General features: G+C 40.9%; 1 protein-coding gene across 14 annotated transcripts; it reads left to right on the top strand.

The window, feature by feature from the left end:
- The first annotated feature begins 38,158 nt into the window (after positions 1 to 38,158).
- On the top strand, positions 38,159 to 118,146 carry Il15 (interleukin 15). Of its 14 annotated transcripts, XM_050161544.1 has the most exons (9): positions 38,237 to 39,056; positions 39,304 to 39,530; positions 60,076 to 60,196; positions 104,287 to 104,382; positions 105,472 to 105,569; positions 106,522 to 106,606; positions 112,772 to 112,816; positions 115,168 to 115,305; positions 117,766 to 118,146. In XM_050161544.1, the coding sequence occupies exons 4-9, from the start codon at positions 104,371 to 104,373 to the stop codon at positions 117,874 to 117,876; spliced, it is 489 nt and encodes a 162-aa protein (XP_050017501.1). In that variant the 5' UTR covers positions 38,237 to 39,056; positions 39,304 to 39,530; positions 60,076 to 60,196; positions 104,287 to 104,370; the 3' UTR covers positions 117,877 to 118,146. The 14 variants fall into 14 exon arrangements, with proteins under 14 accessions (XP_050017495.1, XP_050017501.1, XP_050017507.1 ...); XM_050161550.1 differs by lacking the exons at positions 39,304 to 39,530; positions 60,076 to 60,196 and adding an exon at positions 81,581 to 81,617; XM_050161546.1 differs by lacking the exon at positions 39,304 to 39,530.
- Positions 118,147 to 144,179: the final 26,033 nt, after the last annotated feature.

Below are 144,179 nucleotides of genomic sequence, written 5' to 3'. Positions count from 1 at the left end.
CCACCTCAACACACAGATCATTTATTAAGAACGATTCTGGGTTACTCCTGTATCAACTTTTATCCTAGCCTTTATCATTCTTCAGTGACAGTTATGAGTTGTGATGCACTGGAGTGTGAGGCAATCAGATAGTGAGATCATCTGTACACACACACACACACACACACACGCACACACACCCCTGAAAAATGCTGAGTGACTGAAAGAAAAGGATGAACTGAAATCGAGCAAAGGCTTCCCAGTGGATCTTACTGCTTTGAGGCTTAGGGGAAAATGTTGTTTCTTACTACACAGGTTCTGTATAGTTATTCCTATATCTCTGTTTCTGTTCATAACAAAGGTTTTTAGGAATGGGATGTGATACATCAAATTTAAAATATGAAATTTAAGATTAAAAATGTTATGATTCTGGGGTCTAAAGAAGTGGTTTGGTGGTTAACAGCACATACAGCTGCTAATCTCTTGCAGAGGACTTGACTTTGGAAGCTCATACTTGCTTGTAACTCCAGTTCCAGGGCATCTATCTGGTGCCTCTGGCCTCTACAGGCACCTGCAATACTCCTGTGCACACACTACACTCTCCCAGACAGACACACCCAGGCAGACACACCCAGGCAGACACACCTAGACAGACACACCTAGACAGACACACCCAGGCAGACGTACCCAGATAGACACACCTAGACAGACACACCCAGGCAGACACACCTAGACATATTCAATCAGACACACCCAGGCAGACACACCTAGACAGACACACCTAGACAGACACACCCAGGCAGACATACCCAGATAGACACACCCAGACAGACACTCCTAGACAGACACACCCAGGCAGACACACCCAGGCAGACACACCTAGACAGATACACCCAGACAGACACACCTCAAAATTAAACGTAAAATTAAGTTAAAGAATCACTGTTTTTATATGATTCCACACATCATTTAATATACATCAGTTAAAAGTACAAACTGTATTCATCTAACTTGCAGGTCACGCCAGGCATCTCAAGCGAGCATCTCATCTGTCGACTAGCCATGCTGTCTGGTACAGTCCTACTCTTGTTCATCCCCACTCTGCTGGACAGCTGGCCTACAGCTTCTGTTCCACCTTTCTCTGAGAATTCCACATAACGTGCCTTCTATAGTCACTCTCAGCTGACAGCAATGCACTCTGCTTTTCTAAGAAACTGAGGACCAACAGATGAGCTCTAGAGACCCCTCTCTTCATCCACTCCAAACAGGCATTCTCTTCCTCTTCCTTCTCCCTGTCCCTCCCTGTTTGGGTCACAGCCCCCCGGGCTTCACTGTGGTTCTCACCAACTGCTAAGGAAGTTCTCTGGCGTGCCTGCTCACTCAGTACCGTCTCCTAAAATGCTGCAGCTGCCCTTGTTTAAGCCCCTTTCAGCTTGCAGGCAACAGCGTTTAAGTTGTGCCATTTCTTTGTCCCATTTAAGCAGAATGATTCTTGAAATAGTGATCTGGACTCAAACAATGAATTTCTCACCTCCTGCTCTGAAACCCACTCCTGCCTGCCTTTCCTTGTTTTGGCGCCTTTCCTGGCCAGGCCTGCAGGTCTAACCCACTCCACTGTGCTGGAGGTTACCCTGAGAGCCATCAGGATCCACATCTCTGCCAGAGCTCTCCATAATTCCCGAATGTGAGCTCAGGTGGAGTGGGAGCTCCTAACTTCAGGGAGTTAACACTGCCTCCACCTCCCTTCAGGAGCCTCAGCTAAACCCCCGGGCTTATACATACTATTGCTCCTTCACTCCCTGGGTAAAATGTGACACTCCTCTCCTCAGCATTCCAGAGAAGACAGTGGAATTTAGTCAACCGAAATGACACTGGTTAGTTCCCAGGAGCTGACGGAAGGATCAGTTGTGAAAGACTGTACGTGGTCAACCCGCAAGACTCAAGCATCTCAGTTCAAGCTCTTACAAAACAAGAGGTTTTTTTCAAAGAGCCTGGCCATCTATGACATATGCAGGAACTTGGATCTCATTCATTATGCCTCCTTACATTTATGGATCAGTAAAGAAATGGAAGGAGACTCACTGACTTACAAAATGAACTGCACCCGAACCAACAGAGGTAGAAAATCTACTAGTACAAATTCAAAGTTTATGAATATTTCCATTATGACCTCATAGAATTAAAATATATTTGGGAAAAAATAGAAAATATAATGAGTAAGCTCTGTGTAATACCAATTAGAATGGTTCATATTCTGTGTTGTACCTTCTTGGCTGAAAGCAAAAACACAAGGACAGTATCTCCTCATTCATTTGAGTGTATCAGAAATGCATGGCTGCCCATAATACTCAGAGACTAATCAATGTAATTCACCACCATGTTAACTTAGTGGAGGCTAGAAGCCAAATGATGAACTCAGTAAGTTGAGAAAAATCTCATGAGATTCAACTTAATAGTAATTCTCAAAAAAATAAAAATAAAAATAAAATCTAGAAATAGCAAAGCACTTGACTTTCTAAAGAATACCTTTAAAAATATTTAAGTGGGAAGTAGAGGCATATGCCTATAATCTCAACTCAGGAAGTTGAGACAAGTGGATTTCCATGTCTTTGAGGTCAATTTAGGCTATGTCTGCTCTAGGCTAGCCTGGGTTACAAGGCGGCTGCTTATGTTAAAACAAAACAAATAAAATAAAGCAATAAAAAATACCTACATCGCTAGTCATGCTTGGTGGTGACATATTGAACAGTTTTGTCCCCATTTTAGATGTGAAGAAAAGAAATCCAAGACTGTTAGGTAATACCTAGGTTCTATTCAGCAATGCAGTAAGATAGCCAAGCCAAAGAGAACTGACCACGACAAATGCTGATGACCATGCGACGTCACAGGCAGTACTATTTCTTACGGGTGGAAGTATAAATAACCCAGCCATCTTTGGAGGCAAAATGTCAGTTTCTTTAAGTTAGATAGACCACATTATATCCCATCACACATCGTCTTCACTTCTAAGTGGGGAATAGAAAAGAAAAACACACACTTACCAAAACTTACACCTAAAATGTTATAGTGGTTAAGTTTACAGTCTCCCAGATATGTAAACACTCCGCTTTGACACAGGAAAGGCTAACGCATGTGAATTTAAACTCCCAACATATATTGAGCCCTGCATGTGCAAAACAAATCTAGAATGATATAACCCAAGCAGTGCTTGCCTTAGTGGAGAGGTTATTTACCTGCAAATAGCAAATAGGTTCCATTTATTTGAGTGATGGTCTTATGGATAAATATTTTTGGCATCTATAGACTGAACTCTACATGTAGGATGTATGACACTTCTATATGAAATATATACACTAATAAAATAAGTGTATAAAAGGAAAAGGTAAGGAAGAAGAAAATAAATCGACAAAGTTTGTATATTCTATAGTTTTGAATGCCCTATGTATAAATAAGGGGGTAAAAGAGAGCACGGTATAACGGGAAAAGGGAGTGAGACTCTGCCACCTAGCTTATGCTGATAGTATTCAGTTAACATACCTGCTTCTGATACCAGCTTATACTGGTATGAGAGTAGAAGTTTAATTTTTGTCAATAATAAAAGAATATGCAGGAGAGACTGAAAATCTCATGACGTAAGAGAAAGAGAAAGACAAGGGGGGAGTCCTGGCCTGGGACTTAACAATTAAGAACAGTGATTGCGAAAGGAGGTTCACAGTCAATAGCAGGGTGGTGTAAGCTATGGCGGAAAGGCAGAGACACTTAGAGCTGACTGGGACATTTTCCCTTCCGCTCCCTATCTTTCTGCCAACCAACAGACTTCAAGGGCTTGTTTGCTCCCTTTTCTCTTGATCTGGATAGCCATCCCTTCATAAAAAATAATGTATGATCGGTACTATCAAATAAACCTCTTAGGACATGATAGAGTAAAATAAAACAACTTGGGAGGTCTTCTCCTTTTTGGATAACATCTGGGTTATAAGGCTGTTCTCTTGCTACAGACTAAGCAGTTAAAGTTTGAACCATGGACTATTTGATACTGACCTCTTGATTCTAGGCAGGACACTCACTCTTCCTTTGAGAATTGAGCCTTAAGCTCATTTTGAAAGTGAGAGGCTGCCAGGGAAAATGATTTAATGGAGAAATAAGATCAGTTTAATATTTAAAAAATACATTCCTGTCATACCTACTTTTAACTTCAAGGCATATTTTATTTTGAGGAACAGAGTTTACTGTTGGACTGCAGAGCTGGTTCCAGGAATGCTAACATGTTTGCACAGGAATCTTGGCCATTTCCCATCTCTGTTTTCCCATTTGCCTACAGAGGTAAAGGAGTTAGAGTTGATACATAGAATCTTAGGAAAGCCACCTCAGCTCCTCGAGTTCCTTTTCCTTGGAAGTAAAATAAAAGTTGATGGACATGCATTACCAACCCAATACGCTGTTATTCTGAAATATTCAAATACCCTCAAGCCTCAAATTTTCACATAGAATAATTTAATATCATGATATCCAGAAGGTAAACTTCTGGAGACAAGGGGTTTTATGGAACGGAATTCAAATTAGGCAATGGAGCCATAATGTCATAATATGTTGAAGGCAGATTCTACTAAGGATTGAAATAAAGCCTGTATAAAAAAAATGAAGGGCTTTGGAAAATGCTGTCTTTCGAAAAAAGCAAGTCCAGGATACTTAATTATCTCCATCTAAAGCAGCTGGCAATTAAAGAATAAAACTCAAAAAGTTAAAAAGGCTTGGTGTAGACAGGAAGACTGTATGACAGAATGTAGGGTAGTACCACAGGGACCAAATGAATGTTTTGTTCGTTGTTGATTGCTGTTCATTCTTGTGCTTCTGTGCTTTAGACACCAGGCCATAATTCTACAAATTCCACAAAGACTATTCAAGTTAGGCATTGTCAACCCAAATTCTGTGAGCATGAGTAAGAGAAATTAGCTGCAACGGATGGAAATGTTAGGGACCGTGGCAGGTAGAGGATCTGAGCAGCCTGAAGGCTTCCTGGAGGGCCCAGCACAATTCTGCAGTGTATACAAGTGCTTGATGTAACAATCTTGTATAAACTGCCTTATATTTTCAGTGGAGCTCAGAAAGGGATGGGTGTCTCTAGTTCGATATTAACGGATTGTGGGGAGCTCAGCCCCAGTGAGTACATCCCCATCATAGCTCCTTCATCTGTGGCTCAGGGAACAACACAGAGCAAGGGGTAGGAAGAATGTAAGAACCGTAATACAAGGAAGTCTGAGACAAAAATCTTGTCTAGAAATGGCTGCATCAATACGACCGGAACAATGACAATATCAGCGGATGGGTTAAAGCAAAAGAAGGAAAATTTTGAGGTGTTCCACACCTAGACAAAGCACCCCAGGCAGCTAATGACATCTGGGAAAGGGAAAATTACCTCTCACAGGGATGAGCCTCCTGTTTGTCTAATGCAGAGTGGTCAGCCTTGAAACCATATATGCACAATCAATAAAAATAGACGCAGCCAGTTATATATATATGAATATGTATATGTATATTTATGCAGGCACACACGTTTATATTATTATTTGTGCATGCATACATGCAACTGCCAGTTATATATATGTGTGTGTATACATGTATGTTTATATGCACACATATATATTTGTGCATACAGACATGCATAATGTGTGTGTGTGTGTGTGTGTGTGTGTGTGTACACATCCGTGAAAAGACTAATCAAATAAGAAGAGGCTATCACCTGAGAGTGGTGGGGCATGGAAGATATTGGTAGGTTGAAGGAAGGTAAATGGGAGGTTTGGAGGAGGGAACAAAAGGGACAGAAGGGGGAAAGTCGTGGAATTCTATTTCAAATAAAGCAGTTTTACAAAGGACTGTTATTAAAGACAGTGCAGTTTGAAAAAGACTGCTCTATCGGTGAGTGCCAAGCTCCATCCTCAAAGTGCTGTGATTTGCATTCTTCAAAAATACAGGGAAGAGGCCGAGTACTGATGGGCATTTCTAAGTGAAGGGGGCTTCACGTCAAAACTCTGTACCCTGAACGCACGGCTCTCAGTTCTGCACCAGAGAACGGGAGAATCGGGGAGCGCGAAGTGGAGGAAAGCAAACCCACTCCCTCATTCTGGTGCGGAGAGCAGCATGACTCTTGGCTGAAACGTGAGCGTGACCGAGGGAGTAATGCGGGGCTCGCGGATCCTCGTGGAGAAGCTGGGACTGGTCGCAGGGAAACAGCAGGCATTGTCACCATGGAGCTTGACATTTAAAAAACAACCAGGCCTTGTGGAAATCCACCTATACATTTGGGGAGTGTTCACTTAGTTTCTTTTGAAAATTTTATTTATCTAAATTCCTTTGGACTCTATTTAAAACATCCAAAGTTAGTTCTCCTGGGTCCATCTGGAAGCTTCTCTCAGCGTGGTGGAGGCTCTTCTCTTTGAGTTTATAATTCAGAAGGAAACTTCATCAAAGTCGTGAATTCTGAACTTTTTCTTGATTATGAGTAAGTAAATGTTTTCTTTAATATACAATGTATGCACACATACAAGCATATGCAAAAATATCACAACCCGATACTCACAAAGCTTCTAAATGAAAAGCATGTTCTCACAACTATTCGTCAGTGACCAGGAATTTGAAAGGTGCAGCAAGAGAGTTCAAAAAGGGACAGGATTGTGTCTGTGCTCTTGGGATGAGAGGAAGTAGGGCAAAGTGGGAATATTTGTTCTCTGTCCCATTTCTCTTTGATGCTCAGAAATAGCTTTGGAAATACCTAGAAAGTATTTCACAAGTACCTAGAAAGGGAAGGTACCCCCAGCCTCTTTTGTCCTCCTTCCAGTATGCAGCAGAGGGTCCAAAAGCACCTGCTTCAAGACATCCTCACCCACATGTGTTTAGCTGTGGGCTTTACTGGTGGGCGGTCTCAGAGTCAGCTGCCCACAGGATTCGCCCTGATGCCTTGGGTTGTGGATCTTCACATAGCATGTGAAGAGACTTGGTAGGTGTCTCAGGAGGTTCATATTTCATCAGGAATAATTTTTAAATTAGGGAAGGGAAAAGCTCTGGACCTAAGATAAGGCAGGAGACATTTATATGGTCATAAATGGAAGTAAAGAGCTGCCCATTGTGGGCAGAGCATCCTGAGAGTTTGATGGGATGCGGGCTGTAGGTTGGAGATCATAACATCTTAAGATAGAGGTTCTCAAGATTCCTAATCCTGAGACTCTTTAACACAGTTCCTCATGTTATGGTGATCCCCAGCTATAAAATTATTTTCATTGCTACTTCATAACTGTAATGCTGCTGCTGTTATACGTTGTAATGTGGTTTTCTGATATGCAATCCCCATGAAAGGGTCATTTGACATCTAAAACGGTCATGACCCACAGCTTGAGAACAGCTGTTTCGAGGTGAAGAGCCACTGTCTTAATGAAGCCATAAGATAATCATGCCCAGGTGTCAGCATCTTAGATCAGAGGGTGGAAAGGTGTTTGCAGGAATCTTGAGAACACCAAGCAGCAGTTAAAGGATGCTGTGTTTATGTATAAACAAGCTCCTGTCTGATGTGGGATTTCCCTCTGTATGCCTGATTACCATTAATTAATAAAGGAACTGCTTTGGGCCTATAGCAGAGCTATAGGGGAACAGAGCTAGGTGGGGGAAATAAACTGAATGCTGGGAGAAAGGAGGTGGAGTCAGAGAGAAGCCATGGTATCACTGCTGAAGACATACTTGTTAAAACTTTGCTGGTAGGCTACAACGTCATCGTGATGCACAGATTAATGGAGATGGGTTAAATTAAGATGTAAGAGTTAGCCAATAAGAAGTTAGAGCTAATGGGCCAAGCAATGATTTAAATAATATAGTTTCTGTGTGATTATTTTGGGGCTGAGCAGCCGGAAACCAACAAGCGGCCTCCGTACAAAACCTGTCCAGCTCAGCTACCTGTCAGATCACAAAAGGAAGAAGCAATCCACGGTCAAGGGCTGGCATAAGAGGACTGAACTGTATCTCAAAACTACATATCCTAAAGGGTTCTGTGAGTGGAGGAAATAGTCTTCTCTAGAAAGGGCCCTGAGTTAGCCATCCACTATCATGTGCTCAGCCTTGAAATCTTATATACAAGTAATATCATACAGACTAATCAAATTTTGCTTATATATTTACAAATAGTTTTATATGTATNTTAAAGTAATCCAAAATCTCTGTTTCGTGTAAGAAGAGCCACCTGATATGGGACAAAGAAAAACAAATACTTAAGGACTACTTTATTGCCACTAATCTCACAATCCTTTGGTTTTATATTGACTTTTCTTAAGGTATAAATTTTATAAGATTAATATATATTTATTATATGTATATTTTAACTTTTTGTCATGATATTAATGATCATATAGAGTACTAACTAATTCTAGGAAAAGGTTTCCTCTACCTTTCTGTACGTGGTTTCGGGTTTGAGTTTCTATCAGTTTGCTGCAATGAACCATGAGCACTAACAGTGGCCTTTGAAGTCTCCAAAAGAAGGATGGGGCCCCCCAATGACGACACCTCCAGGACTATGATAACACCACTTAACTGAAAACACCACCTAATCAGCTTTGGACTGTGACGTGCTCTGAACAGTTTCTAGGTGGCTAGCTGAGGTGATCCAGTCTCACAGACTACTCTAGCCAGGACTTGAGACAAACCCTCCACTTTCCCATTATGCAGAGACTGGACAACAAATGATACAGCTCCCTCTCCCATGACTTGACAGTTAACCCAGATTTTTCTTTTCAGGATCCCCTAAAGATACCATTGCCCCCCAGAAAGCAGGAAATAAATTTAAGAACATGACGCCCACATTCCCAAGAGAAGGAGTGGGAGACATTTGGTCTTTCATTGGGTTATGAATATTTGTCATTATTTAGGGCAATTGATTACAAGTTGTTACTGGTCATGGTCAGGAAAAGATCAAAACAAAGGAGATAAGATTCAAGATTCTTGATTTGAAAAGAAAAAAGGGGATACAGATATGATAGGATAAAATGGTAGATTATTGAATCCACTCTGAAAAGAAAAAAAAGCGAGAATATAGATATGATAAGTTAAAAGGTAGATTATTGAATCTATACTTTTTAAAAGCAACTACTAGTTTTAAAATTTTTACCTTAGACTTTTGCATATGGTATACAAATTTGAGATTAATTTTGTTGAAACATACCATACATATGTTTCTAATCTTGTTCATGGTATTGTACCTAAACAGCTTATTTAACAATGTAATGCAAATTTCTAGTTCTTGGAAGTTATTATTACCATCTGTTTAGAGTAATAAGAAAATGCAGGTTAGTAGTTAGTCTTTTATTACACTCTAAATTATACTCACAGTAGGTGTGTTTTCAGGTCAAACATATATAAATATAATATATATATTTAAGTATGTGTGTGTGTGTGTATGTAACAAGAATGAAAGTAAAGAGGCCATGAATCTGAAAGAGAGCCAGGGAAGTACAGGAGAACACTTAGAAAGAGGGAAAGGAAGAATTAGTATAATTATAATTTCAAAAAGCAAAAGAAGTTTTTCTTAATTGGAGTAAAAAATAAAATTGTTATAAATACATAAATGCCTATTTATCAATTTCTTGGACTGCCTAACATTTATTGAGAAGAGACTAAGCATTTTATCTGTAATCTCAATCTAAATCCTCCATCTACTTCCATAATTTTCTTCTTATGTTTGTGCTGAAAAAAAAATCCTCACTGGATAATCTATAGATAAGGCCAATTCATTCTTCACAGTTCTAGAGGATGAAGAGCCCAGCACTAAGCTACCAGTAGATTCTGCTTCTCAGATGTCCTTACATGGCAGAGGACAGCAGGAAAAATGTCATATCTTGAGCTACCCAAGCCGTTTCTATGTGACATTAGTCTCGTATATGAGGGAGAACTCACAGAACTTACCCCAGAAAGGTCACACCCCTTAATTATGCAACATGTGAAAGCAGATTCCAGCATCAGTATGAAAAGTGACACAGACATTCAAAACATAACAGCAGGGTTCTGGAGAACAGCTGGGATCATCCAAGAGGAGACACCCGTTCCCTGCACATCCAGATTCAGAACATAGCAGCAGGATCAGCCATGAGGAGACAAATATTCTTTGCACATCTAGCAATTGTGTGAGGGAATTTCTAGCCATACTTATTGTGTTGTTAAGAATTTCTTCATTGCTCTATAAGCTCACCAATAATAAGTAAGAGTTAAAATCACTTCATGTGTGTATGTCAGAAATTGTTGAACTATTTTACATTTGCTACTAAACATTCTTCCAAATTGAGTTGTGTGTTTCAAATCTGTCTACTAAAGGAAGGCTATGGAGCATAGAATTTCCCTCTAATCCTTTCATGATCATCTGAATGATTGCTATTCTGGAGCATTGGCCTTACATATGTGGTAAATTGGTGGTCAATGGCAATGTTTAGATGACCATAATAAGAAGTTTCTTGTATTAATCAAGCCAACAGAAGTGTGAGTACTTTATATAGACTCTAGTTTTCACACATAGCTATGATATGAATGTTTTCTAAGGTTAAACAAAATAATGTTTTCATGTAATTAAAATACCATTTTTAAATTAAAGCATTTAAGAGGGCGTTCTCAGGATAAGAAATCGGAGCTCCAAGTCTAAATTAAGCGCCTATTACAAACACAAATAGTTATATTTCAGTCTGAAACACCCACAAATGTTTGTTCGATTCGAATCATGGCCTTTGCCAGAATAATAGGCCATGTACTGAAAACAGGCAGAGATGTTGACGTGAGCGTTAAAAAAAGATTACGTATTATAGTAAAAACTTTATTGTACTTTATTTGTTAGAAAAATTGTTGAGGTTTAGTAGTTCTTTTAAAGTCCATCTGTTGTATGCATGCAATGGAGTAAATGACAAAAAAGGAGAGGGACGGGATCATCCCAGAGCACATTAGTAATAGGACAATTAGCAGGAAAAAAATGAGTGGTAGAAAAATATCTGTATTAGTTTTCAAAATTAGAGTCTATACTGAGGTACCCAGTCCGTAGCAAGAATAGAGTAGGAATACAAGTATCAATACTCAGAAGAGTGTCTCCCAGAATGCCAGGTTGTCTACGTACTCACTGATAGTGTTGTCTTACGTAGTCCTTTCTAGGAGAGACGGTGGCACAGCAGACTTCCTGGTGTTCTGGATCTTACCGTTTTTCTGTCTCCTCTTGTGAGATGCTGCCTGAGCCATGGATGCAGGAGCTGTGTTGTAGATGTGTCCATCGCAATGAAATGTGATGGTTAGTGTCCGTTGTCAGCTTGACAAAGCCTAAAATCATCTGAGAATGGACCTCAGATCATGTCTATGATGGGTTGTCTTGGCCATATTAATTGAGGTGAGAATACTCATCCACTTTGAGATAGGCCGTTTCTTAGGCAGTGGATCCTGTACTAAGGGTAGAGAGAACATGCTGGGAACCAGCACCCATGCATTAATTCAGTACTCTGTTCTTTATTGTGGGTCTAATGTATTGACTGCTTCGAGTCCTTGTACCTTGATTCCACCACAGAAAGGACTGTTGCCTGGAATGGTGAGCCAACTCAGTCCTTTATTCTTTATTCAAAAAGTTGCTTTTTGCAGGGGATTTATTACAGCCACAGGAAAAACATGTGAGACAGGAAAAGTCAACTGTTTCCTGGCAGTTTGTGTGAACACCACCAAACATTGCTCACTCTTTCAAAGAGTTGGAAGTGGGTACCAGAAGCCCAGTTGAGTAAAGAATGAAATAAAATGAAAAGCTAGAAAAATGAGGAGTAAGCATTGTTAATTTCCACCTGAGTATTATCTGGAAAGGCAAGAGTTAGCTAACCCATTTTAACTCATATGGCTCCAAAACAGAATCATTCCTAGTCATTTGGTTTGCCATCTGATCTGCTGACTAGGATGTGTTTTATTCAATGTTTGCAAAGTATCTTATTTTTTAAAAGACATGTTGTTTCAGTATAATATTTATTGATTCTTGGTTCCCATCTCTAAAATGAGGATAAGAAACCATTTAAACCTATTGGAAATCACCAGTCACCTCTAACTTACTTCAGCCCTAGGCTCCCAGAGTCTTGGCCGGAAGATATTGCCTCCCAAGCAAACAGTACACATTCTCCACAATTGGAGAGTGGTTGTCTTGGCTGACTTCAGTAGGTTCATGGAGCTATTACTCAGTTTTGGCCAGCAAACGATGTGTGTAAGTTGTAGGATGTTTTCCTTCTTAGCAATAAAAAGAAGACTCGGGGTTCTTACAAACTGTCTTTTTCAGGCTTTAGATTCTGTAGAGATATGAGGCCGTGAGCAGAAGATGTCCTCTGTATCCATGATGACTGTAAGGATGCCAAGTGGACTGTTGGGGGGAATGGACATTTCTGCCCTTGAAATCCATGCGCTGAAACTGTAATCCCAAATTAATGGTACTTGGTGGTGAGGACTTTGGGAAATAACTAGGAGAATTGTAATTAAATTTGTATTTATCACTAGTCATATGACCTAGATAAGATTATACTGAGTGAGGTAACCCAGACCCAGAAAGACAGTGGACTATATTAGAAGAATCAAACATGAGCGCTCATAACTACAGCCGTGTAATATCTGATGAAGTGGAGAAAAGATAGCTTCAATCAATGGTGCTGAGAAAATTGGGTTTTGAATGTAGAGGAATGAAATTAGACTCATATCTATTACTCTTAACAAACAATAGATACAAATGAATCAACTATCTCAGTTTAAATCAGAAACACTACAGTCCTTGATCATAGCAACCTAAAGTGGGCAGTGAAACAGTGCTGGTCCACAGCTACCTCAATCCTGCTTCAGACCTGAAGGCACAGGTTAGTCACGAAGATTCTTCTGTTTCTAGACAATTTTTCTGTCACTTGCAGGTAGGTGGGCTATATAGATACTGAGAAAGAAAAGATCACTAATATGTTAATGCAATCATCTGTGTTACAAATGAAGTCAATAATACAAGAAATGTGTAAATATTGAAAAGTTCCATGACTTCTACAGCTGGAAATAAATACAGTATCAATTACTGTCTCACTCCCATTAGGGTTTCTTGTTTTAGGTGTGAATAGAAAACTATAGTAAATTTTTTATTTTATTTTAATTTGCAAATATTTGATGTTTAAAACTCATTGTCAGCTTGGCTGAAATTATGACCACCTAGTAGATGCACATTCTGGTGTGCCTATGAGGGCATTTCCATCTATCTTTAACTGAGCTCAACTAAATGTACCTATGAAATGGTCACACCTTCTCCGACAGTAATAAATTCTTTTAGAAGTATCCAATGAATAGGACTGTGTCAATGGAAAAATATCATATGTGACCCAATAAAATGGATGTGGAATTAAACACACACATAGTGTCTAGGTTGGTGAAAGTGTCTCTGTGTGAGAAACGGAGGCCCTGCAATAGGATGATAGCATGTGGAAAATGCCATTCAAATGCCATGGAAAGTGAGGACTGTGTGATTTGAGCTTTGAACTTTCCATTCACTATGTTCTTGATGGCGGCAGGCTCCGCAGGGAATGAAACCACAGGTGAGAGACCCAGTAGTTTGCCGCATTAACTTTAGAACTAGAGATGACTCTGGAGAGACTACTGTTAGGGCAGTTGAATCATCTGTCTGTAGTCACACAAGCAGTCCACGGGATCCTGATCATTTCTCCATGTTTATCAAGACCATGGCTTGCAAAATTCATGACCATTGTTCAGTGGGCTCATGAATATGTGCTTCTTAATCTCATCGATTTAATTGTTTTACATAATTCAAAATAATTTCTTATAGAGCACACTTTTTTAAATTTTTCATGCAAATATCTATAGCTATAAATGTGTCAAATATTTGTATACATATGTTGTTTCATAGTATATGCTGTGTACTCTATAGACTATAAGCATTGTAGTCTCCAGGACCTGCCATGTTCTATTTAGCTTCTGGGAATTCATAGCTCCCACTTCTGAGGATAAATTCCTTCATTTCTCTCTCTGTTTTTTTTTTTTTTTTTAATGAGCAGAGTTTATTATGGCTCCATTAAAAAGCTTCTCCTAGGATGCTGGCCAATCTGTTTTTGTTTGTTGATTTGTTTGCTTTGCCATAGCTTCTGTTTCTAAATACTCTGTCCTGACTTTATCTCTCTTAATACTTTGAAGACTACATTATAAAGGACCTATTACTTCCCAACAAGTTGAGAGAGTTCATGCTCTCCTCCTCCTGGAACCGCAGGACCTCAGTAAGCATTTATTGAGAGACTATTGTTTTGTTAAGCAGTGTAAGGGATTGTTGCCACTTTGGATTCATTAAGAATAATCTGAATCACCAATAATGCCTTGGGGAGCATGAGAGAAAGAAATCAATAAAGCACTTCTCCTTGGTGTCCCTTAACTAAGAGTGAGCCAAGAGTTGAATTCTTTAGTTTACTCTCCATGTGGCTTCTGTCCTGTGTGTTGTGTGAGTCTGTGTTTGCCTGAATGCTGTCCTGTGACCCCGCCTGTGCCTGAGTGCCTGTCCCTCAGAAAAGGGCGTAGCTCTGTGTTTATTGAAGAGTACATAAAGCATCCCATGGGTTAGGAATGGCACATTTTACAGATCTCTTAACCAGAGTTTTACAAGGAATTTAGTCACTGCCTCCACTTGACCTCAGCTGATCCAGATAATAATCAGCATTACAAATGTCATTGTTTCTCAAGAAATATCCATATATCAATTCAACATGTAAGGTGAAATTTCATTTTATAACATTGCTTTCAGGCTATAGTTGCTGTTTTCATCAAAGTATTATCATAACAAACACAAACATATATCCATTACACTTTCATAAGGGTCTTAGGAGAGGACATAACTTAAGATTGCATCTATGCACTAACTTAGGTTGTAAAAGTTGATTCCATGGAGAATCTAAGGCAAGTAAGATTGGTTATCGGTTGTTACGTTGTTCTGTTAAAAGCAGGTTAAACAGACTGATTGGATACACAGTAGGATAACAGTGTTAGGTCTTTTATTCTTTTCAGTTTTTTGAGATAGGGTTTATCTGTATAACAGTCATGGCTGTCCTGGAACTCGCTTTTGTAGATTAGACTGGTCTTGAACTCACAGAGATCTGCCTACCTCTACCTCCTGAGTGCTGGCATTAACGGTGTGCATCATCATTGCCCAAGGGATCTCAATATCCATTATTTGACTGTGTGGTCCAGCAAAAGGTTCCAGTTTCTTAGAACCTAAGAGATTTTCTTCTCACACTGTGTTGGTCCCAGAGCTGGTAAAGATCTACTGTTAGATGCCAATCTCTTTCTGAAGGGGATGGATAGAGCTCAGTGAACTCAGACAAACCCTGCAAGCAGTCAGACCTCTGATGCTGCTATGTGGTGTTTTGACAATGCCCTCAAACAAGCCCAAGCCTGCAGTGTCATTGGCTCACTGACAAAGAATGACTGCAACTCTATCCTCTCTAGCATCCTTAGGGAAGTGTGTTTCTCTAGCACTGAACATTGTTAACTGGGTCTTTTTTTTGTTGGTTCATTCAGTGCCCAGCATCAAAGTATAAAATCCGAGATATGCTAAGAAATAAGAGGAAAGTCACAGGACTCAGAGTCAAAAGTGACAAACATTGGTATGTCATTCACAGATTCTGGGAAGTAAGGTGAGACACCTTTGGGAGGCCATTGTTGTTTTTACTATAGATAGAGAATATCATTAGTGATAGGGATTACAAAAGACAAATTTCTATTGTCTTTGAAAGTAAAAGCATTCAACATAAAAATGTGTAATAAAAAGAACTCTTTAAAGAATTTATTTGCAGAGAAGTAGAACAGATCACATGAACCAGAAATCATGTTTGGCGAACTTAAAAATACTCAAAAAGATACACAACATCTTCACTGATGCAATGATATTAAATCCTAACTTAGGACAACAAAATATTTTCAAATAATAAAAGTCATCCCCAGGTCAAAGAATCACAAAGTTAACAAGACCAACTTGGATGAGAAGTTAATGAAAGCAGTGCATATGGATAATACAACCAGAGTCCTGGGAGAAAACTTTATTTTTTGTGTCTACAATACAGAAAAGAAAAGGTACCAAACCCAATAAGGGCTCCACCGAGTGCCCAGGTTGGGGATTTTAAACAACTGATCTGGTGAGAACTGTCTCGGTCTCTCTTCCTTTCTCTAATTATGACAGACTAGGCAAGTCTGTGTATCACACACAAAGTGGTAACTATTCCTCACAATTTAACTGGTTGAAAATTAAAGACAGAGGTGGTCATATTGACTTGGCCTCTTGGTGAGGGTGTTGTGATGGAAGCATCACCATAGTAGGATCATAGCCAGAAAGACATGGCGAGGCACAAAGCCAGAGAACTGTTTTGTTTTCCCCCAAACAACTAACTTATTCTCTTAAGAGATTAATTCTTCAAGATCAGTATTGTCCCCTCTGTGGGCACTCCTCTGATCCAACTACGATGCTGTGGGCATGTTTCTTTTTCACAAACTGAATTCCAGAAGTAATTCAGAGAAACCAACATCATTTTCAGAAAGGGTTCTCCTCCTTACCATGATCACACTATATTTCAATATTCATACCCCTGGCAGAATATCTTAAATATTGTAAATCATAATAGATTTTAGTGAGATGGTAGATAAAATCATAATGGTAATGAATGCCACAAGTAGAGAAAAACAAATATAAGAAGAAAACAAAAGGAAATTCTAGCAATTAAAATCCCGAAAGTGAAGAGTTTCACAGATGGTCTTATTAGTAGGCTTGCCACAAAGAAAATATCAGTGAGTTTGAAGATGCGTGAGTGAAGGATTTCTCTTAAGGACGAAGAAACAGAAGAAAACAGTTTACAGACGAGAACCCAGTGTGCTAAAGTGGTGAAAAAACCATGAAAACATGATCTCTGAAAGAAAATATTCAGGACTTGGCAAGCGCTTCAATAGGCCAAGTAGAAGAATCTAGGCTAGGCAGCTCCCCTGTCAGTCTCCTCCTAGGCAGCTCCCCTGGTCAGCCTCCTCCCTGGGCTGCAGTTTAGTGCTTCTGGGACTTTAGGTCCCACTAATCCTGTAAGTTTCATGCTGCCCAGAAACGACATTTATTTACTTTCTAAGCATCTTCATCATGTCTTTTAGTTCTGAGAAAATTGCTTTTCAATAGGTGTGGGGAAAAGCAAGTAGTCTTTTGTCCCATAATTAGCCTCGTGTTTTCAGTGGACATGGGCCTCTGTCTTCTGATCAGTGGCCATGGGCCTCTGTCCTGTGATCAGTGGACATAGGCCTCTCTCTGTCCTGTGATTGGCCTCTGTTTCCAGTGGACATGGGCCTCTGACTGAGAAGTAGGCAGTGGTTTCCACTTCCCCTACACCTTTCATTTGGATAAGAAGTAATGAAGACCTAGGCTACAGACTTTACCCTCCCTAACTTGGTTAGATTCCAGTGAGGCCTTTATTTGTGAGGCTGTAGTGATATGTTTTTTCTTAGAGAAGAGGTTTGTTAAGGGATGCAATATACTCTGGCCATACTTGAAAGTATTTTTACTTCTCTTATCTGACGCAAGAGAAGACTTTTCCTGTGTTCTCTATTCTGCCAACTTGGTTAAGTTTCTGTCACTAAAATCTTGAAAGATATGAGATCAACCCCTTTCCTGTGAGGCTGAACCTCAGCTCTTTTTAATCTGTTGAGCTGAATCCATAATTAATACCCAGAAATTCATCAAATTCATCAATTACACTTGAGATGTTTACTGTGTTGGGTCCAGGCATCACACAGTGATGGGGGACAGATTACCACCAAAGTCTATTAAACCAGAAGCAAGCTTTATTTTAGAAAAAAAATCATCATGGAGCACACGAAGCTTATCAGGTAGCTGTGACCACAGCCAGAGATGGGTGTCTGTAACTGTGACAATGGGTGGATTCCAAATTCCCCTTCTTATAGCCAGGAGCAAAACATTTAGACATGAACAAAAGAATTTTTATAATCTTGAGGTAAAATTCAGATACAAATTGATTTTTTTTTCAATTTCCATTAACAGGGTTTCTAAGCTAAACTAGTACTTGTATTGTTTCTCTCTGTCACTTTCTGAAAATCTCGACACTCCCCTGATACTGTCAGTTTTTCATAGCAAGGAAGAGTATGGGACAATGCACAAATGAAAAGTCAGTACATCCGTCATTTAAAGGTTAACTCAGCTCACATCAGATGTTGGTCACAAGTGGCCGGGGGTATCTAAAAGCTGACCCTCAATTTTCAGAGAGCCACTTCAGCCTTGCAGACGGAGCTATTGGTTATAAAGCAAAGTCACCCGCTGTTCACAGTTAATCCTTAAGCTGCTGAGAAAGCTGCCGACAGTCTGTCCTCATTCTCTGAGGCTTACAACTTTATATCTACTCTTTGTTTCTCCATTCCTGTTTCTGGAACCTACATTTCTATATTCTTATTCTTGGTCTCTTCACTGTTTCCTATTCTGTTCCCGGAAAAGTGTGATTCCATGTTGTCTTGTCTATCCAGTTTAGAGGAACTCGTCCTTTGACATCGATACCCACGGTTGTCAGGACTTGCTGGTCTTCAGTTTGGTCAGCCATTTTCATGTGAGGAAGAGTGTGAGAGCTGACTGTAATTTGCATGTTACAATGGATTCGGAAAATCATTCCTAAGGTGTGTTTAAAAACAAGAATTTTTACATTGTACAAACAATATCTCCATCCAGCTCAAAGACAGGTTTGCATGAAATAATATAGAAAAGTCATCAATGCAGGGCTCTCACAGGCCCAAGCATGATGAACATGGCTCTGGTGGCCTTGCTCTTCCCTGTCCTCTCTGCCTTGCTTGGAAATCATTAGATCGCATTCCTAAAGCCAACCACCAAGGTCTATTCTCTCGTTTGAGTACTTCCTCCCTCTGAGGCTGACCACCAAGGTTTGGTTATCAAAGTATTGACATCCAAAAATCAGTGGCTTCCCAAACTAACGTGTCCAGTCAAAAATTAAACACCTATTTGTGACATGGGGTTTCCCCCATTACCTTGATAAACCACATCTATCTATGAAGCACATTTATCTTTTCTTCATCCAGACCCCTTTGTTCCTCCAAGACAAATACCACTTCCTCTTCTCCCTTACCCTCTATCTCCTGTCTCTTTCCTTAGTGCTGCCCTCTTCCCTGGGGAAATAAATTTTCTCTGTGCTGGAAATATGGTCTTGGGGTGTCCTATGCCAGTACCCGGCCTTCCAACTAACTTGATGGGTTTTCTTCCATCCTTACTGAAGGGTTTACATCTTCCCACTTTCAATAACTGAATTTAGGTTTCACGTCTCTAAGAGTGGCAAAATAGGTTTCTCTCCTAACAGAGGGACATTTATCAACCACACACTTACATTCAGGGATGAGGGACAGAGCTCATACAAGGTCTGAGTAAGCCCCACAGTGTCTCATGGACAAATCCTGCACCCCCCCACCCTTTCTGAGTCACGTTCAGACTTGCCCAATCTTGCTCAAGTATGTCCAAAAATGGTAAAACTGAAGCTCAGACAATTAAAAGTAACTAGTAAAACTGCTGCTTGCCTAACCAATTCTGTTTGCAGTGATGAAACTGTTTGTGAAATCCGCCTAGTCGTGATTCAAAGGAGTCCTCTCAGAGACAGCACCATTTTGTACCTGCACCTGCACGCTGGTAATAAATTTTCTTTGTTTTTTATTACTGTTTGAGTCTGGGGTCTTCCTTCAGCATTTTCTTGGACCCTTACCCTTCCATAGAAGATGCAGGCTACTGAAGTCTGAGCGTGTATTTCACGCATGATGTTCACTGGGACCCACCTGTTCACCACAAGACCTGAGGTCAGAAAGCTAATTCAAATATTCTTATGTGAAGGGTGTTAATGGAACTATGAAGAATAGTGGGTTTGTTCTGAAGACTTGACTTAGCAGTTAAGAATCCTGGCTGCTTTTACAGACTACCCATGGGGTTCTGCTCCCAGTTGGTGGCATGGTGGCTCTTAACAATCTGTAGCTCCAGTTCCAGGGGCCCCAACATTTTCTCTTAACCTCTGTGGGCGCCAGGTGCACATGCATATTTGCAGGCAAAACTACTCACACACATAAAATAAAATATAAATATAAAAGAAAAAGAGTAACATGTTTTGCTTCTGACTTAGAAGTCTGAAATCCACCAGAATCAAAAAAAAAAAAAAAAAAAAAACTATTTCAGGCAAACTTCTTTGGCAGTTAAATAAGGATGATCTTCTAGGCTTTTCCCTCATCCTGAAACACACACACACACATATGCACACAGGCAAACATGCAAGCATGCATGAATGCACCAAGAAATACCTTAATCAGAATTATTGCTTTTACTTAGCTATATTCATAATGAAAGCCATTTGGAAACATGATACCCAACCAATTCTGAGATTTCCTAGAATGGGTTAATACTCTGAAATGTAAGGGAGTAAACACACAATAACACATGGGAAAAAAACCCTACAAATTATTCAAACTCAAATAGTAGAGGCAGAGCACAGCAAATCCTGTGTGTTTTTAGCTATGTGAAGCTCTGTAGGCATCATAATTAGTTTATGGCTACAGAAATCACAATAGTGTGACCAGACATTTTGATAGAAATGAGCGCTGTTTTGGTGAGTATGTTTTCCAAACAGATTAGAGATTAAGCTGTATATGCAAAGTATCTGTAATTAATTATTACAGAAATTAGACCTTCACACATAATTAAAAACCTAAATTATAACTACTAGAAAATAAAGATTTGATATATAGACTTTCCAAACTGAAAAAAAATCTAACTCAATTCAATAATTAAACTAAAGGAACATATAAAAGAAAAAAATTAGAATATGCGTAAACAAGCACAAAGGAGAGGCTCAGGGAGTCCCAACACACTAATACAGACATTTTCAAATTGTGCAGATAGCAGCATAAATGCAAACATTATAATCTCACCCATTAACATTATGCAAGGCACGTCTGTAAAATACTATGAAGCCAAAAGAATCAAGACTAAAGATTTAAAACAATGTCCCAGACAAATTTCTTACTAAAAAGAATACTTCCTGGTGATTTCAAAAAACACACATTTTTCAGTCAGATAAAATAAATTCAACATGACAGTTTTATATATTACTATAAGGCACAATATACCAAATGTGCTATTATTCATGAATTTTATATGTGCCTGACACTATGGCTTTAAAATAAAAGAAAAACCATTAAGAATATAAGAAAAACCTGACAAAGAAGGTACAATTGTGTTTGGATGATTTAGCACAAAGAATAAAAAAGCAGTGTTTCTGGATTATTCTGTTAGCATCGCACAATTTTAAAAAGGTCTTCTGATGTCAATTGAAAAGCTGAAAATTTCACTCATAATAGATCACAAAGAAAATTGCAATTACTTTCATGAAAATTTGTAAAGAAGCTATTGCGATTTTATACTGTTGATTAAATAAATGATAATAACTATAAGACAGTTTGATGTTTCTAGCAAGATTCAGTTTTGAAGCATGATTAATAAATCTCAGAGACTGATATTGGGGTTCATCCTGAAGGTCAGAAAAATGAAACAGCCACTAACTCTTACCACAACCTCAGTCTAAAAATGGCAATCCTGTCTCCAGGAATCTCAGAATGAGACTGAGGGTGAGAGTTGTCTCTTCCCATTTTATAATCTTCTCTAGGGCTGGGATTAAAGGTGTGCACCACTGAGATTGAAGGCACCACCTTGTTTCTATGACAGGCTAATGTGGCTGCTGGGATGTGTATTACCACTGCCTGGTCTGTAAGGCTGATCTGTGGGGTTATTTTCATCTCTAATCTTCAGGTAAGTTTTATTTATTAAAATACAAATGAAATGTCATTTCATTTCTCCTCTTTAAAACAAAAAGAAGTTTATAACTAATATAAGAAAAACTATATACAATAAGTAAAATAACTATATATAATATATACAGGCAATAAACACATCAACAATGTCTAGTCCATTTGTATTTGACAAATTCAGAGAAAATACTCCATATCTATCCTATCTTAATGAGTCCAAAGTCCTGTGCCTAATTTTACTTCCTGTCATAACGTGCTTTCTGTGTCAGGTAAACAAGGAAAACTATAACTCTAAATATCTAGTCTTCAACTCCCTCAGAGACCCAAGAAGGAAATAATATTAACTGAGTAAGCAGGAAGTAAAAGCAAGCAACTCCCAAAAAAATGTGTATAATGAGAGAAATAGCTGGTTACCTGGACAGTCATCCAAAGTTCTTCATCAACATTGGGGCCTACAGACCTAGCATATCTGACAGACTTTTCTGTGAAGCAGGGTATTCCAAGGAGCTGTCCCTCCCTGTCTTGACAACTTTCTTTCGTATCCTGGTTGTCCAATTAGGACAGCACACTGTCAGCAGTGGAGGCAAGGGCATTTTTTCCCCCAGTGACATACTTTTGCCACAAAGAAAGTAAACTTGATGTGGAGTTTCTTCGATTCCCATTATCTTCTCTGAAGTAGATTGGTGCTGCCAGGAGCAGACATGTCTCATTGTCATAAAAAAGAGCCTATGTTATTTAAACATTTTAAATGCCATATTCTATAGATCTCTGAAGTGTTTGAATATGACATGTCTTTCTTAAATATATCTGTTTGACCTTGAAAGCATACCTAATGTGACTACAAGTTTGATTATATTAGGTGCCTAATTACTAGCCTGCATTTCCTTATTATCCTAAACAGTAATAATAATTTTCAAGGACTAGAGATTTACATTACCATGTTAAATGAGATGTATAAGTACAATACCTTGAACAAGATTAGAAATATATGTACAATATGTTTTAACAAAATTAACATCAAATTTGTAGCAATATACAAAATTTGTACACAATATACAAAAGTCCAATCCAATGTAAAGCATTTAAAACTAGCAGTTGCTTTTAAAAGTAGATTCAATAATCTGCCTTTTTATTTTATCATATCTATATCCTCCATTTGTCTTTTCAGAGTAGATTCAATAATATACCCTTTTATCCTATCATATCCGTATCCTCTTTTTTCCTTTTCAAAATAAGAACCTTGAATCTAATTTTCTTTGTGTGGCTTTTTTCCTGACCATTATCCAAAACAAATTGTAACCAACACACTAAACAAAGGCAACCATCCATAATCCATTTTTTGGGAATTTGGGCGTAGTTGTCTGGGCTACTTCCTGCTGATTGGGGGCTCTGAAAATCTTATGGGGACCCAAAGAAAGTTTAGGATTTTAGATTTTAGTGTACATGTGCCTATTGAGTTCATATCACCACCTGCCATCACACTTTGTATTTATGATTAGTTTGGGACTTTTTCCAAGGCATAGAGTCATGTATCGAATGCTTAAAAATATAGTTCCATCTAAAATCATCAACTTTATAACTTTTAAGACATCATGTCCTGCATCTTAATATGGGAAAAAGTAAAACCATAAATTTTGATTCAATTTAAATGCATTTTTAGCTGTAGATTTGAGTTTAGAATATAACACAAGAGCAGCCAGAGTTAACTGCTGGGCCATCTCTACATACCCGACAACTCATTTCTATTAGAGTTGTGTCCACATGCTTCATAATCAGCCATATCATCACAGCTCAGTATCCATTTTAGGAAAAGAACAGACAATTTGAAACCGAAATCTTCGAGGTTCATTGCTAAAGTATCACAGAGAGTTATCAGTGATGTGGGTGTGCGAACTGGGCCCTGTCCAACTTCACAAACCGCTGTACCGGATAGGGTCCTGCTCCTGTTCCCTGCTATTCCATTGTTATTCACAGTACCTTTCCCTCATTTTAACCTTGGAAGCTCAACCAGCTTTGTAGAGCTAATGAGATCCTCTAAAGTGTTTTAACATTATCTGGAACAGAAAACACCCTGAGTTCCTATTTGAAACAGTCCGACAGATACCAGACAAGAGCACGCTTCTTGGAAGTTTTCAAGTAGTCTTCCCACCCCACCTCTGTCAGTTTGTAGCGATAGACCAGGCACATTGGCTCACGGCGTGGGAGCAACAGGGTTGAATGGGTTTGCTCATTCTGATAGGCAACTCTTCTGTCCTAAGGAAGGATTGTCACATATATATTACCTATAGTAAGTAGATTTCAAGAATCATTACATTCTTAAGTTCTGTGTTCTTCACAATGAAAGACCGGGCCATCCAAAGTTCCAGCAAGAGTACGGGCAGGGCTTGTGAAGTCCCACTCATAGCTGAGGTGCTAAAGCCAATTGGCGGTTCCTGAGGAAAGGGAATGCATTTTCTTAAGGGAGGCAGCCCTGTAGATTGTGTGCCAATGGATGGCTCTACACCCACACACATTCTTCAGGCACAAATTCAACTCAGTGGATTAAAACTGTTACCTTTGGTTGAAAGGGCAGAGTGATATGGGGTATAGAAAGAGTAGGAGGGTCGGGAGTGAGGGATGAATTTGAGCAAAACCACATTCCCAAAACATTCAAAACTATTCACAAAAAGCAACATAGAGATAAGCAAGCGATTTGAAGTGTGGCACACATGTGTATCCACTACTAAGTCTTAGGGATCAGCAAGACACAGAAGTTCCCTGAGCCTCATTCTATGAAGTTTAAAGTTCAGCAAGTGTTCCCTGTACCTCACTGCCGAGACAGAGGATGAGAGTGTGTACAGATATTCTAAAGCGGTGCCTAGCATATTTCAGATGCTCACTAAACATTTTCTATTAATATGATGTCATTTTGCTATGAGTTAGTTGAGTCTGAAGAAAAGTTTTCAAAATGATGAGGTTTTGGTATATATACATGCATGCACACACGGAGAGACACACAAATATATATATGCATATAGCAAATAATATGTGTGTTTGTGTGTGTGTGTGTGTGTGTGAGAGAGAGAGAGAGAGAGAGAGAGACCAAGAGGTTTTTAATATAAAGCATGTCATGTTGTGAAATTAGGACACTGAGACTTAAACATTCCAGAACTAGCTCAAACAGATCACAGTCATTTCTGAGTTTTTCTTCTTGTTTAACACAATATAGCATGCATTAAAAAACAAATAGATATTAACCTTTGTTTATTGTACATAGCTGTAATCCCCAAACAGTTGATTCTAAGCATTTTCAGAAGAGTAAGATCCCAGGAAATTATGACCCACACTGGCAATGTGTTAGCTTCTTAACAGTTTCAACACTTCATCTTTATTTTCTGAGACAGAGTCTCCCTATAACCTGGACTGGTGTGGAACTTGCAGCAATCCTCATTTCTGCCCCCCAAATTCTGGTATTTATAGTATTATAGTGGCTTTACACACTGTACAAATTCCATCTTATCAAAATAGCTTAACTATGTATATATCGGATTGCATTTGATAAAATTATATCTAGTATAACATCGTACTCACTTATATAAAGAATAAAGAACAAAACCTTTTCTTGATTCTTCCATATTTCCCCCACTTATTGCAGGTTCTGATGCTTTCTTCCCTATGTCCGTCAATTTTTCTTTCATTTCTCTGAGTGGAATAACTCTCTAAATCTGTGGTGTCCCCTCCTCCTTGCCAAAAGCACAGCACCCCCTGGGAGAGAGGGAAGAGATGAGCCAGGGAGCCAAAGACTGCTACAGACCCAGATCCAGAAGCCGAGAGCCAGCTGGTGGTGGGAGCTTGCAAGCTTGTTCCTTCTTATCAGTGGGCAGGGCACCTGTATCCGTGCCTTGCTTAGTAAGTGACTTAAACATTAACCTCCAAACCTCTTAGTCAGACCGTCACTGCTGTGTGAACTTCAGATCTGCCTGAAAGAGTAAGATGAGTGTCAAGTTTGCCTACCCGCGGCTGAACGACAGAAAAGTACCTCACTGTGTTGCATGATCATCGTTCTTCCTGGGGTCTTTGACTTCAGCGAATGGCAAACAGAGAGTGTGACAGACAGCCCAGAACTGCAGCGGTCCAGTGTGACAGGGAATGCAGGATCATTGCCATTGAGAAGGTGGAAGACACACTCCGAAACTGAGTGAAATGAACACGTTCGCACAGAAAATGGAATGGCAACAGTAAGCCACGATGCCCTTAAGAAAGCAGCCAAGTGCCTAGACACCTACAGAGGGACTGACGTCCTTCCAAGAATAGTCAGAGCGCTGTGCTCTGTGTCCTGCCCACCTCCCCACCGCCGCCATGGGCCCACACGAAAGCAAAACCCCTTCATCTGGTCAGCATAGAAAGATTATTATGCTTTCTCACAGAGAATCTTTTTTTTTTTTAATTAAATCTGGTTGGGGCTGAGGAGAGAAGGCAGACACACAAGGAAAAAAATCAGCCTAGTTTAAGGGGGTTGAGATAGAATCACAGAGTGCAGTCTATCAAGAGAGACTTTTCCTAGCGGTCCATTGTCTTGGCCAAGTCTCCATGCGATAGTCCTGGACTTCATATGCCCGCTCATGTCAAAAAGGATCCTTAGGGAATGAGAACTCCACAATTGTCACACAAAACCACCGTTTCTAAGCAATGCTAAGAGTGCTGCAGAATTCTAAAACATACCATAAAGAATGCCAGAAAGTATTTTGGATGTATAAGACAGAGCTAGCAATGTTACAAATTAATGAAACCTGAAGATGTTAATAGAAAATCTCTTAAGTCAAGAAAGGAGCCCAAGTCTCACAGGAAAGGTGCGGCTGCCCACTGACTCAGGTTATGCAATTTTGGCAACTTAGAGCTCGCTCTGTCTCAACCTCATACATCATCCCTATACAACATATTTTGTTATAATGTTTATTAGCTGCAAGAGACTGTCACACAGTGGGTGTATTTTGAACCTATTCCTCCCCTCAACCCCTTCCATCACTGCTGCTTTTGTCTCTCCCATCCCTTCTCACCCAATTTGGAGGTTACTTTTTTTAATGTCCTCATCCCCCATCGTCTCTGGTTTATATTGCCCAGTTAGACTTGGGTTTGGTGTCTGCTCTGACGTGTCTACCAGGCCTATGAGAGTTCACATCATTAAAAAATAAAAGCAAACAAACTGACTTTTCCTCTCCCAGAACCTCATGGTTCTTCAGCTAGAGGTGAGATTTGTGTGTGTGTGTGTGTGTGTGTGTGTGTGTGTGTGTGATAAATTTCCTGAAATACATCTCTTGTCCCCGAAATGATTAAACATTCGCTGGGCCTTGCAGTCAAGTTAATAACATGCTTTGAGATCACTTGAGACTATGCACCCAGCCCTCTATTATGCTGTCTACTTAGTCTATTGAACTTTAACTTGCCTTACGAGAACAATGTAACCAAGCTTCCTGTGCCTTGGATTGCCCATGTCATCCGCTTTACAGTGTAAGTTAAATGCATAGCTTTGACCATATGGTCATGCCCCGACTCAGCCGTGTGTGTGTGTGTGTGTGTGTGTGTGTGTGTGTGTGTATTGTAGCAATCATTTGCTGAAAGCAGCCAGTAGATTGAAAGCAACCTTAAACAAAATAAGCAAACATCCCATAAATGTAAGCAGCATGCGAATCGAGTTTGATAATATCTGCGTGTGGTTTAGAATGGTACTTTAGGTTTGTTGAAGTCAGTGAAGTAATTCCTTCCCTCATTAAACTCCTTTAAAAATCTCTATAACAATTATCCCTCCCTCCTCTCCTATATCATGCTTCCTGTGCTAGCCATTAAATACTGCAGGGACAGACAGATCAGACACACCTGACAGACAGGCCGGCAGCCGCACACTCCAGACAGAAGGAAGGCATGAACAGACAGCTATGATGTCTGTTAGGAAGGATATGCTCAGGAGAACATAGTTCATGAAGGAGGGTCTGAGATGTAGAAAGCCTGGGCAATGTTACATTGTACTACACGGTTATGTAATAATGTTACATATGCTACATATACCCATGTATGCCAAATGCCACACAGTTTTGAACGCAGGTCAAACTCATCTAATGAATTTGGCAGAAAAAGTATTTCGACATAAAATATTGTGTTATAGCTACACTAGCCCAAAAAATTTACTTATAAAATAATGTCAGTTGGATGATAAAGACAGTTAATAACTAAATCCCTCTGCAGTTATCTATCTTGTTGAAAAATGCTTATTTCTTTCCTATAAAGAATAATATTTTTCTAATTCACAGCTGTAAGAGCACTGAAGGTTAAAACAACAGAATCATTCGCAATAGAAACAATACTCAAGGAACCGGCACATCCCAAATTATTCTAAAATAATTTTATTCAATTTGTTAGCTATTAGGAGAGTGTTAACAAATATAATATATGTGGATGATAAGATACCCATTGGTCTAAATATTTTAATTTAGATAGCTAAACTGTCTTACATTTCTGATCATTGGCACGGTACAGGTTCATGGTGCTCTCATAATAGTATGTAGGTAATAATTTTTAAATTTTTTAAGATTTTATTTATTTTATGTGTTTGTCTGAATATATGTCTTTATACCACATGTGTACAGAGGCCAGAAGAGGAAGTCAGATCCGCTGGAATTGGAGTTGTGACTACCATGAGGGTTCTGGGAGTTGAACCTGAGGCCTTTGGTGGTTTTAACTACTGAGTCATCTGTCCGACTGCTAGAGGTAACAGTTTTAACTAATACTTTATTAATAACTATGACTACCCTAAAATTAACCCAGTACATGCCGAAATACATATCTACAAAGATGGTTGCTATGGTGCCAAGTTCAAAATGTTGTAAAATGTAGTATTTCAAAATGTCCCATAAAATAATAGTACTTATTAAAACATTCTATGACATATTTATCAGTCATGGATTTTGAAAAATATTGGCTCATATGAGAGTGGAATGTTAATGCTTAGTGAAAGGGATACATATTATTTTTTACTCTGAAAGTATAATATTATAATAAAATCTAAGTGAATGTTTAGAGTGTGATCATCACAAGGAAAATTTTAATTCTTTTCTTAGGATTTATTATCTTTCAGTGCTGAGGTCACAACTACTTCTATGTTTTTGTATATTAGTTCAAATGAGGAGGATGGTAGGAAAAGGCAGGAAGAGAGATGGAAGAGAGGGGAGGGGGACAGTCTCTGCGTTTGGCTCACCATGAAATGAAGAAATATGCATATCTGAAATATCCTGAAAAAATAATATATGTGTGCCAGTTCAATCCCTAGATTCCAAGCAAGGACTTCTTGGGAAGAAAGAGGAGCAATGCCTGCAGCTAGCGCGGGAAGTCTCCCTGAAGGAGAGATGTCTCAGTACGAGACGGGAGGGTTTGCTTTAGTGCGTCAGTCAGCATGGACTGAGAAGAAGTGCTTTGTGTCAAGGAAGACTGTCCTTTGCCTGAAGTCTCAGGGAGCAGACAGCAAGACAATGAGCTCATTAGGATAATTGCAATTATATAAGATAAAAAAGAAATAAAATCTAGTAGAATAGCTAATGAGAATGTCTGAAACAGCCGCCAAGAGGTTATCTGTGAAATGCATCTTGTCTCTGGACATGACAGGGCAGTTGCACTCAGGAGCTGATACCAGCTGTGCTGTCTGCACACGGGCTACACTCTCCAGCTCCAACCAGCCCAAATCCCACATAGATGGGAATTTATTTCCTTTATTGGGTGGAGCTATTGACAGTTGATAGCTCCTGGGAGAGGAAATATTTTTCCTTAGTGTAGCCATGGGTAGCTTTGTAGCTACCCATTCATTTATGGGCAGGAGTAATGGGACTTAGTGGGTTACAAATATAAAAGAGACATGAAGTTGAGCACAGTAGGTGTTAAGGGTGCCAGAGAGAGTTGGGGGAGAGGATGTGGGAAAGGAATATATAATTTGATTTCATCATATGTATCTTTGAAATTCTCAAATGTGGTTAATTCAAAAGTATATATAGAAAATATTTTACTGAAAAGAAACATCTTTTTCCTCACTGTACTTGACAATAAAGCTAAGGGAAATTGTAGACATAAAAAAATGGTATGTTCAAAGATAATAGGGGTGGGTACCAGATTTTATGGACAATTCTTTAAAAGTTCAACTGGGCATGACGTTTGGCTTTACATTAAAAACTGTAGTTTGAGTTCGTAAATGATCCAGTAATACAGTTATCAGCAGAATGAATTCTGAGCATCCAGAAATGATTCACAATTACTTTTGAAGTAATATCACAAAATTATTTTAATTGGGTGCTTTTGCTGTGATTGCTAACTAGCATCGCCTCCAAGAGAGTATATAAAAATCTGTGTACTATAGGGAAACATTAAGCAGAATTTAGGAAATAGTCCTCTATGCTATTTTTTCACACATATATTCATTGAATTCATTCAAGAATTCAACAAAGATAATAGACAATGTATACGTAATATTGTTGTGGTGAAATTTAAAGTAAAAAAAAAACTATGGGGCAATGTCTTTGGAAGGAAAGAGTTATGCATACAAACCCTGTGTATACAGACCCCACATATACAGACCCTGTGTTATACAGGCCCCATGAATAAAGGCCCCGCATATACAGACCATGCATATACAGACCCTGTGTATACAGACCCTGCCTATACAGACCCTGCCTATACAGACCCTGCGTATACAGGCCCCGTGTATACAGGCCCCGCGTATACAGGCCCCGTGTATACAGACCCTATGTATACAGACCCTGTGTATACAGGCCCCATGTATACAGGTCCCGTGTATACAGGCCCTGCTTATATAGGCCCTGTATATATAGACCATGCGTATACAGGCCCCATGTATACAGACCCTGCGTATACAGGCCCTGCTTACATAGGCCCTGTGTATACAGACCCTGCGTATACAGAGGCAGCAATCAGGAAAGAGAAAACAAAATGCTGTGATAACGTTACTTGAGGTCTGTCAAAAGCCTGTTTTTGTTCTATAGATCTTCTCAAATATACTTAGCTATGAATACAAATGAGGGGAGATTTTAAAAGGGGGACCCGGAGACAAATGTGGGGAGAGGCATGGAAAACAAGCAGCAAGGAGCTGTTATGACTTCGCTACCCAAGTTTGACTATTTATGTACGGGTGGAGGTGTCTTCAAATACCAAGATTCTTATGGCACGTTTTCTATATTTTTACTGTTTGAACACGAAAAGCCAGCTTTATGAACATAAGATTTCGCTTTTATGCTCAGCAATCTCATTTCTAATTCATGCTGCAAACACAATGAAAATGTCAGGCCTCTGCTTTGAAAGCCACTTTTCAGGGAAATGGCCACTCAGTGTTTGTGTGAGTCTCTCTGTACACCAACAGGAAAGGCTTGGATGTCTTTTGTTTTCTTGGGAAGTAGCACATTTTCTATTTTGTTTGCCTAAGAACGCAAATGCTATATCACCTGCCACCAGTATAACCTGCTCTTTAAACTACATCAGAGTAATTCTTCTTAAATTTTTAATCCACTACCAAGTTTTACAACAAAGCAATGCTATTTTCTATCTTCCTTTATTCCTACACTATTTAATATCTATTTATATTAAGCTCAATTAAGAAATATTTTATTATCATTGGTGGTGGCTTCTAGTGACATGGTCCCCCTACGTGGCACACACTGACCTACAACTCAAAGTCTTTCAGACTTAAACTTGCAAGTGCTGAAATCACAAGCCTGTGCCATCATGCTTACGTTTTATTTTTAGTCGACCCCTACAAATTACACATATCGATGATGTATTACTTACTTTTCTGTTTCTGTGACAAAATACCACGACCAAAGCAAGTGGGCGGGGGGAGAAAGGGTTCACATTAACTCATGGTTTCTGTAGAGTAGGATCCATCGTGGGTGTGGAAGGCACGAAGCAGAATTGCAGGAGCAAGATGGCTGATCACATTTCATCTGTCCACGAAGCAGGAGTGGGAGCAGTCAATAAATCCCTCAAAGTCACCCAGTGAGATACCTTCTGAAAATTCCACAATCTTCCCAATCTTTGCCACCAATTAGGAAGCAAGTATTCCAATGTGCAAGCCAATGGGGATATTTTTCATCTGAACCATCAGGTGTACCATGTGATGCTTGATGTGTGTGTGTGTGTGAGTGTGTTAGAGAGAGAGAGAGAGAGAGAGAGAGAGAGAGAGAGAGAGAGAGAGAGAGAGAAAACCATTGGGGGCATTTCTCATTTAAGCCCTCAAGTGTACCATGTGATGTTTCATGTATGTGTGTATTTATGTATATGTATTCACTATATAGTATTAAATCAAATTAAATTAAATATATCAATCTTCTCCCTCCAACCACCATCACCTTTTCATGGTGAAGTATCCAAAGTCGTCTACTATAGTTTTCTTTAAGTACACAGAGATGATATGTTATCATCACCTGCAGTTGTCATTCCTTATAAAACTATCAGAAAGTCTTTCTTCCAGCAGACTGTGACTTAACATCTATGGTTACGTTTTTCTCATCCCAGTTTCATTCCCAAACTTCTAGTAATCATTGCTTTAGCTTCTATTTCTAGATGAGCTTTTTGGACTCCTCATACTAATGGCATCAGGCAATGTTTGTTCTTCTTTGCCTGGATCATTTTATAGAACAAAACGCACTCTGCTTCTATTCATTTTGTGGCAAATGGCAAGGTTTCATCCTTGCACAGAGGCTGAATGTTTATCCATGGTTTCTGTACCGTATGTTCTTTCAAATACACAACCTCCTTGCTTCCTTTTCTTAGTAATGCCAAGAGTGAGGTGAGACGGCCAAGTGTGCAGACACCTTTCTCAGACTGACTCAGTTTCTTTGTATACATGCCTGAGCAGGGTTGTTGGGTCGTGTGATGTTTTTAAAGAACTTTTGTACTTACTCCACAATGGCTATAATTTACATTAAAACAACAGTGTGCAGAGTTTTCCATATGCCCACACCATCACTTGCATTATTTTTTGTCATTTTAGTAACAGCCATCTTATTGACATCTGGTAATACTTCATTGTGGTTAACTTTGTGCTTTCCCAACTTTTACAGATAAAGAACTTTATTGTTTTCATGTACCTCCTGACCATTTATGTGTCTGCCTTGAGAAAAATGTCTGTTTTGATACACATTTATTCAAAACTAGCAACTTTGATGCCTGATCTATTGATGTTGAGTTGGACATTTTTGTTATTGACCCCTTATAAGATTGCTGTTTTGCAAGTATGTCCTCTAAATCTGTGAGTTCTTTCTTTATTGATTCTCTCTTTCTATGTAGAATGTTGTAAGTTTAATGGAATCCATTTGTATATTTTCGTTTCTGTTTTCTGTGCTCTGGAGATTTGTTCTAAAAAACTGCCTTGAAAAGTTTGTCATATGATTTTAAAAAAAGAATTCCATTGTGATGGTTCATTTTGGTTGTCATCTTGACTGGATCTGTGTAGGCAGAGACTGCTCGTTTGTTTTTCAACCTCCTAGACCCAAAATAATCACACAGAAACTATATTAAAACACGGCTCGGCCTGTTTGCTTAGGCTTTTTATTAACTAACTCTTACATCCTAAATTAACCCATTTTTATTACTTAATTTTTTACCATGAGGCTCATGGTTTAATGGTAAGGTTTGGGTGGCATCTGTCTCCTTTTGCAGCTATATGGCATTTCCCTGACTCTGCCTTTTCCCCTCCTCTATATGCTTGGAATTCCTGTCTTACTCTATTTTGTCCTGCCCGTCGGCCAAAGCAGCTTTATTTACTAGCCAATAAAAGCAACATATATACAGAAGGACTTCCCACACCATTTTCCATTTTTTGTTCAAATAAAAAGGAAAGTTTTAATTTTAACATAGTAAAATTACATACAAGGAAACAGTTATTAAGCAAGAATAATAGTTAAAATATTTAGTCTATTTACTTTTGGCTAATTAAGAAAATATTCTATCATCTATCTTATTTTGTGAGTCTGAAGTTTTACATCTAATTTAGTTTTTATATTTATAATTATCTTTTAAACTCCAAAAGGATATAATATTACCTAAGTAAACAGGAAGTGCATTGTAAGCAACTTTTAAAACCCTAGAATTGACAAAGACATCTCACTGTCTGAACAGTCACCCAAAGTTCCTTTGTAACATTGGGGCACCCATCTTCAGCCTACAGGCTCATAGTATTTGGCAGATGTTTTTATGAAGCAGGAAATTTCAAAGACAGTTCCATCGATATTTGCAGTTTGTCAGTCACTTTTTTCTGGGTCCTGCAGGATGTCTGGCAGACTCTATTATGAAGCAAAAACCCTGAAGGACTGTCTAACATTCTTTAGGCAACTTTAACAGTCATTTTTTATTTTGTGAGCCCTCCTTGTCCAATTTATACAGCATACCTCCTGCTCCAAAAAATTTTTACAGTGCTATTTTAACAGTAGCAATGACAAAAATAATTTTATGGTTGGAGGTCACCATAACATGAAGGACTGTATTGAAGGGTCCCAGCGTTAGGGAGGTTAAGAACTGATCTAGAGAATCTTGACTAATGTACATTTAGTTACATAGTTTTAATTTTTTCTATTTATGCCTTTGATGAATTTGAATTGATTTTGGTATAAGGAAAGAGAGGAGGGAAAGGGGGGCTCGGTTTAATCTGAACATAACCCCCAAAGCAGTCTTGTGATCTTTCTGATGAGAACGCTGTTGCTTGGCAAATCAGGGCACTGCAATGTGCTGTTCTCTTACCGAGTTCCAGATGTGTGCCTGGCATGTGCCCACGCCTCCACCCTCATCTAATAAGTAACAGCAACAAAATAAGTCAGACAATAATTTCAAGCGTGTTTGTCATTGCCAACAAGTATATGTGATACGGAGTATTGAAATAAATGTCAACAATATCGATTTTCCTCTTTATATGCTCAAGTGAGAAATCTAAGAGGGGCGATTTACGTGTTTCGCATTGGATTCTGATTGGGAAGGTCAATTTTAGAAGCGTGTTCAGAATAGGTCTATTACCGAATGAGTCCACGTGCTGTTTCTATTGAAATCGCTTGTTCCTCCTGCACGTGTTCTGAGATTCCTGCGAAAACATTCTACGTCTATTCCTCCCCACCTTGAACCAGGTGTCATCTCTTACTTTGCCATGGATACACCCAGATATCACACTTCAATACCGTTGCCCATCTGATTAACAACTAGCAGCAACCTGTCTGCCAGTGGTGGTGTAGCTTTTAACTTTTCAGCAGCTCTCTGCCAGCCTGCTGTCAATCACTTTATTCAAATGACCCACGTTTTGAAGCAGGGCTGCCATAGTCGGGGCACTTTCATTACAGAAACACAAAGAGCTCAGCAGGTGGAAATTCAAGGCAATTGAGGAGCATCCGGGGGGGGGGGGTAAACTCCTCGAGAGAGCGCACCTGTGAGGCCCTGGATTATTTCTTCGCCAGCCTGTGTTTCAGAAGCAGCCGCATGCGGTTATCAGTGCAGAAGAAGCAGAACACAGAGGTCCGTTCTCAGGCTAAATATCTTAAGTTCACGACCTCACCAGTCAACTGCCACGCAACATGAGGTGCATGGAAAAGAAAATCAAAACAAAAGAAAAATGAACAAAACAGTAAGAGAGAAACAAATACAGAATCACCCTCTACCCCAATGTAACATTGGTCAAACAAGATGATAATCTCTACTATACCCCCGAATGTTGCTTATGAGCACACATGTGCTAATGCCCGTGCTTATTTGTACGTGTGCATAGAATTTGATAGTATAGGTACCTCATTGGTATGTGAAATGAAACTAAAAAAAATTTAAAATACAGTGGGACCAGAAACACTGTGTAAGATGTCCAGAAGCAATAGTTGGCATCGCTCAATTTCCCATGGCCCTCAAGATGATTGAAAAACGAGCTCATCTTGACAAGCAAGTGATCTTCCTTACCATGGGGGAGGTAAAGAGGGAGAGAGGGGAGGAGTGAAGGCGGGAGGGAGGAAGGAAGAAGGAGGGGTGGAGGAGGGAGGGAGGAAGGAAGAAGAGAGGAAGGGCCACTGCATCTTTCAGGCTTGCACATTTTTGACATAATATCAAGGAAACTTGAGTTAGGACAGGCCTCTTTCCAAAGACCAACGTATTCCACCCTGTAACTAACTAGGGGACTATAAATAATATAAAAGATAAATGAATCAGCTATGGGCTAATATTTAACTTCTTCTTTTACTTAAAAATCTATTGAAAAAATAATTATTAAGTCATTTCTTTCTTTCTTTTTTTTTTTTTTTTTTTGAGGCAGCGTCTCATGCTGTAGGCCAGGTAAGCACCGAACTCGTAGCTCAGAATCCTAAACACTGGCCGATGGACACGAGCCACCACACTCATCTGGCAACTTATTTTAAAGACGGCAAAGTTAATCTTCAGAGAACAACCAGACATTTTATTTAGCTTTCTAAACTCTGACTTCTCTGTTCATCCTCTGAAAATCGCTGCTCTGGCCGGCTCTGCTTGCTTCAGTTTGTTGGCTCTCAGTCCTTTCCATGTCTTAATGGCCAAAGCTCTCCTAAGGCGATGCTAAGACTGTTTCATCAGCCTTGGTTTTTTCTTTTAATTTATGTGGTGGAATTTATTTGCTCACTGGAGTGAGTAATTTTCGATATCTTGCCAAACAGCCTGTGGCAAGTGAAAATACAAGCTGCATATATTAAGCCTTTCTGTTGGAGTAGAACGCAACAAAAGCAAATTATGCCGCGAAGCGAATGCCATTGGACTACAGGCACTTGTGAGTAATTAAAAACTTCCTTCTTATCTGTAATTAAGAAAGCAAATTTGCCCTACGTATTTGAGAGGCACTAGAAGGACACAGTGTGCCCTGTGACTCCAATGCTCCATTTGACTTTATTGTCACTGGTGTTATTTTTACCATGGATCTGCATAAACACCTCCTATGTCATCCAGCACCTTATCCAGAACCCACTGCATACATCCATGGAGTACCCATATCCATAAACATCTCCATATGACATCCACGGAGTACCCACATCCGTAGACATCTCCATATGTGTATGGAGTTAGTAGTTTTCATGAGGTTTTACTGTTTTTATAGACTGAGATCACTTTTGAGATGAAGTGCTCGCTGGTTTCATGAAGTGTTATGGAAATTCTCCATTAGTTCAGAACACATGGTGACGGATGCGGCCGTGAAAAGTGTCTTGTCAGGCAGACATGCCTGGTCAGTCCTGGGGACAGTCAGTATGGCCTGGATCGCAGGACTGGTGTAAGTCTGACTGAAAGCAGCTGCCCCCGTGGAGCACACCAACAGAAGAGGACACTTTGGGATCTATTGTGTCTTCCGGTGGCAGCAACATCTGGCCGGGCTAGGAGGCACTGGCTATGGTCCAGGCATTGAGTCCTCTACCAGCTGCAGAGCACACGGAAGCCATGAAGCGCTCAAGGGAGGTGTGAGAAGAATCACCATTGCAAGAGTATACACAGCTCTGTAGCAAGTGGACCAAGCTGAGGCTTAGGGGAGCGACCTACTGGGTAACCTCTAGGTAACTCATGCTGGAGTGCTCGCTGCGGTTACAGCCCTGGGATGGACATAAGTCCTGCTTCAGGGCCGTTCTCAGCGCATGCTCATTTGGCAAAGCGGAGCTTCAGCTTACCGTGGGAAAAAAGTGATAGGGCTGGAAACTCATCGGCATTGTTCGAGAAAACTCGTTATAATGTTACGTTCAAAATATGATTTCCCCATTTTGATTTTTTAATAAATGTATTTATCTTCCCTGCCTCCCTCCCCACCCCCCTTCTCTGTGCGCACAGGTCAAGCGCAGGTACCTCAGGAGGCCAGAGCTGTTGGATCCTCTGGAGCGGGAGTTACAGGTGATTGTGGACCGTCTCACGAGGGTCCTGGGAATGGAGCGTCAGTCCTCTGCCAGAGCACCAAGCATTCTCAACCACACTGGGTCATTTCTCCAGTTAGATTCTCACATTTCTTCAAATGCGATTTATAATGGTAGTAAAATTTTGAATGGTTGTAAAAATACGTGGTTTCCCTTTTGATGAAGTTTGGCCTGATTGTTACCAAAACGTCTGTTAGTTACCGTTTCAGCTGTAAACGCCAAGTGACATAAGATAAGCTTGTGAAAGCGAGCTCCTCATAAAAATGATTTTATGAGGAATGCCGTGCAAGGCAATATTTAATTATTCAAATATTTTAGTTTTACCATTTAAAAAAAGAAAACATAGTTGCATTTTTAACTAATCGCCAGGGGGTCTTGTCATCTCTCCTGGCTTTCTTAAAAGTTTTGGAAAACCTAAGCCACTGGGGCTTTTCAGTGATTCATACGCTCGGAGGAGCCTGCAAAGCTGAGAATCCAGGCTCTCCTACAGCCTGCAATGGACGGGTAGTTGACTCCCCATTAATACAACCATTCCTAACTTCCAGAGAAAGGATGCTGCTGTAACCATGCCTTGTTAAAGACAAGTGCAATGTTTTACATTCAACTACAAATCAGGGTGGAAGAGTAATCCAAGAGGGGTCCATTTAGTGGAAGGTTACTCTCCTTTCCAAAAAGTCCCCCAGATAGCTTCTAGTAAGAAGAGTTCAGAAACTTCCCTTTTCCTGACTCTGCAGCCGGTCAAGGGTTGTTCTGGAGGCCCGCCCATTCCAGACCCAATCCTCCCGGTGCGGGGCTGAGTACAGTTCTTAGGGTTTTTCTGGGGAAAGCCTTCCAGCCGCCCTCCAAGGCTTCCCGCCTTCCTCCACGACCAGTTGCTGTGGGTGCCCGCAACCTGTGAACTCACGCCAGCTCCTTGAGACTTCACAGAAGGCCAAGATGTTCCAGGACACACAGAGGCTGTGGCCAACTGCCCAGAGGGGCGGGGAATGCTCTCTGCTCTCAGTCGCCCTTCAGGTTCTGTGCCCTGGGGGCCTGGCAGTGGCAGAATCATGTGGGCACCTGGTGCGGTGGCCCGGGAGCGGGTGCCCCTCCCGGAGGCTCCTCCAGGATGTTGATCTCCGACTCAGCTTGGGATCTTTTTCTTTCACTTTTCTTTTAGCTGGGGTTGGGACTCCCCAGCTGGAAAGCGCACTGGGAAACCGGGGAAACCCCAGCTGATTCGCCCCTCGTACCTTGATTGCTCACACTGGCTGCCGCCGCCACGCACCCTGCCGCCAGAACTCGATGGAGGTACAGAATGGGAGGCGGTGGTGATGGTGGTGGTGGATCAACAATGGAAGTTTTCCCGAAAGCCTACGCCCGGGGCCCCTCCCAGCTCTGGCTCTGCTCAGGCACCCTTCTTCCCCACCAGCTGCGGGCCAAGGCGCCCCGCCCTCTTGACCGAGACTTCAGTACTCAGTGGCACTATACGCAGAGTGTTTTCCCTTCTGTCCAGCCATTCTTCTCCGGGGTTCTCCTCTACATTTTCCCCTTGCAGAGTAGGGCAGCTTGCCGGTCCTCCTGCGAGTCTCACCAGCCCGCTGCGCCCTGCAGCTTGTGGTGTACCTCGCTCCGCGCTGCAGGGACCTTGCCAGGGCAGGCCCAGGGGGAGCAACGCGCGTCTGTCTGCCCCCGCCCAGCTGCAGAGTTGGACGAAGACGGGATCCTGCTGCTTGGAAGGCTGAGTTCCCCATCTACCCGAGGAGCTCAGAGAGGTCAGGAAAGGTACCAGCGCTTCTCTCCTTTCCACATTCCCCTTCCAAACTTCTGCTGGCCCTGGTGAATGGATGCGTGCTCTGGACTCTCTCTCTCTCTCTCTTTCCATTTTCAAAACTCACCTCTTCCTTGATGAAGATGCGTCTTCTAAGGGAAAGAAATGAGCAAGGATGGCCATAGGTCTGGGTCTGGATTAGCCACAATTTAGCTCGAATCACCTAAAGCTTATCACCATAGTTGTCTGTTTGTAATGCCATACCGAAGGGAAGCAATGCTGGAAAATTGTCCTGAAATCGAATCCGTACTCACGGGGGCGTTAGATGAAAACCCGGCTAACTTTTTCAAGTGATTTTGAGGCTGCAACTCTGCAGGAATGAGAAGGTCAAAAGAATTTCTATAATCCCTGTGTTGTTTTAAGGTTGTACTGACTTCCCAGGACAAGGAAACATGTAAACACTGTAAACAAGGCAGGTTCCAGACTCTTCGCAGAGTCGTCAGAGTGGGAGTGAAGCAAGTGTCTGCCTCCAGCTGCTTCCACTGGTGACTTACTGATTTCTGATTTTCTCTTGGGCGGCAGGTCTCTGCCTTTCACCCACCCTCACCTTCGTCTGTAGCAGGGGAGGTCTGATTGTACTTGCTGGGTTCTCTGTTTTGATTTGGTAAATAGTCAGATAAATAAGATTAGCCATCTTTCTGTGTGAGGCTGCAAGTTAGATCCTTATTAGCATTGAATAATTTAGAGGATTCCCTGAAGAAAGCTGAGTGGGCTTCATAAAGAGGGGAAGCTATTGCAGAAGGAATGCCAATAGAAAATAAAGGACGAGAGTCAAAGCAATAGTCATTTTAGGCTTTTAGTGTGAAAAAAAAATAAAAATCAGGAATTTTACTTAATGTCGGAGCATCAGAAAGTGCTTCAGGCATGTTCTAAGTGTGTGAGCAGGTCCTGATTTTGTGCTTCTCTCTTTTTTCTTCTGGGAGTTTGCAGTTGGACTCCCATGGGACCTCTTGCCTTGTGATCTGTTTTGGAACTGATAGGGGGTAGGTTTTCCCTAGCTCAGGTTTCTGACAGCTTTTTCATAGTTTGGATGTTATTGCTGGGGACAGCTTTACAGTGTGATGGGCAGCTAGTACTGGTGGGTTAGAGGAAAAATGCTACGGGTTTTTTTTAAGTCTTGTTTCAATGATAGGAAATGTCAATATCTGCATTGCATGATATAAAATTTGTCAGTGACACGTATTTTTATAAACTAATTTTGAAGATTAAAAAGATGGCTTAAGGTTACTGAAACAGAATTTGGAGACTGAAGAATTTTGACCTTGGCAAGCACTTCAGCTAAGGTGTGCTGCCTCTCAGCAACGTCAGGAAGGCTGAAAAGGAACTCTGCAGATGTAGATTTTCCGGAGGGAAATGTTTGTGATGCTAATCAGCTCTATTGAAGGGCATCCGATCCTAGCCTTTTAAAACGTTTTAGACTTTAGACCTCTGTCTGATGTCTCCTAGATTTCTCTGCTCTTGCATTTTGTCAACCATTCTTCTGAACGGTGGCTACTGACCATACAGGAAATATAGTCTTCACCATAGCCTGAATTGGGTAGTAACATGCGTTACCGCCAACGAGTTAAACTCTAAGCTCTAAATATTGTTCTAAGTATACACTTGCTTAGAAAGTGTCACATGGAGCACCCAGTATATATAAATAAGTGTGCATTTAGTAATCACTCTGTAAACTAACTCCAATAATTTATGCAAGGAAACAGGGCTTGGGAGGGTTGACCTCTTCTGACCCAGACAGACCTAAGATTGCAATGCTGATAAAAAAAATGAATTATCCCCATTGAACTATTTCCCACAGTTTGATAGTGACAATTACCACTTTATTTGGACCAATGTTATGATGTTAGTTTTGGTTTCAAGTTACTTCTGCAGCTGATACTCTTAATTACATATTGAAAGATCATAATCAAATAATTTCTATATGTGTTTGATCCCTTGGAAAAAATTTATGGTCCCTGAATGAAACTATCTGCTTAGTGTGATTCAGATTTTAAATAATGGCTCATAATGGGCAAACCTGGATTGATTTCTATATCTCAATCCCTCTGCTTGTCGTTTTATCCATTCAGGTAGGAAGGTAGGACTCAAGGAGAGACGGGAGCAGAAGAGTCTCCTGCTGCATCGTGACTGAGCATGAGTGGCTGCTCTTTGGGATGGCTTCTTTAGAAAGTCTAATGTGGTGGGGTTAGCAAAGCGTCCGGTTCCCTCTTCTCTTAGCCTCAACATTAGGTCTTCTGAGCCTCTGTGCAGCTCTGGCAACAACAGGGGATGGCTGCTACTCAGTGTTAGTGTGAGGGAACGTTCTGTAGAAGTGTTGAGGGAAAATGAGTGGGTTTTGGGAGAAAGTGGAAGGCAATTAACTAATAAGTATTTTATATTGTGTTTCATTCAACTAATATCAAAATTACATATGCATGTATTTATATATCTTACAGGTTTGAATATGTGCATGTGTGTTAGCAGTTATCAGCAGATAGAAGGACTATTTTAAATTGTATTTGGGTTATATTGGATGGAAAAGCAAGGATGGTCTAGAAATCGTGATTGAGATACTGAAGTAAGAATTGTTAACAATGTGTTCAGAAGGAAGCGAATGTGAGCCCGAAAGTTACTATCAGGAAGGCTCTGGTGTCTCGGGCACCATGTTGGCATGCCGTAGGCACAGGCCCATTGAATTCTAATGCGTTTAATATTTGTTCCTACTGTACAAAAAGGAAAAGAGCAAAAGGTGGTGCTTCCATGTCCTTCCATGTGGAGTAGGATCCAGCTAGCCAGGCATTGGTCTACTTAGGATCCAGCTAGGGAGATGCTGATCTACCTAGGATCCAGCTAGCCAGGCATTGATCTACTTAGGATCCAGCTAGGGAGACACCATCCCTGTGGAGTAGGATCAGTTAGAGAGACATTGGTCTACTTAGGATCCAGCTAGGGAGACATTGGTCTGCTTAGGATCCAGCTAATAAGATGTTGGTCTACTTAGTATCCAGCTAGGGAGACACCATCTGTGTGGAGTAGGATCAGTTAGAGAGACATTGGTCTACTTAGGATCCAGCAAGGGAGACCCTATCCCTGTGGAGTAGGATCAGCAAGGGAGAGATTTGTCTACTTAAGATCCAGCTAGCAAGACATTGGTCTAATTATGATCCAGGTAGGGACATCTAGGGAGACATTAGTTTACTTAGGATCCAGCAAGGGAGACCCTATCCCTGTGGAGTCGGATCAGCTAGGGAGACCCTGATGAAGTCAGGACTGACTCTATCACTGCTGTTTTTGTGGGTGTCAGGCTCTTTGTGTTCAGTGCAGTGAGATATAAAAACACATGTCTATGCCAGGAAGCAGGCATTGGCCATCATTTGAGTGATTGTTTTGCTTTGTATTAAACAATGTTATCTCTTTCTAAAGTGTTATTTTGGGCCAGCAAGGTGACTTGTCGAGTAAAGGAGCTGGCTACGCAAGCCTGGTGACCTGAGTTCAAACCATGAAACTGCGTAAAGGCGGAAAGAGAGCCCACTCCGTGATGTACCAGGGCGCCAGTGCCTCTGGTCTCCATTATGCAGACACACAGAATGATAATAAAAGCTGATTAGAAGTCAGGTCAGTGCTGGGGTCAGAATTTGGAAGGTGGAGTTCATTGGGCCACTTCGGTTGTGTCTGGACACATTCTCCAGAGTGGAGCCAGAGTGTTGAGATTCATGGGTTTGAAATGTTCTAGCCTGCTACATGGTGGAGGTCCATAGCCACAGTGTGATGGCCATCTATGGATCTGAGTGTAGATATGTGTGCTCTCTCCAAATGCTCGTATCTTCCGCGTCTTCAGGGCTTCAGGGGTTGCAGAACACGTTAGGAGAATAATAGAAATTATTGCATCAAATGATGAAATAGAAACTGAAAATGATCAAGGGTGGGGCTGGGGGAAGGGATGAGTATGGGGTTGGTGGGGGAAGGGAGCTGTATTCATTGTTGTGACACAGAAAGAGGCCCTGAGAAGTCCCTGGTGTCCAATAACATTGAGTCATAGTTCTTGGTAGACACTTTACTCCTGTGCTTTCCGCCTGAAATGTACAAAATGAAGCCGCCGTTGGGACCTCATGACCAAGATCAAGGAATTTTTCCCTTTGTGGAAAACCTTCATAGTTAAACGTATGTTTTCCCGATTTTGTTTTCTGTTTATGTTGGGTATAAGAGTGTGTGTGTGTGCGTGTGTTATTGTGTGTGTGTGTGGTGTGTTTTTTTTTTGGGGGGGGTCATTCCTCAGGTATCCATCACCGATTTTCTCTTGAGACAGAATTTCTCATAGGCTTGGAACTCATTCGTCGGGATGGGCTGGTTGGCTAGTAAGTTATAGAAATCTGCTGCTTCTGCCTCCCCACCATTGGTCAGATTGCAATCTCAGGGAACGTGCCTCACTCTTTTAAAATGCATGTTCTGGTGATCAGACTCGGGTTATCAGGCCTATAAAGCAAACACTCAACAATTGGACTATCCTTTCTCTAACCCTACTGTTTCCAACTTTTATTCTTAATTCTCCACAAGAAAATTAAAATTAATTATTATCATTAATACACTTTATTATTCAAGACTACTGTTTTGGGTTATTTTTAATATTTTTAGTGCATAACTCAAATAACTCTTGTACTTTTAATAAGTAGGAACTGGTTATAAACTAAAACCGTATTGGAAATATGTATCAAAGCAGTGGACAAGATACTAATGTCAAGGCTTTGACTGAAGGCATCTCCTATATGAACATTTCTCCTGTCTGTGGTACCTTGGAGGAGCCTCTGAGTGGGAGGAGTGTGCCTTTCTTTGCAAAAGAGGGGACGGGTAATCGTGAAAAGGGAAGAGGGAAGGGAGAACTCAGGCTCTTCTATCAAAAGCTCTTCTGGGTGCAGTGGGTGTGGCCTTGTGGGTTTGGCTTTTTAGTTCCTTTGGTACCTTGTGCCTCCCTCCCCTAGGCACCAGTCCCAGGGTAGGCAGGAGAGCTCTTGTCAAGTTCAGCCTTATCTTCACCCCCCCTCAAGCTTCTGGACAACCAGGGAGAGTGGGAGCACTGGGGATCCTAGCTTGATTGCTATGGAGGATCCTCTGGTGATTTGGAACTGAGTGTCTGGAGGCTTGGGTAAGCTATGGTTCCTCATCGTACCTTCTAGACCCAACTCCTGCCATGCTGCCTCTTCTCTTCCGTGTACTTGTTATTCCACATGCTGGCTTCAGTGAGAGACGCTGTTTCAAAAGCAAGGGGGAAAGTGACGGACGAAGATATCTCATGCTCATCTCTGATTTCCATGCACATGTGCACATTCAGGCTTGTACACACACATGCACACACACACACACACACACACTTGGGACGGGACAGTGGAGTCTTTATGCCTAGCCAGGATCTGGCCATAGGGTTGATTTGTATTAACTTCAATAAGAGTCAACCACATCATCCAAGAGTTTGACAGCTGAATAAGGCTATAGAAAAAAATCAGAGACAGAAGCCATATGGGGAAAATGGTCAACTAAGGTGATAAGATCGGTATAATTTGGAGGTAGAATTAATGATGGAAAAGACAAATTAGACCTAAGGAAATCTTCTGGAAATTCAAGTAGTTAATTCAAGTGTGCACTCTCTTGTCTATTGTCATTCAAGGGCACAACTCTAGTAACCGCTTCGCTCCCTCTTTCCCTGCCTTCTTTCTTCCTAGTGGGCCTTCCCTATCACCTATGTCCTGATTTCTTCTATTAAGAAAAAATTATCCTAAAGTCTTTTGTTATGTTTCTTTCCACTATATCTGATTTTTATCCCAACATATAGAAAAATTTCCCATTCTTAGACTCTTTAGAACAAATCAATTAAATTTTATGCTGTTGTGTGAGAAGACTTTTCCATGTGGAGACACAACACACACACACACACACACACACACACACACACATTAGAAGCCCATAACTGACCAAAGTAAGTATACCCCAAAGTCCCACTTTTTAAAAATTGGGGTTACTTACAGAAGTATGGGTGAGGGTTTTTTATAGACGCAAGAACTACTCAAAGACAGCTGCATCACCAAAGCTCACTTAAGCATGGATGGACAGCTCACAAAATCTGCCAGCCCGCTGGCAGCTCAAAGAGGTGGAGAGTACCCTTTCCAGGTGACTAAGTTTATCTGAGCCTGCTTCTTCCAGGCAGTTAGTCTAGTACGTTCTGTAGCTTGACTTTTCTAAGATTATCTCTCAGCAGTCCTGATTGTTTATTCTGGGAGGGAGGTGCCTATTGAGTCTGGTGAGTCCCTGGGACTTCCTGGAGCGATTTTGAGTTGTTTACTTTTTTTCTTAAGGAGCTTGCCTTAAGGAAGATAGAAGGCTTGGGATCTGGGAGGAGACTGCTGCACAGCACATGCCCACTTCTCTGAAAGTGTACTTGTCTTGTTAAAGAGTCAAATAAATTAGGTGTAGTTGACTCCACAGGCTAGTTCTTAGTTCTCTTCCCTACCCAGTCCCTATCTTTACGGTACTAGCCACTATTTCACTCTTTAACTAGTTGTTTATTTCTCAACGTGAAAATACAGCAAAGTCTGAGAGTTGGGCCCTTAAACCTGATCTCTACTTGTGCTTCCTGTCCTGGTGATCTCATCCTGACGCACTGATTTTAATGCTTTCATGGGCTGGTGATTCATAAATTTATGCCTCTAGTCATGACCTACATCATGAACTCCAGACTCATATTCAAAGTCTGTACATCATCCCTGATTAGACGTTTAACACATTGGATTCTCAACTTTACTCCATAATCTACCTGTCCCAGAATACTTTCCTGTGATGTTTGGTGACAATCCCATTTAAGTTCTGTAAGTAACCAATGAGTAAATCAGTACGAGTTATTTTTAATTTCTGTTTTGCTTATGCTCACATTGACTTTGCCACCAGATTACTTAGCCATGCCTTTGGATGGCATTCAATATCTAAATGATAGTAATGATGGACTTTGACACTCTTTGCCACCTCCTGTCTATGGCTTATTATATCATTGTTTGTAGTTCAGCCTTGAAGATTCTAAATTAGATCTTTAAATTATGATTACGTATTTTTCTCATGCTGTTTGTCTCCTGGGTGCTGAGATCTCTGACCTTTCTTCTGCCCCCAACATACAGCGACGTGATATAAACAGGACAGATTACAAGAGATAGTACCATTAAAAAATAAGAAAAAGAAAGGCTGGGATAACCACTAGTCCATAGAAATTCTCAACCCAGCCAGGCCTAGTTCCTTACTTCTCTAGGCCCTCAAAGCAGAAAGTGTGCCTAATAAAAGCTTAAATTTGTTCCCAGAGAGTCAGAACACAGTCCAAGAATGGAGTCCTGTGAAGGGAATTCTGAGTGCTTGTGTGAAAACCCCAAGAAAGTTAGACTTGTAATCTCAGTTCCTTGAGAACATAGAATTATTCTTGGAATCTACCTATGTGCTGCTCCAAGGCTGAGTAGATAGGGGTGAATTTGCTTCAGCTGTTGTTATTCATATAACTTTATGGAAAACATGTGTTTGCCACATGTAGCTTGTCCTTGTCTTTGAATATTTTACTCAGGTGACTTTTTTTTAACTCTCAGAATATAAATAGTCTGATGCCCTGAATAAAGTTGGCCATTGCATGAGACTTTAGGCCGCCTCATATTAAGGCCTTGTTCTCACAGGTTCAAGGCCCCAACTAGAGTGGTACATACCAGAGAATAGTCCTCTTGGCCTTTTATCACCACTCTTTGGATATTTGGCTCCTTGGGCCTTTTCTCTTCTTTCCCTAAGAAATAATAGCTCTTATTCTCAATTAAGGTTTCTACTTCCTCCTTTTAGAGTTAGACTACCTGTATATTCTTATATGTAGTTGATGGTGTTCTATTTTTGTTTTTAAGTTTAAAAATCTTTAAAACTTTAGGGTTTTCTTTGAGTTTTATTGAGGTCCATTCCACTAAGAAGAAATACTAACACAATGCCAGAGTCTGGCTGCTCTTTACTTTTATATGAATCAGAATATTATAGAAGGAGCCCATGGGTTCCTCCTACATTCTCCATGGGTGTTTTGGAGTCTTTTAGAGTGACTGGCAAGAGCTATAAGATGTGACCTTAAAACTTTCTCAGGTGTTAATGAGAGGTTCACATACACAAGCGATTTGTCTTAACCTGAGAATATCTGGTTCTAATGGACCTCAGATATGAACTTTGCCCCCAAGACCATGTGTTTCTTTGATAATTTGTTGATGTCTAGACAAACAAGGAGGAAAATCAGTTTTGTTTCTAACTAGGCAAGTACTTTGTTTTTGAGATAGAGTGTCATGTAGTCCATGCTGCCTTGGAGCTTGCTGTGTAGATAGACTGGTCTTAGTCTGTGATACACCTGCTCTGCCTCTCCAATGCTGTGATTGCAACCATGGCCCCACAGCCAAGGTGAAACTCGCCTATTTTTCTGGTCCCATATTTAGTGTTAGCCTCGAAATTCAGCCAGTTGTCATTTTCAGAAGTCCATTTTCTTCTTCAACAGTATTCCAGGCCACAGTGCTACCAATAACATTCTGCAATATAATGTAGCATGATTTTGTCCTTTCTTTAGACTCCAGGAATATGACATCACCACCTTACTAGTCTTTACTGAGAGTGTCTTTGCCTTTTCTCAACTGTCTACTGCCTGATCTATCAATTTCAATATCATCAACCCCCATGTAAATTGATACCTTAAACTTATTATCATAAAATTAAAAAAAAAGTTTTTTGGGGGTTAAAGATCTGTACAAGGGACTATAGTGATGATGTTCTCTCCTTCAGTACTAGCATGCCCAGCATGAATGTCTGTCCATTCTGATTCAAGGCCCTGGTGGACATAGGGCCATCTGTGTGAGCATAGTATCTGTTGCTTGGTTGGCTTAGTTGTTCCCCATAAGGCTTTTCCCCCTGGCTTAGTGGAATGTCCTGACAGCAGGAGGAGTTCAGGATTGTCAGACTTGCTTTTGTTCTTGTTTTTAGTTGAAAAAATATTTTTTTATACAATATATTTTTTCCTGGTTTCCCCTCCCTTGGCTTGTCCCAGATCCATTCCACCTCCCTCCCCATATAACTCCATTCCTTTCTTTCTTTCCTTACAAAGAAAACAGATAGAAAAAAAAAGCCCACCAAACACAAGAAACACATGCACACATGTAAGGTCCGTAAAAACACAATGTTGGAAGCCATACTATACAAGTAAAAGACCACTAAGATCAAAAATGCCCAAATAAAGTAATATGAAAAAAAGTCTACAAAAATACCCCCCCCCCAGTTCATTTTGTGTTGGTCATCTATTGCTGGGTATGTGACCTCCTGTTAAATGTGGTAAACATACCATTGGAGAAGATTAATTTTTTCCTTTGTAAGTGGATGTCAATTGCAGACATCTTCTTGGTAAGGGGTGGGAGCCCATACCCACTTACACAACACTCAACTTCTGTAAGACAGGAAGTAGAAACTGTCAACACGTAAGGACTGGGAATTCAATTCTAACTGTCACACTTGTATCATTCTGCTGGGGAAAAGTACTTATAAGGCCACACTCTTCTCAAGATTAGAAGACAGAATATCAATTTTGACAAGTAGCCCGACATGCATAGCCAGAGGCTGGAAGCCATTGCTTTATGCTAGCTATTTCTGAAAATTAAATTCCACAAGGGTGGTATTGTAAAGAAGCTACTTGGGCCATACTGCTGTTGTTTTCCCAACCCTCCTCTAACTCCAATAAAATCCAAGTTCAATTACAACGACTGGTGTCTTTGTCGCATCTGTTCTTCTGGACTCAGTGATTTACTATCACAGTCACCTTTTCTACTTATCAACGCTAATGCCACGTTCTTGAATAAGAACCTTTGAACTTGGGGCTACTTTTTTCCCATGAATTCTCTTATCTGAGATATGACAACTCTACTTAAGGTCTTTTGGGGTTTGACTCAAGTACCTCATTTACATAGACGTCTTCTGTGATTGATGGTCTTCAAACTGCACGCCCAGCAGCAGTGCCTGCTTCTCCTCTCTGCACGGCTGTTGCAGTCTGACACGGTCCCGTGGGTAATACTTCTCAGGCTTAGAGGGCTAGTGGGGATTGCAAACACAAGGCTAGTTTCCAGGTGGTCAAAATTAGAGGGTGCCTTGTGGTGCAAGTGGCAACAAGAAAACTTACTCAGATACCAATTCAAAGGTGAACTTATTCAGATATCAATTCAAAAGCAATTTATAAATAAGTAGATACATATTTGTTCATTTTTGATTGACTGGTGTGGAGTGTAATACTCAGTTTTCAGAGCTTTATTTATTTTCATAAAAAGGAACTCTGGACTTGGATGTAAGGATTATTTAATGAGTTGTGAACAGTTCTCTTGTGCTGCAAAATAAAATGCAATGCAGCATGTATTTTTGTGATTTTCTTCTTTGACATAGCCTTGCCATTTGTTGGTTCTAGATTATGGTAGTTTCTAGTAGAAACTTGAATGCATGAATGAATGCATGAATGAATGAATGATGGATGGATGAATATATTGATACCAAGGACAACAAAACTGTTAAAAATAGGAAGACTAGGCAAGGTTGCCTATACCTGGCAAGTCCAGTCCTCAGTAGGCAGAGACAAGAAGATGTTGAGTTCAAGGCCAGCCTGGAATATAGTAATAGATCTTTGTTCCAAAACCCAAGCAACCAACCACACATTCAAACAGCCAAGCAAACAAACAAAATACTACTGGGGGAAAGAAAGAAGAGTTATTTTCAAAGAGAATCTAATTGCTGACATTATCTATTAATTGTTTTTTTTTCAGTCACCAGTATTGTTGAGAGCCTAGAATGTGTAGGCTGTATTTTAAGCATTTGGCAAGTTTTGAGTCAATGGGGCGCATGAGAGAAGAGTTGGGGTCTTAAGAGCTTCATCCTAAGAGCTAGGAAAATAAAAGGTGCTAGGGACTCCACCTAAAACCAGAAAAGGAGAAACTGATTTGGAAATCTCCAGACAGTGGTAAAAGTGGGGCATGCGATTGAAAGTGTTAGTCACTGGGAGTTCCTAACATGGAGAGTGGATATCCTAGAGTGTAGCCTGTAAATTAGCAAGGAGAAAATGATCAGCTGTGGCCAGTTGTGAGACAGTTCTCCAGGAGGCAGAGATATATACAGAAGACACAGGTCACATACACAATGGCTGTCACAGAGCTGGTTACACGGGGAGAAGCAGTGCTCAGAGATGGTCTTCAGGATAGCCGTGGTCAGTTCCAAGGTCTTCAAGAATGAAGGTGATGTTTCACATACTCTTGCTTGCCTCCAAGCTTGCTCTGCCTGATGTCGTCTGAAGCTCCTTCTATCTACCTATAGCAATTCTTACATGTGTAGCTTGAAAGAATCATTTTCTATATGAAGTTTTCCATGCCAAATCAAACTTTAACCCAATTTCCTGTCTTGCTCCTAGAAATTTGTTTACATTCTATCTTTGTGATCTTACCAAGCAATTTTAGCACTTGGTAGGTGGAAAAAGAAGGATGCTGAGTTCAAGACCAGCCTGGACTACATTGATAATATCTTGTCTTCAAAAGCTAGACAACCAAGCAACCAAGCAAGCAAGCAAGCAAGCAAGCAACCAACCAACCAACCAACCAACCAACCAACCCATCAACCAACCAACCAACCAATAAAACAAGTACACAGATACAAACATCACACACACACAAACTTGGAAATGAAAGAATGATTAAGTCAAGGAGATTGATTTATTAATGCATATTATTTATTTGCTGATTTTTTGCTTCAGAACTGAATGCATGAAAAAAAAACTTCAGATGATTCTTAATTGAATGGAAACATATTTATGTAGCTCCTCTTCTCAGGTACACAGGATGATCAGGACCGTGACGATAGGGTTGGAAGGGTTGAGGTTGGGGAAACAGTGATTCCTTATACACCTGCCACCTTGCCTACAAGCTAGTAGGGCTTTTCAAATGCCATTTTTGTTGCCTTTAAGTCACTCCTCATTGCTGAGTATCTGAGAAAATGTGCTCAGCTAGATTTGACTAGATACCTAATCAGATCACATGGATATTGAAAATTCTTCCCAGGGTACTCCTTATTTCCAGGGTCAAGAAGTGAACTGAAATTTTCTAGGCGCCTAATTTGACAGAGGATACATATAGAATATTTGAATTCATTATTGGAAATGTGAATGTTTTAAAAGCAAAGAAACAGCAGAACCAACTGAGGGCTGTTTAATATTTCATGCGTGTTTTCTTATTTTATTTCAGAGTGGATAATTTTGCAATTTCAAAGAAAACACTTTCATAAATGAAAGGAAAGTGAAATATGACACACTCTAATCTCTAAATTCATTCAAACAAGAGTCCTTTTGTTTTCTTAATTCTAGTTGCCAAGTATTTTAGTAGCAATTTGACATAAGAGGATGAGAGAAGTTTAAAAATCTAGATATATTTTTAGTATAAGAATTATCTAGTGCCTCTTCTCCCAAGAATAAAAAGATCAAACATAAGGTCTTAGTATTGTTATGCCACTTCTATTTCTATCCAACGATCAGATTTACAAATCTGTGTCTCATGGTTTTAGACGCTACTCTTACAGAGCAATGTCCCAGTGGTTGCACGAGAAGAAACTTGAGACTTGGCTTTGCTGAAAATACCTTGTTTGACTTGGCATGGACGCATTTACCTTATTAACCTTGGTCTTTCTTATCTGCAGCCGCTGTTATTTACCAAATAGGTCTTCTAAGCCAGGATTCCAATTCTGGAAGACTTTCCACAGGGCAGAAGTTCTGCTGTACATAGTCCCTGTGTGCTGACCACTTTCTTTGGGCATGGTTCTCTGCCAGCGTATGTGAGAGACAGACTGACCACGAGACTCTCCAGCGACATATCATCTAACAAAAGAGTAAATAGTTGTATGTCTAGAGTTGAGTAGCCCGTGTGTGGAGTGAATGACTTTATACACACTGTTTCCTTTCCTGTCCAGCAATCAGGACTCGAGGGGCATGTGCCATTTCATCTAACAGCTCTTCCCCCTGGCATATGGCCGGTTTTTCCTCCTGACACAAACCTGAGCCAGTGGTCTTTAAGCTTCCTAGGGGAATATTTCCATAAACCTCCAAGACTGGATTGCGAATCTTTCACTCTTAGCTTCATTCGGTAATATTTCTACACATTTCGTTCTCCTTCACAGTTCCAAAGATCTTAATGTAATCAACTCTTCCAACTCGTGAGGGCTAATTTCATATTCATACACTGAAGCACCATGAGTGCTCTCTGTGAGAAAGTGGTAGAAATGGGATTTGAACTCGGGTCTCACTTTAGATTCTGCATTCTTAATATGGAGACTGTTCTTTGCTAGTGATCCCCACTGGTAGCAATTATAAAAATGTAGAGAAGAATTTATTAAAATTTCATAATTTATAAATGAAAGCCATGTGAGATAATAGACTATAAAAATTTATTAGAGAGTTCAGCAAGTTTACTAGAGAGGTATAAAAATAGGACATTTTCAATAATGAATTATCATTGGCTAATACAATACATTAGTGAAACAAATCATACAGCCCCCCACAACAGGGACACCTTCGCCACAACAAATTGTGGTTCACTTGAGGGCTGAAGAGATGACTCAGATTAAGAAAACCTACCTTGATTTTCTTAGTAATGAAAAAACAAACCAAACAAAACCAAACAAACAAACAAAAAAAAAAAAAACCCTAATGTCAAGTGACAAGAAGAGCAAGAATGAGTAGTCTTCAAAATTGGAGAACTCTGTGCATAAAAAATATAGCAAATGTTGAATTTAATGCAGAAATGTGAAAAATATTCCTGGGACGTGATGAGTAGAACATGAGTTCACCCTTAAAACAAGCGCTGACGACAATGAGAACAGGACCGTGAGACAGAATGCTTACGGTGTGCTGAGCGGTACAAAAATGAGCGAGTCGTGGTTTGAGCATGCGCAGGGGAAAAAGCGCAGGGAGGAAGGGTGGCAACTGGGCTCTTAGAAGGACCACTCTGCACCAGTGTCTGGTTCGGATCCTTAAGGAAGCTCTTCGCGAATCTTAGACTGTGTTCATAGCAGGGCAGCGCGTTCCATTCATAGCAGTGATGGTGTAAGACTCCATTCTAAGACGTAAAACAGGAAACTCAAAGTCTGCTAATAACCACCCTTTTATATGCGGTCAATCTCTGTGGAATTGCAAGCCAGCCATCATAATTCTGGGTTAGTAGGTCAAGCTGCATCCATCTTAGAACTGAAGTTAGTGTGGGCAAACTGGTGTAATGCTCACATATTCGTGGTAGTTAATTGTGTTTGTGGGGGGGGTGCCCTAGAACATATCGTTAAACCCAAACTTTACCTCATTGTGCAAATCTAGACTGCATTTGCAATCTGGGTATTTTCTCTTCAGGAAAATTATGGTGATAAGACCAAATTCCCAGGGCTGTTAAATCTGATATTCTGAAGAAAGAAAAAACATAGCTGGATTGAATACATGCTGTGACAGCCAACTGTGACCTCATAATGGCACTTAGACGCTGAATTAGAATCACCTCCACTATAATTTCCTTATTACAAAGATAAGAAGTCTAAGGTCATGGAGCCAGTGGAAGTCTGAACCAAGATTTGTATTCATGTTTCTTGACTTCCCGTCTACTTCATAGTTCTGTGAAAGTTTGGGAGGATCCAGATTTCATCAAGAATTCCCCAGCTTCAGCACAATACGAACTATTATTGTTTTAGTAATTCCGTGGGAGTGTGATATAGCATGCATGAGAATGTACTAGAAGATGGTAAAGTCTCCACCATCGTTCACACAGCACATCCAAAGGCAGAGAGAGTCTGCATCCTAGAAATGACTTCTTGGCATACCATCAAACGTCAGGCATATGCTGAGTGCTGTTCACCTAGAAAGCTGTGTTCTGCGCCAACACGGAGATGATTTTATATGTTCTGTTCAGCCTGCGGTATGTACTCTGTAAGAGCGTGCTATAGCTTTTATTGTTTTGTTACTGTGAGAAACAGTGGAGGGAAAAAGTAAAAATTGACTTTGGCTCACAGTTTAGGCTAAAGTCCATGGTTGGATGGCTGTAGTGTTTCTCAGCCTGTGGTGAAGCAGTTCATGACAGAAACGAGTAGAAGATTGGAGCTCTTCTCCTCATGGTAGTCGGGAGGCAGAGAGCATAAAATAATAGAAAGGACCAAATGATCTCTCCAAGACGTTCCCTCAGTCACCTACTTCCCCCACTAGGACCAGCTTCCAAACTCGACCACCTCCACACAATGTATTCAAATACCGATATCAATAGAATAATCGAATTAATATTATTATTGGATAATAATCATTATTATTATCCAGGTCCTCCAAGATCTAAATACTGCTCTCAAACTCTACCTGCAAACAGCATTTGCGCAAGGAAGCACACCTGGATGACATGGCCTTTTAGGATATTTCAAGTCCTAAGTTACAGAAAATCCTTTTTTTTTTTTTCAGTTGTCTTTCCTCCCAACCTGTGTGTTAAAGAATCTACTTTCAGTATTAGCCATGTAGGATTGTCACGTTCCTTACGTAGGGATTGTCCCAATACAAGAAGCGAGCTATCCACGTGTACCTGCTATATCCTTCAGTTCCCTCCTCAGCCAAACAGTTCAAAACAAAACCGAAAGCACAACCCTCGAAAGAAACCTGGCATCGTAAATAACAAAACTGTAACCACCTCTAACATCTTGTGACCAGCACTGGCGGGGCCGAGCCTCAGTGTGTAGCAAACTTGATTTCACGTGGAACGAGTCAGTATTTGCTGGCCACTAGAAAACGCATTTTCTTTACAATGAATATGAGGATCACAGAAGTGGTAGAAAACAGAAGGGAAAAGCCAAAAATAATTAAGAAGGTAAAAGTACCCATTCTTAGTAGTGGTTGAATGCATGCTACTGTACCAGAGTAACAGTTGGCCTGTTGATAACTAGCTAATGAGACCCATGGAGAAAAGACACAATTATGAGTTAAGTCCCCTGTCATGGGGGCCAGTGCTTTACTGGCTCTCCCCCAGATGACCACACACAACCCTATAAAGGACAAAGCAATGACAATTGACTGTATGGACACTGTCTGCTGTCCAGGTCAGGGAGAGGAAAACCGGCAGCCACATTCACCGCACAGGAGCTCAGCAGTCTACTATGCCAACTGGCAAATAAACCCTGTTAATAGCAACAGCCTGGCTCCTCGCAGTCCAGCAAGCTGTGTCTTGCCATTATTAGATGCTTGGTTCCTTTGTCGGGGAGGGGCCCAGCAAGCAGAGCCTTAGACATAAGATGCCTGGGACTGCTCCAGGAATCTGAGGCTACTCTGTTGATTCAGACGTACAATGTAAACCACTCTGTACGTTGCACAAAAGTCAAGTATTCAGAATGAGTGGTGCCTGAGGTCTCATCAACAAGAATAATTAAAGCATAGAAGAACGTCAGTCAGTCTTGGTGAGACTGTTTGTAGACCGAACAAGCACCAAAGGATTTTGTGGTCAAAAGTACATCAGCGTTTAATAAAAGAACCGCTTTGTCCTAGATGGCTTTATTTGATCGTGTGATTTCTGAGGACTGCGGTAACCCTGCTGCTGTGCTGCTGCGGGAGGCAATAGAAATATTTGTATCCGGGTATTTGCTAGAAGGCGCTGTGCTGTGTCATTAAGCTGTCGTGCCTTTTGACGGGACATTATCAGCAGGTAACAGCGAGTGCCGCGTCATTGCAGCTCATATGCGATACTTCCCGGGACAAACAGTGAGGTGTGTCTTCTGGGGCAGCCAAGAGGGATCACGCTGAGATTGCTATTGCTGGGCTGCTATAAATACAGCACACTTAAACAATCATCTCTAGTGGCAGGACTGGAAAATTGCTTAGTGATGATTTGCCGAGTTTTATAATGAAGAATAAATTTTATATGGATCTTTTTATATAAATTCCAGAAGGAATCAAAAGCGGGGGCCCGCATTTTTAAATGCATACCTGGGAACCTCTTGTGTTTAATACATTTCTGTGAACTGGAGGGAGGTAGTTTAACAGCAAATCCCCAAAATTCAGGAAACAGCTTTCTATAGCTATTTCTACAGCTCAAAGAGGCATGCATGTATAATAGTTATATAAAGATAATATGCAAAGGAAGGAAGGAGGTCAGAAGCGACCACTGTTAGAGTCAAGCCTAAATAGATCATTTTAACAAGACATGGCTTAGCCTGTGGGGTGGAAAAAACTCATATTCTCTAGGAGTTAAGAGCACAGGGCTTCCTTCTGCTATCTCTTTCCACCAGCATGGCGGGATTCCTCTCATTTTCTAGTCTTGTTCTTCTACCGCTGTGGTCCTTATGTTGTCTGAAACTTACCTTCAACTCTCCATCTTTGGGAACTTCCCCATTGCTGCCCCTCCTCTTCGGCTGTGAGGCTTTGCCCACCTCCTGATGGCATTTGAGAGCCTTTTTAAGAGTTTTGAAATCCTATCTAGAGGTGTGTCATCTCAGGAGACCATTGTCATCTTAGGTATAAACCTGCTTGTCCTATTAGATCTGATACCGAGTTCTCATCAGAGTCAACCCATCACCCTTCACATTTAAAGAAACAAATACAGAAATAAAACCACAGCGCAAACACAATAATGGTTTCGCGTGCTCTCTGTGTGCCTAGGCTTGTTGTATGGAGCTTACACGCATGACCTGAATTGCACAGCCCTCGTGTGAGGTAGGTATTAGGGCCTTCCCAATTCCGCCGATAAAAACAGTTTGAATGAACTCACCCGGTGGTATTGCTAGATAGTGGCTAAGTCAGGTTTCAAACCCACGTCTGTCTGCAGGCGAGTCCTGTACTGAGCCTCCACCAGTGTTTCCTAGTCCGTCCGCTGTGATGACAGCCACTGACCCCACAGTGTCTGACATAGCACGCCAGCGTTTCCACACTTGAGATGCAGTTGGCTCCAGGAGGAGGAAGTGGTTTTCTGGTTTCCTTCTATTTGACTTCATTTATTCTCAGAAGATCACATGGGGTTTGTAGCTATCAGGTTCGACAGCACAGCTCTGTATACTTTTAAGATAGGGCTCACTAGAAACTGGAAAACCAGACACAGGAAAGGTATTAAGAGGAAGTAAGCATTGTTCACTATTTCTAGAGTTTTTCCAAAAGGAAAACCAAAGCATCTTAACTGGTTACTCTCTTAGGAGAGATGGTGTTCAGTTAAATTCATTTCTTGTCCCCTTGATTAAGACAGTGTTGGGTTTCCAGAGTGCTATGTGACAGGGACATGGCTTCCCCTGCCAGGCATAGCCAGACTAAGTACCTTTATAGAAAAAAATGAAAATATATTTCATAGTTGCCTGATGAATGATAAATCAGAATATCCAAACCTCCTCTAAACACTTTTAAATATCTATTTAAATAAATAATTTATAAATAAATGCTATAAATAGAGGAGCAGTAAATAAATGCTATTTATTACTTTCTCACACGTAATGCTTGAGTGTGTAAATGCATGCAAACTGAGATTTTAGACCTCAAAAGGTTACACAGTGTTCTCCAGTTCCTTTCTGCGAATAGAAGCAGGGCTTTGTTTTCTATATATTTTCTCCTATTTTTCACAAATTTAATTATCTAGTCCTATCCTGCCATCTTATGCCCATGTCGCCCCAATCCAAGCCCGACCTGTAGATGAGAAGGGGAAAGAGTGCAGTCCGTGTAGCATGCTTTCTAACCTTCTTCTGGCTCTGATTGACTCCAGCTAGAGATTTGCTGAATTTCTCCTGGGTGGGTGTGGATCCTTTGTTAGGGGTGGGCTCTCCGTAATAGCCATAGCTCAGCGTTACAGTGAATAACCGGTAGCCTCTCAGCTCTCAGTTCCTTTTTTTTAGTCCTGCAATTGGTTCATCGGATCGAATTACTTTGGTTTCTTGGGGCGATGGTTAGTTTTTGTCACCTCAGCAAAAGCCGGATCATCTGGAAAGACGGAACCTCTGTTGAGAAAAACGCCCCACTGGTCTCCCCATAAGGGCATCTTCATGATTGGTGGGGAAGAGCTCAGTCCACTGTGGGTGGCCCTACCCCTGACCAGGAGGCGGTGTAAAAAAGCCAGCTGACCAAGCCACAGAGACGAGTCCCGTCAGTATCTTTTCTCCATGGCCTCTGTTCAGTTCCTGCATTAAGTTTCCTGCCCTGACTTCACTTCATGTTGTACTATAATCTGAGAGCTGAAATAAACCCTCGCCAATCTAAGTTGCCTTTTTGGTCATGATCTTTGTCACAGCAGTAGGAACCACAGTAGGAAGCCCGGGGAAATACGGGAGATTTTGCCGAGAAGCACTGGAGGCAAAACTGCTATCCTGACTGATGAGGAAGCGGGATAATTTGTATTAGACAGCTGTGGGCATTGTAAGAGTAGTCTAGAGAATAAGAGGTGTAAACAGTAGGAATTTGTTTCTTCCCATTCTGGAGCCTGGGAATTTTAGGAACAAGAAGCCGGCTGGTTTGTTTTCTAGTGAAAGATGTCTTTTCGTGCCTCTGGCTATCGTCTTACCCTGTCCTTACATGGTAGGGGGTGGAAGGAGAGCGAAAGGGACAGGAGAGGGGCATAAGAGAAGGAAAGGGGGTGACTAGCACCTGTGAGAGGTTGACGCTCTAACAGGGATGTCCTTGAGCGGAGATGTTACACTGCCGTGCCCTCACCTCCCTGGTGTTTAGTCTTCCGGACCAGAGATGAGGTCTTGGAGTGGGCTGCTGGTGTTACAGGCTAAATAGGAGAGTTTTCCCATCTGTGAGTCAGTCACAGAGCCAATATCCAAACCCTCTTACAAACTTGCCTGAAGGTTTTGGGCAACACAGTGTTTCTTCTTTTAATTTGTAATTTTTACTACCTCAGTGATGATCAGAGTTTATCTAAGGTAATAGTCATGCTATAAACACGATGTCCCTCCTATCAATATAGTCCTTCAGGAATATGCCCAAGGTGTTGTATAATTATTTTAAAAGACAGAAATTATTATTTTACTCTTTTGAAAAGCATGAAATGCTACAGCAAAATTGGGGTAGCCCATTTTAAACTTCTCTAACAGTGTAACCGAGCCCCCAAAGCAGATATACTTTATAAATGACATTATATATACTATATTTCTAATTGACTGAGTGGAGAATCCTAGAACAGGTGCATACCACGATCATCATCTTGCTTGGATTTAGTAATTGAATACAAAGCCCACAAGCATTTTTGACATCTTGTTTGCTTTGAGTTATTATCAGAGTTACAGTCAACATGGGCATCAGTTATAGTCTGGGACATTTTGAAGACTTTAGGGAAGATTTATAAAACAAAACAATTCAGACTGATTTTTGACATTTTCTCCACACAAGTCTTGTCTTTAACAAAATGATTGGCTCCACAGCTAGCCATAATTTTGAGGAATAGGGGGTCAGTCAGTGTGTGATTCTACGTCTTTAAGCCCTGCCTTTTGCTCCTGCAGAGTCCATGCCGACACATGGCCCTCTGGCTCTCTGAAGCAGTGTCTCTTCGTGGTCCTCGCTGGTGAGGTCCTTTAGAGCACACGGCCCCTGTCAGCAGATAACCAGCCTACAGGAGGTCAAGTAAGCAAAAATTTAAGAATTGTATCATGTGACATAACACTGTACCAAACAATAAACAGGCCATGGCTATGAGATACAGTTGTTTACACTTGAGGTTTAAGAAAAGGAGGCTGTTGGTGTAAAAAGAGATGCCAGAGTTTGGAAATGTGGGCGACGACAGGGAATCGACCACATGATAGAGTGGCTGCTTTCTTTTACCTGGTGTCAGATTGGAAATCTTTTAGGCTATTTAATTTAAAATATTTCTGGAGAGACCAGTCAGCCCCGTTTTGTGGGTGGGTAGAAGCCTTGGGATGTGATGGACATGACCGGCCCCAGCAGATCTTCACTTCCAAAAACGGGTGACCAGTGAGATTTGGCCTGTGAAGAGGGCTGTCCCAATTCCGGCACCCGTGTTGAGTGAATTCTTCACCTCACTTTCTGCTCTGTTATTAGGTAATTCTGAAGGAATGGCATGCTTCAGCTTATGCATGAAAGTAGTTCTGCTAGCCATCGCTCCATGGAGCGCCTAATGCAGGCAGATTAGACATTGGCTTGTCTAATTGTTTGATGAGTAATTGCAATTTTTTGGAAACTATTTGAGAACAAAGCCTGGCCAAGTTCACGCGTAGAGCTAAATAAAAACATTAAAAGTAAAATAGTATAAATATAAGCTCTGCATTCTACTTGACAAATGTATAATTTCATTTTTATTCTCAGTTGTAATTTCTGTGTCACCTTCACACAGGAGTCTATAATGTGTGGTCAGATCAAGATTGACAATACAGGAGGCAAGGGGGCAGGTTTGTTGAAGTTAGCTTGATTTGAAAAATAATCAGGCTAGCTAAAAGACAAAACAATTATATTTTTATAATATATTATAAGGGGAAAACTCACAAAACAGGAACAAGATGCCGAAGCTCAGCTGTGCTGCCAGGGAACCACACAGAGAGAGGGCACCTGGGCCACCCCATTTTTCTCAGGGTCCCAGAAAGCCACACCCAAACTTGGTCCCTCCTCTTAAAATAATTGGTTGTCAAAGAGTCCCCATCACGGGTTATAGAAGTGGAGGTCTTTGTAAGAATCGGTAGAAAGGAAAGGGAATTCTTGTCTTGCTTGCTCATTTTTGCTACTGAAAAATTATAAAGGTAATAAAATTTGAAAGAAAATGTGTGAAGAACCTGCCCTAGGCAATAATTAACTGTAAACAAATAATAATAATTAATAATAATAATAATAATAATTAACTGTAAACAAATCAACCCAGTACCTTCCCAGGCTTCCTTGAAAGGCTCTCTTACTTAGCAATCTTGTTACAAATTCCCTGAGCCCAAAAATCAATTTATGCTTAGTGTTTTAGACACACAATTTCAGGGACTGCTGTAGTAGGGGCTCGAGGAAGAGGGAGGTTGGCATCCTGGATATTGAAGCTGTAGAACTTGTTGCCTTTTTATCAAAAACACCGTAGCTCTGAATTGCTTTGTCACTGTGAGATATCAATAAAAATAAGTAATCATCATAGGGTTTTTTAAATCCATTGTGATAAACTATGATGGATGGGTTTTCTTTGAACCAAACTGCACCTGAAAGAGGCAAACAAATTAAAGAGGACATGCCCTGCCCCATAGTAATGAACAAAATGACAAGCAAGTCTTCTGAAAACATAAGAAAAGTGTCACCTGCTTCCCAAATTTTTTTTTCCCAATCCCTCTGGGTTCCCTGAATAACTTCGTTCTGGTTTCCTTTGTGTGAACGCTTGTGAACGGGCCTTTGGAATTTTTACAATCTCGAGGAAAAACTCAGACACAGATTGCCTTACTTTACAATCAGAGTTTTTCAGTTAAACTAGTGTTTGTACTTAATCAGTTGCCTTTCTTGGTACTTTCAGGTAGTGTCTACTGAAGCCCTGTGCTCTCCCCTTTGATGCTGCCAGTTTCACATAGCAGGGATAATGTGAACCCAGAGGTCATAGATCTATCTCCTAAAAGTTAGCTCAGCTCATATCTGTTGTTAATCAAGGATGGCCCGGAGTGTAGGCTCTCAGTTTGCAGAGAGATGCTTTGGCCTTGTTAATAGAGCTATGGGTTTTAAGCAGAGTAACCCACTGTTAATGGTCAATCCTCAAGCTGCTGAGAAAGCGGCTGACAGTCTGTCCTCATTCTCCTAGGCTTACAACTTTATATTTCTTTATTTCTACTTTCTTATTTCTGCAATCTACATTTTTATATTCTTATTCTTGGACACTTCAGGCCCAACAGTAAAGAATCCTGGGCTGCAGTAACAGCCCAGCCTCGCCTGTAGTGCTTTTCACACTGTTTAACTTGTTACACTCTGAAAACGAGTGTTTGTATGAAGGAGAATTTCTGTCTGTGGTGTGTTGATCCCGTCTATCCTGGGTGCGCATTCACTCCAAGCCTTCTCCTTGTGTTTCAGTGAGGACCACAGTCTACAGGCTCTGGTGGCCCTAAAACCTGTGTTAAACCCTGTTTGGTGAAAGCTTTTCATTCTATTTCTTATTTTTCAAAACACTGTGTGTTCACTATCGTCAAAGTGATACCTACAGATAAGTGTGAAGTAGAAGTCTTATAGCCAGTTATGCAATGGCTAAGAGATAATTTATTACAAGATTCATTCTAGAGTTAGTTCTACACGGTCTATGTAAGAAAGCCATTTGTTTTGTGGCTTTGTGTGCTTACCAGAAAATTACGGCAGTTCCTTGTGATACTATAGAAGTAAATATTACCTTAATGCACATAGTAACACAATTTAAAATGTATTAAAATCCATAGTTAACTTCCTTAATTTGGGTAGATATTGAAAATACTCAATGAGCGCATTTCTTTTGTGTGTGACTCTGTGTAGACTTTTAACATTTATTAGAAATACTTCCTTGGGGGTTGGCTGTATTACTCAGCCTTCTCCAGAGAAGCAGAACCAAAGGAATATCTTATTACAGAAGATAACTTATTGCCTAACTCAGAGGATCACAGAAGCTGAAAAGTCCCACAGTGAATGCTTGCAGGATGGAGAGCAACTCTTCCCAGACTGAATAAGGTGGAAGCCTCAGAATGGCAGAAGGGCCAAGGGCAGCCCCAGTCTAAGTAGGACCAGAGGCTTGGCTGTCCCTAGAGATGGGTCCACTTGTGCAAGTCTGTGATCAATAATTAAAGAACCTGGAGTCTCATGTCCTTAGACAACAGCAATGAACAAGGGTGCTTGCCCAGAAACGGGAGCATGAGCAAAGGCTACTTCTGCTTTCATGTTCCATGTTTCCCATGGTCTTTCCCATCCGTGGGGATTCCTATCTGCCCAGCTCCTTCACACGGGAAACAGTCTTCTCAAAAATCCCCTTCACAGATACTCCTAGAAGTGAAAATTACCACTTTTCTAGGCATCTTCTCAATTCAGCCAAGCTGACAACCAAATTAGCCGGCACAGATGTCTGAATATATTACAGGTGCTCACTAAATAGTCCAAAAAATATGTGAAAATTGGCTTCCATCATTATCTGTGCATCTTCCTAATGTCACCACTTCACCATCGCACAAACTGTTCTGGTTCCACAAAGAAGGTGGCACTGGTTAATGCCAAATGCTAAATATCTTCCTGGAAGCCATACAAAGGACAAGGAGACTGGACCTGGTGGCAGGGGCTGGGAGACATCCACAAATAATTCTATAGCAAAACTTTAGGAGCGTGGAAGGCACTGTGAAATGCTAACCATAGCATCTGTAGGCCAAGCAGTTGAGGTAGCAAACCTTGTGTGGGAACCTCTCCTGAGACAGCAGGAAAGGATGGGAACGTGGAGGAAACACACTGATACCCATGAACCACCATCAGAGGAGGATCCAAAAAACATGTCCTGCTGAGGGACAGGTATACCCAAGCGGAAAGCCTTGCTGGAAGAAAAAAAGAAAGATGCTTGCATCCTATGCAGATCTCTGAGAGTTCATCTTTGAACAAACAAGAAAAGGGAAGGAAATGGTATGTTTCTTGGTAGCATCTTCTCACGCTGAAGCTGGGGTTGACAGAATTGGTACCCAAGTGCTCGTGAACTTCAAACACATTTAAGCAGGCAGATTCAGGCCTTGTCTGCATCGCTTCCTCTGTCCTTTGACAGCATGCTGTCACCAGTTCTGACCCCACGAGGCGCTTTTCAGTACTTCATTCCCTTCTCTTCGCCCGTGACTAACTCCTTACAGTGCAACCTGCTTGGCTGTCTGTACTGGGAAACAGTCGGTCAGCTCTGCAGCTCTTCCCAGAACCGACTTGCCCGTTTCCTCTTATTTTCTAGTTCACAATCTCTGGATCTCCTGGTAATTTGTTTCTTATGTAAATACTCCCATGTTTAAAAACGACATCATTTTGTTCTTTTTTGCTTTTCTGATGTCTCTTGGGACTTCTACGCTGGGCCACAGATTATTTAAATCCATGGCGCTTCATTTTCAAGCAATTGAAAATTTCTTGTATCATTGTTTTCTTTGCAATTTTTCACAGATAGAATTTCTGTCAATTTAATTTTATGATGACTTACTTGATGGTCCAACATATGCTTAATTTTGGCAATGTTCCAGAAGACTTGGGCATTATGGAAACTGCCACTGTTGGTGAGCTGTGTCATTGTTAAGAGCTGCACCACTGTCGAGTGCAATGCACCAAACAAATCAGTGGGACCAACCTTAGGAATTGTTCTTGGACCCACAACACAGGTGCTGAAATTCCCTTTTATTGTTTGCTTTTAAAAGCAATGCTAGGAAGAGTGGTGCATTTGTCCCTCTCTCCTTTCTGCATTAAAGCTGTGATTTTTAGGACATATCCTATGCATTATGTTGTCTTCCTTGATACACTGACCTTCTCAAGCCAATGAAATGTTATACCATCTCCTAATAAGGCTATTGGAGTTAATATTGGCTTATATTAATATTATGCTAGTTGGAAGAATAATATATTACTACCAATTAAGGTTTTTCCTAGAAATCAAAGCTTATTAAATCTGAAAATAATTCATCATATCCTTGGAGTCAAAGGAACATCATATGCAAATGTCCACAGTTGGAAAAATTCAGTTGAAAATAATTTAATAGTCTTTGCAGATGTTTAAAAAAATAATGATAATTCAGGGCTGGCAAGATGACTCTGTAGGTAAGGATCCTGATGCATATATGTGAGGATGCATATTTTGATACCCAGCACCCATTTTAAGCTGGATTCAGTGGCCCAGGTTGGTATTCTAGCACTGGGGTGCAGGCAAAACCAGGGAAATCCACAAAACTCTTCAACTCCTCAGTCTTGCAGGATCAGTGAGCTCCAGTTTCAGAGAGATCCTGTCTCAAAAAACCATCAGAGAAAACATTAGATGTTAATCTCTGGCCTCCATATGCACACAAACACACTTGTGTGTTCAGATGTATGCCTACATATACACACCCATATACACATGTATAGACACCATACAGATACATACTCAGACATATACATACAATAACGATGACTCAACAAGTTAGGTTATAAGCATTTTATTAACATGAAACACGTGTGCATACACACACATACACACACACATACACACATACACATATATATATACAATATTAGCCCAAAGAGAATGTCATAACTAATGACAAAATTCTAGAAACAGTTCTGCTAGATGAACAAATAAGGTGGCTCTGCTCAAACCTGGAGTGTCCCTGTGATGCTGGGCCAGTTTAACCAACAAAGCAGAAAGAAGAACTTGGACTCAAAAACAAGCAAGCTGCAGTAAAATTATTACATTTGATGAATTGTCACCTAGAAATCCCAGAAGTATCTCACTAGAAATTTCCAATTGTTAACTCACTTCCAGCTTCTAAAAGAGGCATCAATCAAAACATAAGTCTGACTCATTGAAAAAAATTTCCTTTGTTGGGAATAAGAAGAATCTGGAGAAACTGAAAATGAAAACGCTAAACTGGGGAGAGAGGGGGTAGGTAGGAAATTTTTCTCTAATAGAAATCACAGAAATATGAATAGAGAAGGATGGGTAGAAGGCCACTGGGTGTAGGGAAAGAACATGAATAGACATTGCGCATAGGAAGAAACAGAAAAAGCATTTCAGCGCATTAAAAGGTATTCAAACCCACATAAAATGCTACTTGTCATCTAGTATTTATTGAAGAAATGAGGGATTGAAAGTCTGTGTTCTAAACTTGCATTCTGCCGGGAGACTTTAAGGATGAGCAAGAACTACTGGTAAGAATTGTATAACCACCCTGGGTGGAGCAGAATGCAGTTGACAGAATTTGGAAGGCAAATTTTTTATTTCATTTCATTTTTTTTTTTGCAAGGCAGGGTTTCTCTGTAGCTGGAACTACAGAGCCTGTACTGGAACTAGCTCTTGTAGACCAGGCTGGCATCAAGCTCACAGAGCTCCACCTGCCTCTGCCTCCCGAGTGCTGGGATTAAAGGCGTGCGCCACCACCACCCAGCTTTTTATTTTATTTTTTAAAAAGACTTTCCTCTTTTCATTTTGCATACCAATTCCAGTTCCCACCTCCTCCCATTCTCTCTACCCCATCCCCACCCCATCCATTTCTCAGAGTGGGTAAGGCACATTGCTTTGCAGAAGGACCAAAGCCCTCCCTTACAATATCTAGGCTGAGTAAGGTATCCCTCCAAAAAGAATCAGTTCCAAAAGGCCAGTGCAAGCAGTAGGGATACATTCTGGTGCCACTGTTAGTGGCTCCACAGTCTAACCCCAGTCGTGCAACTGTCACCCACACTCAGAGGGACTAGTTTGGTCCTGTGTTGTTTCCTTTCCTATCCGGCTAGAGTTGGTGAGCTCCCATTAGCTCAGGTCAGCTGGTTCAGTGGGTGTCCTCATCATGGTCGTGACCTCTTTGCTCATATTCTCACTCCTCCCACTCTTCAATTAGACTTTGGGAGCTCAGTCTAGTGCTCCACTGTGAATCTCTCTCTGCTTTCATCAGTTGCCGGATGAAGGTTCCATGGTGACATGTAAAATAGTCATCAATCTGACTACAGGGCAAGGACAATTTTGGCATCCTCTCCACTATTGCTTAGGGTGTTAGCTGGGGTCATCTTCGTGGATTCCTGGGAATTTTTCTAGCGCCAGGTTTATTTTTTTTTTTTTTGAGACAGGGTTTCTCTGTGGCTTTGGAGCCTGTCCTGGAACTAGCTCTGTAGACCAGGCTGGTCTCGAACTCACAGAGATCCACCTGCCTCTGCCTCCCGAGTGCTGGGATTAAAGGCATGTGCCAGGTTTCTTGCTAGCCCATAATGGCTCCCTCAATCAAGATATCTTTTTCCTTGCTCTCCATCTCCTCCCAACCCCATGCTCCCAATTTTGTCAAAAGATATTGTCTATTTTCCTGTCCCAGGGGGATCTATATATATATTTTCCTTAGAGTTCTCTGATGTGGGAGGGTCTTCTGTTTGTGTTGGTTTCATTGGTTAATAAAGAAACTGCCTTGGCCCATTTGATAGGCCAGCCCTTAGGTGGGTGGAGTAGACAGAACAAAATGCTGGGAAGAAGGGAAGTGAAGCCAGATGCCATGGAGCCAGACACGATGGAGCCAGCTGCAAGATCAGACATGCTCTATCTTTCCTGGTAAGACACCACCTCTTGGTGCTACACAGATTATTAGAAATGGGTTAAGCAAGATATGAGTGTTAGCCAAGAAGAGGCTAGATATAATGGGCCAAGCAGTGTTTATATGAATACAGTTTGTGTGTTGTTATTCCAGGGCTAAGCTAGCCGTGTGGGAGCAGGGCAGGACCAAAAGCAGGTCCGCTGCTCCCTCTACAAATGGTGCCCAACATGGGGCTTGAACCCATGACCCTCAGATTAAGACTGAGCTAGCCAGGTGGGAGCCAGGCGGGACAAAAAGCAGGCCCACTGCTCCTTCTACAGTCCTCCTTGTTATTTAGCTTCTCTGGGGTTGTGGACTATAGACTCATTATCCTTTGCTTTAAAGCTAGTATCCTCTTATGAGTAAGTACATACCAAGCTCATCTGTCTGAGTCAGGGTTGCCTCACAATGATTTTTTCTAATTCTATCCATTTGCATGCAAACTTCAAGATGTCATTGTTTTTTACTGCTGAGTAAATTGTATAAATTTACCACTTTACTGAGTAAATTGTGTGAATATACCACTTTTTAAAAATCCATTCTTTGGTTGAGGGGCATCTTGGTTCTTTCCAGGTTCTGGCTATTACAAATAATACTGCTATGAACATAGTTAAACAAATGTCTTTGTAGTATGATTTAGCATCGTGTATTTCTGGCTCTCGAGGTAGGTTGATTCCCATTTTTTTTTCTGAGAAATCGCCAAACTGATTTCCAGAGTGGTTGTATAAGTTTGAATTTCTACCAGCAGTGGAGGAGTGTTCCCCTTACTCCGCATCTTCTCCAGCACAAGCTGTCATTGATGTTTTTGATCTTAGCCATTCTGACAGGTGTAAGTTGGTATCTCAGAGTTGCTTTGATTTGCATTTCCCTGATGGTTAAGAATCGATGGTTAAGGATATGTTGAACATATCCTTAAGTGTTTTTTTTTTTTTGCCATTTAAAGTGCTTCCATTGAAAATTCTCTATTTAAATCTGTACTTCATTTTTAAATGGATTATTTGATATTTTGATGTCTAATTTCTTAAGTTCTTTATATATTTTGGAAATCAGTCCTTTGTCTGATGTAGGGTTGGTGAAGATATTTTCCCATTCAATAGGCTGCTTTTCTGTCTTATTGACTGTGCTTCCTGCTTTACAGAAGCTTCTCAGTTTCAGGAGGTCCCATTTAATTATTGTTGCTCTCAGTGCCTATGCTACTGGCGTTATATTTAGGAAGTGGTCTCCTGTACCCAAGTATTGAAGGTTACTTCCTACTTCTCTTCTGTCAGGTTCAGTGTGGTTGGATTTATATTGAGGTCTTTAATCTATTTGGAATTGAGTTTTGTTCATGGGGATATATATGGATCTATTTGCATTCTTCTACATGTTGACATCCAGTTGTGCCAACAATTTATTGAAGATGCTTTCTTTTTTCCATTGTATAATTTTAGCTTCTTTGTCAAAAATCCACTGTTCATGGGTAAGTGGATTAATATCGGGGTCTTTGATAAAATTCCATTGGTCTACCTGTCTGTTTTTATGCCAATACCGGGCTGTTTTTTATTACTGTAGCCCTATAATAGAGCTTGATGTCAGGGATGGTGATGCCTCCAGATGTTCCTTTATTGTACAGGATTGTTTTGGCTATCCTGGGTTTTTTGTTTTTTTCATATGAAGTTGAGTATTGTTCTTTCAAGGTCTGTGAAGAATGGTATTGGGATTTTGATGAGGATTGCATTGAATCTATAGATTGCTTTTGGTAGAATTGCCATTTTTATTATGTTGATCCTATCTGTCCAAGAGCATGGGAGATCTTTCCATTTTCTCATATCTTCTTCAATTTCTATCTTCGAAGACTCAAAATTCTTTTCAAACAGGTCTTTCTCTTCTTTGCTTGGTGTTACCGCCAGATATTTTCTGTTAATTGTGACTGTTGTAAAGGGTGTTGCTTCTCTGATTTCTTTTTCAGCTTCTTTACCATTTGTATATAGGAGGGATACTGATTTTTTTGAGTTGATCTTGTATCATGCCACATTACTGAGGGTATTTATCAGCTGTAGGAGTTCCCTGGTAGAGTTTTTGGGGTCACTTTTTTATACTATCATATCCTGCAAATAGAGAAAGTTTGACTTCTTTCTTTCCAAGTTGAAGCCCCTTGATCGCCATTTGTTATCTTATTACTTTATCTAAAACTTTAAGAACTATTTTGAATAGATATGGGAAGAGTGGACAGCCTTGTTTTTAATTTTAGTGGAATCACTTTGAGCTTCTTTTTCTTTAATTTGATATTGGCTGTCAGCTTGCTGTATATTGCTTTTATTATGTTTAGATACGTTCCTTTTTTCCCTGATCTCTCCAAGACCTTTATCAAGAAGGGGTGTTGGATTTTGTCGAATGCTTCTTCAATATCCAATAAAATGATCGTATGGGTTTTTTAAAATATTTATTTATTTATTTATGTTTTGTGCATACAATATTCTGTCCATGTGTATGTCTGCAGGCCAGAAGAGGGCACCAGACTTCATGACAGATGGTTGAGAGCCACCATGTAGTTGCCGGGAATTGAACTCAGGACCTTTGGAAGAGCAGGCAATGCTCTTAACCACTGAGCCATCTCTCCAGCCCCCATATGTTTTTTTTTTAATTTCAGTTTATTTGTATGATGGATTACATTGGCAGATTTTCTTTCATATGTTGAACCATCCCTGCATCTCTGGGATGAAGCCTACTTGGTCATGGTGAATGACTTTTCTAATGTGTTCCTGGATTATATTTGCCAGTATTTTACTATTTTGCAACAATGTGCATGAGTGAGATTGGTTTGTAATTCTCTTTCTTGGTTGAGTCTTTATGTGGGTTCAGTATCAGGAAAAACTGTAGTCTCATAAAAAGAGTTTGGTTAATGTTCCTTCTCTTTCTATTATGTGGAACAATTTAAGGAGTATAGGTTAGCTTTTCTCTGAAGTTCTTGTAGAATTTGGCACTGAAACCATCCATCCCTTTTTTTTTGCTTGTTTTTTGTTTTTGTTTTGGTTGGGAGGCTTTTGATGACTGCTTCTATTAACTTGCAGGTTATAGGTCTATATAAATTGTGTGCCTGGTCTTCATTTTGGTATGTGGGACCTATCCAGAAATTTGTCTATTTTTTTACATTTTCCAATTTGGTATAGTACAAGTTTTTGTAGTATGGCCTAGTGATTCTCTGCATTTCCTCATTGTCTGTTGTCATGTCCCCCTTTTCAATTCTGATTTTGTTAATTTGGATGTTCTCTCTCTGCCTTTGATTAGTTGCATAAGGGTTTGTCTATCTTGCTGATTTTTGTCAAAGAACCAGCTCTTTGTTGCATTGATTCTTTGTTTCTATTTTATTGATTTCAGCTCTCAATTTGATTATTTTCTGTCATCTGCTCCTCCTGGATGAGTCTGTTTCTTTTTGTTCTAGAGCGTTCAGGTATGCTGTTAAGTCATTAGTGTGAGCTTTTTCCACTGAGTGCTATGAAGTTTCCTCTTAGCATTGCTTTCAAAGTATTCCATAGGTTTGGGCATGTTGTGCCTTCATTTTTGTTGAATTCTAGGAAGACTTTAATTTCTATTTTTATTTCTTCCTTGACCCAGGGTGATTCAATAGTTCACTGTTCAATTTCCATGAGATTGTAGGTTTTCTGTAATTAGTATTATTGTTAAATTCTAACTTTAAACCATAATGATCCAATAGGATACATGGGGTTACTCCAATTTTTTTTATCTGTTGACGTTTGCTTTATTACTGAGTATTTGGTCAATTTTAGAGAAAATTTTATGAGGTCCCGAGAAGAAGGTACATTCTTTTGTGTTTGGGTGGAATGTTCTGTAGATGTGTAATAAGTCCATTTGACATCTGTTAGTTCTCTTTCCTGGATGGTTTGTCTTAACAATTTGTTGGATTTGACATTTTCTTTGGTCTATTAATCTGTTTCCCCTCTGTATTCTATGAATATGTTTTATTTCATGGTTAAGAAAGGAGTTGCTTTAGCCTATAGCAGGGCAGAATATAGGCATGCTTGATGAGATATATATAGAGAGAGTAGGCAGTGTCAGAGTTTTGCCATGCAGCTGCAAAAGAAGAAAGATGTCAGAACAGATCCTTACCTGTTAAGCCACAGCCTCATGGCAATACACAGATTAATAGATATTGGTTAATTAAGATGTAATAGTTAGTTAATAATAAGCCTGAGCTAATAGGCTAAATAGTGTTGTAATTAATATAGCTTCTGTGTAATTATTTTTGTCTGGGCAGCAGGCAAACAAACAATCAGCCTCCATTTACAGATGACACCAGAGTTGGGCAATTATATCCACATAAAAACTGATAGAGCTTGGGAAGGAATTCTAGATACAAAAGAACAGAGTTAAGCACAGCTTCTTGGTAGCCATTTAAAAAAAAAAAGATAGGCTCTGTTTTCTGGCAGCAAGCAGAGTTGTGGCTTCTTTAAAAAATGGTGGCTTCCTGGTTCATGCTAGTAGCATGAACTCTGGCTTGTTCAAGAGGTCTTGTACTTAAATGGAGTCTGTGAGCAGCATGTTACAAATTGCTTAACAGTGACATAGACCTGCTGCATCCCTGGAGCTGGGGCATTGAGCATGGCTCACAGAGCTGGCGGCAAATGTACCTCTACCATGTAGGACTGTGTGGGGCCAAAAGGCAAAGCAACCTCATCCATAACCAGGCTGCTTAGATTTAGAATAAGAAAAAGGACTCCTGGTCAAAAATGATAACAGATATGGAATAAATATGGATTCAGACAAAAAGACCTCTGATTGGGTCACAGTGTTAGATAAATGTACATAGGTTTAAGATAGAGAAGAAAAAGATTATAGGCAATTATAAAAAGAAATAGGTTTCAAAAAGTAAAACAAAGTCTTTAAAGAAGCAATAAACATAATTTGAAAGAGTACACATAGTCATAGATTAAAGGACTAAAGAAAAAAGCCATGTAAAGATGAAAAAATACTCAAAGAGTCTGAACTAATCATATTATTGTGCTCTCTTTGAATTTTTTGACTGCAGAGAGTTATTTGATTCTGGGGGCTGCTAAGCTAAACCAACATATATATTTTAAAGGTATCTTGGCTTAAAATTTGAGTCTAAGGATATGTTACTTTGGAAAAGAGATTCTGCTTTTGTTTACACAGAAGCTGAGAACCTGTGAATTCCTTCCAGGCTAATGTGGTTTGCTAGAACAAGCCCTGGAAAGGTCTTCATGAACTCTAAAGATACTTTGCCCAACTAACAACAGGAAGCAGTTTGGAGAAAACAACAGTCAAATTCCCAAAATGATTGTTTATAAATGTTTGTTTTCATTTAAAAGGGGATATGATAATATAGAGATAAATACTTTGTATTGGTATGGATTTTGGTCTATTGATACAAATTGAAGGAAGATTTGTTACACTGTGTATATATATATTTCTTCTCTTGTTTACAGTATTTTGTTTGTGCAACTCATTTAAAAGTGTAGTGTATAACTATGAAATAAAGATTAACAGATAATCATCTATAATAGTTAAACTTATAGTTATGTTAGGTTTTCTAGATATACAGTAATATATTTCAGAGGGGTAAGTATTCTTTAAACCTTTCAAAGATTTGCAGAATATGGCATTTAAATGTTTTAAGAACTTAGACTTTTCTCAATAGTGAGACATAGCTGCTTCTGGCAGCACCAATACTTCAGAGAAGTTTATGGGCAGTGAAGAAACCCATTTTGGAATTTGCCTTCAATGTTACAAAGCTAGCCATTTGGGGAAGAAACTGTTATTGTCTGTACTGCTTGATGTATAAACTGGACATGCAGAACCCACAGGAAAGTGACTGTTGAACTTTCCAAAAGATGGGATGGTTTTTTAGGGTTCCTTATGAAACATTGTGACAGACATTCTGCAGGATACAGAAGAACATGACTGACAAACTGTCAATATATGTGAAACAACCTTTTAAATTTTCTGCTTAGTGGAAATATCTGCCAGATACCGTGGGCCTATAGGCTGAAGATGGATGATCTAATGTTACAAAAGGACTTTGGGTGACTGTCAATTCTAGAACTTTGGAAGTTGCTTACAATGCACTTCCTGTTTACTTAGGTAATGTTTTATCCATCTGTGGTCTTTGAAGACTTGAAGACAAATATAGTTTTCCTTAGTTATGATAAAAGATAAATTAGATATAAAACTTTAGACTCACAAAGATAGTTGATAGAGTATTTTCCTTAATTTGCCAAATGTAAATTGACTAAATATTGTACCTACAATTCTTGCTTAATAATTGTTTTGTTTATATAATTTTACTATATTAAAGTTAAAACCTTCCTTTTTATTTAGACAGAAAAAGGGAGATGATGTGGGATTCCTCTCTCTATGCTGTGAATATATTTTATTATCTTTAGTTAATAACAAACTGTTTCAGCATGTAGCAGGGCATAATATAGCCGTGCCTAGAAGATATATGTATATATATGTATATGAGAGAGAGAGAGAGAGAGAGAGAGAGAAAGAGACAGAGAGAGAGAGAGAGAGAGAGAGAGAGAGAGAGAGAGAGAGAGAGAATAGCAGAGTCAGAGAGATGCTATGGAGCTTGCAAAGGAAAAGACACCAGAACAGAACCTTACCCAGTAAGCCACAACCTAGTGGCAATACACAGATTTATAGAAATGGGTTAATTTAAGATTAAGTGTTAGTTAATAAGAAGCCTGAGCTAATATCCAAACAGTGTTGTAGTTAATATAGTTTCTGTTTTATTATTCTGATTTGGTGGCCCAGAAACAAATAAGCAGACTCACTTACATCTCTATGCTATCTTCAGCACCCGAGATTCTCTTTCATCTCTTGTGTTCTGCTGGTTCCGCAGTTCCCGCTTGTTTTCCCAGATTCTCCATTTCCAGAGTTCCCTTGCTTTGTGTTTTCTTTATTGCCTCTCTTTCAGTTTTCAAGTCTTGAACTGATTGCCTTACCTATTTGATTGTTTTTTCTTGGTTTCCTTGGGTTTCTTTAAGAAATTTATTGATTTCTTCCATTTTTGTTTGTCTTTTTCTCCATTTCTTTAAGGAAATTTTTCATTTGCTCTTTGAAGGTCTCCGTCATCCTCATAAAGTTACATTTAAAATTGTTTTCTTCTGCTTCTTCTGGATTAAGATGATCAAACCCACCTGTTGTATGATCACTGGGTTCTGGTGTTACCATGTTGCTTTTTAGGTTGTTGAATGAATTCTTACATTGGCACCTACCTATCCCTTCCTCCAATTGGTGTTGGCATTGTCTTTACCTCTTGGTCCAATATTTGTAGTTGCCCTGTGTGTCTTTAGAAACTGTTCTTGGACTGCTCTGTACTGCCACTGTCTGTCTCTCAGAGAGCCGCTGAGGTCTCTCTTGGCCCGCTGTCTTGGTCCTTTCTCTTGGTCTGCTGTCTTGGTCCTTTCTCTTGGTCTGCTCTGTGCAGTCGCAGCCTGTGCTTCAGAGTTCCTATGCAGACAAGACGGATATGAGGGTTGGGGGCAGAGTGTGGCTTATAGCTTAGGAAGCCTACCTGCAGGAAGCTTGCCAGCTGGCTAGCTAAAGAAGGCAATGCAGATGGGGGAGGGGGCTGGGGTTTTGCCAAGGTACTGAGGGCCTGTAGAGTGGGATGTCCAACTGGGTGGGTGATCACTCACCTCTTGGTCTACTCTGCGCAGTCACAGCCTGTGCTTCCTGGAAGATGATTTTTTTGAGTTTCATTTCATAGTGTCTCTCTCTCTCTTTCCTTCCCCCTCTCTCCTTCCTTTCTTTCTTGTTTTTTTCCACCCCCCTTTTCACCTTTTATCTGTGTAGTGCAGACTAGCCTCACATATGCTCCCTATGTAGAGAGGCTGGCTATGGATGTCTGATCTTCCCCCGCCTCTATCGCTTGTGTGTGAGGGTTAGAGGTCAGCATTACCAATAGCTTAATGGCTACTTCAGTCACACCCATATATTGCCTTCAGAAAAAAAAAAAAAAACTGAAGTAGAATGCAAATTTGTAACTTAAAAAAAATACATTTCTTTATTATTTGTTGGGTCAGGGGCCATGCATGTGTGAGATAACAGAGAATGGCTTTCAAATCGGTTCTTCCTTTATATGATGTGAGTTCCAGGCACGGAACTCAAGCCGTCAGTCTTGACTGGGGGGGCAAGTGCCTTTACCTACTGAGCCATTCCATTGCCTCACAAAGTTTTAGTCTGGACAACTTTGTAAAGTATAAGGATTACTTCACTCTCGACTATTATAGAAACTGTATTCATTTATTGCTTGTTTTTTCATATATTGAAACTATGCTTAATATCTTTGTAGTTAGGAATGTTTGTATTTTTAATTTGTATAATCACTTCACACATTAAAGTGCTATATTGTAATATATTTTACTTTATAAAATCCATTAATCTTATACTTTTACTACATATTAATTTATAGAACTTAATTACTTATGTGTTGTCAAATCTGTTAATCTTTCTTTTCTAAATATCAATATCATTAGAAATCAGATACATTTTCTCTGGATAACTTTGTTCAGAAAATAAACTTGCAGTTTGTCATGACACGGGTTGAGGCTGCTTTCTCTGAAAGAGCTGGTTAATTGTTCCATGGATTCCTAAGTGATTCCTCTAACCTCTATCCTGCTGCTTCAGTATGCAGATTTAGAAGGATTCATAGAATCAGTTCAGTGCCAATGAGCTGCATTCTTTTCACCAAGTAGTTGACTTTAAGTTCCACTAAGTCTGCTTCCTCTTTATTATTTAATAATTCTTTTTCTATCTAAGAAGTATCCGTACCAGTGGAATCTCTTCTAAATGAACTTAGGAACACAGTGCAACGTCAATTTCACTTCCTCTATCAGCTCCTGTGTGTTAACTTGGCTTTCAATTTCATTTCTTAGGAAATAATTTGGGAAAATGTAATATTATTGTAATGTGTGGTATTCCTAACAAGGATTAAGTCTGCACTTGAAATTATTTAACTGTCTGTCTGTTTTCCAATCTGTTCTTGTTTTCTGTTTCTTATGGTTTTTCGAGACAGGGTTTCTCTGTGGCTTTGGAGCCTGTCCTGGAACTCACTCTGTAGACCAGGTTGGTCTCGAACTCACAGAGATCCACCTGCTTCTGCCTCCCAAGTGCTGGGATTAAAGGTGTGCACCACCACTACCTGACAGTAATACCAATCCAATACCAATACCAATTGTCATAACCATTCTTAAGTACTGTATGATTTAGTGGCTACTGGGAGTTAGCTATCTCTCCTACAGACAGCAAGTTATTAGTTTTTACTTATCACTGGCCTTTTCCCAGACATGTCATAGACGTCGACACTTTAATCTTTGTGGCACCTCTGGTCTTGGCTCAGTTTTGTTAACTGCATGATCGTAGATGTCATGGCCATTCCATCCCCCCCCCCCTTTAAATAGAGGTGACTGTATTTCCATAAATCTCTACATGTTTAATCCTCACACAATTGAGCGGAGTGGATCCCAGGCCTGTAGATTCCCAGGTCTGCCACTTAGTTTTATATTAGAACCTCCCACATGCCTCCGAGCCTTTTACTTTCACTTGTAACATGGGACGTATCATCCTATCTGCCTCACAGATGTCCTGGTGCGTGACAGACCCACAGTCCTTACCCCAGCTTGCATAGCACTTGACTTGTAGCCTGATGCTTAGAAAGCCATCGTGCCTGAGTTATCATCAACTGAGATGGTGGCATGCTTATCTGTGGGACAACATAAAATGAGCAAAGAGTATGAACAAGTCAGCCTGGAAACCGCAGGAGCTCACTGTAAGGAGAGCGTGTCTGTCCACCAGCGGTTTAACTCACCCCTGGTTATTTTTTTCTTTTTTTAATTCTCACAGTCTCCTTACTTTTAAAAAGGACACAATTTGTTCAGCCAGAACGATGAAGAAACAAGAACACCTCCTGCTTCTGAGGACTCGTTTATTCTGTTCGAGGAAGGAAGGGTGGAATTGAATCAAACACAAGGTTTTTCGAATAACTTTGGCTTTTTTGTTAAATTCTCTCAGTGTTTGATAATGTGGGTGTATTTGCTTTTTTCTCAGTGCACAGAATGCATTGCTAGAACACTCTGGAGATTACTCCGCTGTGCATGGATATGTGAGAATGATCTTCTTCATGACCATCAATCCCTAATGAGCTTACTTATTTAATCTCTCATTTTAGTTTTCTGGTACAGCAGGTTATTTTAATATTACGTAATCTGGCATTGTTAACGTTTTATTATGGGCCATTAAGCTTTGTCTGCTGTCACAGTTAGTAAAGCTCACTTTACCAGAAATCTAATTTGAGCTCTAAAAGGTTGTGGAGTGAACAATTTCTCCTTATTAATACACATTATATGGTTGTGTTTACACCTTTTTGTAATTTTATTAATGTGTCAAATGATTGTTTCTACATTAATGTCACATAAACCTAGCATTCCATAGCCACACTTTTCTTCAATGGAGGGGTCTTTAAGAGAAGGCACTGATGCTCTCCTGAGGCTGTCTGCCTCCCAGGCTCTCTGGCGTGCCAGGTTCAGCTTCCATCAGGCTATCTTGCCACTGCTGCTCCAACACAAATGTTCCTCACCTGCCTTTCAAGTTCCCTGTGAGTTTTGGCAGACATTTCTCTATTCTTTCCAGAAAGGAGGTTTCAGTGTGTTACTCCAGCCTTCTTTCTGCCGGAGTTATTCCCCACTTGTTACACTGTCACACTGGCTGCTTCTGGACTGGGATGGCTCTCATGTTGGTATTTCTGGATGCATAGCCCAACCCGCGTTGGTGTCAGTACAGGCAGGAGGAGTTAGTCCGTGCATGGTAGCTTCGGCTTTGTCCTGCTTTGCTGTCGCACCCTCTTGGGAGAATACTAGAACGTATCACATTCTCCTCTTCTGTGGGACAGCCTCATGCTGAGCCTTCACTGGCAGGATTTCTTCTCTTTATACGGATAAACCAGATCTAGGCCAAATATCATGTCCAAGGTTGAATCCTGAGGACCTACATAGTGATGACTATGTACACTGGAGATGACACGCGAGGCTACCTGAATTCCTGGTCTGGTGCTGCTGTGAGCTGCGTAATCGTGCATTAAGATGTGTGCTGGCTGGATTAATGTCAACTTGACACAAGCTAGAGTCATCTGAGAGGACAGATGGTTCCGGCATATCAGGCTGTATATGCAAGCATGTAGGGCGTATTCTTCATTAGCAATTGATAGAGGAGGACCCATCCCATAGGAGGTGGTGCCACTCCTGTGCTGGTGGTCCTGGTAGGTTGAGCTAGTTACGGAGAGCAAGCCAGTAAGCAGCACCCCTCCATGTGCTCGCATCAGCTCCTGTCTCCAGGTTCCTGCCCTATTTGAGTTCCTGCCCTGACTTCCTTCAATTATGAACAGTGATATGGAAGTGTAAGCCAAATAAATCCTTTCCTCCCCAAGTTGCCTTATACTATTGCAGCAATAGTATAAGACAATATGTAACTTCTTTATACCTCAACTGTATTATATTTGAAATTATGGTATGCCCTCCTTTCGAAGTTGTTGTAACATAAAAATTAGTAATAAGATAAAAATAAATGGGAATAGTGATGTCAGTAGGAAGCACTTGATCATCCCCAGCCATTGTTCATGCAGAATCAAAGTAGAATATGGCAAGGTCATCCTCACATTCAGAGTCAAAGGGCACATGGGTACATATGTCTTCTTGTTGGAAACTAATGGGAAATGAATTTGGAAATACAAATGCATAATTGAGCAGCTCTCTAAAAGTTCATTTGAATTCAAGAATTAGCAAGCGGACTTGACGTATGACAGTCATTACTTAACTGAGTGATGCTGACTAAACCCACCATCAGGAATATACAGCAAAATCAAAATATGAGCAAAACACTTCACAGGAACCCAACCACAAGATGCGCTCAACTCAAGCTGTGTGTCTTCCAGTGCCATGGTGATAAGGGAGAGCAGAGAAGCCTATCTGAGAGCAAAGAGTTCTCCAGCCAAGGACGCTCTTGGGCGATGGATGCCTATTCTGTTAGCTTCAAGAGAAATGGGAGTTGCAAGACCAGGGTGTTGTAGCTGAGGAGATTTTTTTTTTAGATTTATTACATTTGAGATAGTAGTGGGTTATACAAATAGAAATACTCCAAAAGCCAAGAATTGATCAAGACTTTTGGAAATAGTGAGCTACTGTGTGTTTTAGTATTTGTAGATGTGTGACTTGTGTTCTGATTCTCATGATTTATATACATATATAATGTATACACATTAATATCTTTAATATATATTTGTACTTTGTTGGGGATCAGCCTCGACAAAAATAACACTTGCCATGGTAGAGGCGTGCGGACCAGAAATACAAGTAAAGAGTACGAAGACGAGAAAATAATAAAGCAGAAACCATAGAACAGTATCGGGAGGGGGTTCCAGTGAATACTGAAGTCTCCTGTGTTTAACTTCCCACACGCTTTTAAACCCCAACACAAAGGGGGAAATGAAGCAACAAGAGACTTCTTTAACATGATACAAAGGACAGCTCGCACAGTTAATTGCTTTAACACGTTGAGACATCAAGTCATTAGCATTCTGTGTTGAGGCAGTGATGCCACCCTAGACCGAGTAACCTGATGGGGCAGCCACTCCCCAGGTAACCTCACATCACCAAAGAAGCAGGTGTACACTGGCACATCCTGACCATCTCTCAGTATGGAATGGATCTACTTGTAGGAGCCATCTTAACGTCCAAAGAACCAAGTGATCACATCCCGAGGCAGGATATGTAGCTATACTTGTTGTCAACAATTTCGAGCAACCTCCAAACTCTCTGACCATCAGACAAGGAGGAAATTGGCTCACACTTTGCCTCCCCAGGACGTCTTCCCTACATTTTGAATTATGAGCATAATTTAAAATATATTACATATAACTGAAAGTAAAATTGTAATTTTAAAAGTAAAAATATAGTAATTTAGTACATATGTTGATATCTTACATAAGTATAATATATATTTAAAAATACAAATATATACAATGTTAAAAATAAAAGTATGCAATATTTCATTTCAAATGTAATAAAGTTATACATACATTAAGATATAATTTTATAGGTGTGTGTAATTAAGAGATAAAAATGTGGAAGAAGGCAAATAGTCTCCGACTTGTTTGTCGTCGTCTTCTGTGTCTATTGCCGGAGGGCAGTGGCTTTGGTGAGATGGTAGACATCTGGCTCTGGATTAGTCTCTATGCAGAGGTGACTTTAAACATCAATTTATCAGTCTGGCAGTGGTGGTGCAAGTCTCTAATCCCAGCACTCAGGAGGCCAAGCAGGCGGCTCTCTGAGTTTGCGGCCATCTTGGTCTACAGAGCTCCGAAGCTAAAGAGAAACCCTGCCTCGATTAACCAAAAAACAAAACAAAATAAAAATAAAAACAAAACCCCATCTATTTGTCTATGGTTACTAGAGAAGTAGCATTGCTGCTGTGTGAGGACAATGTGAGGGCAGGTTGGGGCTTCTCTGCTGAGCACACTTCTGACTGTGAGAGCGGGGCTCAGCCAGGGGCGCCCCCATTGCCATGCCCTGCCTTGTCTTTACCTACTCCCTCCTCTCCCAAGGCCGTTTTCTTCTCAGATGGAGAACATAGAAATTAAGGCCTTTCTCATCCCTTTCTTCCCCTTTCCAAGTCATAGCAACTAAAAACAGCTTCCATCTAATCCTCCTACTCCCTTCTTGCAGCTTGACTTAGGAAATTCTCTTTCCCGCTTTACTTGCAGGGTCCTGTGAGTCAGCTAAGGGGACAGACAAGCCTGGGTAAGTCTTCCCACTTCAGTCTGTTAGCAATGTCTCTGGAGGCCTTGTTTTCTAGTCTTGCTTATGCAAAGAAATCTTAAAAATCCCCAGAAACATTCCTTGGCTAACCTTGCAATCAATAAAATTATGTTAATAAAATATACTTAATTTCTAATATTTCTGCAAATTGAGGGAACAAGTAAATAGACTCATTATTCATGGTTAAGTTAAGAAACTTCTTGGTTAGAATGGACAGAATTCCAGAACTCAAACTGCTTTTTTAAATATTATGTAAAATACATTTGCTTTGGTCAATATTTAAAAGAATGAAATTGCCATCCCTTTGATGACCAAAGTACAAGAAGCCCAGCCAGTTGGTGAGTTGGTGCCAAACTGCTTCGTGCAGCCTGGCCAGTTCTAACTCATATGGTACTGCTCATGTGAGCCAAAGGCAGCGCTCTTTGTTTCTGCAGCACCCAGGAAGTCAAGCATTATTCTGTGATAATCCCACAGGCCGACAAAATTAGGAATTTTCTGATATTATCCTGTTAAAATAAAATCAACATTCAAAACCTCTGGGTTAATTTGGTTGACCTACTTTTATATATAATTGATAGACACCCTTAGAAGACACTTCGTGGCTCTGATAAGAAGGGAGGGAAATTTCGAGTCTATTTCTGGACAACCTTTGGCAGAGAAGTCACCAGTGACTTTTGAATGCTCAACCTAAATGGGACACCTATATTAACCCCACCAAGGCCCAGGTAATGGTACCCAAGAGAGGACAGAAAGGTTGTAGAAGGTGGGGGAAAGGAAGGAGTGCCGAGATTTCTATAGAGATCATTTTTTTTTCCAATACAACCTAGAAATTATCTTATTTCTTTTTACATAATATTTCATTTCAGATAAGTTTCTAAAGTCCATAGTGCATTGTTTTTGTATGAATAGCTTCTCAATTTAGGTCATAGAGAGTATTTTTAGATATATATTGTTATTTCTCATATTTTTGTTGGTTGATGGCATGATTTATTCTTCATCCTTAGACTTATTCCAGAATTTATCATTTTCATCTGGGCTCTTGGAGGTGGCAGTAGTCTGAAATTCTGTGCTTCCCCAATCATCGTTGTCCCATACGAATTTTCTTTCGAGCCAGCAGAAGCATGCAGACAGGGACAGAGAGGTCAGACCCTTTTGGTCCTAACCTCAGAAGTCGCATATGTTTTTGGTCATAGCTAGTCATGTAGAGAGAGGGCATATGATGATTTGAGGAATGAAGGAGAAAGTCCACCTTGATAAGGGGACTTTGGAAAAGGCATATGAAAGAAGAGAGATTGTTGTAACCATTTTAGCCCACATATATATGGCGCAGATTTTAATTTTCCATATAGTGAAAGACAAATTTGTTTCTATTTATGAGGGCCAACAATTATGTTTTTCATATTTCATAACCACCAGTAACAAATAATAATAAGAAAAACAGGCCACCATTTCAGTTTGGTCTGGTCTGGAAGAAGTTCCTGTTGACTCGTGGTTTTGGTTAACTATTGTCTAACGTGTCACAAGGGAAGGATTTATGTCTGTGAGAAAATCTAGCAGTTTGAGGGTTTCAAAGCCCTGACCATTGTGCTAATTCCAGTGTTAGTAGGGGTTGTAAATTTTCTTTCTCAGTTGCTGTCACTTTCGTACCTCTATGACAAGATCAATGTGGTTCAGTTTTGTCCTTGATTCCATGTGTAACCAAGGGCTAGAAAGCAGAGGGGAGGGTGGATGACTGCGCCTCTGCTCCATCCTCTTGTCTTTATTTTTAGCAGTGCTGTTCATGAAATCTAGGGCCTTGATCGCGCTAGGCAAGTGCTCTGACCACTGAAAGATGCTTGCAGTTTTTTTTCTCCATTTCAAAAAGTATTTTTGACATCATTTATAACTAGGTAATATCACTTTTTAAGCCTTCCCAGCAGAAGGCTGCTGGGTTATGCTGTTTGTAGTTTTAATGACTTTATAACTTAGAGCTCTTGAAGTATGCATGACAAAATAGAAAACACAGTTATCCATTTGACAAAAACAGAATTTCAAACATTTGCATAAAAACAGTGACAGTAAACAAAACATTCAGTGTATAGCCTATTATGTATGTCAGTTATAGCATGTCACTGTATCAAATATAGTTTTGTATATCTTGACCTTTGGATGCACTTCCAGCTCAGCTTGAACCCCACTCAGTGAGTGTCTGCTTGCCCTGAAGGTCTTATTTGTGTATCAGTACCAATGAGTTTGGACATTGAGAACAAGAAGCATGGAATGATTTGTTTGTTTGTTTGTATGCTTCTTTATTTATGTGTGTGTTTGTGTAGTTGCAATTGGTGAAATGTTCTGCCTCATAAGATATAGCATACATAACACTGTCTTATGAAGAGCAATACTCACAAGGCCACTTCTCAGGTTGTAAGGGTGCAATTTGTCATGCTTTTATATATTACTGTACATTTCCCTAGAATATCAAGCAACCATAGCCACCCAAACTAGATTACTTCCCTTGTCTTTGGCATGTTTCCTCCTCACCACATGCCCTGGGTACAAATTCATATGATTGACTTTGACACGTTTTGTAAGGTTACTTGGTTATGTTATTGTGGATCTCATACGAAGCTTTAATTTTCATCACACCAACCATAGCATATATAGGATATGAAGTTCCCAGACATATGAAATACAGCAGTAGTTTTTGTCATAAATGCTGATTTATAAAATAAGTCAGTAACTCTGAACTTTTGGAAAAATATAAAGTTACTATAGTCACATCTTAAATCCTTTCTATGCATTTGGATATACCTACAAAACATTCATACACCTAAGACTCAGGGAACATTGTGGAAGAGGTGTCAGAAATATTGTAAAAGTCAGAGGATCAGAAGTTTCCTGTGCAGTTGTGTCTCTTAGTAACATCAAAAACTACACCCCCCAAAATGTCACTGACATGACTGCCATAATGTGTGCTGGACAAGGACAACAGCAATAGATATGCCAGTGTAGAAGGGGAAAGCCATGAGACAACACTACTTAAGAAACTACAGACAGTAAGGAATGCTGAGAGTGGTAATAATAGTCTTCTCCAGGGAGGTGCACACCAGTGGCTACCCAAAGAGTTCCACAATAGCCCGGAGTGGAGTATAGCAAAGATTTACTTATTAGGGGATAAACTCACAGTAATCATAGTGAGCTGCAGTTTCCTGTGTGTGCTGGGAACAGGAACTGAATCCAGCAGCCAAGAGGCCCATGCATACCTTTTGTCTGCAATTATAGTAGATGAGACCACACCTTTAAGATATCCAAAGGCCAGTATCTTAAAGGCTATTCGCTGAAGGAGTTCCCACAGCACCTCCTCCTTTTGTCTAAACAAAAGATTTCTAAGCCTAGTACCAAACAATATACAATAAGAACAAACATCAAGTATTGCCCAGGGAAAAGAAGAGGCAAGAACATACATGAAAATTAGAATTACAACCAGCATGAACAACATCAAACAAAAAACATATGCTATGAATGTCTTGTCTACAGTCCTTTCTAAGATGACCTATTCTACCACTATTAAAACATTTGGAAAACTACTCTTCATACATACCTTTGGAAATTGCTTCTCCTACCCTAGCCTCAGTATTATAGTTAAATGACTCAGCACTGGCTGTGTGCAGAATCCACTCATCTATTGGTGGTGATTTGATCTTTAAGGGCCCATGTACATTTTTGCATTTCATGTTTGCATTTTTAAAAGCCAGAGATTCCATAAGTACTTGTCTAGTTTCTGAATCTGCTACCCCTATTTGTACAGCTTTAGTTAATCTTTGTAAAAAGTGACTAAAGGGTTCTTTTGGGCCTCGTGTGACCTTCGTGTACGATTCAATTCTTCTTCCTGTCCTTGAATACTACCCCAGGCATTCAAGGTTGCTGTATAGCATAGGAACAAGATGTATTTGTTCATCGTAAACAGCTTGACTCTGTGGATCAGCATAATGGCCCTCACAATAAATTTGACCTTGGGAAGCCTCAAATCCTTTGATTCTACCTTGATGTTCCAGACTTTAGCTTCTTCTCTCCAATAGCACTTCCACTGTAACTGCGGCCCATCTTCTAGCACTTCTGAGACTAAGCCAATCATGTGGAGTAACTCTACTGCTTGAAGCCCATATCTTTACCATCTCACTAACGAATGGTGAATGTATGCCATAAGATACTACTACTTCTTTCTTTTAGATCTTTTATACCTATAGGTTTCCATTTACATTCTGTATATCTATTTGGGTATTGAGTATCCTGGTTTTTCAGAGGTATAAATATCTAAAACTCTTGGTAAGTTTATCTCTGACTCTGAGAGGTACTGGTGATATTAAATCTTTTGCCTGTACCTTCTCTTTTTGCTTTTAAGTTCTGACAAGTTCCTCAATCAATTCAGATCTTTCTATCACTGCATTTTGAAAAGCCTGAATCTCTTGATCAGTGAATATTTTCAATAATTTCATCAAATTAATTAATTTCTGGTTCTCATATTGCACATGTAATTCAAACGCTTTAAATTTTTCCTTTAATGGTATCTTCTCATCCTCAAATATTATTTGGATGGCGTGTAGACTGCTTTCCTGAAGGAATGTTCTGTCTGATGGCCTCTCATGCCCTTTTAACAGATTTTGGTTGTCAGTTTCAAACAGTATGAATCCTTTCAGATAATCTCGCAGTGCCCTTTTGTAAGGTTTCATAATCCATTGCCATGTAAATTTTGTCTATTAAGGTTATCATTTTCAATAGTATGAATCCTTTCTACTAAATATTGTATACTTTCTAAAAGTTTCTCTTTCTTGACTCTGTTATCGAGTCATTTCTTTAAGGATATAAAGCCATTTCTTTAAGTATATGAAGAACAAAGCTAATAGCCACCATGGCCACAAAAATATATGTACAAAGTAAGTCATATAGCTCTTACAGAATTCCATCATAGTAGAAACAAAAAAGGTTGTTAAATTCCTGGATGGCAATATTGTCTGCAATTATTTTGGGGGTGGTTTACAATTTTCAAATTTATTTATTTATTAATCAAATTAACTTACCTCTTAAATTTTTCAGAGAATTGTTGTATATGTAATAATCTTTATTGGCCAACAGGTGTCTCAGTTGTGGCAGTAAGGAAGTCAGAAATAGCACCCGAGACTTAGAATTACTAACAAATTTATTTACATACTTAAAGGCAGCACACCCACATATGGAGAAGGTTTAAGTTGGACAGGAAAAGAAACCCAGAGCTTGCAGGCATTGGCGAGCCATGAGGTTACTGGCCCGAGCTTGGGCCAGGCTTTCACAGATCGAAACTAGGAACACAAACCTGTGTTCTAGATGCAGGGTTGGAGCCTCTGTTCTCAGAGTCAAAGTTTGACCTGATCAGAGCAGAACTAGTGGAAGCCAGAGAAGTCACCTAGGAGTTGCAGCAGAAAGCAGCTGACAGCAGTAGGTGGGACCAAGCCACATGGGTGTGGGCTGCGGCGGGAAAAGGCCAAGTCAATGAGGTGCTACCCCAGTGCCCCAGCCAAACCATGTGCAGCTGTGCACCAGAGAGGCAGTTTAACTGCAGGAAGGTAGTTCAGCTGTGTGGGGTGAGAGAGGCACCAGATGGGGTCAGGTCAGGGTCTGGCAATGGCGTGGTCTGCAAATTTATTGGTGTACAGAAGTGTGCCAAAATAGACCATAATGGAGTATAACAAAGGTTTATTTATTAGGGGATAAGCTCACAGAAATAGTAGGGATCTGTAGTCCTCTGCATACGCTGGGAAATGGAACCAAATCCAGCCGCCAAGTGGCCCACACGTGCTTTTTGTCTGCTTTGGTAGTACATGAGACCACACCCAAAATAGGCTGGTATCTTAAAGGCTATTGGCTGAAGGTGTTCCCACAGCATCAACCCTGAACACATTCATAAATAAACAACATTATACAGACCAAGTATGTTTAGGAATATTTAAGTATTCATTCAAAGGCAATGAATGAAAAAATAGGCCATGAATTTGAAAGAGAGCCAGTAGAGTATACAGTAGGGTTGAGGAAGAACAGCGAAAGGATAAATGATGAAATTGTAATATAATATCAAAAATAAAAGAGAATATAACTTATAAATAAGAAAACTATTACCCAAAAAATGTTCTAGATGCATAACATATATAATCTCATTAGTTCTTATCAAATCATTTAATCTCTCAAATAACAATAAATATATGTATATATACTTATTATATGTGTTATATATTGTATATTTATACTTAAAACTAAATAACTATAATAGTTATTATATATATTTTCTGAAACACTTGTAGTGAAACATATTGCTATATAAATTACCTTTTTATTGCTGCGTAAGAAATCGTGAAGATAGAGGCTTAAAATAGCATCACAGTTGTTTTAAATAACATCACAGATACGTGGGTGACAACTTCGCTTACACATTCAGTTGCGCGGGTGTCAAGTTCATCTGGACATTCTCTCAGTTCCATGGGTGTCAAGTTCTTCTGGACATTCTCTTAGTTCCATGGGTGCCAAGTTCATCTGGACATTGAGGTAGTAGAAAGCCAGGCATTTGCTGGGCGAGCTCTTATCTGGCCACACTCAAAGTAGTCCATGGCCTGGCTCATTACAGTTCATTGGTGGAATTCTGTCCTTATAAGTTAGGAATGAGGTTGCTGTTTCCTCACTGGCGACCAGCAAAAGCTGCTTACCAACCTGGAATCTCTGGTATTTTATTTCATGACACGCCTCCATCTCATAGTTTCAATATTATATAATGTACAAAATTTCATCTGATTTTTCTAAACATTTCTATCTCTCTGCTTCCCTCTTTTTGCAGCAACTGGAAGACATCTGCCTTCTTTTTCTTTCTTTCCTTTCTTCTTTTATCTTCCTTTCTTTTTGTTCTCTGTGGCTAATGTAATTTTGTCCCTATCCAGCAATATCTCCAGTAAGCTGTTCAGTAGGACGTGGCATAGTCATGTGACCCACCACATGCTCTGGGATGATATTGCACCATATGTCTGCCTCCCGTCATTCTCCCACTTTCTGGGGGGAGCATAAATCTGTGAGCTACAAAGAATTGGCAGAATTAATGGTAAAGCCTGCAGCAGGCTGAACTCCGGGGCTTTGTCCTTATGCCACGTTCACCGTAGGGCTTGGTTTTTATTGATGGCCTTATGGAAAGCAGCCATATAATTGTACAGCCAGTCTGTGTGGGCCCCAAAATACTGCTGTAAAAAGTCCCACCTCAGAGGGCTCCAGCGCAAGCATCCCACTTCCTCATCCCATAAAACAGCAGGTCCAGATGGTCAAGCATCGCATAAATGATGTTTCGTTATGCTCTACATATTTTTTGATTTGTTTGTTAGCTTGTGTTTGTTAGGGTAATCTGCCCTCGTGTGTCATTTGCCTTCATGCCACCTTCTCCCCTCCATCTCGTGAACACATTGAAGAAATGTGGTCACGCAATGTCGTGGCCAAACACCCATGGAAATGACAGTTTTTCTACCTCCTTGCGTTTTTCTCAGTTAATTGAGTTAAGTGGCTGTGAGTCTCATAATAAGGCATCAAGGGAACTGCAGAAGATGCAAAATCAACTGAGAAAATGTCAGCCAGGCATGGTGGCTCTTGCCTGTAATCCCAGGACGTGGGTTTCTGAGGCAGGTGGGTTGCCATGCATTTCAGCTTCTTAGTGAGTTACAGGGCAGCGTGGTTACAGAATGAGACTGAGTCAGTCTCTCTCTCTCTCTCTCTCTCTCTCTCTCTCTCTCTCTCTCTCTCTCTCTCACACACACACACACATATACGAGGCCAGCCTGACTACAGAATGAGACCTTGTCTCACACATACATGTAGCTTAATCTGGTTACAGAGTGAGACACAGTCTACAGACACATACACAAAAAAGTAGAAAGATAAAGAAAAATATAAAAGGAAAATCATATCTGTAATAGTAAAATACACAGATAATTAACTAGTGATCACAAAAAGTCACATGAACAAAAATGACCTAATGCTGCCATGACAGGAGAAACGGATAGGAGGGTTGTCCCACTGATCTTAAGTAGAGTAACCATGGCATGTGTTTCCTGGGCAGTAGGATATAAACATTGCTTTCTTTTCCGACAGCTGGTCTTCATGCTGACAAAACAAGTTGTTACCTTTCCTCCTGGCATTCACCAGGCCAGAGCTAAATTCCCAGAGTCAGCTCACAGATTCTAATAACCTCTAGTGTGTTTTGAATAGTGTGGATTATGGGTTTAGCAACTTAAACCGCGTTTACTTGCTTATTCTTTAGGGAGAAGTCACTGCACAGCGCTGGGCTGCAGCGTTACACTTATGCATCCAAAATTTCCCCAAATGACACAAGAATAATTTATAATGTGCTTGAGTCAATATCCCAGTATACCCCAGTTGTCGAAAACAATCTGGACTTGACTAATGAAGAATCTTTTCCTGGATCTCGTAAAGCTAGGAAAATCCCAGGTGTGTGTGCTTAGGTCCACGTTCAAGCAAAGCCTGGTGGAGATCGGGTGGGACTTGTGTGGGAGCTCCAGGGCTGATGTTTTTCCTTTAGAAGGCTTTTCTTAAAAGATCCCTGGATTCTCAAATACACGGCTCTTTATTCTTTTGGGCCAGAAGTATATTTATCTTGGATGCTACATCTCTTTTAACTTTTACTTGACTGCATTTTAAAGGAGACATAATATTTCTGCTATTCAAGATAGGTTACTAAAGTACGAAAAGAAAGCCAAGCATGAAACTGCGGAGTACAATGAGTGTGGACACATATCGTCTTCTGAAGCGTTGGCTTTGCCTTTTGCTCTGCACTGTTATGAGAAGCATTGACGCTGTCATTCTGATGGGCTCTGCCCGAGATGGATGGCTCAGTTCTGACAAGTCAAAGCCTCCGTATGACATTTGAAAGTGTTAAAGGGAACTAAATGAATAGTAAGATCGTAAATGGGGACTAAGCCATAACTTCTCTCCCTGGAAGGGAGGATATTAGGGGGAACACGCACGTAGGGAAATATTTTTCCTGGTAATAAAATTAGGACAATAACAACCAACACAGAATGAATCCATTTGCATTGCCATTTGGCATGAAAAGAACAAGAGGAGCCTTCACCCTGCAAGCACCTCTTCTGCTAGGAATCCGCAATGCTGCCATAGTGCGGGGGAAGCAGCTGTTCATCTGTTTTCATTTTGTTTTGTCTTCCGTCTCTATTGCCATTCTGTCAGTGCATGGCTCCATAAAGTTGTAAGCTTCTGTCAGGGAGACGACCGAGGCCGCATGCTTTGGAAGCTAGTGTGCTAATCACTAGCTTGCTAGTGTGATGTTTTCTTGTAGCTGGAGGGGGAAGTAGGACTAAGTGTGTGACACACGGGGAGGAATGTGCCCCCAATACCGTGTGCAGAAAGTTTGCTCTCCTCAGTCTGTGTGCGACCTTCTGGGGGATAAATGTCACGCCACTGCTTCTATTTCTTTTGCTCAAATATCTGAGACTCGTCAGGTGGTGGCTCCTGTCAGACACTGATGGAAAGCATTGCTGTAAAGCTGCTTCCTGGAGAGGGATTTATGTCTTGGTTATAAAGCAAACTTGTATAAAATTTGATCGGAAAGCATCTTTATGTGTTGCCAACCTGCTTGCTGTTAACACTCAGCACCGAGCTTTCCTTTCACTCAGGGCTGTGTCTGTCTTGCGTGTTTGACATTTTCTTCACCTAAGCATGGCTCTTCTCCTTCAGAACAACTTGCCCACCAGTCTCCTGTAGAGAAGGACTGCACAGTCCACCCAACTCGCCTCCCTGTGCGAGGAGACCAAGCCTTTGGGGTATCTCTTTTTGGACATTTGAAACAACAAGGACCAAATGTCATTTGTCAGTTTTTCCTTTTCTACCCCAGGCATAGTTGCTGAGACATGTTTCATATGAGACGGTCCTCAATGTCATCAAACAGCTTAGAGATTATCCCATTGCAGCAACTGTCCTTTTGTTTCAGTTCTGCCTTATTACAAACTCTTGTTTCAACTTTTTTCTTTCCTTTCACCATATGGGTGCAGAGGACTGAAGTCAGACTTGACTGCAAATGCCCTTACCCACTGATGCATCTCGCAGGATTTGTGTTCTTACCTGTAGGAGGAGCAGGCCGCAAATGGTGTAGGAGGTTCTTCTCTTTATGTGTTGCTTTCATTGGTTGAAAAAGGAACTGCCTTGGCCTTTTGATAGGGCAGCGTTTAGGTAGGCAAAGTAGAAAGAACGGAATTCTGGGAGGAGGAAGAAGGCACTGTGGCAGATGCCATGAAGCTCTGGCCCAAGACAGATGTAGGTTAGAATCTTTCCCAGTAAGCCACAATCTCGTGGTGCTACACAGATTATTAGAAATGGGTTACATCAAGATGTGAGAGTTAACCAATAAGAGGCTAGAGCTAATGGGCCAGGCAGTGTTTTAATTAATACAATTTCTGTGTGATTAAGCTAGTCAGGCAGTGAGACACAACCCACCATTATTACTACTCTTACCTGCTGACATTTGTGATATTTGATGGAGCCCATTCACATCTGATGTGTCCTGTAGTTCAGGATGTGTCATGTAGTGTTTCTCTTTGATATTAACTGAATGATGTAAGACAGAATGCCTCTATTCCATTACAGCATGGTTTCCTTCCTCCCTTTCTCTAGCCTTCTCTCCTATCTTCCCTCCCTCCATCCTTCCTTCTCCCCTTCCTCTCCCTCCATCCCTCCCTTAATCAAACACTTATGCATTGTTGTTTTGAATTCTCTTGTGAGATGAGTCACGAAAACTTCTATACCTTTCAACTTTTCTTAGGAGTTGGCATGTGCGATTACCATCCACAGAAAGGATCAGGAATTCTTTAAAGGGTAATAAAGTCTCAGTAATCTTTCACTTAGTCTGGAAACGGGTTTCTTGGTGTTTCAGTTATAGTCACTGTTTCTGGGCTGTGGCATGACGACCAAAAGCAACTCAGAGAGGACAGGGTTAATTTGTCTCACATGTCCTGAATCACAGTTCATTGAGGGAAATCAAGGCAAAAGCTCAAAGCCAGGCAGGAACTAGAGGCTGGAGCTGACACAGGGCCATGGAGGAATGCTGTTCATAGCTTGCTCAGCCTGCTTTCTCACAGATCTCAGGACCATCAGTCCAGGGGCAGCCCCTTCCACGGTGGGCAGGGCTCTCTCCCATCAGTCACTTATTAAGAAAATGCCTAAGGGTTTGCCGATCTCCCAATTCATGGAGGCATTTTCTCAGTTGCGGTTCCCTCGTCTCTGTTGACTCTAACTTGTGACAAGTTGACATAAAACTATCCAGGACACTTGGTGTTCAAAAAGAAACGGAACAACAAAGTTATTTCTTTGCATTTCTTCTTAAAATAAGGAGACAAATAAAGGAGCAGCTAGTGATTATTTGTGAGTTATGCCACGAGCCGAACAGCTGCCAAAATGCCACCTGTGATCAGGACACAAACATTCTTTTCCACTCATGTCATTGGCTTGGTAAGATTACATTCTGCCCAGTCCTGAGTGGCCGAGGGAGCCAGAGGAAGGCAGCCAGATTCTTAGTGCACCTGTCCCTGCTCTGTAAGTTATATGTCTTCTGCTTCTACTGGAATCAGAGGAAACCCTCTCCCCAGAGAATTCCTTGACTGGTTTCCTAGGTGCAAGAAGACTCTTTTTCAGCTAGATGTGCACAGTATTTCTCTGTGTGCCCTAGCCAAGTCAGTTGTTGCCTTGACTAAGGACTGTTCCTGTGGAGAATTTTCTCTGTAGGCCATTATAATTTCCAGACACTTAATGATCCATTTTGTGGATGCTGAGGTCATATATAATTATTTTCTGCTGGTAGCATATTGTCTTCAGACTACAATTTAAAATACAAATTTATTGAAGTAATAGCAGCCAAGGAATGAGTCTAGTAGACAATATTTCTAATTCTGTATAGTCAGCATAGGAACAACTGAACTATTCTTCTGTATGGAAGAGATTATTAATGTGAGACTTTGATCTTATGTGTACTTTCCTCTTTCAGAACCATTTTGCTGAGATGTATTTTTCCTAAACATTTGTTCCTATACCAGCAAAAATAAGCTTAACTATTATCATCACATACAAGTTGCTAATAAAGCCATACCTAGATTTGCTGATTTCATATGTATTTCTGAAGTTACGGTATTTGGGGGGTGGGTGCTGGAGAGATGGTTCAGCAGCCACCAATGCTTGCTGCTCTTGAAGATTACCCAAGTTTGTTTTCCAATACTCAGGTAAGGTGCCTCACAACCACCTGTAACTTAAGTTTTGGGGGATCTGTTGTCACCTTCTGGCATTTCCAATGACTGTGCTCATATACACCCGCGCATAATTAAAACTAAAGTAAGGTTTTTTAAAATTACAGTATGTTTTTAAGAGAAAATTTAAGATCTAGGAAATCTTTAATAATGACTTTTTTCTAATTTTATTAGATAATATAACCGGGAAATATTGATAGTTGAGTTCTTCATATCCAAACATATCAAGAATTATATATTTTCTCCATCAAACTTTTAATCAAAGCAACTTTAATCACAAATTTCTGGCTAGAGTATATTTTTCCAAAGTGCTTTTTATGAATCATATATAGGCTCTGAAAAGTAAACAATGTGACTCTTTCCTATGGCACAGTAGCCCATACCAAGTGGAGAGCCAGTCTCTGAAAGTTCTGAGATGTTCAGAGTCTGAGACAGCATGGTGTAATAAACTGTTGATAGAGCGGAGTACAGATAGCCTATCCTCTTGGCTGCTCATCACTGCAGGAAGCTGGAACAAGTCATTCAAGTACTTTAACAACTCCTGGCTCACTTCCCTCTTGCCCGAAAGTTGACCTTTTCCTAGGCTCAACACCAGGATCCATCAGCCGCAGATCAAATAGGTTTTGGGCGAACATCTGACCATGGGCAGAATTTTCTCCTTGTCATTGTTTCTTGAACACTCTAATATATTCATTTCCACAGCACCAACACTGCATTCAGCTCAGCATTATGGGTAATCTAGAGATATGTAAAAAAAATGAGCAATTACGCTACCATTTTGTACAAGAAACTTGATTATCAGTACAGCTTGGCACCAAGAGTAAGGGGTTTTGAAATCAGAAGCAAGAAGGGGAAGGAGAGGATCCCATTCCAGGACATTCTTGTTTGGTTCTCTGCATAACAGTTGGATAAACATGAGAAGGTAATGCTAAGGAGAGAGAAGCAAGCATTACATGGAAGAAATTGTTTGAAAGACATTTTCAGGAAAATCTTTTCTGCTTTTACCTTTACTGAGATTTCTAAAGGTGGCACGAGTCAGAAGTACTGAGAATGGGGTTGTGGAGAGGTTAATATCTAACTTCAGTGTGGAGGTCAAGATGCAGGAAAACATGACGCAGCTGATATCTGAAAATTCAGATATGGAAGCAGCAACCCAAAGCCATCCAGATAAGAGCTTCTGTCGTGCCTCTGTTTGAGGAAACGGAGAGAGTTCATGTGAGGGTCTTGGTTGGTAGTGACTGGCCCTGCACTTACGGAGTTAGCCATTGCCATGTGACCACCATATGCAATCAACTCAGTTCTCTTACTTTTAGCACCGACAACCTCTCATGGACAACCAGGAGTTGTAAGACAACTCATTCAAGCAGAAAGACTGTTTATTGCATCTGAGCTACAGTTTATCTGAGAAGTAAACTCCTGGACTGAGTTTTTATAGTGGCTGAATTTTTAAAATGCCACATTGAATTCCTATCAAATGAAACTCTTGCTCAACATCATTGTCTAAGGAAACACTTGTCTAGAAAGTTCAGTTAGATTCCTCAGTGTGGTTGTGACAGTCACAGACAGCATGGCGTCAGGCTTCCTGTCCACGCGTGTATCTCTTGACTTCTCTCAGTGTTCTTCAGCGCTTCTTCATCAAAGGATCTCTTGATACCCTGGTTTCATGCACTAAACCCCTTTCCTTTTCAAAGTCTATCCACTTTTAATATCTACCTCCATGGCCCCTTGGTTACAAAGCTTCCTCTATTTTGGGAAGCATGTATTTGATATTATATATTACTCTTGTATCCATGATTCAGGTGCTTCTCCCACCCTCATTCTTAAATTTTATTTCATGTGTATTCATAGTTAATATATATGTGTATATATTTGCAATGTATTATCTTCTTCACAATAAGTTTGAACCCACCAGGGTAGTGATTATGTCATTATTTTTCCCCTGAAAAGAAACAGGGCAACAGACCAGATCAGGCAGAGAGTTGGGAGACAGGTCTTTGCGTGGCTGCGTGGAAACATGCCTAAGTATTAGCCCAGAGGATCGAGTTCATGTTTCTGCAGTGTTGGCATTCATCCGGTTTTTCTACAGAAAGGAACCAATGGAATGGCTCACTATTGCGGAGTGGAGATATCAGCTTAGTCCAGACAATTAGAGCTAGGGAGTTCAGTGGACTCCTCACACTGCAGAGATGACTGCTCAGTCTGCATGCCCAGCAGTGACAATCTCAGGACGAAGGCACGAAGGGTTCCTTTTAAGTCCATGTTGGAAGCCTGAAGGTCCAGTGTCACTGTAGCATGGCAGCGTAGCAGCAGCAGAGTAGGTGTGTTCACCAGCAGAGAAAGAAGGAAAACAGACATAAGGCAACGTCACCTATTTTGGGGGAAGGTCTACCCTCTCCACTACTCCTTAAAGGAAAGAATATTCCATACCCTTGCATAGGCATTTCTCTTAATTGACTGCAGGCTAAACAAGTTGACAACCAAACTCAAACTACACAGGCTCTCCAAGAAAGCGAATCCCAAGTTAAGACTGAAATTCAAACACTTTCATACATTTCTTTAGAAAGGGAAAAAATAATCACATATGTCAAGTATTAAAAGCTTAAAAATACCAATTAACACAGAACTATATTACATTTATCTTCCTGACCAAGCTTTATGATATTTCCTTCCTTCCATTTTAAAATTTTATTTATTGATTGATTGGTTTTGGTTTTTCGAGACAGGGTTTCTCTGTGTAGCTTTGGAGCCTGTCCTGGAACTCACTCTGTAGACCAGGCTGGCCTCGAACTCACAGAGATCCGCATGCCTATGCCTCCTGAGTGCTTGGATTAAAGGCATGTGCCACCACCACCCAGCTCTTTCTTAGCAATTTAAAGAGTTATTATTACTTTTAGACAACATTGTAATACATGTCTGCATGGGTATGTACACATGTGTGTGCAGGTGCTAGTGGGCAGAAGAAAACATCAGGTCCCTTGGAGCTGGAGAGAGAAATGACTGCGAGTTGCCCAACATAGGTGTTGGGAACCAAACTTGGGTCCTCTATGAGAGCAATCAGTACTTTTAATGGCTGAGCCATCTCTCCAACCCCCTCTATCATTTTTAAATACAAACACTCAGTTTTCATACTTCATGTGCTAACGATTTTTCTACTTTTACTGTATGAATAAGATACATTTCTTCAGAAAGGTATATCGGTATTTCTCCTAGCGGCTGATGGTTTTCGGAAGTAGCTATTATTAGGAAGGGCACACATCTGACTTCCTCCCTGCTGGAGGCTCAGACAGTATGGTGGAGATAAGACTTCCCCGCAGCCCTGCTCCCTTAGACTCTTCTGCCTTGCCTGCTGAGCTGGCCCACTGTGGTCCATGGTAGGGAGGTGTGGGATAGGAGGAGCTTAGGATGCCATGTGTTTACATCCTTAGGGTTACCAGCCAGTCTAGATCCTCCAAGACATGAGGTGGGGTCAGGCTGTCATTGGGAGGTGGGCAGACGGAAGGAAAGGTTGATGGTATGCTTGTCACTAACTTAGGATGACTTTTAGGCAAAGTATGGGCATCACTGTGGGCAACCTGCACACCTCTGTGTGCACCCCCTGTGTGGGGGCTGCAACCTAAGTACCAGGATGCCTTGGTGAATCTGCCTTCATCTGAAGTACACAGTGACTGGATGCCCTCCAGGATGCTGTGGCGACTCTGCCTTTGTCTGAAGTCCATATGCATACTCTTTTCTTTTCCTCGTTCACGGATAGATTGTTTCTAAGTCATTCTCAGGACTGATTGTAAATGTTCTTTTGGCATATGGACTTTGGCCCAGGAGTAACTCTGCATTTGCTTCCTTCAACCCTCTGCCCTAACTTTTGCTAAAAGGGAGTTTTAAATGTGTCTTACCCAAGCAAATTTATATTTAATGCTTCATTATTATATTAGAATCAGATCGTCTTGGGGTAAGAGTGCCCATTTCCTCCATTCATGAACGTAGTTGTGCGGCTGTTTTCCCCAGGAATAAAAAACACTTTATCCCAATTTCTGTTGCTGCCTTGGGTGGGTCACTAGTCTAGAGGTTGTGACCCACCCTGCAGCTAGTTATTCCAGGGTCTCGGAGAGGCGCTACCTGGAAGGGAATGAGCTAAGACAGAAGAAGGAGGCTAAGCAGATTTGTCAAAGCCTCCTTTTATTAGGATCATGGTTGCTGCTTATATAGGCCCTGCATGAGGACTTGGTGGGCAGGGCACGGGATCTCACCGCGTGGTCCAGGTCATGTAGGCCAGGTTAAGTTCAGACAGGTAGGCCAAGAAGTCAAAAGTTGCCACTCCTAGTTCCCTGGATAGCTGGAATGTGAGGCGGGTTCTGCTAACAGATAGCTCTCCATCAACAGCTTAATTGGGTGTGGGGCAGGTTCTCAATAGAACATAATTATGGGTGTGAGGTTCCCTGCAGACTCCCCAGGGTGATGGTTCCTGTAATGATTTTTAGGGGGAAATGGCTCTGTGAGTTCGAAACCAGCCTGGTCTTCGGAGCTAGTTCCAGGACAGGCTCCAAAGCTACAGAGAAACCTGTCACGAGCCATTTCCCCCCTAAAAATCATTACAGGAACCATCACCCTGGAGAGTCTACAGGGAACCTCACACCCATAATTATGTTCTATTGAGAGAACCTGCCTCACACCCAATTAACTTATCTGTTAGCAGAACCCGCCTCACATTCCAGCTATCCAGGGAACCAGGTGTGGCAACTCGTGACTTCTTGGCCTACCTGTCTGGGCCTACATTTCTGGGTCTAAGGGGTGCTAATCTCAAGTTGATAAACTCCTAAAGATTCCTCTTCCTGCTTCCCCAAGAAGACACACACTTTTCCTCCAGTGCACCTTGAGGGCAAGAGAGGGAAGAGCATGGATGCTCACCAAATGTTCCATCCTGTCTCCTAAAGCAGAAGAGTGCTCAGGAGCCCTCTCAGCTTCAGAGTGTGTTTTAGTCATTTTCCCTTCTCCCCGACTGACGGTCCTGAAGCCAGGCCCATTGTACTGTGTGTGCAAAAATGTGCTCCGGAGACCAGAAATGCCACCCATTTTGTAAAAAGCACAAACAAATCTCGTTAATAATAGCTTTTCTGTGAACGACGGTGTAGGTCATTTAGAATACGCGACCCTGTTTCAGAAACGTCCAGACCAAAGTACAAAATGCTGCTTGCGTTCAGGAGAGCAGGGGCTCGGCGTGCCCAGGAATGCAGTAATGGCTCGCTGTCTGGTGTTAGCTGGGCCCAACAAGACAAAGCACTGGAGTCCCTGCGCTGTGGTTCTTTCCTGTGCTTTCTGGCCTTTCCCTCCCAGTGTCTCCCTGGCTTGTCTTTTTGGAACTCATGGTTTTAGGCCATTGTACTAGGTTTTCACTCCCCCCATTCCTTAAGCCGCTAAGAGACCTGTTCACGTCTGCTGGAACCTGTTCATGTCCGCTGGAACCTGTTCACGTCCGCTGGAACCTGTTCTCTTGTGTCTCAGTTGCCGTCTTCAGAGCATATTTTGACTTCCATTTTTAAGAATTTATGTTAACTTATCAAGTATTTTCTTTACCTACAAAGCCAAATAAAGGGCTTTTCTCCTTTGGTTTATGAATACAGCTGATGGCATGAGATGCCATCTCAGATGTGCAGGGATAAAAATCTATTTAGCCCATTTTCATTGTTCACTAGACCTACTTCTGGGTGAAACTGGCTCTCCCTACCCCCGCCCTGAACAGTTAAGTTTTCTCTTGATTCTTTCAATTGATCAGCATGAACATAAGCTTAAAGTACCCTAAATAGAAAACGATAACCTTGGAATGCACTTATGCCTTCCTTTTTTCACACTTTGTCTCCCATGGCAACCATCCATGCCCTTTGCTTCCTGTTGTTGTTGTAGTAAGTGTTCATGGATAAGTCAGGAGGGCCTCACATTAGAGCTAAGGATGGAGCCCATGAGGAATGTTTTTTGTCTTTATAGTATGGTGTCTGTTATAGTGGCTGTGATGGTTTTATGAGTGTATATAATTACCAGAATTCTGCATAAGTATGCTGACAATCTTGTTGTCAGAGGTTTCTGTCCTGCCCGGTTCCCGCAATCATTAAGTCCCCCAAAAAATCACACAGAGGTCTACATTATTTATAAACTGATTGTCCCATTAGCTCAGACTTCTTATTAACTTTTATAAGTTATATTAGCCCATTATTCTTGTCTATGCTAGCCACGTGGCTCGGTACCTTATTCAGTGAGGCAGTCACATCTTACTTCTTCTGTGGCTGGGTCACGACTGCAGAATGCGTCCTCTTACCAGAATTCTCCTGTTCTCATTGTCCCTCCTCCACTTTCTGCCTGGTTGCCCCACCTATACTTCCTGCCTGGCTCCTGGCCAATCAGCGTTTATTTAAAATATAATTGACAGGATACAGACTATTGTCCCACAGCACAATCTAAGTACCCTTAACCTCTGCACCATCTCCGCAGCCCCAGTTCTTACATCTTCTAAGGTCTGATACGAGAGTGCTTTGCTCGCCTTCTCCCCAATGAGCACTGGTTAAGGTAGGATGCTGATGCTGAAGCTGAATTTCTTGGTCCTGTACAGCATCATCAGGTCTCTCTGCTGCTTGCCTTTAAGCAACTGGCTGTGAGCACACATATCCTTTAAATTGCTTAGTGTTAATTTACCCCTTTGATCTTCTTTCAGTGTGAATGCTTGTGGTTTTTTATTTTTATTTTTTTTTCACTTCCTTGAAGTTTCATCTTTTCCATTCTTTCTGTTTCCTTCTGGAACTCCTTTTAGGTGATATATTATAATTTTTAGCCCTCTCACATAATTTCCATCTTTCTTCCCATGTAGAATGCCTTGGTAGAATTTCTTCTTCCTTTGTGATTGTTTGAATAACAATGCTTTTAAGGTATCTCTGGAGTGAGATATCCTAATGACTGTTTCTGGACAGTTGGTTAAGTTTTGTTGTTATGTTTTTCTAAAGAAGCTGTCCAGCATGTCTGCCCACAGAATTGGTTTAGCTGGAATTTTTCAAGAACACTTATGAAAGTAGCTTGTGGAAACATTTCTGTTAAATATCAAAAAATAAGATAAATCTAGGCAAGTCCACTTATCATATGCCTCCTGTGTGTGCTGTCTATTGTAAATGACAAACTATCTAAAGTGTTTTATATTTATTTTATATCAATTTAAAGTTAATTTTTGTTTAGTTGTTGTTTATTGGATAGTGCTTACAACTGTGCAAGCCCAAACCTTATGCTTGCTACTGGGCACTTCAGTCTTACACGGGTAATGTTTATCCTGGAAATAGTTTTGTTAACAGAGCAGCTGGTCTCGTTTTCATCATTCCCAAGGGCCTTAACTTATTTCATTAATATATGTGTATATGCCCATATATCTTTTATGTGAAGTGATATGTTAAAAGCATGAAAAATCTTGTCACTTCTTTTTGCTGTTTTATGATGGACTATAAGATTTAGAACCACGTGGCGGTCTATTTCCTGTTGCTATTGCAACATCCCTAAGGCCGGACACCTCTAAAGAAAAGAGGTGTAGTTGACTCACTGTTCTAGAGTTGAAAGTGCAAAACCAAGTGGCCTTATTGGCTTGGCCTTGGTGATGGTGCCACTTGGGTTGTATGTGGCTTCACCATGGTGAAAGTGCACACAAGAAGGATAGGGCACATGGTGAAACCGTAAGCCAGGCTGGCTTTTTCATAAGGACTTACTCTAATGGGAACTGGGTAGGTGTCCTATAGAATCCCACTAATCCTTCCCAAGGGCAACAAGACAACAGTTATTGCTAAATTGCCAGTGTAAGGTGCACCAAGACATCCAAAGACATGACTTTCTCAGCTGTGTTTAAATGAGGATGGAATAAGGGATCAGCAGGAACCAGGCATTGCCAGCAAGCCAAATATTTGTCCATCAAGAGGTGTTTGGTGAGTCCGAGGCATCAGCCACCTAGTTTGGTAATGAAGCTGAGTTGGGTTGCAGCCAACCCCATTCATTATCTGCTCCTGCTTTCAAGCAGTAGTGGATATTGATGTAATTAGGACCAAAAGTATAAAACTGTAGTAGGAGCTACTTCTTGCCTGGCACTTGGTGGAAAATGACTCTGATTTGTATTGCCTACTGTATCACCCTCCATTGCGCTGTTAGGAAAATGACTCACTGCTGTGTGAACACAGTGGTCAGGTGCACATGTCCTCCCTCAGGTGACTTCCCCAAGGTCACACTATTTCAGATGTCAGCAATAAGCCAACATCTTATAGAATTTTCAAGCTAGGATCAGAATGACACTTTGCTATGAAGACTTGCAATATAGAAAGAAACAGCCCTTGTGTATTATTTCACAGCCCTTAACACATACAAGCTTCTCACTCCTCTCTGGTCTACTCTACCGATAGCCACTTACTTGTCGTGCACAGTTTCAAATCGAGCTCTCTGTTCCAGGTTGTCTGTCACTTGCAGGTTACCATGCCTGGATCAAACAGACAGAATAGAATAAGCTCCTGTCACTGGGGAATGGGAAAGGTGCGGTCCTTAGCAAAAAGACTACAGGCAGAACACTTTCCCAGAAAAAGAACAGCAGGAGATGTGAGGAAAAGTTAATCAAGCACTACCGAAGTATAAGTCAGAAAGTAAAGACAAGGGTTGATTGAGGGTGACTGGGAAGACCTAGTAAAGACAAGTGATGGAGGAAGGTCATTGGTTAACTAATAAAGAAACTGCTTGGCCTGATAGGTTAGAACATAGGTGGGTGGAGTAAACAGAACACAATGCTGGGAGGAAGAGGAAGTGAGCAGAGATGCCAAGCCTCTCCACTCCAGGGTAGATGTGATGAAGCTCTGACCCAAGATGGACAGAGGCTAGAATCTCCCTGGTAAGGCACCACCTTGTGGTGCCACACACATTAATAGAAATGGGCCAAGCAGTGTTTATATGAATATAGTTTTTGTGTTGTTATTTTGGGACATAAGCTAGCCAGGCAGCCGGGAGCCAGGCGGCAGGAAGGCAGCCTGCAGCTCCTTCAACAGACAAGGGTTGACAGAGGCTGACTGGGAAGACCTAGATGCCTCTGGAGTCTTCCCTGCTTAAGCTTTCCATGTGGGTCAGGTGACTTAGGTTTTGAGTGCAAACATCAACCATAGGTGTAAACAAGTCTCGGCTGTTCTGGTCCTTGCACATACAAGCTTAATATATGAACTACAGTTGGAAGGGAAGGCTAATGCCAGAGCCACGTGGAACACTGGGTCAAGACTGCACAGAAACATGGCATTGCCCACACACCTCTATATCTTGTTTTATGTCCCAATAAATATTAGTTTTTTTTCCTTTTAAGAATGATACATTATCATTATACAGGATGACAAGATGGCTGGGTAGGTGACGCTACTTGCTGTCAAGCCTGATGACCTAAGTTTGATCGCAGAAACCCAAGTGGTAGAAAGAGACAGGGAACCCTACAATTTGTTCCCTGACTTCCAAACATGCACTATGGCATGTGCATAGTGCATGCATAGACACACACACAGATGCACACACACACAGAGACACATACACAGAAACACACAGATATACTTGTAGACACACAGACATACGCACACAGATATGCACAGACACACATAGGTATACACACAATGTAAAAGTAAGGCTAATAATCTGTGCATAATTTACAGCAGATATTTATACATTAGGAAGCATCTTAAAGTATAAAAATCAAGATAATTAATTGTGATAAATTATATTATTTTAACCAAAGATATTAACATTTTTATCGGCAAGTTCAATTAATATGTATCAATTTTAAGTCTAGGAAGACTGTCTACATTTGGTGTATTTTGAGTTTGAATATTTTAATGAAATGGAGTTCAGTGGGCATGTTTTACCATCACTTTGATTTAGTAAATAAACATAATTTTGTTATTTAGGAAATGTGTAGATGTTCCAATTAACTATTTTGAAGAGCAGATCTAAGATCTATTTGAAGCCTGCAGATGTAGCTGTTACTGTAAATTAGATCATCACCTGGTGGCTATTTGAGTCTATGTATTTGGATGTCTCTAACTCTAATTGCTATGGCCCTGAAGTCTGTTAGATCTGGGACACATCTAGGAAGACAGGGTTTTGGTCTTTGGATTCAACAAACCTGGTCTCTAGATTGGGCAGTCATGAGGCCAGATCAGGTTTCCCAAATGCTCTCAGGACTGTTTGATGTGATATGTGTGTTAAGGAGCATCTCCTTCGGGAAGTAGATGCTCCATAAACACCAGGTTTTTCCCTCTTTGTCCGCTAGTTGACCGCGTGTGTTTTGATTGTCATCCTTTACCCTGGTTGTGTTCCAGAAGGCGTTCTGCATGGATGGCAGCTGGAAGCCCATCGCCATAGCCAGCTCTTCACCACTTAAGCAATTACCTGGGCATTAAGTAATGAAAATTTTGGTAAGGAAAAAGCAGACAAAAATAGCATATTTCTTAAAAGGTCACCCTCATCTCAACTGGGTTTTATAATAAATGGTATGATTATTCTCTAAACGACTCTGGCTTGGACAGACATCTGTTTTCCCATGGTTTGTCTTTATTTTAAAGATAAGTAATGTGCGTTTTTGAACAAGACTAACAGTCGGCCCGTTCTCTCCATGTCATTGATAATGTATTATTTTACTTGGCTCAGCCTCTCTTGTTCTCCAAGTGTCTATTTACCACAGAAGTTATGCCTTTGAGGGCAAGGTCTGGTGTTATGCATCTTTTCAGCAGAGACTAAATAGAACACAGTCTTCTGGTGGCTGAGCTATTGGCTGACATTATTCTCTGTAACTATAAAAAGCTTTGAAAATACTAAGGAGTCAGGTCAAAGAATCAATTCTGGGTTTGTCTCAGACAAACAAGTTTCTAATTACCCAGGAAAAGCTTTTATGTCATGGCTGTTTTAATGGGAAAGGATAAGCTTCTTGAGGGTCTCATCACTCCGTAGCCCTGGGTAGCCTGGAATTCACAATATAGACCAGGTTCGACCTCACAGGATTTCATGTCCTCTCTCTCTAGTTCCAGGGTCGATGGCATGCACTATCTGGCCCAAATACCTTTACTGGTTTCATTTCTATCCAGTTTTTCTCCATGTGATAATAATATGCTTTGATTTCCACATACTTGCATGAACTTAATGTACAATTAGTTGCTTGCTATTGGTTCGCATTCTTAATCTGGACTGCATGTACTGTGTGGTCTGTTAAAAGGAGAGACAGTGAGAGGAATTCCGTGATGACAGAATTGCTGACTGGTCCTAAGGATGTGTGTGTCAATTGCTGAGAATGTCATTTTATCATTGACCTTCAGCTGGAGAAATATCTGCTGGAGAGTCTGGAGATTAGAGTAAAGCAGAAGATTCACTGAACTTTCACTGTTTCTGTTAAAGATTATTGATTGTGAAAAGGCAGCGCTACAATTTTGCACCTAAAATACGACAAAATGCAGTCTTACATGTTTGTACTAGAGATATTTCACCATATCATCTGCAATTATGTTTTCCAGAAACCATATATGAGGAATACATCCATCTCGTGCTACTTGTGTTTCCTGCTAAACAGTCATTTCCTAACTGAGGCTGGCATTCATGTCTTCATTTTGGGGTAATTTCCTCTTTAATTATAACTGTTACTATGTCAACAGCATGATTATTTGTCCTTGAATTTCTTCCTGTTGGAAAGTCACTGTGTTCGGTTTCCTAGTGTAGAGGTCTTCACCATTCAGGGCTGGACATGCCAGTGACTATGGAGATGCTTAGGGAACTTAACTAACCAAGGATTTCTGCACCTTGGCAGTATTCCATGTGTATATTCTATTCCCCAAAGCAACCAAGCTTATTGCTATAAATATCCCATTTACTGATATCATGCATGTGAATTGTTCCCCTAAAACAGACTCTCATTGGCATACATTGTTCATGACCCTTCTGAGAACAACTGTTTCCTGAGGCTTTATGAATCACTTCACCATCACTTCATCAATGTGTCTTTTATTCTGGATGTTAAATTTCAGTTTTAACCAAAGAGAATAAATTTGTGATCATCCATCTTATTATTAAGTCTTCAGTGACTCTGTACTAGTCCTAGAATCAGAATAGTGTGAGCACAGTGAAAGAGGCATGGTTACCATGCTGTAAGGGACATTTCCCCTCACAATTGTCACAGGGAAAAGATCAGTGCTTAAGGTTTTACACTTACTAGCTCCCAAACTCTCATGGAACTTGTACTTCAAGAACATTTATTGAGCATGCCGCACATCCGATGCTCTTCCTGTTTCACTGTGACCAACTGCGTGCGGTTACTTACAAACGATCTAATTAGCCTTCCTCTAATCCTCAAGGTTGGACAGTCCTCCTCGAATTAGCTCAGAGTACCAAAGGTGTTCTGTATGTTTGATGTTTCTATTCACCCACTGAGCGGTTGAGTGCAGAGACAGAAAAAGCCCGGGCTTTTCCCCCTAGTGGGAATATAAATGAACTTGGCCATGCTCTTGCTTAGATCCTCAGTCAGACAACAGCATCCTCTCTCAAACGCCTGTCTTTGTGCTCTCTTCCAGCTGTGTCAGTGTAGGTCTCCCTAAAACAGAGGCCAACTGGAGGGATGTACTGAGTGATCTAGAATATATTGAGTCTCTTATTAAAGTGAGTATTCATTTTCCTTTTCTTTTTGTTTAAAGTTCATATTTGATATCTCTTATTTGTAAAGTGATTTTTATTCTGAGAATTCCATACATGAATAGAGTAAAATATGATCATTTCTACTCCCCATTTCGCTCCTCTTAAGTTCCTCTCTTCTATCTTTCCACTGTGTCCATGCCCTACGCTGTATATTTTTTTCTTGATTTTTCATGACCCACTAAGTCCAATTAGTGTTGCCGTATGTACATGGCTACGTGGCCATCCACAGGAACATAGGAAAATAAGGGTGAAAATGCCATCAAAAGAGAATAATTCTCCCTCCCCCAGCAGCTACTAAGTACCAGCAGGTACCATGGGAGCAGAACCAGGAGAGCACTTCCCCATCTCCGTGGTCATCTTGGCAGACTAGATCTTGTACAGGGAGCAATGCACTCTGAGTTCATGCACGTGGCAGCCACATCACATCCAGAAGACAGTGTTTCACTGTACTCTTCCTCACCCTCTGGCTTTCAGATTTCTCTGCCTCCTTTTCATCAGCATCACTCTGAGCTTTGGCAGGACAGGCTGCCAAGGTATGGCTGATAAAGTTATCTCATTTAGTGCAGAGTAATCGATTTCTTCTTGGTAGCACTTTGACTAATTATGCCTCAGCACTGGTTGCTTCCCACTGGAAAAAAAAAAAGAAGTCTCTGTGGTCAAGACTGGTAGGATACCAGGCCTGTGAATACAACCATAGATATATAGAAGGTAATTGGATAGTATGGCCATTAAGAAAATATCAGTAGCAGGTTCTACCCTAAGGTGTATGACCTACCAGCCATGGGCTTTTGATCAAGATTTTAGTTCTAGGCATGAGGTTTCTTAAAATCTGTTAGTTATCCAAAATAGTCTTGCCACCGCCATATCTTGTATGGCTGCTTGCTATTGTGATATGTAGGAGTCAGTGCGGGAAAGATAGTTGATGTCATTTTCCCCCAGAAGAACATATGATGGCTATAAGGTATGTGTCTCTTATGTTTTGCTATAAGCTCCCATGAAATAATACCATTTGAAATAATGATACTTGTAAGAAACACATGAACTTTGCAAAACCTCCTAAAGCATTTCTTTCAAGTTTGAATTATTGTGAAAACTTATACCTTTATTAAGTTAAGAGCCTGTGGCTAGACAGGCCCTAGACTCTGGTGAAGAACTTGTTACTTTCATTCTGCTAAATGTATAGCATGAAAATGACTCCTAATGACTTATCATTAAACCCATAGAGTAGCGCATTCCCCAACCCTCATTGGAGAAGCTTCTTTTGTGGTAAATGGTGATTACTACAGAGATCCACAACTGGTCAAGGAATAGAGAGTGAGAGACAACAGAATGCTCAGCCCTAAACACAACATCTATATGATGCATTCTCTTCCCTGTGGGATTCTTTGAAGAAGAGTTATTGGAAAAATTGTAGGAGTCCGAGGCAGAAAAATGACTATGAGGAAACAATGTTTTTCAACACAACAGAGCAGCTATCCATATGTACTGATAGCAGTTATGATAGCATCCTCGAGATTCACACAATCTCAAGCCAAATAAAATTCTAGCCGTTATGATAGCATCCTCAAGACCCACATAATCTCAAGCCAAATAAAATCCCAGCCAGAAGGGCAGAGGTTGGCATGAAGTTCACTCCACTCCAAGGAAATACTAGCAATTAGTAGTCTCTGAGAGCGGGAGAACGGGTTTTCTTTAGGGGTAGGCCCTGGAGAGTCATCCAGCTCCAGTGCAGGGTCTCACACCTAGCAACAGTATATGGGCGGCACTTCATGGGTAAAGGAAAAAGGAAAGAAAAGACAAAGACACAAAGCTGGGTGGAGAGGAAAGGGGTGTGGACATGGAGGGAGTTAAAAGAAGAGTAAATTTCAAAAAAAGTGTACAAAATTTTCAAGGAATTAGTCAATGCAATTTCTAAGTAATATAACTAAGGAGCTCCATTCCTCATAAATCAGAAATGCTCCCTCCTTATCTGGAAAGCAGATTCCATGAAGGGGATCCAACATGACATTAGCTCTGGAATCAGATACCATTTCTGGGCATTGTAGATTTTCTTCTCCTGCCTAGAGACAACAAGTGTCCTAGGAGCAGGCTCTACTGAAGCTATTCAGGAAAGTCAGGAATATCATTCTAACTGACAGTACTGGAGGTATGTGTTGTCCCCATAGGCCAGTGTTTTTCAACAGATGCCAGGGAACCTGGTCTGAAGAAGTGAGGAATACAATGGAAGGTCTGTAGAGGTCCTGAACACTAAGATGCTGTTAGGATCATAGCTTACAGTAGCAGTTCAGACTACAGGCAAAACATCTCAATAGGTGACTGACTGCATATTCAAACAGAGTACTTAAGTAGGACAAGAATCTCCCAGTATAATAGCTATCATATCCAGCTACAAGGAAAACTCATTAATCATACCAACAGGGAAGCCACAATCAAGACCATTATTAGTCTTAAATTAGTATCCAGTAAAGCCAATATGATGAGAAATATAACTGCTAATTCCAAGAGCAACATCAATGACAAAAGAAAATTCATGAAGAAGAAACAATGATTCTTAATATATATGCACTGAGCAACAGAGTCTCAAAATTCGTGACACAAAAATTTAACAGCTCAAAGGAAAAACATACAAATTTATGTAGATTTCACTGTCTCCAGCCCCAAAACTCACTAACTATTAAGCAAAAGATAGAAACCATGAGAAAACAAACTAATAGGATTTACTTTATGCATTCTACTCAATGGCATCAGAACAAACTTTCAGTAATTCCCATAGAATGGTTACCAAACTAAATAAATACATTCTCAGCCACAAAGTCAGGTTCATGAAACTCACCAAAACTGATCATGCAGAAAGTATGTTTAAAACACAATAGAACCAAAATGTAGATGAAAAAAAAGAAAAAAAACACATTAGTGAAGTTCCCCAAATTTACAAGTTACATAATATATTTCTAAATAGCACAGGGGTTGAAGACTGATTCTCAAATATAGGAAAAAAATGCATAAAACTGAGTAAAATGAAGTCCAGTCTGTTAAGATGTGAGCTGCTAAAGATGAGGAAACTTAAAAATTTGATCATTGTGCTAGAAATGAGGGAAAGTGCTAAGATCAAAGCAGCAGCAGCCTAAGTTACATCTCCCCAAGTTAGAGGAGGCACAAAATAAATTCAACACTAATAAAGGGAGGAAGAGAGTTGATCTCAGAGAAGACATTAATGAAACTGAGAGCAGGAAAGTGATGGGCAAATCTGTGAAGCACAGGGGTATTAACATGAAAAGAATCAGTCCAATTAATGAGCATCTAATAATAAGAGAGAGGAAACACAGCGCCAGTACCAGGGGTGACTGGTGGCTCTTGGCACAGAATCTGTGGTCATCAACTTCATTATCATTTCCCTTGTTATCTTGTTGTAACTTCAGATTATGTACCAATGACCTACAGAAAATTGGCTGGTTCTTCAAACACAAACACCCCAAATATAGCAATAATGAAATCGATGGTTCTAGTAACCATCTATTTAATGATGTTCCTAGTCTCTTCCAGGGCCTGGGAGGAAGGAAGCCCCTCTCACTCAGCTTGGGAGACTGATCTTACCCCGATGTATAATATGATACCAAGACAAGGGACTCTCATACCCTTAGTATAAAATTCCTCAATTAAAATATTACCATTCAGATCTTTCAGTGTATAATATAAAAAAGAATATCATCAATATAAGGGATTTACTCTAAGTATGCAAATATTTTCATATTTGAAGATCAATCAATCCAAACTGACACATCAGGAGCCTAAAAAGAAAATCATATCAGTTGATTTAGAAAAGACGTGATTAATACAGCACCTCTTGTACAGAATGGATTTCCATTCCTTAATTACTGTCTACAACCTTTGATGTGACTGTGTTTTCATACAGGATCTTTAAAGAGCCATTTAAGTTAAAATAAGGTCATTAGGATGATGTGAATCCAATCTGGCCAATGTCCTTAGGAAGATGGAAAACCATGCAATTACCCACAGGAGGAAGATACCCTGAGGAGATCGAGAGAAGACAAGATGAGCGTTGATGAGGCTACAGAAGAAGACTTGGGAGACCATTGCTGGCCCATCCTTCTGAGACTGATTGCCTGCAGAATTTGAGAAAATTACACACCTTTATTTAAGCTCTCCAACTCATATGAAATTCTAAGTTTCAGTGAACTGCTGTAGAACTAGTTCAAGACAAACTATCTCAACAGAGGAGACACGGAGGGCATCTTCTTCAACTTTATGTAAAATATGTACTCAGATACCTCAGACTACTCGTTGCTAGTCAGTGAAAGACCGCTTTTTCCCAGGACTCAAAACAAATCTCTCACCACTGTATTCACCATGGGCTTCATTTTGGTGCACCTGTAGAGTCAAGTCTTATCCAGTGACAAAGAAGTAGGCTGCCAACCCAAAGAAGCAAACACCCCGAGAGTACACCATCCAGTGAATGCACTGTATTTAAGAAGGCCAGTAAAGAGGCTTCCTGCTGTGGGATTCTAGCTGCTTGTCCTTGTGACAAGATTACAGAACAAATACAAAGATGCCTGGGCCACAGGGTTTAGAAAGGAGAGAAGGTCCGGGTGGTTGGGGCACATGCCTTTAATCCCAGCACTCAGGAGGCAGAGGCAGGTGGATCTTTGTGGCTCGAGACCAGCCTGGTCTATAGAGCGAGTTCCAGGACAGGATCCAAAGCTACACAGAGAAACCTTGTCTCAAAAAAATAAATAAATAAATAAATAAATAAATAAATAAGGAGAGAAGGATGAGCAGGCAGAGTATGGGTTCTCTGTAACACAATACAACTCCAATGTATGGTATCAGAATGGTGGATACCTGCTACTTATCATCAAAGTCCATTATATATGTATCCTGTAATTTTTCTCTATCTCAGTGGTAGTGATCAGCATATCACTACTATAACAAAATACACCAAGATAATTAATTTTAAAACATAAAGGGTTTATTTGGACTGATGGCTTTAAACCAATGATTTGGAGCTCTCTGGTGGGGCTGACAGCTTCTAGTGGCAAATCAAACTGCTTACATTTTGTCTAGAAAGTGAAATGAAGGAAAAATAAAGTGGTGAAAGTCCTAACGAGCCCTTTAAAGTCACATTCCAGGGCCCTGTGGTCCTCTCCTAGATCCTTTGGCCAGAAGTTTCACAAGTTCCACCATGTAACCAAGAGGTTCAGGGGATTAAACACCCAGAGTGTAGCTATGTATAAATATTCACTCATCAAGCATAACAAATGTACCAAATATCTAAAGAATATTACCAATAGATGGAACTGGAATCAATAAATGTTGGGAGAAGTCACTTGTTTGTCCCAGCCGTCTGGCTAGCTTGGACCTGAAATAATCACACAGAAACTGTATTAATTGAAACACTGCTTGACCCATTAGCTCTAACTTCTTATTCACTAACTCTTGACTATTAATTTAACCCATCTCCATTAATTTGTGTATCACCACGAGGTCGTGGCCTACCAGCAAAATTTCAGCACGTCTATCTCCAGTGGCAGATGCATAGTGTCTCTCTGACTCTGCCTTCTTCCTTCCAGCATTTGGTTTAGTTTTCCCCACCTAGCTCTGTTCCCCTATAGCTCTACTATAGACCCAAAGCAGTTCCTTTATTCATTAACCAATAAAAGCAACACATAGACAGAAGGGCCTCCTACATCAGATAAAGGAGCAGAAGAGAGCTCAAGACATTCTGCTGTTTTTTTCCTATAACACAGTTTCCCAAAGCATTATTTTTTAAAAAGTCGGTTTTATAAGGTTGCATTCTTTATGGTTCTAATTCTTTTGCATTCTAGAAATGATAAAAGTATATATAGAATTGCACGGGGGGGGGGGGAAAATCTGGTGAAGGGATAAATGTTATATAAATATGAATTCCTTGTTGGAAAATTGTGTTGTGGCCAAGCAAGGACCAGCAGGGTAATACAGAGAAGGGGTCAGAGTGCCTTATTCTACGTTCTCTTGCAACTGCTAGAATTTAAAAGTATTGCAAAATACAAAATTAACTTAAGGGCCTAAATTTATTGTTTACGGGAAGTTGTTGTCTTACTTAATCTTTCATATTACCCCTTTCTCTTTCAGTCTGTCCATATCGATGCCACTTTATACACAGACAGTGACCTCCATGTGAGTATGGTTTTCAGAATTGCTGTATTCCAGTTATCCCATAAAGTCACTGAAATAGTTACAATTCTAAAATCTAACTCACAATGGGTTCTCAGAGTGTTTGACCCATGACATTTCTAAGGGATCATTGAATTTGGGACAAAGAGCTACATAAATGCTACTTTTGTAATGGTGCCAAATCAAAATGAAAAAAAAAAAAAAACCTTTCCATCAATGTCAAACAAAATCTTCTGTTTGTTTCTGTGATGCAGTTAGGTAAGCATAGGATTAGATGCTAGAATTACGCTAAATAATTCAATCTAAATGTCTCCACGGTACCATTATTCCTAGAGCTGTAGTATGTTACCAAGTTGAATAACGTCTACTGCAGCTTGCTTGAGGGTATCCATGTTGTGTGCTTTGTATGAATCTCTACACTTGTAAGAAGTCCTTTCCTTATTTTCTGTGTGATAAAAACGTAATTGAAATAATGTACTAGAACTTATAAATGACAATTAGCTTTATTAGAATGATGGTTGTTGGCGGTTTGTCATGTGGTTCCTTCTTTCACTCTAGACTGTCCCTAAAGCCAAGGGATAGATCTGAATGCCACTGCTTGGAATATGTGAAGGTGAATTTATTTCAAAATGTTAACAAGTCACAATTTAAAGTAGCCTCATAAGAATATCAATGAGTTTTGCCTGAGGGTATGTCTATGGGCTGTTTTTCTTAATCTGGTTGACTGTTGTAAGAAGATCCACTCCTAATGTAGTTAGTACCACTTCACTGCTGTAGGAAATCCTACAGCCAGTAGCCTTTGAGTTACCCACCCATTTGGGCGTGGCCTCTTACAGGCTGCTGGCTGTCGGATTTCCTACAGCGTGTCACCTGCTGGACACTGGACTGAGGGCAGAGAAGACCAGATGGGCACATCAGCAGCATCTCTGCCGCTCAGAACTGACCACTTAAGCTCCTCATGCCTTGGCCTTCCTGCTGACAGACCATAACTTGGATTTGTGAGCAGGAAAGACATCCTTTCAACCTGAAGTTTTTCTTTATCAAAGTATTTTATCATAGTGACAGAGACAGAAGTGAAACTGAAACCCAAATCAAACTGCCTACTGTGTGTTCAAAACTAAACTGTCTGCTATGTGTTCAAAATTGTCAAGTGCAACTTCTCGGAGGTGGAAGGTTTGTGTACCCTGCTCTTGGTGTGTTGAGGAGAAGGTGGAGTCTGGAACTCAAACAATTAGATATTTACCAGACAAATGGGTGACCCCCTCTTCTGATTTTAAAGTGTATTTTTCTGGTTTTCTCTGCTTTTTTTCTTTTTCTTTTTTTTCCCTGATCATATAGCCCTCAATGGACTATTCTAGCTATACTTTAGATTCAGGCACATCCTAGTATAGATCACTGTTGAATCCCATTAAGTGTTTTCCTTTCTTTAGTTTTATTTATTTATTTATTTATTTATTTATTTATTTATTTATTCATTCATTCATTCATTCATTTCATTTAGGGTTTGTAAAGTAACTGTTACAGGAAATATATTTTCTTGTTGCTCACAGTCCCTTTCTGGATTGGCCAGCCCACGAGTGGGTACTGCCTTTGCTTTGGTTTTATTTTTATCCCCCTTGAGTTTCTTGGAATTCGTTCTGCAGGGAACTGTCGGGAGAGATGACTGGCAGTTATCTCTCCTTCAAATGTGAGCACACAGTCTGACCCTCAATGTTTCCACAGATGCCCTGTCACTCCTAGACTGCTGTGTCACCCCCAGAGAGCAAGAGGCATGCCCAGTGAGGAATGGTGGCCTTTGACGCCTGTTTTCTTCTGTACAATAGTGCCACCCTTCTGTATTGTTGTTGGTTTTAGTTTTGATTTTAAAATCAAGTGGAAGAAAAGTAGCTTCCTACATAAACAAAATCCTTTAGTAGTACATAGACAGAAGACAACCGGGGAAGCAAGTCTTTATTTGGCTTACAGTTCCAAGTTATCATTTGTAATTATGGGAAATCAGGTCAGGAACTGAAAGCATCCAATTAACAGACAAGAACAGAGGCAGGAGAACTTGCTTGCTTGCTTGCTGTTAGCTAACTCTCTTCACTGTAGCAACACTCAGGACCTCCTGCATAGGGAATGGTTTCGCCTACAGTCATTTGGGTCTGTAACCTGTAGATAATTCCTCATTAAGACAGTCTTCTAGGTTGTGTCGGGTTGACAGTTAAAACTAAGTAGTATGGTGATTATGTTTCTTTGTAAGATAACGAGATGAGATTGATTTTTTTAAAGTTTTATGAATGTCAAAATCAAAAATGGGAAAATTATTTTGCTTGTTTGTTTCAAACTGGCTCTTTGCAATTCTTATTTTTTAGCCCAGTTGCAAAGTTACTGCAATGAATTGCTTTCTGCTGGAGTTACGGGTTATTTTACACGAGTACAGTAATGTGGACCTTAACGGAACAATAGAGAACGTGATGTTACTAGCAAACAGCTCTCTGTCTTCTAACAAGGTGAGCTATCCACCCGCCATAGTGAGCTGCATCTGATGGTTTGGGATCATTTGGAATAAGGCATTCATACGTAAGCGGATTCTCCTATGGGGACCACAGGAAAGAATCTGATTCCAGCGCAGTGGCCTTCAGAAGTGGAGTCAGAGCTGCCATGCACAGAATCCCAAGTTCGTTGATTCTGTTGGTAAGCAGGCATGTTTGAGTAGTTGCAGCCAGTGTGCTTTAGAGCGAGAGTCGTGCTGGAAAGGCAGGCAGGTGCGTGGGTGCAGTGGGGAGACGTCAGTGCAGTCAAGTGTTTAACATCAGAAATGGTAGCTCACATTTACTGGGTTAGTTCTTAGCGTCACTACTCTGTAGTCTTTAGATTGATAAGGCACGAAATCCTCAGGGTCAGTCTTTGAGAGTAATCTCACATTTATTTTTCATATGTAGCTGTCTTTTACGTCTGTTTGAATGTGGATGCGCTCAGAACACCCCGTACCAACTACAGGTCCCAACTTGTGCAGCTAATGGCATAAGAGCTGTGGCTCTGCTCCAGCTTCTGGCTTCTCACCTTCTAAAGTAGTAAATAATGAAAACTCATAATAATCAAAAGTGTTCATGAGTCAAGTGTTCTTTGGAGCATCCTGGACAGCATGAGCAGGGAAGGCCATGAGAAGCAAATACTACTCACTCCCGTGGTCGGCTGAGGGGTGCGCTGCACAAATGTCCTCAAGTGCATGGAATTAATCGTGGCTTGAATGGCACAACCATAGGGTGAAACAAGGTGAAACCAAGAAACTGTCATCAGAGCATGCGCAGAGAAATTATTTCATCTAGTAAGTACTTCAGCACACTGGGCTAAAGCCTGGAGTCCTGATTATGAAGGAAGGAGCCAAGTGAATTAGTCACTCAGCAAATGAGTGAACCAGCCAGTTGGTCATTTAAGTACAGTGTAGCAAGAGAGGAAGCATGTGTGTATAGGGGAACTAGGGTTCTGGTGTAGGGAAGGGCTAGCCAATAGGCTGGTATGTTACACAGAGCTTCAGGAATGAGTGCCGTTGGCCCTCAGGGAGCATCTTTAGGCAGATACAACTGGACACACAATGATATGGAGATGCTTTGCTTCTCCTCCCAAATGCTGGGCTGCCTTTAGTGTCTGCTCAGAGGTCACCTTCTCATTGATGTCAGCTATTCGCATGTGCCATGCTTTCTCCACGCCATCACCCTCTCTCCCTTCCCTACGCCTCCCACACTCTGAAAATCATGTAATTGTCTGTTAGTCAGCTTCAGAGCATATACGCTTTCTGGGTTTTTGGATGTTTGATTACGATTCTCAAAGCATACAGTTCTTACAGATGTTCATCTCTCGGGATACTTACCAAGTGACTCTCTTCGTGGTTAAACTACTCCTGTGATATGTTATTACCATTTATTAATGGTGGGAAAGTCAGAAGGTAACTAGGGCAGTCTGAGTGTTGAGCTTTAGGCTGCATGTTGGTACCACTCCCAAGGTGACAGCTTGGCATATGTCCTGGAAAAGTGAACAGGACTGCATGCTTGGGAGACCCTGTGCAGAATTTCAGCTTACAGTGTCTGTGAGGATCTTTGCTTCGCCTCCGACATGGTTCACAGGACCAAGTCCAGAGCAATAGAAGCCTATGACAATGTCTGGCATACAGTCTATGCCTGATGAATATTGGGGAATCTGATCCCTAAGAGCCTAATGGATATGAAACCTAATTTTGATTTTTGCTGGCACAGTCTTCACAATTCAGAAGATCTCTAAAAATATTTATTCATGATTGATACACTTGTAATGTTCTAGTTGTCCCCGAAGCTGTGTTAATGGCATTTGCCTAAGTGGTTCAGATTATCCAATAATATTCAGTTAGCTATTTGTACTAGGCCTTGTGCTTACTGATGGGAAACAAAAATATATGGTTATCCTTTCTAGGAATGGTTAGAGAACAGTAATATAAAAATACTAAAAGTCTGTGATTATATATATATATATATGTGTGTGTGTGTGTATACATATAGTCTATATATACACATTGTATATATGTACATATATATGGAGTATAAAGGCAAGTACTCTCTTGGTGTCTCAAGGTCAAGGTCATGGCATTCAAGGCCATTGAAAGATGAGCTAGGTAAGGACACGTCACAAAGGCCATGGAGCATTCAGGGAAGTATGGGCTTCAAGATAGAAACAAGTAATCCACTGATGGGCTTTAAGCAGGAAGAGCGCAGTCTAACACAAATGGCCTATTCACTTGCAGAGTTCTTAACCCAACGCTGGTAAAACCAACCTCTATCAAATCTCTTGATTCTTTCTCATAGCTGCTCTTAACTTCACATTAGTTTGACAATGTCTTCATGTCTGAAGACCCCCCACCATGTGTTTCAAAGAGTATAATAACCCCAACAAAGCAATGCGTTCTGCTTGCCAATCTAATTCTTCCTTCTTGATTGCAGAATATAACAGAATATGGCTGCAAGGAATGTGAAGAACTGGAGGAGAAAAGCTTCAAAGAGTTTTTGCAGAGTTTTAAAAGCATCGTCCAAATGTTCATCAACACTTCGTGATTGTCGCTGATGCTCTCCAGGGTTTCTGTTATTACCACGCTGCTGCCTGCTGTGCAGAGGCAGCGCCGCTCTGTGCCTATGAGATCCGCTGTGGAAACAAAGCTGCCGAAGCAGCGGCCGATGAACCACTCGGATCAGATGAACTCCGGGAGACCACCGGAGGAAAGGAACTCTTCTCAGGCGTCTTTTGCTCCTTTTTAATTTATTACTGCGCTTGTACATATTTGTAATATAACAGAAGATGTGGAATAAAGCTCTTTATATGCCCTATCGATTTAGTTTTAACTTTTACTTCACCTTTTATGATTAGTTTGTCTTTGGCTGCATGTGCCGATTGTGTGTGTGTATGGTTGTCTGTGTGCGTCAGGCAGTGCACACATGTGCAAGTGTGTGGCAGCTGGAGGTTGACCTCTGGTGCCTTGCTCATTTTCTACCTTGTTTTTGGTTTTGTTTTTTTGTTTTTAAGGCTGTGTCTCTTCCTTGACCTGGAGCTCAGTAGTTCAGTCAGACTAACTGGCCAGTGAACCCAGAGATCCTCCTGTTTTTATGCCCTCAAAAGTGGGGTTACAGGCAGCTGCCACATACCCAACATTTTACATGGGACCTGCTGATCTGAACCCGGATCGTCATGCTTGCGTGGCAAACGCTTGCCCCGTTGAGGCAACTCTCTACTCTCTATCTGTTGCAGAAAATTAAGGGTCATGTTTGTTTGTTTGAGGGTGATCGTCCTTCAAGGAAAGTGCACAAGGGGACACAGAACGCCGATGTTTACAGTAGTGTATCCCTTTTCCCAAAGAGTGCTATTTTATTCTCACAATTTTTAAAGCTCTACTTGTTGAATTTTTAAAAAGTGCTGATTTGTTGGATGCAGTTGCTCATAGGTTCTGGGGAGATGGCTCAGGGGTAAGAATATTTCCTGAACAGGCAAGAGGATCCAAGTTTGCGTTCCCAGCATCCTTGGGAAACTGATCATGGCCATGCCGACCCTGCGCCGTGTGGAGGAACAGGAGGACTAGGACTTGCGGGCCACCAGTTTAGCGACAGATACAGTGCAGTACACTGTCTTAAGATGATCTGGAGACCCTCTTTCCCTACCACCTGTGGTTGCATGAGGGAGCTACCCTCCCCTTTATCAGCTACAGCACTCGAAAAACTGCACCCTACACCTTGCCTGGGCAGCACAATACAATGCTGCCTATGTTTGCAGAGGCATGGGTGGGTGAGCTGGCCCTCAGGGTGTGAGACTGGGATAGTTGGCCTCATCTCCCTCATCTGCCATGTGGGGGTGAGGGCAAGGGAAAGATATCCTACCCCCCTTGCCCCTGCCACCTGTAGTGGGCAAGGGAGTTGACCCTTTCCCTTACCAGCTGCAGCACTGGGGAAAGTGGATCCTGCATCTCACGTGGGCAGCACAGTAGAGCTCTGATGGTCCAGCTGTGGAAGAGTCAGCTCTATGGGTGTGAAAGCAGACCCGGCCCCATTCCTTGCTTATTGCAACAAGAGCGGAACTAGCTGAGGTAATGCTGGAGAGCTCACCCTGGTGGTGAGAAAGGAGGAAAGCTGGTAGGCAGACCAACGTTGCAATTATTCTGGCCCAGTACCAGATTTACATGTTGGCCCATCCCAACATTCACACCATCTACGATCTGTGGGAGCACGTGAAGGGGCTAGTCCTGAAGACCCAAAGCTGCAGAATCTTCATGTCATAGGGCAATTACAGGTTATCCAAGAGGTGTGAGTTCCTTAATGAGAGTTAAGCATCAGTGTTGTAGCAGAAACCAGAGGTCTCGATCAGACCAATGAACCCTTGCACCTAAAGATAGATGGGCAAAAGGGTTTACTGTGTGGCTCACTGTGTCACGCTACAGCTTCCATGACTAGAGGTTTCTCCTATTTTTCTGTTTTCTTTTTTTCTCTTAATTTTTATTTTAATTTGGGGGTGCTATAGTGGCAGAGGGAGGATACAGAAAGACAGGGAAATGAATGGAATTGAGGTGCATGATGTGAAATACACAAAGAATAAATAAAAAGAAAGAGGAACGTGGAGGAGAGGGTTAGAGGAGGTATCCACACACGTGTATATCAACATGCGATCAACACTCACGTGTGACTTAAGAGTAATATATTTTTATGATTCTTACCTTAATAATTTTTCATCTTACGTGGCTAAAATTACTAAGTTTTCTAGCATCTCTATTGCTAAAAAGTAGGGAAAATGTGCCATTTTTAGCTTTAATTTTCTAGTCTTATTGTTAAGAGAAGTTGGTCCCCATCCAGTATTTATTCGTCCGAGGAAAGGGAGATCAGGACGACAGTCACATTACTATGGTGTTTCATAGTGACTAATAATCCACTTGCATTGTATAAACAAATGCATGATAGTTTCAAATTTTGGAATGTTCCAGTACTCAAAGTTACTGTCTCTGTAATGTCACAGGACACAGCCAGTTTTAGAAAACTCAGGTCTATGCGTCTTCAAATCCTTTAACTTGTTACAAAAGATGAAATGATCACATACAGCATCTTCTAGTAAGAGACTGAGTGATCGTGCGCCATCATCCAAATTTAGCTTTATGTGTTTCTGCTCTTGAAGCCAATCCTTTGTCTCTATGTCAAAGTCCACGCCCTCTTCCCTCTCCCACAGGCCAGCCAGTGTTGTTTTCCTGGGAATGCCTTGCTTGCTTCTCACCTGTTGCACTAATTGCTTACTTATCATATTACCTATAATGAAAATTGTATGTATAGCACAAAATCACATATATAATGGCAAGTGGACAAGGTAAACCAAATAAAAATGAGATTGATAGACCAACATCCGTTGACAGGTATCTTTTTTTTTTTTACCATCACCAATATTTTATTACTGTTCCATCTCTATTTCTTTTTTTTCTGATTAAAGTATTTTTATTTTATTTTAATTTATTTGTTTATTAAAGATTTCTGTCTCTTCCCCGCCACCGCCTCCCATTTCCCTCCCCCTCCCCGAGTCAAGTGCCCCTCCCTCGTCAGCCCAAAGAGCAATCAGGGTTCTCTGCCCTGTGGGAAGTCCAAGGACCACCCACCTCCAACCAGTTCTAGTAAGGTGAGCATCCAAACTGCCTAGGCTCCAACCAAGCCAGTATGTGCAGTAGAATCAAAAACCCATTGCCATTGATCTTGAGTTCTCAGTAGTCCTCAGGGTTGGGAAAAGGTGTTTCTTCTTGCTTTTTTAATTATTATTTCAAGTAAAGAAAAGATGTATAAGAGGATATTATCTGTGCATTCTCTCTGGCAATAAAGCAAAAGGACTATAAGATGGGGACATGGAAACACAAGCAGAACTAATAAGTAATTTGTGAGCCAAGAGAATTCTATAACCCAATTACAAGTCTAGTTTTATATAATCTCATTCTTTATCCGGGACGAGCGAATCGATAGAATTACCTGCTTCTGCTGTTGTTGCTGTAGTTGTAAAGAGGGAATCGCATGTTTTGATGCTGTAGTAGATGGCTTCCAAATTCAATAACTTATAAAAATCAAACCAACATACGCAAAATGAAAACAAAGTAATGCGTTGTAGCTCCTTTCTGTCCCCAAGCAACAAGAAATCCTATAGAGTATATTCCTCTTCCTTCTCTTCTGTGAGTTCGTATCATGACTGAAGCCATCTGCACTCACAGGCAAATCACGCTCAACATATGCCTGCAACGGGTAAATATTTTGCCCAGAGGAAATTCCATTTCCACGGAGATTTGGTTCAATATTCCTGAATGTGTCTAGTGACTGAATTGTGCCCCCCTTAAGGAATGTGTTATGTACGGTGCTTAGCTGTGTGAAGGGCCCCTTGGTCCTAATTGTGGACTCTACCTGACACAACATAGAAGAAAAATTAATAAAACAGAGGTGTGCTTTTGTTCTATAATTTTGTTCTTCAACAATGAATTTTGAAATAGGAATTAAAGGAATGGAGGAGATGATTATAACACAGAAGCAAACTTGAAAACTGCTACATTTAGCCTTTGGAAACAATGTCAGACTTTTTTGACTATTGTGAAATGCACCACCCCTGCCAAATCGTTTGCCTTCATTGTTGTGATCACCTCTTGTGACTAAGAATTCGCCATGTCAGACTTACAGAAGCCTTAGCTATTGGAGATCTACTCTGGGTGACTGTTTTGATAGATGCTCTAAGAAAGCCGCAGCTTTGGCCTTCAGGAGCAACCAACAGAAGCAGCTCAATACCAAACCCATCATCCGAGGTCTTATTTGATCTCCATCGGTTTTATGAAGGTCATGAGGGAGGATCAGGGTCATTCAAGGTGCCCTTTCAAAGAGAGTCTCTTGGGCAAAAGTGACAGGTGAGCTGAGCCATCAGGGAGTGGGGCCTGAGCTAGAGGAGAGGGCAACAGTGGCAGCGATCCAGTCAGCAAAGACGGGGTGTTCTCAGGGCAAAAGAAAATCTGGAATGGCCAGGATGGCAAAAGACTGAAAGGAAGGTGTGGTAGTGGAGGGGTTAGCCGGCTCTGTGGGCTGCACTAAAAACTTTCCAGTCTGTTCTAGAGAAAGAAGTGTCACATTGTAGCACAAAAACTTGATGTATTCTTATGTTGAAAGAAAGATTACTTTATGTCCATGTCTCCTTTAAATCAATGTCTCCTTACAGATAAATACTAAGTTCCTAAAATGCATTCCTGTCTGAGAGTGCCATCTCTATCATTTGATGAGTTCTTGAAGCGCTGAATGGACTATACAGTTAAGTAATCACTCAATGTGACAGCCCTGTAGCCAGCATATGGGTCTTGCAAGCCGCAGGGACATCCGTACAAGTGGATCACGGGACTAGTTCTCCAGCCTCAGAAAAGGTCTGTGGAAAAATCTTGAGACAAAGAAGGCTTTTTGAAATGAAGATTTTTCTAAATTGCCCTTCGCTGGAAAACTGTTTGGGAAGCTAATTGTTCTTGTTGAGATAAACCAAGTAGAGGAAGTCCCATGGAATGGCAGCTAGGAAGAGTTGAAATGAGAAGTGGGAAGGGGGTGATGGGCCTGGGCAGAGAGAGAGAACGTCTGAAGTAGAATTAGGAGCAGGTAACGTGGGGGACAGCTACAACAAGGCTCAGCAGAAGTAGAACGTGATGGGCTTGAGGGGAGGAAGGCAAAACCAGTCTCTCAATATGTGACGGCAAAGCTCCTAGCTGGGGACAGGGGATGCTAGAGCAGAAATGGTTCTATTTGACAGGCACCATCCTTCTCAAAGGATTGAAAGATCACTGGCCTTCAGCCAAGCCCAGTTTCCTGCGAGGAATTAATAAAGTCAAGCTCCCAATGCGTCTACGCCCTCCTCTCAAGATGCACCAGGCAGAAGGTAATAATAATAGTTCTCTTACATATGCATGGCTCTTCAAAGTTCACAGAGCACTTTCATCTACGCAGTTTTATTTGGTGAGAGCGTTTGTCTCTCTTGGGCACCGATTCAAAGGGAAACAGCCTGGAAATACTTGACTTTTTTCAGTGATACGTAAGAAAAAACAATCCAGCAAGAAGCTGCCTGCTATTTTGTCTGAACTCAGGTGTGCATGTGTTTATGCTGTATTGCCACTTGCGTTTACTTTTAAATAAACATGAGTTTAATACTTGGGGGTGGAAAATTGTGTCTTATTCAAGAGATCAAAATAACATCTAAGTACATATTTTTTGGTGCATGTTTCGATACTATTTATATAATTCTGTTCTGGTGCTTTCTTTGCTCATCCTACATGGCAAAGGTACCTTTAAGTTTATCCATCCTGAATTAATTACCTTTTTATAGTAAAAGAAGATGCTTTCCTTTGACAAGGAAGATGTTTGAACTATATTTATAAATAAATAAAGGCAGCTGCTAGACAGCATTATTAATAGCATGGCTTCCAACATTTCATCTGAAAAGATTTCCACTCTGTTATTTCACAAGAACACCAGCCGTGGGTGTCCCTGGGGTTGGTAAGGCGTGAAAACCACAGAGTAGTACTACTTCTGTGAAGCCCTCAGTTCAGAACAGCAAGCCCAATGCATGTGCTTGGTGGTCGTTCTCTTTGGGGGTCGCTTGGCCTGGTTCTTCAGTGCTTTACCCGGAAGAGTAAGCCAGCAACACAACTCTCCCCTGTAACACGCTGGCAGCCACAGGTTGCTATCTGAATGGCTACAATGACACTGGTTACTCATGCTTCAGCTCAATGACTTTTGATAGATTCTTTGTTCAGAGAATGTATTTGCCAAGCAGAACACTTCTTGTTAGCCAAGACTGCTAACTGTGGATCCAGGAAAGGGTCATGGTACCTGATCATGATACCAAAGCTGTGTGAGGTGTCTGACTGGCATTCAGACTTCCCCTTCAGGTGGACATTGCCCTACCAGGGGATTCTCTGGTCCCTGGGTCCATGTCTTAGTCATGTTGATTTGACTTCTAAAGAACACAGGCAGTGCTCTGTTGAATTCATATTAGCAAGCAGTGGCCCCAGGGACCAGCAACTGAAAGACTCTCGAAGAGGTCCTTCTCTCGGGAGGAGACCTCCCCGATGCCAAGGAACAGCCGAGACCACATGGATGCAAATCGCAAGAGGTTTATTGGGTAAACACAGGTACCTGTGGGCAGCAAAGTCTTTCGGAGGACTTGCTCGCCGACTGGAGGGCGGGTTTTTTATAGGGAAGAGCAAAAAGCAAGTTTACAGAAGCAAAAGCGTGGTTATTGGAATGAGGCAGGGGCATGAATGGTTTCCTTTCTCAGCATGGGTGTCAGCAAAAGTCATCCTGTTCCTATCTTATAGATATCCTGTTTTGCAGTCAACCTGCTTTGTTGATGTCCTATCTTATTGATATCCTGCCTTGCAGTCTTCCTATCTCATCCTGCTCTCTCAAGCACATGGGATGTTCTTACGAGAGCAGGCTGGCTGCTGCGGGTTTTGAGGAGGGGGTCTGTAGGGTCTTTCACAACAACATTCCCAGGTGTAGGATTCAGGGAGGCACTTCTTGGCTATTTAAGAAGTTCAAAACAGTTGTAAAACTGAGGAAGATATCTGTCTTTCTGATGTCTGTATACCACCAGTCATTATGTGGAAACAATCCTACTGCTAAGGTTTCCTCCACCCCACAAACATAAACATGATTTTCCTAAATTTTAATCAATTGCTCAGACTGCCATTTATAAGAGTTTACATGTAATAGACTTTCCATGCTGGTTTGGAGTTCTCTGTTACCTTCATCATGTCTTAGCAAGCATGCTAGCATGGAGGCAACATATGGCTAGGTTGACCATGCACAGGACTAAAGAGGTCTTCCTGTTTCACAGGGTAAAGTAGGTGTGAAGAGGGATACCCATAAAGTCCTTTTCAGAAATGGGTCCCCACCGTCAGCAGACCCTTAGCTTTTGCCATGACTCAGCAGAGTTTAAGAACGCCTGGAGGAAGACTAAAAAGATGACTCAGAGGTCAAAAAATGTGCACTGCTCTTGCTAGGGATCTGAGTTTAGTTCCAAGCACCAAGCTCATAACTGCTTGTAATCTTAGCTCTAGGGCCTTGGGCACTCCTGCCCAGCCTCTGTGAGCAATGGCACTCAAACAGGAAAAACCCACACCCACATATGCACAATGCAATAATTGATAAAATAAAATACATCTAAAGAAAAGAACGCCTCTAGGAATTCCTAGATCTCCAAATTAAGACAAGGGTCAGGTAACTGTGCCTTTGCAAAACTCAATTGTATGCTTTAATGTGTGACCAATAATCCTACCAAAACAACAGTTCTCGTGGATATGGTGTTGGTAGCAGGTTCTGAAGCGACAGAAAGGTTTCCATAAAATCTGACATCAAACAGCATTCGTCTCTTGAGTTGCTTCAGGAAGCCATAGCCATGACTAGAGAGATGCCATCCAGAAATACAGGAGTAGACGTGCTCTTAGTCACCTTATTTTGACCAAGTCACTTAACCACCTTGACCTGTGTGTTTCAACACATCACAAAAAGCTATGCTATTGCTGACCAGCCAAACTGTTGTGAGTTGAGATAGATACCAGGGTCTAGATCTTGAGTAGGCGGTTCTCTTCCACCTTTCCTTGACACGCTTTTTCTACTTCCTGTGTCTCTAGGGGAGGAGTGCACTCTTCCCTTTCTGGGCCTAGCCTCAGGTTGAAAAGCAGCACAGAGCTATTATGTCTAGAATTCCCTTGGAGAGGAGATATTGTCTTTGTTTTAGTACTTCCTGGTTCCAAGAAGGATCCCAGTGGGAAACTTTCCTACTTTTCAGTGCTTGCTGATAATCAAATGCTATTGGTGTATTTGCTGGTTGCCTAGCAGACAACTTTGAGCTGACCTGACCCCTCCCCTCGCCCATTCTGCCTTCAGTGCTTACTTGCACTAGCTATTCTGATTGGCCTCTTCTACAGTGAGGACGATTATTCTCCAATTCCTGCTCTCCCTCCAACTCCTTTTAAAGCTATGCTGTATACTAGAGTTTGTCCATCTCCTTTTCCTGGTAACTGCAATGTTCTTACCCTGCTACTACTGCAGAATTTCACTGCTTACATTGTTCATACAAGCTATTGAATGGATGTATGACCCTGGGCACTTCCCATTTCAATGTGACCTTCTCTCATCAGTAAAAAATCAAATCTATGGGGCTTGCATTGCAGTCAGGTCTAACCCAGAGAGCTTTCTTTCTTTCTTTTTTATTTTTTATTATTTTTTTATTATTATTATTATTATGCTTTAGAACTCATTAAGTGTCAGGAAAACTAGGAGACTGCCCGCTTTGAAATTTGTCATGGTTTAGAAGATTTCTTCATCTTGCTTATTTTACTGTGCTGGCTAATGAAAGTGACCACGTTCTTATCACTGAGCCACAAAAGCAGGACCATTGTTAGCTGTTGTTTCTAATTGAGACAATGCTAAGGTTACAGTTAGTGTGGAATATTAATTTGACTCTACTGTTGAGTTTTCATCATTGACAAAACTGAGTAAGCAAACAAGTTAAAAAACAATGGGGCTGATTTATAAATTTCAATTCCCACAGTTGTTACTTGCGTGAATAGATCATAACTTAGAAAGAAATGTGTCGATTGCGTTGGGTGGGTTACTCAGTCTAGGGGTTTGTAACCCACCCTGCAATCAGTTATTCCAGGGACTCGGAGGGGCGCTACCTGGAAGGGAATGAGCTAGGACAGAAGAATGAGGCTAAGCAGATTTGTCAAAGCCTCCGTTTATTAGGGACGGGTTACAGTTTATATATGGTAAGGAATGGGGGGCAGGGCACGGGATCTCGCCACGTGGTCCCGGTCACGTAGGCCAGGTTCATCACATAGGCCAAGAGGTTACATTCGGACAGGTAGGCCAAGAAGTCACAAGTTGCCACACCTGGTTCCCTGGATAGCTGGAGTGTAAGGTGTGTTCTGCTAACAGATAAGTTAATTGGGTGTGGGGCAGGTTCTCTCAACAGAACATAATTATGGGTGTGGGGTTCTCTGCAGACTCCCCAGGGTGATGGTTCCTGTAATGATTTTTAGGGGGGAAATGGCTCGTGACAGAAATGGAAAGAAAGAGTAGGCTGTGCTCTTCTTCAAGACAGTTAGGCTCAAGGTTACCAGGTAAGCATAATTCATGTTTAACTCTCCCATTACCATCAAATCCTGTTTATGTCAGGAACAACGTTAATAGAATGTCACTTCGGATCACAGAGCCCCTCAGACAGGCAGTGTAATTTACATGAGCTAGAGGATGACCACTCTTCCCTGAGCACTCCTGAGCTTGCAAGTACATCAAGAAGTGATGCATGCAGCTCCCGAGTTCTCCCTGGAATTCACAGCTGTCTTGATGGGCACCAGCCAAAACAGGCAACCTCCTTCAAATGCTTGTGGGTGGCCATGGAAAGTAAAGTACGGCGGATTACAAACCATCTGGGGGACACATATCCAGAAGAGCACTCCCTATAGAAAACAATCATTCTTTTTGTCACAATAAATATGCCATTGATGAAGCAAGGGTACAAGCACTGACTTGCCATTAGATGGCAACGACAAAGCCAGGAGTTGCTCAATAGTCACACAATGTGGCAGCTGAGCAAACCTTGATTCCAGAAATAACTGAGCCCTACGGAAGCCAGTGCTAGGATGACTACCAATGTATCACATTTGCAACAAATTCAGGCAATAAATTTACCATCTTAGGGGTAACTCACCATGGGAGGTGTTTTGCAAATTTAAAGAAGAAACCCCCTCCTAAGGAAATATGATGCGCACCATGACCATGTCAGAGCTCTTGAATGGGTGGGAGTGAGGCGGTAGAGTCCTAGGTGAAGGGCGAGTCTGACAACTGAAAGGTTCTACAGAGGTAGCATATGCATAGGCTCTGTTCCATGTTTGTCACTCTCCTAATGCACCACACCACACTCCCAGATCACCTTTTAGAAGATGATTTTGCCTATTGTGGTGGCTCAGAAGTGCTAGCATACACTGGATTCCTCTAGAAGCTGGATTGCTGGACTCAAGCTTCAGATGTAATCTCAGAGAGTCTGAAGATGACAAAATATGGTTTGCCTCTTTGACTACACCCTGTGGATGGCTTGGCTTGTCATAAACCTATTTGGACCAGTTTCCTCTAGGGCTCTCACCACAGTGTCTTCCCTGGTTTGCTGCTGTCCCTCCTTGTGAAGGAGAACGTCAACTCCATGACGGTAGCAGTTCTTCTTGCCAATGTTGTGTGTGATTACACGACCGAAGGGTGGCACACAGCATCACCCTGGCAGATCTGTGTTCACAGCTGTGTTAGAGAGGCCAGAAGGAGCCAGTGGGAGACACAACATTGCTTCTGAAGGAGGTAACACGAAGTGGCTGCGGAGTATCATTCCATGAATTTTCACTGAGCTCTAGAATTTTTTTTTTTTTAGCAATTGCACCTGCCCTCACTTTCCCTTCCTGGGCCCTGTGTCTTTGCATCATCTCACTCATCCCCTCTTGCAGAGGAAAATGAATACAGCCATTCTGCTCAGCGCTTAGGGTTCTCATTTAGGTTCACTTTGTAGGACAAAATTATGATCTCTGACCTGAAGTACCTCACCTGCTGCTTTCTCCTAGAGAAAGAACAAAATTATTTATCATTTTCCCCATCACCACTTTCCTTAAAACCTCGAAATTTGAATTGTCTGTGTAGTGTTTCCCCAAGTCACTTAATAACAAAATTGTTTCTTCAGGTGATTTTCCTTTAAGGCCCCAGAAGTCACATTCTGAAGAGCGATCAGAGGTGACAGCTGGTGTCCATAAAGGAGGGCAGTGTCCACATGGATTGGTCCCCAGCAGTCTTCTGGGGAATTCTTTTGGCTCACTCAAGGTGAAGGCTGTCATGTTCTGAGAGGAATTATCAAGGGGGCATCGCCAGGGACACGTCGGGTCGTCTCCCAGTGTAGCTTACATTCTTTACGACACTGCGCGCACATTTCTGAAAGATTCAAATGACGTTTTCAGGCCACACTGCTCTTTTATAAAACACTCAGCCTCACCCAGGGGTTTCTCAGTCAGTAGGGAAGGACCTCTATAGCACAGGTCTGTCTCACCGCCCACAGAGCTGTGAGCCGCTCTAGTTTCTGCAGCCATTTCCTGAACAAGCATCAGATGTCTGTGTTATCTACATGCCCTTGAGGGGCAGTGTCAGAAACTCTGGATTTACCACAGAAATTCAGTACCCTCTCGCCAAGAGGTCTCTGAGAAATATGTGTGTCCAAAGAAGAGAGCGGACAGCAACATCGTCTAAACAGATTTTCTAGTATACAGGACTCCTCTGGGGCCCAGCGTGGCACTTTCTGAGCTGCGCTGAGTCCTGTGAGCTGTGTTCTCTGGTCCTTCTGGACTTAAGTGTTTTAATTCAATCTGTCTTCTGAGTCTCAGTCAGTGTCAAGGCCAATAGAGAGAGGAACTCCCCAGCTAAGATAAAAATATGGTAAAATATTCCATTAAGTCATAGATTATGAAAAGAATGTATTAAAGTGCCATGCATTTTTGGAGTGTCTGCGTAGTGTTTATATTACCAGTCCAAAGACAAGAGAAAGGTCTGGAAAGAAAGGAGAGTCCAAGCACACACACACACACACACACACACACACACAGAGAGAGAGAGAGAGAGACAGACAGACAGACAGGCAGAGATAGAGAGACAGAGAGAGACATACACACACAGAGACATGTGCTCAGACACCCCCACAGGCACACACACACACAGACACACAGACACCCAAAGGCACACACACAGAGACTCACACAGACATCTACTCACACACAAGCACACACACAGACACCCACCCACACAAAGGCATACATATTCAGACACATAGACAAACACACAGAGATACACACAAGACACACACACTCAGATTTTCATTTTGATCCTCATTACATAAATCTACCCCCCCTTTTTTTTTTAGTACAATACTCTAATACAATACCCTTGAAGGAAAGCATATTTTACTGTGGGGTTTCTGGAATTTTTTGTCTAACTGGAAAAGATATTCGATCACAATTTACACAATTCCAATTAGTAGTTCTGGACGGTGACTCATATCACCTACAATGGTAAAACGGAGTCAGCTTTAAGCTCCACTAGAGTAGCAAACAATGGGCATCATAGGAAAAGTGGAGAAGAGTGATAAGGACTTGGATTACTGAATTTAAAGACTTACAGTTGGCTTTGAATGGAATGGCAATGCAGTCAGTCTGGATCTACAGCTGCAAGTGTCCCACTTGAGCTGGATAACCTCATGGCTCCATTTCTCCAAGGTTTCTCTGCGCCCCTAATCTCATCAGCCGAGCCATTCTTTCCTCTTTACAACATCAAATTTCATTTACTCAAAAAAAAAAAAAAAAAAAAAAAAAAAAAAAAGTAAGTATGATACGTATCTGTTCTGAGATTCTCCAAGAATCTTCTACCCTTGTAAGAACTGGTCACCCCCTTCTCCCTAATCAATGGTGAAGTCACTCCCAGTGACACTTTATCACCTAACCTCTATGCATGATTGAGCCATTTAAAGCAGGCATAATCTGTTTTCCCCAAACACATCAAGTTTTTAGGAGGTTGGTCTCAAGGAAATCTTCTCTTTGTGATATCCTGTTGCTCTGGTAATTAAAGGAGCAGATAATGAATTCGTAAGACTCTGATCTTAGCTTATCTGACATTTGTGATAAACAGTACAGGGTCAACTGAGAAAAGTTAAAGTGGGAAACACTTAGAATAAAAGAAATGCTCTCCAGACCCACAAAAGCCTCCCTGACTGGGGTGCTGGGAGGGGCAGTCTGCAAAGTCCACACTCTCCTAGTTCTCGGATTTCTGACATAGCTGTGCTCAGCATCCTCAGGGACACAATCGTTTTCCTTATCTTATCAAAACTCTACAGGTTTGTGATGGGAAGTTAGATAACTCTATGACCTTCCAGAGATAAACACTAATCAATTTTAGCACATCTTTTCACTATTTTCTGCATAAAGTTTTAAATTTGAAATATTTTATATTTTAACTTTTATTGTGAGCCTCATTTTAGTAATCATAGAACTACTATAGTTTACCATATCAATAAAATATACTTTATTACTAAAATGTTTTTTAATATCATTTGTTCCCTATTTTATTCCTGAGTGAATACCCTGAGGTAAGACTTCCTAAAGGTACGTGCCTCTCAGAAAAAAAAAAAAAAAAAAAAAAAAGAAAGAAAGAAAGAAAAGTAAGTATTTAAGGACTCAGCAATGTCAAGAGGGACTTCTCTTCTCTTCTTAGACTTCTGAAAGTCTGTCCCTTCCCATGGCTTTATATTTAGAAAATGTCAGAGGATTGCTTTTCTCTTCACTATAGCTAGACTGCCCCAACTAGAGTGACTAGCCCGAACCACAATTCTGTCTGTTAATTCTTGAGATCTTTACAGTGTCTGGTTAGAGTGGGTCATAAGTTCCTTGTCTAAGGCTAAAACATCCTCTGTTTCTGTCTGAGGTGTACCCCAAAGCTTTCCATCCTTCCAGCCTTTTTCCAGCTAGGAATCCTCTGTACACTTAGCTTTAAATGTAACAGAATTAGATGTTAACAGAAATCTTAGCTGGAGAGATTAGTCTGTGGTTTGGAGCACTTCCTTCTCTTGCAGAGGACCTGGGTTTGGTTCTCAGTACCCACAAAACAACTCACACCTGGGAGATTTTGTCTGTGCGAGCCATTAGTTAACCATAGAGATCTGGAGGTCTGTACAGACAGACAGGAAGTGATATGGCTGGGTGGAGAGAGGAAGTGATAAAGGTGTGGAGATAGGAGATCCGTCTCTTTTTGGGCCAAGAGTAAGAGTAAGAGTAAGGGTAAGATCTCTAATGGCTGGCTGTTCTGCTTCTCTGATCTTTTAACCACTAATGTCTGACTCTGAGTTTTTATTATTAAGACCAATTAGAACTCGTGCAACACATATTCATCCTCTGAGCAGAGCTGCTTCAGTCTCTGTGAGCCCTGCTTAGCTGATTCAGTGGACCATCTTCTGGTATCCTCCAGGCTGATGCTAGGACAGAGGGTCGTTCTCTGAAAACTGATAGTCTAGCCCCATTGTGGAAGACAACTTCCACCCAGCTTGTGAAAGGTAGAAAAGTTGAGCTGGTGCAGGTTTGGAGCCTTTACTCCAAAGTTCGAGTCTCATTAGTGCAGGAAGGTACTCTGCAGAATACAAAAGGAGAAACCTTGGCACCAACCCAGTCACAAAATCCTTGACCTACAATCTGTCCTGTGGACAAGATATTTTGAAGCAGTGGTGGCTCAGAACTTGTGGGAGTGGCCAACCAAAGTTTGGTTTCATTTATGGCCTACTCCTCAAGAGGAAGCCCACGCCCTACTCTGCCTGGATGGCCAGGAACCAGAAGCTGAATGACCCAGAGAGCTAGGGTAGAACCAAACATGATTGGAAAAACAAGAAAGAAGGAAATGATTCCTAATGACGCCATACTCCCAGACTGGTGCCTTGTCCCCTCGTCGTCAGAGAAGCTTCCTCCAGCAGCAGATGGGGGCTGCTGCAGAGACCCTGAGCTAGATATTATGTGAAGAGAGAGTCTAAACCGGAGGTCTCCATTGGACCCCTCCCCTTCAGAAGTCAGAGGACCCACAGACGAAGGGAAGGAAAGACTGGAGTAAGCTTTTGTTCTTCGACTTTGGGATGAGGGAGAGATGGCGCTTTACCAATGCCTGGCCATCCCAGAAGGCCCCAGTAAGTCTCAGTCATAAACTTCCCCACCTTCTCCTCAGTTCTCTCATTTTCACAGCCCATTTACTGTCCATTTCCGGTGAAGTACATCGCCTGTGCTGTCTCCCCTCCCCCACACCGCGTGCCTTCCCCTCTAACGTTATGACTTTTTTTCCTCTAAAATGTTGCTCCTAATGCTGTTTTTACCTGCATCATGCATAAGAGAGAAAGAACATTTATTTGGAGCAATCTGTTGTTTGTGACCATCTATACTTGGGAGCTGGTATTGCAAAAGGAAGTGCATTTTAACCTATTCATGAAGCTGTTTGCTCCCTGCAGATGGCTCTCCCTCCCTTACTTAAAATGAAAGTGCTACATCTCACCATTATTCAAAATTCAGAAATTATATTTTGGTGCAAAATGCATCCAGAAGAAAAGATAACTGTGCAATGACTCAGAGGACACACACAGTTATGCTCTATTAAATATGTGTCCTGATTTTAATCAAAATCCTCCATATGCATGACTTTCTTTCACAAGGCAAATAACAAGTGCAAAACCCTGACCTATGCCTGATCCACCTGTCTTTACTGATTTTTTTTTTAATTTTAGACTTTCTCTATTGATTATTCATGATTAACCAATGGATAAGAATTTTGCAACTTTACTTTGCACCCCATCCCACCATGTGTATAGTTTCCCATATCAATGCATCTATACTACATTGCTGTTTAAATTACTATACAACATACCATTGTTGTAGGTATGGATAATGATCCCTGGTGGCTCCATAGTGTCCTGTAGAGTAGGTTCTTTCTGTTGTCACTTTGTAGTGCATATGATCTGCACTTGTAGATAAGAGACTGATGCTGATATGGTTCAGCAGTCACATTGTCACTCTGGACATATTGTTTTGCAACACATAACACTTTTTCTGTGTTTATCACATGGAACCAGCACATAAAACAGCAGGGGAAGAAGTTGCCACCAATGACAGAAAAACAACTGGATTTTCAAGAATTATTTCTTTAAAGTAAGTACACCAGGAAAATTATTTAGAAACCCCAAGCATTAAGTATACAAGAGGACACAATGCTATTGATCATATTAATATAGGACTTAATTTGCCCTCCCCTAGCCCAATGGCAATCAGGGAACTGTGAAAACTCTCTGAAGAGACTCCTGCCTAAGGCAGTCTGGTGGCTGCAGAAAAGGGCTGGGAGGCGCTCTCTTATCATCCAGGCTTGGTACCCAAGGTGCAATAGCAGTAGCCTGGATTTGCTATGGGACAGAACTGTCAACAAGACTCTTCTGTGGTGTGCACACGTGCAACCTGCTGAGATATGATGGTGTCAGGAAGAAATGAGATACTGCACAAGAAGGGAAAACAGAAAATGATGACAGCCAGCCATCAGAGTGACATTCAGGCCACCATGCACATGCCCAGGCCTCGTACTGGAGACAAGGTGGTGGTGCAAACTTTCTGAAGAGCACGAGAATAGACTTGCACCTGCCACAGCAAATGGCTTTGAACTGGAATATCAAAGCAATTCAATGGAAAAGTCAATATCTTTTCAATCATAGTGCTCAAAACAACTTGTATTCTTATTTATAAAGAAAAGAGTACCTCATAAACAGAAAGCACTTTGAGATGGGTTATACTCTTGGACCTCAAGCTAAAATTAAAGAACTTCCAGAGGGTTAATAGTAAAATATTTACTACCTCTGTTGAGCAAAGCTTTTTGAAGTAGTTCAGAAAGTAAAACTAAAACCTGAAAACTAAAATTCAACAAAACTGAAATGTGTATGTAAGAAAGTTCACCATTAAGAAAATAAATTGAAGCCAGGCATCATGGTGCATGCCTTCAATCCCAGCACAGGGGAGGTAGAGGCAGGCAGATCTCTGTGAGTTTGAGGCCAGCTTGGCTATACAGTGAGTTCCAGGACAGCAAGGGCTATATACAGAGAAAATATATCAAAACAAAAGAAAACAAGCAAAAACAAAATAATGATAACAAAACAAACAAAAAAGATATAGACAAACTGCTGGAAAAATAGTTTTAACACAAGTATTTGACAAATAATGTTTTCTCCAGAATATAAATAAATTTTATAATTCAATTAAAAAGACAGATAAGCCAGTGGGCACAAGACAGCTACTTCCCCACAGAACATACACGAACAGCTAATAATTATATGAATGGGGGCTAAACATTTAATCTACAGGGAAATGTGGGGATCTACTCTGCAGATTGCAACAACAAAGATTAATATTATCAGCTGTTGGACAGTTAATTGTGATTGTCCACTTGAATGGATTTATGTCACCTAGGAGATTAACTGAGGAGGGAAGGCCCACTCCAAATTTGACTATGTATGCAGAATGGATGAAGGAGATAAAGGGGCAGGAAGGTCTGGTGCCCACCAACATTTGTCTCTTTGCTTCCTGAGTATGGCTGGGATACTCCAGTTGCCTTCCTACCGTGATGCTCTGTATTCCACCAAACCAGATGCCAATACAAACTCCTTCTTCCCTAAGTCAATTTAGTCATAGCAATGAGAAAAGTAACTGACATTAGATGTGGAAACACTTGACTTCTCATTCTTTCTTTCTGGGAGGTCAAATGTCTTAAGAACTTGTGAGGCAGTAGGGAAATGTCTTAAGCTCAGGTATACCGAGACACAGCTCAAGAGCTGTGCTCAGAGCTACTGTGATTTCTTTTTAGCCTTATAGTTGGAGTCTTCATCATAGCCCCAGACTAGAAAAAACCTGCAGTTAAAATAATTAGAATTAAACACCCACAGTAATAAAATGTGCAACCACAGGTAAGTTTTGATATGAACTGGAAATTTACTAATATTTACACTGAGTGAATACGAAGCTGAACAGGACATGAGAATCAAGAATATGGAAAACAAATCTGGGGTGTTTTCTCCAGATAAGAGTTTACCTGGCCCAAGGTAAATTCCCATGGTGATGATACATTCTGTACCAAACAGAATGTCACTTACACCGAATTCCATGTTTACTAAAACCTTCAACATGTCCTTGTGAAGTTTCTGTTGACACCACATATACATTACCTTCAACAAAAACATATATATTCTAAATTTTTAATGTTTTTTTTTCAAATATACATGGCCCAGTACCTTTTCATTCTACATGAAGTTAATACTATGAAGTTAGATTTTAGTCATCTCTGAAGGAAAATTTGAAGACTATTTTTTGACTTTCAAAGTCTTTGTGTATTTAAACATGTTATATCCACAGGTTTGAGCCTGACTTTAAACTGGACAACACACAGTGAATGAGGCCCACATACTAGGAAGGGTAAGGCAGGTGTTTAGCTGGGAAGTGTGTGGACACGCAGGACTGAGCCATTGGCAGGCAGAGCAGTTTAATCATGCTGAAAACCCATCACACTGGCTGCACTGGGAGACTTAATACCTATTCACCAGGATGTTTTAAGAGACTGGAATAATCTAAAATATTTAATGGACATATATTTATTATATCCTCATAGAAGACAGAGATGCACTAGAGTGCTCCCTAGACACCAACAGATAATTAATTATTTGTTAAAAGGTGTATTAATCTTATTTCCCGACATCACTGTTGTCTTTGAAAGTACTTGGGAGTAGGACTTCACTTCAATCACATACTTTTTGCTTAAATTTAAGCGCTAATTTTAAAAATCACACGACAAAATACTTCTTATAATTTTTGAGAAATTGGCTTAATCATGTTCTCTATTCAAAAATAGTTCCAAATTATAGTTGATTATTAGTTTTTGAAATCTTCCTTCTAAAGATGATAATTTATTCTCATTAAGAATACTTAAAAGCTTCATTAGTAGGAACTGCATCTTGTCAACCTTGAGGAAACTTGATGCGTGATGAATGTCAGAACAAAGTTTATGTTGGCCAAAGTGAGGATGGTGGTAATGGTAAAAGGCTACGAGGCAGTTCCCCATTTCCTGAGGGGTGCAGTGGCAGGCCACAAGAGCCAGCAGGTCCCAGACAGGGAGCCACATGTGGGTGAGAGACACAGACGGCTAGGCATGCCATGCTGAGTGAGGCTGGATATTTATTTAGTGGGTTATGGAAGGGAAGGGGGATGAGAAGAGAGAGAGAGAGAGAGAGAGAGAGAGAGAGAGAGAGAGAGGAGAAAAGGGAAGGGAAGAAGGCGGAGTAGGTAGAAGGAAGAGAGACAGAAGCGCCTCTTGGGGAGAGAGATGGAAAGGAAGGAGCTCAGGCCAGAATCTGCTTGCCTTGGTGGATAGGGGAGGGAGTAGGCAGGGCTTGTCTCTTAAAGGGACAGGACAGATCATTATAAAGACCACTCAAGAACCTTGTACACTAGTTACCCAGAATGCATTCTGTGGAGAGGGACCTGAGTGTCGGGCTTTATACATTGAAAAAAAAAAAAAATACATGTGACAGGGGTTAGAATGGAGTTGTTGCACTGGCTGTTAAGAATAGTGAGTTTCTGCTTGACTATTGCTGGGTTACACTGTAGTTACAGGAAAGGAAGCTCAGTGAAAGGACATGCCTCTGTTAGAACTACTGGTTGTCCTTTCGTTTTTTGTTTTTTTTTAAGCAACAATTGTAACCAAAACTTTAATCCCAAAGATTCTCACAAACATATTACAAATGACAGCATGAAAGAGAAATCTTGCACAGAAACTCAAAGGTTCAGCTCTACAATGTACCCTGAAACGGTCGGGTAACTTAGTCTTCCATTTCCAAATAAACAATGTTACAAAGAGCTTCCTCCATAGATAGCAATCAGCGAGGAGGTGCAGTTCCCACCCTTTCCCTGTTAACTTGTGTTCACAGCAGCTTTTACAGACTGCTTATCATTGCACCCACAGCTCCTGACTGTGTCCCAGCTACTAAAGAAACTAGGTTTTTTTCTTTTTTTCAATTTCCGTCAGTGGTTTATCATTAGTACACCACACTTTAACTGGGCAGGATCTAGGTTTATTTCAGTCTATGAAAAACTAAAGTTCAAAGCTAATTCAAACTTGCTTAAGGGAACATGAACAGCTAAACATCTTAAAAATGCACCAAGCTTCTGAAGTCTCAAACAAAACTTGAATTTCCTGTACATACTCCTGTCAAATAAAGTTACTTCCTATATAACACTTCTTTTGCAAACTGGTCTTCTACTTCCTTTCATTTGACCTAGATCGGCTACGAGACCTAGAGAAGGATCTAGACAGCTTGCGGTTTCTCTCACGAGACATAAACCTCCCTCTTCTCCTATCTCTAAAAAGGACGTGCGCCAGCTACCAGAGAAGCCTCTCCTTGGATATCTTTGCTCCTCCTACAGTAATCACCTCGAGGGCAACTACCCCAAGAGGGAGGGGGCTGCGATTCCGCCCCCTCCTTCTTTTCTCACTGTTCAACAACTCTACTCTTACTCGGCAGCCACAGTGTTCTTCCATCTAGATCTCGGATAGCATCAGCAGCATCTTGGGGATCCTCAAATTCAACGAAAGCAAAGCCAGGAGGTTATGATGGCAGAAAGCCTAAGTCTGCAGAAACCTGCCTGTTATAGCAGAAGGACATAAAATATGCAGGCACAACCTTGTTTCCTTGAATTTTGTAATTTCCCTTGTGACATTTTAAACACTCTTAATGTTTAACTTAGTTGGAAAGTACTTAAAAGTGTATACTCAGAGTAATTGTTATGAAACAGGTTTCTGTCCAAACTTTAGAAATCCAAGAATACCCAGCACAAATATATTTTAATAGGTTAATATTAGGCTTAAATAAGAAAGAAAGATGCAATGTACTCAATGAAGGGTAATGTCTTCATCTAGAATAAGCTACATAGATTTGGCATTAAAGAAATAATATGAGTTTGGTAGGTTAAAAAGGGCTGGAAGACTCCCTCTGATTGACACAGAAGTATGTTGTCATGGAGGTGTATAGCCAAGAAGAAACACACTGAATTTAGAAGCCTGAAAATTCTCAAACCTGTCCAAAATAAGGTAGCATTCAAAAGTGGTCATGGTATCAGAAAATAAAAGCTCTTATAGAAAAAAAATTAGCAATCTGATTTTATTCTATATGTGAGTAGGGATCTTTGCATTTTAGAGAGTCCCCCTGCTAATAGTAACTAAGATAATCTTGACACACTGGATCTTCAGGAAAAATAAGAAAGTCCCCTCACACAATTCTCCCTCTTAGTGCCCACCATGAATTCTTATGAATATGCCACTAGTTGCTGATGGGTATTATGGGATAGAACCCCCCTACCTGACTTCTGCATTGATCTAGACAATCTTAATACTTACATTATTTGATTAAATTTAATGCAGAAATCAACTGTTCATTTGAGAATATTGGCAAAAAATAGCATTGAGCAGATTCTGATTTTCTGCATATTTCAAGCAGAACACAAACTCTGTCTCCAGGGCCATCAACAGAAGGTGTCACAGTCGATTGCTGTGTTCTTGTCCCAGCATGCACACTCTAAAGCAGCTATCCAATGGTGCATTAAATATAGAATGGCTGAGTCACTGTGTCTTACAAGGAAACATACGGCGATCTTTGCTCGCTAATAAAGAAAACAATGGGGTGGAGGCAGTGGCCCTGGGATTAACGTGCATCCCACTGGGGTGGAGCTGTCGCCTGGGATTTATGTGCATCTCAGAGCTTTCCCGTTCAGCAAACAGCTTGAGATGTACAACAGTTTTAGATTGTTAACTTTCAAAAATAGAGGCACCATGAAGAAGATACCATCCACAAATATTTCCGACGCGCTCAGTTCTTCGTTGACCTCCACAGCTCCGACGAGCCCTTAATGGGAACATTTCGTTTCCTTCAACAGAAAGATTACTCCTCCACATACCACTCTGTTTACTCCAACAAGGACTATTCCTGATCTCAGCACCTCAGCTGAGGCTCCCGCTGACCTGATGTGGGTGAGTTCACTTGGGCTCTCACACTGAACTGAATGTCTGTTGGAATTAGGGCAGGTGAGACTGACGGAAGTACCTGACAAAGTCACAAGGAAGAAATCCCTCGGTCATATAAATTTATTAATAATTATTACTACAGAACAACGAAAGGGCATGGAAAGATGAAATTAATAACGGTTAAATTATACACAATGGCAAGCCAATCCAAAAAAAAAAAAAAAAAACCATCTGATTTTCCAATAGGAACTCTTGGGGCCAAGAGGGATTAAAAAGATATAATTCAAGTTATGAAAGACCACAGCTGTCAACCCACTACTGTACCAGGAAAACTGTACAGTTGAAGAATAAATATTAACTTTCCATAGTAAGAACAGGCTAAAGAAATTTTTGATCACTAAGACAGTGTCTTAGGGTTTTTATTGCTGTGCTAAAACTCCATGACTGAAAGAAACTTGCGGAGTAAAGGGTTACTTTGCTTATACTTCCAAATCCCAGTGAATCATCGAAGGAAGTTAGGGCAGGAATCAAAGGCAGGAGCTGATACACAGACCACAGCGGGTGCTGCTTACTGCCTTGCTCCTTATGGTTTGCTCATCTGTTCTTAGAGCACCGAGGACCACCAGCCCAGGGACGACAATGCCCACAGTCAGCTGGGCCCTCCCATGTCAACCATCAATTAAGAGAACACATCATTTACTCCTCTGTCGCCCAACATGGTGGAGCGCTTTCTCAGCTGACGATCTTTCTTGCAAGTGTCAAGGTGAGATGAAACTAGCAGCAGAGATAGTTCTATAGAGGGTCTGGAAGGAAAAAAAATCTGAATTTAAAGACAGATAATAGATAGAAAGTCAGATTAACTCCAACAGACTCACAGTAGCTGCTTTAAACACTCCACCCTCACTGATTGGCAGCTCATCTGGACAAAAAAATAGAGATTAAATGGAGATTAAAAATAACTTAAATGGATCTACCGGATATCTATAGAGCACTCCACCCAGAGACTCCAGACTACACAGGCTTCTTGGAAGCTCAGGGAACTTTTCCCCTAAAGTGAGTCACACGTTCGGATGTACCAGTCTAAGCAACAGAAAACCGAATCAGTTCCTCAGGTTCCAGTTGACCACAAAAAAGGAAGCTGGAAATAAACACCAAGAGAAACTACAGGAAGTGCATAATCTCACAGAGAGTGACAAGATCAGGAAGAAGGAATAAGGTTCAAATAATACAGGTGAGTTCAGGGAACTAAGGAATTTAGGTTTGGTTCTGACACATACCCCAAAATTTAAAAGTATTTTCTTTTCTTTAACATCTTTATTTTAAAATTTTATTAATTAAAAAGCATTAATAATATTGAATATGCACTTCTTATAAATTATAAATTTCATAATTTCTTTTCTTAGGTTAAAATATTACAGTTATCTATTTACTTGCATGTGTGAGAGAGAGTGTATGTTGGTGTGTACCACATCAGGCAAGTGAATGTCAGGCAACAAGGTGCCAAGGGGTGAGTGAGGGTGGGGAGGAGGAGAGTTAGGGTTCACTCTTTCTCTGTGGGTCATGGGATTAATATTATAAGCCTTGGCAGTGAACACCTTTACCTACTAAGACATCTCATGGCCATTATCTTAGATGTTTTAAAATTCCAATTAAAGTAGGCTGCCAATTGAGCTCTATTACCTAAGACTTTTAGCTTACGGCACAAGAAAAATCTTCAGGAACTATCAACCATTCCCTTTTGTCTTTCACATATAAGTTGTATTACCGTATTTGTCAAGTGTAAACCAGTTAAGTAGCACATGACTATTTTTCTCCATAAACTTTCTCTTTCCTTAATTTTCTGTTTCCCGTTTTAGTGCCTTTTTCTTTGCAGCCGTGTGGTAGCCAGAGGGATTTGTGCTTTGTGTTAAGCTTGTGTGCGGCTTCCAGGAGTAGCCCTCTTGAACGTCATCCAGAAGTCAGTTCCTTCCATTGTTTCAGGTTTGTCCTGGGCATTTATAGGAATGTGAGAATGATCACAGTCAGGGTTATGATACTTTATGCATGTCTTTCTGCACAGTTCAACGAGGATCTTTAGAACGTGGGAGTGGAGTACATTGTTTTAGGCCCCCATATTAAGCCATAGTGTGTTCTTTGGAGTTCCCACCCACACTCCAGATACCCCCACCCTGCCTGGCTGGGGTAACAAGAGCCACTTTCCTTCAGTATCTTTATGATCAGGTATTTATAGACTTTCTAACCTAGAGGAGGTAAGGTTTATAAGCAGGAGAGAAACAGAAGGAACTGCAGCATTAGGTCCTGGAAGAATGGCAGGAGAAAATGGGGCCAATGTTGCAAATAAACAAAGGTCTGAAAAATACCCCAAACTGAATGCTATCAATCAAGGCAAGAGAGCAAATGAAACCAAACTTCAGCTCAAAATGAAACCAAAAGGAGCTTTAGGTCCATAGAAAATAGCTCATCAATATCCAGAATGTGAAGGCTACATAGATGGTTAGGTACGAGGGCCTCTGGGTCCTTCTGGCAATGAAGCTTATTTGTCTTGTACCAGTGAATCAGCCTTGGAGTCCCATATTCAGGTGCCGAAACTAGTATACAAGGCATAACTCTTACCCCAAGGGGAGCAAGAGTTTAGTTTTGATAGAGATAGGAGACTAGGGCTCGAGAATATGATTTGGGAAGCCTCAAGTGACCTGTCCTAATCGGAAATTATTTCATGAATCTATTATATTTATAGTACAATAAAATCATGTGTTCAGTCCATTGGTGGCAACATCAGAGCTGTGTTAAGCAAAGGAGGGAAATCCATTTTCAGGCATTAGCTGGTGACATCCTTAGATTTCTGGATGGTGGAAGTTAGGATCTAGTAAGTTAGTACATTCCGAAAGGTTTTACCTGGTAGTTTTACAAGGATGTTAGGTGAAACAAGGGAAGAGCAATGAAAGTCTGTTATGGAGATTAAAGATAACTCAAGGTAATTTACATCTGGTCCTCAACAACTGGGTTCCAATCAGCCAATCTGCATCATAGAACTCATAACATAGCTGTGGCTTGTCTTTTTTGCCAGAAGGAACTCCTTCTTTCCTCCACCCTCCCTCCCTTTCACCTTTCACCTTTCACCCTTCACCTTCCCTCCCTGCTTTCTTTCCTTCCCTCCCTCCTTCTTCCTTTCTTCTCCCTTTCCCTCTCCCGCTCTCCTCTCCCTCCCAATCCTTCCTTCTCTCCCTCCCTGTCCCCTCCTTCTCTTTCCTTCCTCCCTTCCCCTTCCTTTCTTCATTTCTTGATCCCTTTCTTATTTCCTTCACCTGTATCTAATTTCATTAGTCTGTTCTTCCCTGTTAAGTGATTAGAAACTATTATTGGAGGATGGTGAGCAGGTCATGGAAGACTTTCAAATTGTTCCAACCTAACCAACTAGAAATTCTATTTCTCTTTAAAGTCTAAATAAGCTGCAAATCTTTAAGGATTCTAGCTGAAACCCCCGTGAATGAAGATAGATAGATCACATTGGTAGTACTGTCCCCTATGATCTAAAGCACTGGGATGCAATTTATTTCCATGTCAGTAGACATATAACAGGTATCTTTTGATGAAATAGACAATGCCTCTTCCTTCCTTCACTGTTCAGGATCATCCTTCAAAACAGCAGGGTTCCAAACAAGTCGAGCATAAGAACATAGATCTGAAGTGTGGAAGGAATATGCAATCCTAAGCTAGAATAGAGAGAATGGTTGTTAAAACAGGAAGGATCACAAAGTGTCCATTCCTGATGGTGGATTCACCAATCTCCATACCCATAGCTGCCTGCCTTATCCAGGTCATCCATGCCCGTCCTCCGCTGTGACAACATCCTGGCTCTGTGCCTTCCTAGATACGTGCATGGAAGAGGTCTAAGTCGGGCACACTGGGAGAAGAAAGTTGCTTTCTCTCTCTACTTTAGGTGGATGAGCATCAAGGCCTCTCTCCGAAGCAGATGATAAATTAATGGTTGGCTTCTTATGAGTAGCTTGGAGGGAGTTAAAATGAATGTTTTATAGCTTGCGAAGGGAGGGCTAGCCAGCAAGAAAGGCAGTTGTTTGGTGGCTCCTGGATCTCATCAAAGTGCTCGTTCTAAATGGTCAGACCCAATTGTGCTGGAGAGCAGAGCACAATACATAGCTAGTTAATATTATGATAAACCAATTTAA

This window comes from Alexandromys fortis, unplaced genomic scaffold (assembly GCF_014885135.2).
Source record: "Alexandromys fortis isolate MF-2015 unplaced genomic scaffold, M_Fortis_MF-2015_v1.1 scaffold_127, whole genome shotgun sequence".
Lineage (NCBI taxonomy): Eukaryota > Metazoa > Chordata > Mammalia > Rodentia > Cricetidae > Alexandromys > Alexandromys fortis.
Note: the sequence above shows the minus strand (reverse complement) of the source record. Positions and strands in the feature narration are given on the sequence as shown.

Excerpts from the sequence above, each read along its gene's own strand:
- Il15 (XM_050161538.1), top strand. Across the intron at positions 105,570-106,521 it reads ATTCATGTCTTCATTTTGGG|CTGTGTCAGTGTAGGTCTCC; the intron begins GTAATTTCCTCT and ends GCTCTCTTCCAG. Across the intron at positions 106,607-112,771 it reads ATATTGAGTCTCTTATTAAA|TCTGTCCATATCGATGCCAC; the intron begins GTGAGTATTCAT and ends TTTCTCTTTCAG.